The 144,179-nt window shown below is 40.0% G+C and overlaps 1 protein-coding gene across 6 annotated transcripts; it reads left to right on the top strand.

Annotated features, from left to right (window-relative positions):
* Positions 1–63,172: 63,172 nt before the first annotated feature.
* RAPH1 (Ras association (RalGDS/AF-6) and pleckstrin homology domains 1) lies at positions 63,173–141,689 on the top strand. 6 transcript variants are annotated; one of them, XM_067470142.1, is made up of 17 exons: positions 63,173–63,406; positions 94,065–94,184; positions 95,613–95,718; positions 97,355–97,881; positions 106,060–106,140; positions 113,647–113,721; positions 119,921–119,998; positions 120,893–121,052; positions 125,454–125,575; positions 127,778–127,843; positions 129,059–129,202; positions 130,297–130,407; positions 131,185–131,283; positions 132,392–132,512; positions 132,950–133,095; positions 133,707–133,785; positions 134,666–134,754. In XM_067470142.1, the coding sequence occupies exons 2-16, from the start codon at positions 94,065–94,067 to the stop codon at positions 133,758–133,760; spliced, it is 2,010 nt and encodes a 669-aa protein (XP_067326243.1). In that variant the 5' UTR covers positions 63,173–63,406; the 3' UTR covers positions 133,761–133,785; positions 134,666–134,754. The 6 variants fall into 6 exon arrangements, with proteins under 6 accessions (XP_067326243.1, XP_067326234.1, XP_067326242.1 ...); XM_067470133.1 differs by lacking the exon at positions 133,707–133,785 and having other exon boundaries at positions 134,666–141,689; XM_067470141.1 differs by lacking the exon at positions 134,666–134,754 and having other exon boundaries at positions 133,707–134,646.
* Positions 141,690–144,179: the final 2,490 nt, after the last annotated feature.

The raw sequence follows: 144,179 nt of genomic DNA, 5'->3' as shown, positions 1-144,179 counted from the left end.
GTAGTCTGACATGGTGGTTGTTGGAGTGGTCCAGCATTTCTGTGTTCTCAAATAAAATGCTGTGTCCAGGTTGGTTCATCAGGTGCTCTGCTATGGCTGACTTCTCTGGTTGAAGTAGTCTGCAGTGCCTTTCATGTTCTTTGATTTGTATTTGGGCACTGCGTTTGGTGGTCCCTATGTAGACTTGTCCACAGCTGCATGGTATCCAGTAGACTCCTGCAGAAGTTCTTCATTTTAATTATGGTATGGTTTTAAGGTGTTTGTTTTTTTTTTACACTACAAATAAGATATGTGCAGTGTGCATACAAATTCATTCATGTGTTTTTCAAATTATAATCCGGCCCTCCAACAGTTTGAGGGACTGTGACATGGCCCTCTGTTTAAAAAGTTTGTGGACCCCTGCCCAAAACCAATGCACGGCACATCACATCAGAAATGAAATCTTTAAAAAAAAACTCTTCAGAAAGTCCAGAAGAAGACAGATAATCTGCTACAGTTAATCACAGTATATCCCATGCAAGACTGGAAACCAAGACTGGAAAATACAGAGTGCTTGTCAGAACATCCCTAGCACTAAAGCTTGTGCGCCAGCTGCGCCCATACCTTGGGAAGTCTGACTTGGCCATGGTAGTCCACGCTCAAGTTACATCCCGTATAGACTACTGCAACGCTCTCTATGTGGGGTTGCCTTTGAAGACTGTCCGGAAGTTTCAACTGGTCGAACGGACAGCAGCCAGATTGCTAACTGGAGCGGCTGTCAGGGAGCATACAACCCCCCTGTTGCGCCAGCTCCACTGGCTGCCAGTTTGCTACCGGGCACAATTCAAAGTGCTGGTTTTAACCTTTAAAGCCCTAAACGATTCTGGCCCAACTTACCTGTCCAAACGTATCTCCCCTTATGAACCATCTAGAACCTTGAGATCGTCTGGAGAGACTCTGCTCTCGGTCCCACCTTTGTCTCAGGTACGTTTGGCGGGGACGAGAGACAGGGCCTTCTCAGCGGTGCCCCCCCCCCCCCCGGCTGTGGAATGCCCTCCCTAGAGAGATTAGATCTGCTCCCTCCCCCCCAACGTTTCGGAAGCAAGTCAAAACATGGCTGTTTGAGCAAGCGTTCGCAAACACAGAGTAACAGATACGGACAAATGATATAGGAAATGGACAATTGACGATGGAATTGGATAATGTTTGACAATAAAAAGACACCAATGGTGTTGTTTTTATTGCTGTTGTGGTTTATGTAATTGTAATGTTTTTAAATTGTTTTATGATACTGTGTATACTGTTTTGTTGGAAACCTCCTTGAGTCGCCAATAGGCTGAGAAAGGCGATATACAAATACAGTAAATAAATAAATAATAAAGCACACTAAACTTGCCGAAACACAGCTGGACAGAATGTAAACAATTGCTCCCCCAGGAGAAGAAACCATTTCATTCCAATTGAAATTTTCACTTTCCACCCTTTTGTTCTCATTTCTTCTGCCCTATCATGGTCTAGTGTTGATCCCAAACAGACATGGACATGTGTATCACTACATCTTGATGAACAGGTTCAGAAAGAAATCATTTTCTAAAGACTTTCTGGTCACAGATACTGAGATTCCTAGATTTGGCTCTGATTTGCAAATATTCTGTCCCAACCTTGAACCTATTTCTGGGATCTGCACAGTTATTTTTAAACCACTTCCAAAGTGGATTATAATGTCTGTGTAGAATTGCCATAAGATTGCATCTACACAGTAAAATTAATGCAGTTCGATGCTACTTTAATTGCCATGGTTGAGTGCTATGGAATCCTGGAATTTGGGGTTTGGTGCGGCACAAGCACTCTTTCGCAAAGAATGCTAAGTCCGTGCAAAACTACAACTCCCCATGGTTCAAAGGAACTGAGCCTGGCTGTTAAAAAGGTGTCAAACTGCATTAATTCTTTAGGCTAGATGCACTCTATGACTATCTACTCTATCCAGGGAGAAACCTTTAAGGGCCCATGATACAGAAACATGGTCAGCCCTATCATTAGGCAGCAATGGATTGTATACTTAAAAGAAGGAAATTGCTGGTATTTTACTTTGTCATTATTGTATTTTTACTGTCGGGGGTGGGAAGAGGAACTCATGGAAATTTCTGCTTGATTAACAAAAATAACAAGACTGCTTTGGGTCCTAGGTACATTGACTTGGGCCCCTTCCACACTGTCATATAATCTACATTATTAAAGTAGATAGTTCACGTTATCTGTTTTGAACTGGATAATTTGAGTCTATATAATCCAGTTCAAAGCAGAATGTGCTGGTATGGCCATACCAGAAGCTCCAGCTTTATTTGCTTTGTATTAAATGTTTGCTTGCAATCCAAGGCTTGGGATTCTGCAGAAGGTTGGCTTCCTGTTAAAGCTTGCAGGTATAGGGCAGGCCACCTGTCCATCATCATTAAGCTTTGGTTCCGCCCCCTGTTCAGGTTCTGAGAAGGATAGGAACCATTTTGGTCAGTCTCAGCAAGGATAGCTAATGTACAGGATGTGTACAGGCTTCTCCTGTGCAAAAGCTTCAACCCTTAAGACTTTCTGGGGGAAAACAGTCTTAAGAGCATCCAAAGATTCCCAAAGATTCCCAGGGAAACAGCCCTAAAGCTCTGAGGAATTTCGGAGGGAAAAACAGCTTTAAATATCAATGAACTCCAGCTGAAGATACTACAGGCCTTGCTGGTAGGTCCACTCGGTGCTTTGAGACGCAGTTCAAACCGGTAGTGGAGCCCACATCAGTTAGGTTTAGGTTCACAGTCAGCCTGGGAGAAGTTAGAAAGGGATTTTCCTTTAAAGTAAAGTAACAGTTAGAAGCCACCAGTTGCACAAAACCCTGGAAGCATTTGTTTAACCGTTTGAAGACAAGAGAAGTTTCTGTTTGATTATTCCTCAATAAAAGACTTTGTTATATTTCACAAGCCCTCTACAGACTGTTTGTGGTGGAAAATCCCTAAGAGCTTCTCCTCGGGCCCCCTGGCTTCCCGCTGGGCTCAAGTTGCATGTCCTGTTTTAACGGCACTTCATTTCAAGCCCAGCGCAGGATAGAACACAGAAAATCTGGATTTTATATGGCAGGGTAAATGAGGCCTTTGAGAGATGGTGCAACTTGCTACTTTGCCTCAGGTAGTGTAGTGTCCTGGGTCAGCCTTGATGCTATACCACTGCAAAAGCTCACAAGGCTTGATGCTATAAGATACTTAAATCAGGCCCTTTTCAAGTAATGCTGTCACAAGTAGTGCTTTTCTCTGTGCTTAGGTGGAAAAACACTGGCATATTTGTAACTAACTATATATTTTCTCGAATACCTGTTTCTGATATTGGACATAAATCAACTCTTATTTTAAAAACAGCAAAAGACATTTGGTAGTAGTAAGTAACACCAATAACAACAACAACGATGATGATGGTTACAAATCACCAGGAAATTGGTATTCCAAATGCAACTTTTTTTCTAAAAGCCTACTATCACTAATGTACCTCCTGGGTGCTATTTTCTCATGCTACCTAATAGGAAAGCCCACTACATAACATGACAGCATATTTCGCTCTGATGTAATGTTTTGCCACCTAAACAGCATTAAGCGGTTTCCACGCTACAATAAATTGAGCTCAAGAGCAGCCATTTGTGAGAGATCCCTTGTTCTTGTTATAAGGAAAATGAGCGCAACAATATGGTCCCTGCTTCCAAAAGAAAATCTGCTAAGAGGAGCTGAAATTTAGGCATAACCTGAAAAAAAATCCAGCTGGAGGCTAAAGGTAGATTTAGGAAGAAGAAGAGATGACATCTATCTACTGGGAATACATTCACGGTGGTTTTCTTGAAATAATTCAGGTTGCAGTGTTCACATACAGTGGAAATAACTTGCATTGAGACTAATTTGAATCTGTAATGCTTTGTGAATCACAATATCCCTTAGCATTTCCAGATGTGTTTTCTTATATGTGTTTTATTGGAAGATAACTCTTTCCAACAAAAAGCTATAAATAGCTCGCTACAGAGAAGTAGTATTTCAAACATCTGTGTATGGCAGTTAATGCTGAACTGAAATAAAAATGGGGTTAATGAACAGTTTTGGTTAATGACTCACACAGCAACTGATCCACATGGCCTCCAGGCACATTTGGCGAGCAATGAAAATCCACCTGGAAAGGCTGGGTGTATTGTGGAGCTGGAGTTAAAATAGTCAGTTGAATGGCCAAAGCCCTTCCAGACATGCCCCAACCCCGTGATGTAATGTCCAGGATGGGAGAAAGAACTCTTGTATGTTTGAGGCAAGTGTGACTGTTGCGATTGGCCAGCTTGATTAGCACTGAATGGCCTTTCAGCGTCAAAGCTGGGCTGCTGCCTACCCGGAGGAATCCTTTGTTAGGAGGTGTTAGCTGCCCATGGTTGTTTCCTGTCTGGAATTCCCCTATTTCCTGGGTGTTCTTCCTCCGACCCTAGTCATTCCACAGATATATAAACCTCATGCCTAGTTTCCAACAGATCTCACAACCTCTGAGGATGCCTGCCATAGATGTGGGTGAAAACTCAGGAGAGAATGGCCATACAGCTCAGAAAACTCACAGCAACTCAATGATTCCAGCCATAAAAGCCTTCAACACACATTTATTATTTTCTTGTTTGATTACTTATACGAGGAGAGGTGGGTAACAAATACATTGTTGTTGTTTTTGTTGTTATTATTTTGCACTTTACAGTTCAGATACATTGGACCCTTGGCATCCACTGGAATTTGTTTCCAGTACCCCTGCGAATCCCCAAATCCATGGATGCTCAAGTTCCGTTATATACAATGACATAATAAAATGGTGCCCTTTATATAAAATGGCAAAATCAAGGCTTGCTGTGCAGGTACAGCTGTACCAGGAGCTCCAATTTTGTTTGCTTTGCATTGAATGTTTGTTGTAGTCCTAAGTTTCAGGGACTCTGCAGATAGGTAGCTTTTTTTGGCTGCAATCATAGGGCAAGCCCCCTGTCAATTATAGTTAGGTTCCCTGGTCCCACCCCCTTTTTTGGGTTTTGGAGGGAATAGGAGCCAGTTTGGGTTCAGTCCACACAGAGAAGCTTTCCATGCAGGACATAATACCAAGAGCTCCTGTAGAAAGCTTCGTCTTCTACAGCTTGGCCGGGGTTATACAGCCCACAGCTTGGCCGAGGATCATACAGCCTTACAGCTCCTTTGCGGAGGGACTTCAGTCAGCCATCACTGAAACCTGAACTCCTTTTTCCCTGGAAGTCTACAAAGCTCTGCTTGGTAAGGGTCGCTTGCGGAAGCCAGAAGCAGTTGGTACTGGGTGTAGGGGCTCCACGCCATCAGAGGCAAAGACAGACTGCCCAGATTAGAAGTTAAGGATTTCCCCATTAGTTACAGTTAAGAAGATAGTGCCTGTTCCCCGTGGACAAGATTGAGAGAGGGCCAATAGACTGTTAAGAAAGCCTTAAAGTACCTGTTTGTTTTCATTAATAAAGAACATTGTTGAACCTTTAAGCAATCTAAAGACTCTGTTTTAAGGAAATCCAAAGGCCTTTAATCTGAGGTAGCCCCGGCGTCCCGTTGGGCACACAGAATTTATGTCCTGTCTACAGTCTTATGCACAGGCCCAGCGTGCGACAGCACACTTGCCTTTTTGGAATTGCTTTCTTATATTTTCAATGGGAAACAATACTTCCCATCTCGACTCCTCCCTCCATGATAACATTGTCATTTTATTTACAAATGAGCAAGGGGGGATTCCCATCACATATTACATTGAGTGTTTTTACATGTTGCTGTGCTAGGAATTAAAAAGAAGTAAATTGCCAATCAACTTAGGAATCGTAGGAAAACCCCACACTTTAGAAACGGCAAAGTACCTGGAACCAACAGTTGAAGCTTGTGTCATGTGATGATCTCGGTGGGTTGTTGATTCCCAAAGGTTGGGAAACCACTGATCTATACCCAACTTATCGTCTTATTGTTTTTCAAGTCATTTCAACCTCAGCAAAATGGATAACGCTCTGTTTCAATTATGAAGGTGGAGAGGAGCAGGGGCTTAATCATTTTGCTATACTTGACTGTAACATGTAATTTGGGATCTTAAACAACACTGCTTTAATAACTCAAATCATAAGGTGCTTAGGACAATCTAAGTGTTCATTTTGGTACTGTCAACCTGTCACTGTTCAGCAGTTGCCCTGCTGATCCTCCCGTGTTGCTAGAGAACAAAATAGAAGGTTGCCTGACAGTTAGCCAGTGCATCCAAAGCTTAAAATAATTACAACTAGGAAGAAAAGATCTGACAGGCCTTATATTGCATTCCTATTAACTACAACAAGCAGATTACTTATGGAAATAATTATGCCTCTATATTCTGTATAGTATCTGCCTCCTCTGTCTGTGTGTGTGTGCACGCATATATATACACTCACAATCATAAAGTAATGCTTTTGAAAGAACAAAAGATTCTTTTCTTTTTTTACATAGATTTTTATTGAGTGGGTTTCCTTTTTACAACAATGAAAATGGGGTGGGGAAAAGGTTTTGTTTGGGGGGATGAGGGGGGAGGAGAAAAGGAAAAAAGAGAGAGAGAAGGGAGAAAAAAGGGGAAAAAAGATTCTTAAATAAAAACATCATAAACTAATAGTTTGAAAAGACTGAATAGGGCATAGAGTTACAGCCTGTGCTGGATGGGGTTACACTCCCCCTGAAGACACAGGTTCGCAGTTTGGGAGTGATCCTAAACTCATTGTTGAGCCTGGAACCCCAGGTCTCGGCGGTAGCTAGGGGAGATTTTGCACAACGAAAACTTGTGTGTCAGTTGTGCCCATACCTTGGGAGGTCTGACTTGGCCACAGTAGTCCATGCTCTTGTTACATCCTGAATAAACTACTGCAATACACTCTACGTGTGCTGCCTTTGAAGACTGCCCGGAAGCTCCAACTATTCAGCAGCCAGGTTGCTCACCAGAGCGGCGTACAGAGAGAGTACAACCCTCGTACTACAGCAGTTCCACTGGCTGCTGATCTGCTACCGAGCACAATTCAAAGTGCTGGTCTTAACCTATAAATCCCTGAATGGTGCCGGCCCAGATTACCTGTCCAAATGTATCTCCTGTCACAAACCATCACGAAGTTTAATATCAGTTGGAGAGGCCCTGCTCTTGATCCCACCACCATAGCAAACACAACTGGTGGGGATGAGAAACAGGGCCTTCTCAGTAGTGGCCCCCGCCTGTGAAACTCTCTCTCCCCAGTGACATCTGATTGGCTACCTCCCTCATGTCCTTTAGAAGAAAACTCAAAACCAAGTTATAGGACCAAGCGTTTGAACAATAGAAGCAGCAATTGAGAATAAGACTCAAGTGATATGAATGACAATGGACTGACCCAGATTTTGATTTTTAAACCTATGTGATTTTAACTAATGTTTTATTAATGTAATTGTTTTAATGAACTGTTTTAAATGTATTTTTATGAATGTGAATGGCACTGAATGAGTGTCTGTTGTGAAGCTGCCCTGAGTACCCCCTCGGGGGTACAAATGTACAAAATAAATAAATAAATAAATAAGCAAGCAAGCAAGCAAGCATGATATTGGTTGGATCAGCAGTATCTCGTTTTGAAAACTGATGTGTGCATTACATTCGATGGTGCACTAGATTCAAGTAAATACAGTAGTAGCGTGTATTACACAGCCTGCTCTATACTCACTGAATTGGCCCCTTGTCCAGAAATGATTCCATAGCACTAAGCCGTGACAGTTGAACTGGTGTCAAACTGTGTTAGTTCTGCAGTGTAGATGCACCCCAGGTGGGATCAGAAGAAATACTTTCCTATTACCATTATTGTTCCTTCTCTTTATTTGTTACTTTCTCTCAAAAGTTGGCTAAAAAAAAGATTTTAAAAGAAAGAAAGAAAGAAAGAAAGAAAGAGCTCCAAAGGAATAGCCACGGTGAATAATAATCCTTCACCTGGAATTTTGTTGCTTCTCCCGTTGACCTTGAAATAAAGCCTTGAAACTTCAAGTTAAAACTTCAGATTGAGCAACCCCACTTGTCTGAATTGAGAAATAGGTTTCTAACATACAGATTACCTTCATTGGATCAGAATGAACATGTTAAACTATCTGAGATTCCTAGCAATAGAATAAATGCGTAGAAGGGATTAAAATTATAACTGTTCCTTTACTGATAGCTAATGAACCAGGAAGGTGAGGATATGTCTCTTATTTTAATCTATGAACCATCCATGGTTTAGTCACTGACTGTAAATAGGTACAACATATGTGTGGGAGTTCATTTCCAGTACCCAATGTGGATACAAAAAACATGAATGATCACACCCAATATTATTAAATGGCAAATGTAAAGGTTTCCCCTTAACATTAAGTCTAGTTGTGTCCGACTCTGGAGTGTGGTGCTCATCTCTAAGCTGAAGAGCCGGCATTGTCCGTAGATACCTCCTAGGTCATGTCAGCATGACTGCATGGAGCACCGTTACCTTCCTGCCGAAGCAGTACCTATTGATCTACTCACATTTGCATGTTTTTGAACAGCTAGGTTGGCAGAAGCGGGGGCTAACAATGGGAGCTAACCCCATCCCACGGATTTGAACTGCCGACCTTCTGGTAAGCAAGTTCTGCGGTTTAACCTGCTATACTACCACAAAAACAGAAAATATTATATCCAATATTAAATGGTGGCGATGTGAATGCACATGCTTCAGCACATCCACATTCACACAGCCATTTATTACAATGGGATGCAATGATGTGCAACTGATGGAAATTGTGGTCTTGATCCTGCAGATCTGGAGGAAACACCATACTACATTTACAATAACTGATATTTTTCCATAGAAAAATGCCTGTAAAATTATTCCAGATGTTTCAGACTATATCTCCCATAATCCCCAAGCATCAGGCCGCTGGGAGCTGTGGTTCACCCCATCTGGAGGCGCATCCACAGTCGCTAAACGCAATTGCTATGTCATTCTTTCTAAACACTGCATTATTCTCATTTAATAGCAGATTATTTTCTCCATGTTCATTTCTGCTGGTAGGATTTGATCTTACATAACTTTCATGGAAGATAATGTAATTTCCCTCCTGCATCCAAATATGTTGTGTATGATATTGAAAATAAACAAGGCCTTTCAGATTTTCCCCTGCTATATTTTTTTTTAAATGCTTCCACAATCTAGTCAGTTGTATCTATTTTAAAAGATGTGAGCTGTCAGGGAAATCTAACAATAGGAGGAATTAGCCAACAGAGCACTGTTTGTACAACCTTGCTTGGGTTGATGCAATCAAAATAGGCCGCTTCTGACAATCGCTTGACATTATCATAAGAGCATGTGCGCGAAGCAATCTTGACTGGATTAACTAAAATGGAAAGCAATAAAAAACATAAAGAAAATATGCCACACTGAAAAGGAGAAGTACAAAATGGGCTACAAATGAATTGTAACTTTTCTATGTAATGAAGGAGCTTTGCCTTACATAAATGAGCTGGCTTTGCTCTGTTTTCATATTTAGCCAAATAAAATTGAACCAGAAGGGGAAAAGTAGTTTTTTTTTAAGAGAAAAAAAATTCTGGTTCGTTAAAGAAGCAGAATTGGAGTTAAAATGGGTAAGGTTCATGCCGAAGTTGCTTGGCTACAGTTCCCATCTGCTGTAGTGAGAATAGTCAATGGTGAAAGATGTTTCCATGTATAGTCCAAAAATCCATGGAGGACCACAATGTTCCCATCCCTGGGGTAAAATAAACGGGGGAATCATCGAATAATAGAGTTGGAAGAGACGTTGTGGTCCATCCAATCCAACCTCCTCCTAAGAAACAAGAAAATTGCATTCAAAGCACCCCCACATCCAGCCTCTGTTTAAAAGCCTCCAAAGAAGGAGCCTCCACCACACAGTTCCTAATGTTGAGGTGGACTCTCCTTTCCTGTAGTTGGAAGCCATTGTTCTACGTCCTAGTCTCCAGGGCAGCAGAAAACAAGCCTGCTCCCTCCTCCCCATGACTTCCCCTCACATATTTATGCATGGCCTGTTGCACAAAAGCAAATTTTTATCCAAGTCCCATGCAAAAGACACACAGACAAGAGGAAAAAGGGACAGAAAAAAACTTTACTCTTATCAGCAGAGGCATAAACTTGCAGTGTTGCATACAAAATCAAACAGTGCAACAAACTTACATAGTCATTGTAAGAAACACAGAATAAGGCTTCTTCATCTTCATTCAAATGAGAGAGCAAAACATAAACCTTGAGTAAATAGCTATTCCACCATAGCAAAGAGCATCACTGTTAGAGCATAGCAACATTACAGCATATTGCTTCTCTTCCTCAGAGTAGCGTATTGCGTCTCCAAACTGTATTCTAAAATCCATACAGTTATACCCCACCGGGTGTGGCGCAAACATGCTGGCTAACCTACATTACTAGCTGTACATAATAATTAACATCATAAGGTTTTTCTTTAACACACACTTCATCCTGCTACGACTTACTGTAACATGGCCCTCATCACGTCTCCTCTTAGCCTTCTCTTTTGCAGGCTAAACATGCTCAACTCTTTAAGCTGCTCCTCATCTGGACACATTCTAGCTGTCAACATCTTCCTTCAATTATGGTTCACAGAATTAGTGTGATTCCAGGGGTGGTCTGACAAGGCAGAATAGAGGGGTAGCATGACTTCCCTGGATCTAGAGACTATTCTCCTCTTTATGCAGGCAAAAATCCCATTGGCTTTTTAAACTGCCGCATGACATTGTTGGCTCATGTTCACTTTCCTCCCCACAAGGTCTCCAAGATCTTTTTCACACATACTGTTGTCGAGCCAGATGTCCCGTATTCTGTATCTTTGCATTTTGTTTTTTCTGCCTAAGTGGAGTATCTTGCATTTGTCTCTGTTGAACTTCATTTTGTTAGTTTTGGCCATCTCTCTAATCTGCTACAATCATTTTGAATTCTGCTTCTATCTTCTGGAGTGTTCACATCATTTTGGTTGAAGACACCCTTTTGGTGTTGTTCTGTCGCATGCTGGGCCTGTAACAGCTGTCTTTTCTAAAGGATGTATACTTTAAGCCCAGCGGGAAGCCAGGGCGCCTCAAAGAGAGGTTCTCAGGGATTTTTCTGCAGTAATGGTCTTTAGAGTCTTTAATGATACAACAAAGTCTTGATTATGGAACAAACAACACTTCAAGGTTTTCTTAGTCTAGTCCTCAATGGACTGGTACCTGACTTTAATTAACTGTACTTTCTCTGTAGGAAAAAACCCTATTTAACCTCTCCCAGGCTGTTTACTATTTATGCCTCATCGGTGTGGGTCCTACTACAGATTCCAAATGTGTCTTGGTATCGAGCAGACCTACCAGCTGAGGCTTGAGGATATTTCAGATGGAGTTCCGTGAATCTGTAGTGTTGTCCTCCCTCAGAGAATTCTTTGAAACCTCAGGGATGTTTTCCCTCTGATTGCTGTGAGGCTGACAGGCTGTGAGCTCTCAGCCAGAGCCTTGGGATCTTTTCCCTGGAATTTCTGTTTCTGTTTCCCCGGATGTTCTTGAGAAAAGAAGCTTTTCTACAGGACAAGCTGGTCTACGTCCTATAGTTTAGTTTCCTTATGTGTGACTGTCCAAAAAAATGGCTCCTTTCCCTCCCAGAGCCCTGAACAAGGGGCGGAACCAAAGCTTAATTATGATGGACAGGAGGCCTGCCCTATGACTGCAAACAGATAACAGAAAGAAAATAAAGTTGGAGCTCCTGGTACAGCTGTACCAGCACAGGTGTTTTTTAAATAATAATACACACACAAATGTTCAAAAAACCCTTAAAAGTAATTGTGTTGTGTGTGTATTTCCCTTCTGACTGACTCTGAGGTCCAAAAAATATGGCCTTTAGGACTACATTCCTCCTGCACAGACACTGCTCCTGAAATAGTAGATGTTACTGACAGCATTTGACTTGCAGAGGTTGCTCTAAGTAAAAAAAATAGATCTATTTTGAAATTGAACATTCTGTTGTTGTTGTTGTTTTAATATGGAAAAAAACCACAGAAAATGTGACAGTGCAGCTCAGAAAAATGTAAAGTATGTTTTTGGGTGTGTGCCTGTATGGTAGCATTTACACAGGGCTCTTGGTTTGAGAATGGAATGACCCCATTTTCATTTGTGTTTTGTTGAAGGAAATTCAATTTCCAGATGGTTTGGGTTTATTTTTTTTCTGGATGCTCAATACAGACTTTGGAAAAGTTTATTTTTGGATCTCAGAACTCTAATGATCTTCTTACATAGAACATTCTGAGAGCTGTGGTCTAAAATGGTAACTGTTCCAAACTCTAGATTCCTTTATATGACTGGATAGTGGTTTTCTGCTATTCTGATGAGTGTGCCAACGCAAGCACAGCCACCTTAGATTCCCTGAGCATGCTGGGCATTATCAGTGCTAAGAATAATTCAAGACGATGCCTGCCCCATACTGTCAAACCTGCCAAAGCCTTAGTCACTCTAGCTGAGCCTTTGCTAAGAATGCCAGGAATTCTTGGGAGGGTAAAACCTCAAGATTCAAAACATGACATACAAAGAGCTCATCTCAAATGTGATGAAGCAAATGATCTACTAACTAACAGAAGAGTCATAACATTACACTAAAAATATGACTCAGGTTCACAAAACAGTGCCAGAGACCCCAAGAAATGATGACGAAGTAAGTCTGTTTCACCAACTTGGATGAGGTTGTGGATTTGAGTTATTGAAATGCTGATATTTATTCGTTGGCCTTACAATCCATTGTGTATTAGAAGGAGAGAAGGCAGGTCCCTGTCCAAAGGGCATAAGGTAAAGGTAAAGGTTTTCCCTGACATTAAGTCCAGTTGTGTCCAGCTCTGAAGTGTGGTGCTCATCTTCATTTCTAAGCCGAAGAGCCAGCGTTGTTCATAGACCCCTCCAAGTACATTTGGTTGGCATGACTGCATTACCTTCCCGCCGGAGCAGTACCTCTTGATCTACTCATATTTGCATGTTTTCGAACTGCTAGCTTGGCAGAAGCTGGGCCTAACAGCAGGAGCTCACCCTGCTCCCTGGATTCAAACCACCAACCTTTTGGGCAGCAAGTTCAGCAGCTCAGTGGTTTAACCCGCTCTGCCACCGGGGGGGGGGGGGGGACAAAGGGCGTACGTTCTTTAAAAAAAGATGCAATAGTGGGAGTGGAATGGAATTGAAGTAGAAAGCAAAACACTTTTTTTTATTTTACACTAGCCGTCCTCTGCCATGCGTTGCTGTGGCTCAGTCTGGTGATCTGGAAAATAAAGTAATTAGAAAGTGTTGGTTTCTAATATATGTAATGTCTTTCTGCTTGTGGGTAAACAGTATTTCTTACTGTTTCTTTGTCAGTGTTGATGTGGAGATTGTCTGCCCACTCTGGAACATGCTACATTTAATTTTCCCTCTTTAGAGGTCCCTTTCAAATCTATGATACTATATCTCTCTGTGTGTGAATCATATATATCTATCTATACCTATGACTGGATGGCTCTTTGTCAGGAGGGCTTTGATTACGTTTTCTTGCCCTAGTGAAGGGAGTTGGACTCAATGGCCTTAAATATGGGGGTTCTGTGTGGGAAGTTTGCCCCAGTTCTGTCATTGGTGGGGTTCAGCATGCTCTTTGATTGTAGGTGAACTTTAAATCCCAGTAACTACAACTCCCAAATGTCAATGTCTATTTCCCCCAAACTCCATCTGTGTTCATATTTGGGCATATGGAATATTTGTGCCAAATTTGGTGCAGATCCATCACTATTTGAGTCCACAGTGCTCTCTGGATGTAGGTGAACTATAACTCCCAAACTCAAGGTCAATGCCCACCAAACCCTTCTAGTGTTTTCTGTTGGTCATGGGAGTCCTGTGTGCCATGTTTCGTTCAATTCCATCATTGGTGGAGCTCAGAATGCTCTTTGATTTTAAGTAAACTATAAATCCCCGCAAATACAACTCCCTAATGACAAAATCAATTTTTGAATGATTGTCACTCCTTGGGTTAGTAGGTGTCTTGTGGCCAAATTTGGCGGCAATTCGTCCAGTGGTTTTTGAGTTATGTTAATCCCATAAACGAACGTTACATTTAGATACACACACAAAGAAGATCACCTTTCATATCCATGAATTCTGCATCTACAGATTCCACTATCAACAGCTTGAAAGTATTCACACATACAAAAGCCATGATATTCCACCCAAGGACCTGGCCATCACATCTGCAACCAGCAAGAAGAAGCATGTCATTTCCTTCTTGTTAATAGTCCAGCACCCCATTCTGACTTCAGCAGACATAATGATCAAGCCCTTGGATGGAGACCCATGGCTAATGGGAGTGGTGGCAGTGACATGGAAGATAAGGTGACATGCCAGCAGAACCAACGTTGTCCTGGGCCATCTAGACACTGGCCCAGAATTCAGCATATATGTGCTGAATCCAGAGCTGCTGCAGGCCATATTATCACTAGAATAAAAGATAAGGATAGATTGCTGCACCACAAAAAAGACCATAATACTTTGAAACATTTTTTATCAAAATAATCAGCATCCATATATGAAATGAGACAAACAAGTTAAGTAAGCCTTACATAAGGCTATAGAGCCCCCGGTGGCGCAGTGGGTTAAACCCCTGTACCGGCAGGACCGAAGACCGACAGGTCACAGGTTCGAATCCAGGGAGAGGCGAATGAGCTCCCTCTATCAGCTCCAGCTCCTCATGCAGGGACATGAGAGAAGCCTCCCACAACGATGATAAAAACATCAAATCATCCAGACATCCCCTGGGCAACGTCCTTGCAGATAGCCAATTCTCTCACACCAGAAGCGACTTGCAGTTTCTCAAGTCGTTCCTGACACGACAAAAAATAATAATAAGGCTATAAAATTATTTTAAACTTTCCAGAAACTATTTGAAATATTCTTCTAAAATGTAGCCAGGGATGACTTTTCCTTTCACCAAAAGTGTCTACTTTTCTTCTGATTTCCACTTTGGTGGCCAAACTAATTAATTTGTGTGCGCGCACATGCACAAATGCTGTCGTTGCTAGTAGACACATTTTTTTAAAGTTTATTATATTGTTTGATGCGCATATTATTTGGTTTTGTATTTTTTTGGCTGTGTTCTTGTTGTATATTGTTTTATTGCAGGGGTCCTCAAACCTTTTGAACAGGGGGCTAGGTCACAGTCCCGCAAACTGTTGGAGGGCCGGATTATAATTTGAAAAGAAAAGAAAAGAATGAATTCCTATGCACACTGCACATATTTGTAGTGCAAAAAACACTTAAAAACAGTCATATAAAGTTTTCAAAATTACATTAGAAGTCAAAAAATGAATAAACCAAAGAAATACAGAACAGAAACATAAAAATTCCAAAAAGAAAGAAAAAATAGATTACCTCCTATCTATATAAGAAAAACTTATATGTTTTCTGTATTGTCGAAGGCTTTCATGGCCGGAATCACTGGGTTGTTGTTTCGCCTGCATCTATGGCAAGCATCCTCAGAGGTAGTGAGGTTTGTTGGAACTAGGAAAAAGGAAAAATCACCTCTCAACAAAAGTTTGCTCCAGGCACAGTCAGGCCATTGTATGCTAATCAAGGTGGTCAGTTGAAACATTCACACCTAGCTCTAGCAGACAAAAGTCCTTTGTCTCACCCTGGTCATTCCACAGATATATAAACCCTTTTTCCTAGTTCCAGCAGACCTCACTACCTCTGAGGATGCTTGCCACAGATGCAGGCGAAACGTCAGGAGAGAATGCCTCTAGACCATGGCCATATAGCCCGAAAAAACCTACAACAACCCTTATATGTTTTCTTCTTTTCTCATGTTTTACTAGTGCTCATGCATGCTCAGCAGCGATTCTTGAGGCAACTTGTGTTTATCCTGCCTGTTGCAGGCAGGTAAACGAAGCTACAATAGAATCCATTCTTTCCCAGCTCATGTTTTATTGCATGGTATACTGCAGACACATTGCTGCAACCAAGTACCAAATGTTTCTGTTTCTCTAGCCCTCTTTCACAGTCATACCTGTGCCAATGCTGCCACACACACACACACACACACACACCCAGATAGCAGAAGACAAAGAGGAAAAGGGAGTAGATTGAGTGAGCCTTGTTTTTAAAAAAATAACTTATTTTCAGAGGCTTTGTTAACTGGAGAGTATGTGTCTAAATTTCCAAATAAAGAGGGAGAATGTGTGGTTAGTTCACTTATACCTAATCTGACCCAGTTACAGTAGAGTAGCTGTCCCACTTGTAGTCCATGTGAAATGGACTACAAGTGGCATCATGTAGTGACTGCACATGTCTTGTCATGTAGTCCAACATACCTGGAGGGCAACCAGGTAGAGGAAGACTCTAGTAAGATATGAATGATAGATTAATGCAGTGTGACATGTCATTGAGACTACCTGGGGAAAACTGGGCAGGAGAGGTTATTCAAGAATATAGAGGAAGCAGATAGTGAAGTTGGACCATGGTGTGACAAAGCAGAAGTTAGGTGGGGGGTTACTTGAGATGTGATGCATTCCTTTGTGTTAGTTTGTTTTTCATTTAGCACATTTTTACTCTGAATTATTAAGCAAATTTTATTGGGTTTGTTTGTTTTTTTTTAAGCCCACACCTATAGCTCCCGTTTCTCATTTGGTTTAATCTTTGCCTGCGTAGCCATCCCTTCCCTCATGTCCACATTAATTCCAGTTTATCTTTGCTTCCCTGGTCTGACACATTGCTGTAGTTGGCCTACAGCAATAAACTATGTGCAGTTGTGATTTGGCTTTTGCAGAATGAAGAGGATTTGTATGGGTTCTCTTGATCAGCACTCTGTGATTCTATAGAGATACGGGGGAGACAAAATGTTGATCTGTTTTCTTTCCCCCAGTTGTTCACACCACTAAAAGCAACATCAGGACAAGTATACATAACTAGTGACATATACATATACACAGAGAGAGGAGGACTTTATCACACAAATCTACTATTCCACAGCAGTAACATATAATGGGAGTGGATGCATACCAGGACAAGCACCTTTGATATCACACCTTTTTGCATTTGTGCAATAGCTCTGATTTACCAGTCCATAGTCCTACAATCAGCAGACACTCTGCTGGCTGTTGTAATGGATCACATGTCGGACACTTCCCAAGTGTCTAGGACTGTGTGATGTATCAGCGAATAATGCATGCAGATCCCAGTAAGGTGGCCTTTTGCAGCTGGCAGATGGTAATCTTGTCAGCATCGATTGTGCAGGCCAAGGTCTTTAAGCACTGCACCCAGTGTGCCGATCACCACTGAGACCACCTTCATTGGCTTGTGCCAGAGTCTTTGCAGTTCGATCTTTAAATCCTCATATAGTGTCAGCTTTTCCAGTTGTTTCTCGTTAATCCTGCTGTCACCTGGGATTGCAACATCGATAATCCATACTTTGTTTTTTCACACGATCGTGAGGTCAGGAGTATTGTGCTCCAAAACTCTCTGTGTCTGAATACGGAAGTCCCAGAGTATCTTGACGTGTTCATTCTCTGTAACTTTTTCCAGCTTGTGATCCCACCAGTTCTTTGTCGCAGGCAGATGGTATTTGTGGCACAAGTTCCAATGAATCATCTGAGCAACTGTGTTATGCCTTTGCTTGTAGTCTGTCTGTGCGATCTTCTTGCAGCAGCTGAGGATGTGATCTACTGTTTCATCTGCTGCCTTGCAGAGTCTACACTTGGAATCTGTTGTCGACTTTCCAATTCTGGCTTTGATAGCATTGGTTCTAATGGCTTGTTCTTGGGCTGCCAGAATCAGGCCCTCCTTTGTCTCCTTTTTCAGAGTTCCATTCGTGAGCCACAGCCATGTTTTTTCTTTGTCAATTTGGCTCTCATTTTTTCCCAGGAACTGTCCATGGAGAGCCTTCTTTTGCCCGTTTTCTCTTCTGCTCTGGATTGTGTTTTTACGGTATTCCCTCTTTGTCTTTTGCAGTTTACTGCTATTGACTTTCCTCAATGTTGGTTCTTGACTGCCTTTCATATAATCTGCCAGTGCATGTTTCTCTTCTTCTACCGCTTAACTTGCAGAAGCCCTCTGCCTCCTGATTTTCTGGGCAGGTTTTTTTTTTGTGTGTGTGTTTGTCAGGAGTGACTCCTGGTGTGAGAGAATTGGCCGTCTGCAAGGACGTTGCCCAGGGGATGCCCGGATGATTTGATGTTTTTATCATCTTTGTGGGAGGCTTCTCTCATGTCCCCGCATGAGGAGCTGGAGCTGATAGAGGGAGCTCATCTGCCTCTCCCCGGATTTGAACCTGTGACCTGTCGATCTTCAGTCCTGATGGCACAGGGGTTTAACCCACTGCGCCACTGGGGGCTCCTATTTCTGGGCAGGTAAAGTCTGTCGACATCACTCCGCAGGTGTAATGAGTAGTGGATTGTCATCGGTTTTCTTGTTTTTCTGTCCAGATCATCCAGCTCTGCTTGTGTCCAGTTCATCATCATCATCGTCGTCATCATCATGACAGCCCTTAATTTTGTCCTCCACAACTCAGCATTCTACCCAATCCCTTCCCTTTTAAACAAAGAGTGGGAACTATGTAGCTCTTCAGTTGATCTTTATTTTTTATTGTTCCATGTGAATGTGCATTGATATATTATAAAGTGCATTTTCTTATTTAAAAACGTTTGGGAGCCAGAACAAATTAATTGTTGCACTCTAGCACTGAAACACTTTTTCACTAAGCATCACAGTCCAGTAGTTCTATCCAAAATGTTTATTGAAGAAAGCAGGCAAATAATAGGAAAGGACATGTCCAAAATGTGGTACATTCAGCTTCGTCCTTTAGCAAAAAAGAATGGTTAAGAACAGCAGTGGGCTTCCAGAGCTGCCTCACTCCTGCCAGCATGCTGCCTAAGCTAGATTTCTTTCCTGTTCAATGACAGGGCCAGATCTGCTAATGGAGAGCTGAGGTTAGATTTCAGCACAGAAATGGTTACTTCTGATTCTCGCAGTAGCTTCTGTGAGCATTCAATTCTTGAATTCTGTTATCTCAGAATCCGTACAGTACAGTAAGTGCTATCTGTATCTAAAAATACTCTTCCTTCCTTTTTACACCGGACAGGTATCTTTCAGTTGCAGGGGACAGTTCAAGTAAATGTGATTTCTTTTCCATCTTTGTCTCCAGAGACCCTTTTAAAATATTTGGCAAGGAAAAGAGACAAGCTGCTTCAGGTTCTGTCTTTTACTGGAGATGTCCATCAGAGGTTTTCACAATGAAAATGCAACATGACTGGTTAACCAGGTTCCAGAATACATCCGTTCTCCTTATATGGGATTGTTGCCAACTATGCAACCAAAGCACGAAAAATTGTTGTTGTTGTTTGAAAATGGTATATAAATAAAGGCAAGGTTATATTTCCATTTGTGTGCTAAACCAAATACAAGAATGGACTATGCCTATGAGTAAAATTAAGCACCTGGAATAATGGACAGTTCTTATTTTGTGTCTTCACGTCATTTCTGATATATGGCTTCCTTTTGCTTCTTCTAAGGCAGTGGTTCCCAACCTGTAGTCCGTGGACCACCAGTAGTCCACAAGAATGAAAGTATAGTCCGCAGCCTCATCATTACTACACCATTGCCTCAAAACCACATGGCAACGAGATTGACTGGTCTCGCGAAACCCTCTTATAGTGCCGAGGCAACTGGGATGTCGGGAGGGGAAGGCTGACTATCCACAAAAGATTACTACTACCACATCAGCTCTACATTATTAAATATGGTTTTCTGTGGGTGAGCAGATGGCGACTACTGGATGGCATATGTTCTGTATCAGAAACTAGATATGATGTGGTCTATCCAATGCAATTTTCTGAATCAGCACCCCAAATAACCAAACCAAATCTAAAGTTGACCAAAAACTTATTTGTAACCCTTTTGGTACTATTGTTGGAGAGTGGCCCCTGGTTAAAGTGGTCCCTGGTCAAGTAGTCCCTGGTCAAGAGGTCCCTGGTGGAAAAAAGGTTGCAAAACACTGTTCTAAGGTTAAGACAGTGTGTCTTGCCTAAGATCACCGGTAGGTTTACATGGCAAAGTAGGGACTCAAACCTGATCTCCAGATTAATATTCCAGTGATTCAACTTCTGCACCATGATGGCTCCCTAGTAGTGGACAAAAGGCAAAGAAAATATGGAGGGATGCTTCAGTCTCTCTTTTTCCAAAGGCCACCCCCCCTCCCCCAATGAACAAATCTTGCCAAGAATACCCTATGATAGTGTTGCCATAAGTCAGAAAACACACAACAAACAACAGCAGTCCAAACATTTCTTTGGTCATTTCCTTTTTTGTTTCTTCCTGATTCCTTAGCCAGTCTCAGCTAATTTTGAGCTTTTTTCCTGCAAGCTTGGGCTACATGTCTTTATTATTTGTCCCCTCTGATTCATCCTTCCTTCCATTCTGTATCATACTCTTGTCTTCTTTTACCTTTGTCCCCAAAGAGATAAGCCATATTGGTTATTCAGATGTTTCCTATTTTTCTTCTTCCATTGAATTGTTTGTGATTCTCCTTTTAGCAACTTCTTCATTTGTGTTTCTGTGAGTCGTTCTGCTTTGCACAATTTCCCCACAAAATCTACCCATCTCCCAAGCTGCTATGTAGTTTTAAGTGTGAAATTTGCAACCACTAGTATCTTCAGGGCCATCATAATACCATTGGATACAGAGAAGAACAACAAGGATAAGAATTATGGAGAACAAAACATATGAAGGGAGGTTGAAGGATCTGAACATATTCAGCATGATGGAGAGAAGTAGGGGTGACATGACTGATGTCTTTAAATACATCGAGAGCCATCACAGACCAGGGGGAGAGGGCATGCCTTTTCTCTGCTGTCCCAGAGTATAAGATCAGATTTAATGGTTTGAAGTAAAAGGCGGGTAGATTTTTTGATAGTGGGTGAGGTGCATCAATGGAATAAATTGTCTAGAGAACTAGTGAGGTCTCATTCTCTGGATCATCTTCAAAAAGAGGCTGGACTGTTACCTGCTGGAGAAGCTTTAGCTGAAGCTTGTATTCAATCAGCCATGGGTCTCCTTCCAGCTTTATAATTATATGATATACTACCCGTCCCCTGCCACGCATTGCTGTGGCCAAGTCTGGTGATCTGGAAAACAAAGTAATGAGAAAGTGTTGGTTTCTAATATATGTAATTTCTTTATGCTTTTGGGTAAACAGTATTTATTGTTGTTTCTTTGTCAGTGTTGATGTAGAGATTGTCTGGTTTGCCTACTCTGGCACATGCAACATAGATTTGTCCTTCTTTAGGGGTCCCTTTCAAACCTATGATACTATATCTGTCATATACATGTGTGAGTGTGCTAATCATATATATCTATCTATTTCTATGGCTGGATGGCTCTTTGTCAGGAGGGTTTTGATTAAGATTTCTTGCCCTGGTGAAGGGAGTTGGACTGGGTGGCCTTAAGGCAGCATTTCTCAACCTGGGGATCAGGACCCCTAGTGTGGAGGTGGTTAGGAGGTGTCAGAAGGGTCACCAAAGATCACCAGAAAATATAGTATTTTCTGTTGGTCATGGGGGTTCTGTGTGAGAATTTTGGCCCAATTCTATCATTGGTGGGGTTCAGAATGCTCTTTGATTGTAGATGAACTATAAATCCCAGTAACTACAACTCCCAAATGTCAAGGTCTATTTCCCCCAAACTCCATCTGTGTTCATATTTGGGCATATGGAGTATCCGTGCCAAGTCTGGTCTAGATCCTTCATTGTTTGAGTCCACAGTTCTCTCTGGATGTAGATGAACTACAACTCCAAAACTCAAGGTCAATGCCCACCAAACCCTTCCAGTGTTTTCTATTGGTCATGGGAGTTCTGTGTGTCAAGTTTGGTTCAATTCCATTGTTGGTGGAGTTCAGAATGCTCTTTGATTGTAGGTTAACTATAAATCCCAGCAACTACAACTCCCAAATGACAAAATCAATTCCTTTGAGTGATGGTCACTCCTTGCATTATTAGGTGTCTTGTGTCCGAATTTCATGTCAATTTGTCCAGTGGTTTTTGAGTTCTGTTAATCCCACAAACAAACATTACGTTTTCATTTATATAGATATCATAGTCCCATGTATGTGGCCTGCCTTCTCACTACATAGTTTTACCACAGTTATTTGATTTTAATGGATTTGAGTGCATTCTGCAGAATCCTTCTGGGATTTGGTAGTTAGTTCAGAGTCACCAAAGGAGAATTCTCTGGCTGAGGATTCCCAAGGTCCCTCCCTTAATTGCTCATCCCAGATTTCCACAAGAGGTTGCCATGGCCGTCAAAGTGGATTCAAAATGCTAATATTCTGTAGAATTAAAAAAAAACCTTAAGGCTGTTATTCTGAAAACATTTTCATGAGCATTTAGTTAGAGCTAATTTCATATTGACAGAGAAGGTAATTGTAACTCTAGATACCTTTGCCAGCTTCCATTCCTTGCGTTTTCCATTCTGTTTTAATATAATTGCACAATATGTGGCCCGTTGCACAATATAGTTGGACCTGGGCCTCACCAGAGGGGGTGAGAAAACATTAAATCCATAAAATTGCTCAATCTATTTTGGAAGCCGTGGGATATGCTATTTTCCCCCTTCTCTAATTGGCCAGAGGCTGCTTGGTAAGAATGATTAATACCAGCCACAGAAAGCATTTCCTGTTTTTAAATGCTTTCAGTAAATAAACCCAGTTCTGAAATGAACCGAGTAGGCTCAACCGACAGTGAACTTCAAAATACCAGGCTGCTAGAAAACTAAAAGAAATAATGTTTCTCATTTTCTGAAGTGCATTCCTTTGTTTTTGTCTTTTCCAAGAACAAGAGACTGCTTTAGAAGGCCATGAATGAATGGCAGTAGTGGACGGGGAGCAGGGCAAACCAGCCCTGTCATTAAGCAAATTGAGGCAACTGCCTCTGGCAGCAGCAGATGCAAAGACAAGAGCAAAATACAAGAGAATATTGCAGCGTGTGCTCTCCTATCACCAATGTCCTGTTCAACATCTTTATTAATGACTTAGATGAAGGGTTAGAAGGCAGGATCATCAAGTTTGCAGACGACACCAAATTGGGAGGGATAGCCAATACTCCAGAGGATAGGAGCAGGATTCAAAACTATCTTGACAGATTAGAGAGATGGGCCAAAACTAACAAAATGAAGTTCAACAGTGACAAATGCAAGATACTCCACTTAGGCAGAAAAAACAAAATGCAAAGATACAGAATGGGGGACAATGCCTGGCTTGAGAGCAGTAGATCTTGGAGTCCTTGTGGACAACAAGTTAAACATGAGCCAATAATGTGATGTGGCGGCAAAAAAGGTCAATGGGATTTTGGCCTGCATCAATAGGAGCATAGTGTCTAGATCTAGGGAAGTAATGCTACCCCTCTATTCTGCTTTGGTTAGACCACACCTGGAATATTGTGTCCAATTCTGGGCACCACAATTCAAGAGAGATATTGACAAGCTGGAATGTTTCCAGAGGAGGGCGACTAAAATGATCAAGGGTCTGGAGAACAAGCCCTGTGAGGAGCGGCTTATGGAGCTGGGCATGTTTAGCCTGAAGAAGAGAAGGCTGAGAGGAGATATGGTAGCCATATATAAATACGTGAGAGGAAGTCATAGGGAGGAGGGAGAAAGCTTGTTTTCTGCTTTCTTGGAGACTAGGACGTGGAACAATGGCTTCAAACTACAAGAAAGGAGATTCCATCTGAACATGAGGAAGAACTTCCTGACTGTGAGAGCCATTCAGCAGTGGAACGCTCTGCCCCGGAGTGTGGTAGAGGCTCCTTCTTTGGAAGCTTTTAAACAGAGGCTGGATGGCCATCTGTCAGGGGTGATTTGAATGCAATATTCCTGCTTCTTGGCAGGGGGTTGGACTGGATGGCCCATGAGGTCTCTTCCAATTCTTTAATTCTATGATTCTATGTTAGAGGGATAGCAGTGCTACTCTAGTCAACGTGTTTATGTAGAAGTGCAGGAGAAGGACCCACCTCGTACTTTGCCTCAGATAGCAAAATATCTCAAGATGGTTCCGTTATGGAGACTTTGAGATAAGAATGCTGCAGGAGAATGTAGTACAGCGATGCCTTGAGTTAAGAGTTTAATTTGTACTGTGATTGAGCTCTCAAACTGCTCATATTTCAAGGTGAAATTTTCTCATCAAAGAAGAAGAACTTCATTTTTCTACCCCACCTCCATCTCCCCAAAGGGACTCAGGGTGGCTTACATGGGGCCAAGTCCAGGCAACATACAATTATAAGCAAAGCAACAAGTTACAAGTTAAAATGACAAAAAACCAGCATAACAGTAATAAACAAGCATCAAGCAACAGCAACCCAATTTTGGAGGGGGGAAAGAGGCCAACATACGAATTGATTAAAAGGTAAATAGTTCAATAAGGTGGATAGGAACATAAATGGCACAGGAGATATCGTGGAAACGGAGCAATTAAACAGGAACAGGATCATCTCAGTTTAACATACATATATTCAGGGGCGGCTCAACACATTACGCAAAGTAAGCATTTGCAGTATAGTTGATTTTGCCATGGGGCGCTCTTGAGGTGCTCTTGGGGGAAAATAGACCTTGACATATGCGAGTTGTAGTTACTGGGATATAGCTCACCTGAAATCAAAGAGCATTCTGAACTCCACCAATGATGGAATTGAACCAAATATGGCACACAGAACTCCCACAACGAACAGAAAATATATATCAGTGATTGGTTGGGGGGGGGGGGGGCGGGCAAAATACTGTTTGCTTACCGTTGAAAATTACCTAGGGGCACCTCTGCATATATGAATAATTATGTAATATAGGAATTCAGGTTAAACAATGAAAATAGATCACAGTACAATCGTTTGTCATAGGGGTCATCAGTCGAAGGCACAACGAAACATCCACGTCTTTAATTCCTTATTTAATGTGGCTAGGGAGGGTGCCAGCCTAATTTCCCTGGGGAAGGAGTTCCAGAGACAAGGAGGGCCACCACTGAAAATGCCCTCTCCCTCGTCCCCACCAATCGCACCTGAGATGGGGGTGGGAGCAAGAGAAGGGAATCCCCAGAAGATCTTTAGGATCACGTGGGCTCGTAAGGGAGGAGGCAGTCACGCAGATAGGCAGGTCCTGAACCGTTTAGAGCTTTATAGGTGATGACCTGCACCTTGAATTGGGACCGGAAACTTATCGGCAGCCAGTGAAGCTGTTTAATCTATTCTGCCCAACCAAACCCTTCCTCCCATTTTATTACATGTTTTAAATAAGAAAATGTACTTTATAAATAACACATAATAAATGCTCATTCATGTGGAACAATTGAAAACAAAGATCACCTTTAAAATGGTAGAAGCACAAAGTTATGGCAAGGAATCACGGAGCACTAAGAGGCAGAAGCGTCATTTTCTTCATACTGTACTCATTCCAGCCTCCCTCCCTCTCTTGCCCTCTCTCCCTGTCTCTCTTCATGAAACCAAACATATCGGGAATAACAACCACACAAAATCAACTAATCCAAAGTTCTTCAAAGTGAACAAGAGCAAAGCAGACAGCAATCTCCCAAAGTGGACAAGAACACGAGGTACTCCCTTGAAGCCCTAAAGATCTTCACTCTCATGCTAGCACTCAGTCTGGAACTAGTTCTTTACTCAAAATGCTGCTATGTGTCGAAGTGAAACCTGTGCTGAGTGATTGCTCTTAACTCAGAAAGTTGAGGTTTCTCTGTACTTCTAAAACCCACCATTTAAAATGCCATAAGTTTTACAATACTCCTGCTGCATTAGTGACATGGCAGGAAACCAATGAAAGCTACAAAATGCTCATCTCACTACCGCTGTGTTTTCGCTTCACTGTCACTGCAAAATATGCCTTCCATCATGAAGTATGTCAAATGACATTGGAGGGGTAAAGCCAAGGACACTTTATTGGTCGTTCCTTCAAAGCAACTCATCCCTAGATGAGTTCCCCTTCTATACTCATTGACAATTGCTGTATTGTTGTTACATCAGTCTGATGGTCTGCTGTAGTTATCTTAATGTGGATAATGGATACCTTCAATATTGTACCTCTGTTCAATAGCACATTTGAGCCAATTTACAATACTGTGGTCTGGCAGTCATATTTCCACACACCTTCATAACCCCATAATCCTGCATTACTGTAGCTCCTCTAATTTTAATTTTAATGTTTAGTGCAATTGTACATCTTCAGCATTATTTTTTAAAGACAAAGATATATATAAAATAAAAGGAGAACGATGAGCTTGGGAATAGTGAGGGGAGCAGGAATGTCATCGCTTTACTACCAGTATGCTGGCACAGAAGTGAAAGGGACCTATCGCATCAAGATAGGTAATAGGAATGTAACAAGATGGGGAACAACTGTCAGGCTTTGCCATCAACAGCTAGGAACAGGATAAATGCAGGGAAGCAAACTAGTAAGAGCAATGTCATATAATAGGGACTGTCTCCAGAGATGGCAGCCCATTTGCAACGCCAGTTTGCCAGTCTAGTGTGACAAAGTCTTTAGCTGAGATCTGGGGCCTATACTCCTACACATTTTTTAGTATTATGGTTGCAATCTAGCTACCATGGCTGCATCCTATGGAATCTTGAATTTTGCCATTCAGGAAGGAGTACTTTTAATGATACACAGTGGAACCTCGTCTTACAAGCACCCCAATTTATGAGAGTTTTGAATTAAGAGCTGTTGCTCAGCCCAGGTTTACTTTGAAATGTGAGCCACATTTTGAGTTAAGAGCTAGCACTACAGGGAGTGTTAGCGCAAGAGAACAGGGCTATAGGACTTCAAGGGAACGGCCTCCATGCCTCGTTCTCTTGTCCACTTTGGGAGATTGCTGTCCACTTTGCTCTTGTCCGCTTTGAGGAACTTTGGGTTAGATTATTTTGTGTGGTTTTCATTCCTGGTATGTTTGGCTTCATGAAGAAAGGGAGGGAGAGAGAGCAAAGGAGGAAGGGAGGGAGTCTGGATTGAGTCCAGTGAACAGAAAATGAGGCTTCTGCCTCTTTGTTTTGTGCTTTGTGCTTCCTTGCTACACCTTTGTGCTTCTACCATTTAAAAATTAATCTTTCTTTTATTATTGTCCCATGTGCATGTGCAAGTTTTGCTTTGTGTCATTATTTTTATACATTGTTTGTTAGTTATAAAGTGCATTTTCTTATTTAAAAACACGTAACAAAAATGGTGTGGTTTTCAGGGGGGGCAAAATGGATTAATAGCATTTTAATGCATTTCAATGGAGAAAATTCCCTTTGAGCAATTTGAGTTAAAAGCTCAGTCACAGAACAAATTAAACTCTTAACTCAAAGTATCACTGTATAATTCAATATCAAAGTCAGATTAATCTATGCCATTGCATTTTGGATTTCTATGGAAGATTGTGAAAGCTGGAGAGCAAAGATGTCTGATAGGGCCCGAGGCAGCCCTAGGTAATTTTAATGGTAAGCAAATAGTATTTTGGCACCCCCCCCCCAAACCAATCACTGATATATATATATATCCGGTTACATCCTGTTTAGACTACTGCAACGCTCTCTACGTGGGGCCTTTGAAGACAGCTCGGAAGCTCCAACTAGTCCAACGCTCGGCAGACATGATTTTAACAGGAGCGGAGCGCAGGGAGTATACAACCCCCCTGTTGCACCAACTCCACTGGCTACCGATCTGCTACCGGGCTCAATTCAAAGTGCTGGCATTGGCCTTTAAAGTCCTAAACGGTTCCGGCCCAAGCTACCTATCCAACCACATCTCTGCCTATGAACCCACCAGGACTTTGAGATCTTCCGGGGAGGCCCTGCTCTCGATCCTGCCTGCTTCTCAAGCACGGCTGGCGGGAACGATTGATAGGGCCTTCTCGGTGGTGGCTCCTCGGCTGTGGAACGCCCTTCCTACGGACATTAGACTAGCACCATCTCTAATGGTATTCCGCAAAATACTGTTTGAGCAGGTGTTCGAATAATTAGTGCAATGTTTGGTTAATGAACACTGGAATGGAACAATGGATGACGAATCTGGAACATGTTTTTGATGACGAGACGACAGTGAATGGGTATTGTAGTAACTGTTTATTAATTGTGTAATGTGTTAGGTTGTTAACTGTTTTTATACTGTAGCACTGAATTTTTGCTGTTCGTATTTGTTGTGAACCGCTGTGAGTCGCCTTCGGGCTGAGAACAGCGGTATATAAGTAAGGTAAATAAATAAATAAATTTTCTGTTCGTTGTGGGAGTTCTGTGTGCCATATTTGGTTCAATTCCATCATTGTGGAGTTCAGAATGCTCTTTGATTGATGGTGAACTATACATCCCAGTAACTACAACTCGCATATGTCAAGCTCTATTTTCCCCCAAGAGAGCCTCAAGAGCGTCCCTGGACAAAATCAACTATACTGCAACTGCTTACTTTGCGTAATGGGTTGAGCCGCCCCTGGGTAGGGCTCATCTTGTATGAAATATGGTGCTGTGGGTGGGGGGAGTTCTATAAATGCCATGGACTCCCAGAAAATGAATAGATCCTAGACCAGTGGTTCTCAACCTGTGGGTCCCCAGATGTTTTTGGCCTTCAGCTCCCAGAAATCCTAACAGCTGGTTAACTGGCTGGGATTCCAGGGAGTTGTAGACCAAAACACCTGAGGACCCACAGGTTGAGAGCCACTGTCCTTGAGCCAATGAAGCCCGAATTCTTCCTGAAAGCCAATGTGACCAATCTGAGGCTATCATACTTTGAGCATCTGATGAGATAACATGACTCATTAGGGGAAAAAACTATACTGATTGGAAAAGTGGATGGCAGTAGGAAAAGAGATAGACAGCATCATTAATTTATTTTATTTATTTACAATATATCTATACCGCTTTTCTCACCCCGAGCGGGACTCAAAGCGGTTTAAAGGTGCATAGACTGAGTCAAGACCCTAGCTTTACAAAACTTGAGCAGCCTTGTTGATTACGGAATGCCTCTCATTTGTAGGGTTGACATAAGTCAAAGCCAACTTGATGTCAGACAACTACAACACACACTTAGCATTCTCAGCCAGAGGGCTCCTATGGTGTCTTAGCAGACTACAAATCCCAGAACTCAATTGGATACATCCAAAGGAAAAGTGGGATCATGGTGCTATAAAGGGACTACTAATTAAAATAAAGAACCACTTACATAGGAGTTGCCCTAGCAAAATGAGGAGCCAGTAATCTGAAGCTCCAAACACTTAGAAATGTTGTGAAGACACGGAGAAGCTGAGGTCAGCTTGTGGCTGGAGGCCACAAACAGTTGCCTGCTCATGCAAAACATTTTTTAAAAAAATAACTAATTGCAATATTTATTTCACTCCAGGATGAGGGATAAGTAAAGAACACTTTGGATCAATATGACTTGGAAGAAATGATTATGTCTGTTATTTTCTTGTTTGCAACTCTTACTTAAATTCATTAAATCAGGGCAGCACAACCAGGAAAGGATTATTTTTTATCCCCAGAACAAGATGTTGTACAGCCAATCCTGGATTTGGGTGAACAGTTTTGACTCTGAGTAGGTGTGGACAAAATATAATGGATGTCCCTGAGGTGTCATTTTTCCAAGTCTGCACTTCTATATAGAAAGTGTCGCATTTCTCTGTGCAAATGCATAATAAATATGTTGGCGAGTAGGCCCAGCAAGTGTAGTTATGAACATGTGCCAGACATTTTATTAGCTGAGGAAATGCCTGGAAAAAAGTGAAAGTGACTGACTGGGTGGAGTGTGTAACTGATTTGTAAAGAGTTGATGATATTGCTGGCAGAGAAGACAGAACAGAAAGAAACTGATAAGAAGCAAGGAAAGGCACAGTGAAGAGGTTGAACATGTTTAGCACAGGTTAATAGACAATGGTGGGTGGTGATTCCAAAGTCCATAGAGCTGTAAATCTATTTAGGGGGAGTTCGTTCCAATGTCAAAAGAGCTATCCAAGGTCCTACAACCGATTCCCAATAAATTCAGCACTTCAGATAATTCCTTAACATTTGGAATAAAACTTGGAGCAGATTTACTGCCACTTTTTACATGGAAGCCAACTGTAACAGAATGAAGGCGCAGAATATGGTGTGATATTGTAAGCAATTGCACTGTAGAATATCACTCAAAAATCTTCCCCTGCAAACCATGTTAAAGCCACTGAAAGCAAGGATTTATGTATTGGCGGAATAATTTCCAGAGTATTAAAAGAAGGAAATTATTCTAACTCTATCTTCTTAAGCATTCCAAGCGCTCACACTTCTGCAAGATTTACCTGTAAGACCTTCCAAAAACTAGGTTGGTGTTGGATTTCCCTTGGTCTCATAGTAGGCTCTCAGAGAATCAGTCACCTTTTCCTTCTAATGCCATAATCGAATGAGAAAGAAGAGAGAGAGAAGATGTTCTTGACCAACATGAAAGTGAACTTGAAGCCAGGCCCGTAGCCGGGGGGTGGGGGGCTTGAGGGGCTTCAGCCCCCCCCCCCCCCCCAAAAAATTCTGGTACATTATTTAAAGTGTTACGTTATTCATATCATGATCTGATCGCCATACTCAATATATCCCATATGTATGGGGGTATTGGGATAATGATACAAAAGGTTTGCTAGGGTAGATCCTGAGCCCCCCCCCCCCCAAGTCAAACTCAGCCCCCCCCCAATCAAAATCCTGGCTAAGGGCCTGCTTGAAGCTATTTCTTTGGATATCTCATCAAATCCTTTTTCCCATTACTGTCTAAGCTCACCTCTGTTTTTTTAATACATTACAAGGAGCATGTTCAGATAGTGATGAACATGTTAAGGTGGTGAAAATATAGCAGTAATGGGATTGGCTCCGGGAATGGACAAAATGCTATATGGAATAGGCCAGAATAGATCATTTTTAGATAGGTTGATGTCAAAAGTACCATAGTTTATTATGCATGCTTTAAAATGTTATTTTAGCACGGAAACATTCAGACATTATTGTTCCATGACCTATAAAGGCTAAACGGTTCAGGCCCCGCCTATCTCTGCGATTGCATCTCCTTCTATGAACTGGCACAAACCCTAAGATCTTCCGGGGAAGCCCTCCTTTCGCTCCCACCACCGTCACAAGTACAGTTGGTAGGGACGAGAGAGAGGGCCTTCTCAGTGGAGCCCCCTCCCGCCTCTGGAACACCCTTCCCAGAGAAATTAGACAGGCCCCACCCCTCCCTTCCTTTCTTAAGAGCTTGAAGCCCTGGTAGTTTCAACAAGCCTTTGAGAATGAGTAGTTCCAGCTCAGCCTAGACATTGTTGAATATGGCCTTATTCTTCCTACCAATTACCCAGGTCACTTCCTCTAATAGGCCCTGGAAATGAACAAACATAGACCCGTACTTATTATTGTTGTGGCCTGCTATAGCACTGCACTTAATTCCCGGGCTCCCTAGAATTTTTGAGCTTGCACTAATCTCGGCCCAGCCTTTTAAATTGCCTTGAACAGGCAGGATTACTTTTAATATATGTATGTTATGGTGACAATTTTTGTGCTTATATTGTTTTGTTAATCTTATGGTTATGTTGTTTACTTCGTACGTATTGAGGATGTTATTTGGAAACCGCTCTGAGTCCCCTCGGGGAGATAGAGCGGTATATAAATAAAGCATTATTATTATTATTATTATTATTATTAACTCCTTAATGCCTGGAAACCAGTCTAGAACAGAATCAAATGATCCATAATACTAACAACTGTGTAGGCTATGCCCACTAAGTTAATCACTAGATTTTTTTTTTTTTGGTTGTGTCAGGAGCGACTTGAGAAACTGCAAGTCACTTCTGGTGTGAGAAAATTGGCCGTCTGCAAGGATGTTGCCCAGGGGCGCCCGGATGATTTGATGTTTTTGTCATCCTTGTGGGAGGCTTCTCTCATGTCCCCGTATGAGGAGCTGGAGCTGATAGAGGGAGCTCATCCGCCTCTCCCCGGATTTGAACCTGCGACTTGTTGGTTCACTAGATGGGAGTGATGCAATATATCACAAAAACACATATTTGGCTTCATTCAATAGCAAAAGCATCCAGCAGATGTGATTTCCCACTGGTTCCCTCATGTTTCTCACCCGACCCCAAACAGCCAAAGATAGATATGTGACCAGAACATTACTTCTGGTTTAGTGGAGTAGTATAGGATAGCATAGGATAGCATAGTACAGCCCATGAAGGTTTAAGAGGCAAAATAATTAAGTTGGCATGGCCATCAGATCCACCACAATCACCTAATAGCTGGTAGTAGCAGCCAGTTCCTCCCCGTCCTCCTATTCCTCCTATTTATATGGATTTATTTCTTACGTAATGTACCCAGGAGTTGAATTGTTAAAGAAGTCTCAAGATAAGCAGGAAAACTTAGCTCATCGGAGATTGGAAAGTCAACAGAAGTCTTGTAGGGAGGAGAAAACTTTCATGGGCAAAGCGATTAGGCAACACGATTCAGCGGATGAGATTATGAGAGATTCGGCTTTGAAGTGACAAGCACCCCAGGAAGATATGACAGATTCACTGTAGTGACTTCCTAAGAAGGGAAGGGGAACTTAAAAAAAACATTGTAGTGAAAATGGCCAACAATTTATCTGCTTTCTTTCTTCTATAAACAAAAGTTCTTTCACAAGCCAAATCGAAATACCTTGTTTGGTTAAATGCATTTTCTGCTTTGCCCAGAATCCCACCACTCCAGAAAGTCTCCGAGCAAACAGTTTGGTAGAATTAGAGAGGGATTAGGTAGCTATGTAGCCAAAGATAACATTTGCAGCTGTGTGACTTAGATTAAAACAATACAAGGGACAATCGGGGCAACATAAGCTGATTGTCTGTGAAGGCCTGCGTGATCAGTTTGCATTGCCCAAGACAACAGGCATGAGGATTGATTTCTGGCTCATAAAATATGAGGCGTACCTGTTTTACATATGAAGGGCTAACAGAGGAATGTTTACTATCACACCACTGTGGAGGACAACTCATCTCTTTACTTTTTTGACAAACATGCTTGAGATTGTATCTAAAAAAGTGTGTACAAATGGAAATGCGCATGTAAAACAGTCCTTGCTCATTAAATAGGAAGAACTATGCTTGTATTGAGACCTTGATTACTGGTCTGTGCTCGTTCAAGACTGTCTTATTAAATGAATGAAATTAAATTAAATTAATAGTTTTCTAAGATCTACAGAAACACTTGCTGGGACACCTCAGCAAGCGAGAGTCCAAAAGTGGCAGGCTAAAACGCAGAACCTCAATCAATGGCTGATACAAATTGAGAGACTCCCTCCTGGGCACACAAAAGACTGGGCGACTTGGAAGGTGCTGAATAGACTGCGCTCTGGCACCTTGAGATGCAGAGCCAACCTTAAGAAATGTGGCCACAAAGTGGAATCCACAATATGCGTGTGTGGAGAAGAGCAAACTACAGACCATCTGCTGCAATGCAGCCTGAGCCCTGCTACATGCACAATGGAGGACCTTCTTATAGCAACACCAGAGGCACTTCAAGTGGCCAGCTACTGGTCAAAGGACATTTAATCGACTACCAAGTTTACAAACTTTGTGTTTTGTTTGTTTGTTTGTTTTTAATGCAATACAACTGTTTGGTTTGCTCCTGACACAACAAATAAATAAATAAATAAAATGAATTAAAGAGGAAAAATGAATGTAATTGACTTTGCTTATCATAGCAATGTTGGAGCAGTAAAATAGCATAGGAGCCAAGGGAAACAGAATCTCAGTGTTTATCATTCAGTTCCGGATATTTTTTTTATATAGATCTTGCCTTAGAAACTGGAAATGAATATGCCTATTTAGCACAAGTCAGGCAAGAATGCCCATGTGGACAAAATTATTGAGAGGCAAGACTCCAAGTATATATTAATGTGACAATCTTCAGCAACAAAAGCTTTCAGTCCAGCCTAAGCCACTGTGTATACAGATTTCTGGCCCTTGTGGGATAAGATAACCACTGCTGCCCTTGTATCCATATAAGGCCATTCCACTCTAGATTAAGTATGATTTAGCTGCACATTCTGCTCCTGGCTCTTCATTGACAAAGATGTGACAAGAACGGCCTGACTTCACCGCCATGAGCCACACTCCATTATCTTCGATATAGAGCAGTGGTTCTTAACCTGTGGGTCGTGGACCACCAGTGGGCAGTGAGGACGAAAATCTGGTCGGCAAGCCTCCTTCCTCTTTATTTATTTTATTTTATTTTATTTCCGTTCCTTTTGCACTGCCTGCCACTCCTTCCCTGTCGCTGACCATGGCATATGTTCTATATCAGAAACTAGAACTGATGTAGTCTATTCAATGCAATTTTCTGAATCAGCACCCCAAACTGAATCAAAAGTTGACCAAAAACTGATCCATAACCCTTTCGGTACTAATATTGGAGAGTGGTCCCTGGGCAAAGTGGTCCCTAGTCAAAGTAGCCCCTGGTCAAGTTGTCCCTGGTCAAAGAAAAAAGTTGAGAACCAGTGATATAGAGGGAAGCAGACCTCAAATGGGATCCATTCTGAGCTCTTCTGAATGGAACAGCTACATTCAGTCTTCCATAACCACAGATTCTGTATCCATGGATTCAACCATTCACAACTTGAAAACATTCTCCCTCTCCGCCCAAAAAAATCCAAAAAGTAAACCTTTGCAATTTTACATATAAGGGACACTGTTTTACTAGTACAATGGAACTTGAGCATTCATGGATTTTGATATGCATAGGGGTCCTGGACCCAAATCCCAGGATACTAAGTGTCCACTATATGTTTGATCAGTTCCTTTACTCCCTAATAGGGCTAAGATGAAATTATATTGTGCTACAATTGGCTGAGGATTAACTTCTTTATTGTGATGCAGGTATAACATTTTAGTTCTTTTCATTTGTATAGAGGTGTGGCTTAACTAAATGTATTTATTTGTTTGTTTGTTTGTTTGTTTATTTGCGGCATTTGTATACCACCCTTCTCACCCCGAAGGGGACTCAGAGCGACTTACAATATATATTTTCATACAATATATTATATTATTAGCATAGTACAATATCAGTATTATATATTACTATATTGCACTATACCATTATATAGTAATATTATTAGTAATATTACATGTAATGTAAATATATAATTATATTTATATATATTATTATAATTGTATTTATATGTATATTATATTTATATATATTATTATAATTATAATATTGTATTATTATTACTAGTATTATATTGTATTACATTATAATATTATAAATATTATATGTATATACTATATAGTACACTATAAATGTAGAGGTGAAATATTGCACAGTTCAGTACTGGCTTCTGCTGCTGGCTTGCACTCTATTGTGGGTGTTGAGGTTACAATGAGGTGGATGTAAAGGAAGTATGTTTTGTATCAGATCAGTGATTTGTAGCATTCAAATATTTTTCCGAAACGTAATGGGGAAAATGACTGTTTTAGTAACATTTGAAGAATGGCAAAAGTAAAAACATATCCAACTATAACTGTATAAGATTTAAAATGATCAAGGTCTTAATTTGGCCATTCACTTACTGGTCAACAAAATACTACTCAATCTGTAGCAACATGGGGAAAAAACAGTAAGACAAAGAAAAGATGATTTTGGATCGTTCCATACAGCTGTATAAAATCCACATTGAACTGGATTGTATGGCAGTGTAGACTCAGATAATCCAGTTCAAAGCAGATAGTGTGAATTTTCTGCCTTTATATACCTGGTTCTATGGCTGTGCGGAAGAATCCATAGACAGCTTCTCCCTCATTTTTTTAGTATCTCAAATTTCTTCAATCCTGTTTATGAAAAGAATGCATGAAATGCGATGATTTTGTGTCAACAAACGAACTGGGGAAATATCTCACCTATCTGCATTAAGCAATTTCAGTAGGTACCTATCTAACTGGTGTAAGTATGCTGTTAATCATTTCCCAGAAGTTTAGTTCATACACCAGCTATGAACTAAAGAAAGAAAACATAAAACTAAAGAAAGAAAACAGTGGATGCTAGGACTGTAGCTACAGATATGGCGAAATTTTGTCTCACTCAAAAAAAGAAAAATATTTCATACCCTCTCCATGAAATCTTCCTTCATCCCAAATTTCTAGCCGTGCAGAGAGTGAAACACTGATAATTACTCCCACTTAGAATTCTTACATTTATGCTGTTCGGATCTTTTAATTTTGGATGCCTATTACCAAATGCTCAATAGAAGTTTTATTTGAATGCTAGAAATCTGAAGGGGGAGAAATGGATATATATATTCTGCTGTGATGTAATGAAATAATGCGCCAACACACGCATAATTAGGTACAGCTATGATACCTATTTGTGGAAATATAATAGTAAAGGTAAAGGTTTTCCCCTGACATTAAGTACATTCGTGTCCAACTCTGGGAGTTGGTGCTCATCTCCATTTCTGAGCTGAAGAGCCAGCGTTGTCTGTAGACACCTTCAAGGTCATGTGGCCGGCATGACTGCATGGAGCGCCGTTACCTTCCAGCCAGAACTGTACCTATTGATCTACTCACATTTGCATGTTTTCAAACTGCTAGGTTGGCAGAAGCTGGGCCTAACAGCGGGAGCTCACTCCGCTCCTTGGATTCGAACCTGCAATCTTTCGGTCTGCAAGTTCAGCATCTCAGCGCTTAAACCCACTGTGCCACCGCAGTGTAATACATACATACACATACATTGTGGAAATGAAATTGAGGAAATGACTGAATACATATATCTTGGTCAACAAGGACAGTTGAATAATTTGGCAAAAGGCAAATGGACAAGAAGATGCAAGGCTACTTAGTCGGCTTTTAATCGAAACCAGACAGTACTAACAGATTGTAAGCTGCCAATGAAGATCAAAGCAGATATCTTCAACACTACAATCTTACCGGTAATGTTATGCGCATCCAAAACATGAGCAACAACAAAGTTAGAGGAGGAAAAACTGGCAGTGACTCAGAGAACAATGGAAAGAAGGATGTGTGACATGACAATAAAAGATAAAATCAGCAATAAAGAATTGTGCCAAAGAACTGGGTTACATGACATGGTCAATGAAATCTATGAGGCATAAAAAAGATAGGCAGGGCATACGGCACACACAAAAGACAACCAATTGACATGTCGACTAACCAACTGGATACCAAGAGACCACAAGCAGCCTTTGAGCAAACCTCGTACTTGATGGGATGAACCAATGGCTAAGTCATTCTTTCCTAGAAATGGAAAAGAAAAGTATAGGATTGTATATTTTGACAAAAGATAAGATTTGTGTGATGCCCAAAGGAGTGGATCAAGGATCGAATAAGATGTTACATAGTAGATGTTTTGTGGGAAAAGTCAAACCAGAGGTTTTTCATTCAAATAATATTTACACTAGAAAAGATAAAATGTACCTAATTTTATCAATGTCCTAGGGAAAACATTTTGTTTCTTCACCTACGAATTGCATGGAAGACCCAACACTGACCTTTGCATTCCTCAGGGGGGAAAAACAATCCTTATCACACTTCGGTATCACTTCGCTTATATCTACCACTTCACCTTCAAGTGTCACCTTCATCTCAACAGAGAAATCTGGCGAGGGAAGAGATTTCTTCAACACATCAGTCCTCACTATTGAAACATTGAGTTAAATAATGTGGGAAGAATTTGTTGTTGTTGTTGTTCATTCGTTCAGTCGTCTCCGACTCTTCGTGACCTCATGGACCAGCCCACGCCAGAGCTCCCTGTTGGCCGTTACCACCCCCAGCTCCCTCAAGGTCAGTCCAGTCACTTCAAGGATGCCATCCATCCATCTTGCCCTTGGTCGGCCCCTCTTCCTTTTGCCTTCCACTTTCCCCAGCATAATTGTCTTCTCTAGGCTTTCCTGTCTCCTCATGATGTGACCAAAGTACTTCAACTTTGTCTCTAGTATCTTTCCCTCCAGTGAGCAGTCGGGCTTTATTTCCTGGAGGATGGACTGGTTGGATCTTCTCGCAGTCCAAGGCACTCTCAGAACTTTCCTCCAACACCACAGCTCAAAAGCATCGATCTTCCTTCGCTCAGCCTTCCCTAAGGTCCAGCTCTCACATCCGTAGGTTACTACAGGGAATACCATGGCTTTGACTAGGCGGATCTTTGTTGCCAATCTGATGTCTCTACTCTTTACTATTTTATCGAGATTGGACATTGCTCTCCTCCCAAGAAGTAAGCGTCTTCTGATTTCCTGGCCACAGTCTGCATCTGCAGTAATCTTTGCACCTAGAAATACAAAGTCTGTCACGGCCTCCACGGTTTCTCCCTCTATTTTCCAGTTGTCAATCATTCTTGTTGCCATAATCTTGGTTTTTTTGACGTTTAGCTGCAACCCGGCTTTTGCGCTTTCTTCTTTCACCTTGATTAGAAGGCTCCTCAGCTCCTCCTCGCTTTCTGCCATCAGAGTGGTGTCATCTGCATATCTGAGGTTGTTAATGTTTCTTCCAGCAATTTTCACCCCAGCTTTGCATTCCTCAAGCCCCGCACATCGCATGATGTGTTCTGCATACAAGTTAAAAAGGTTGGGTGAGAGTATGCAGCCTTGCCGTACGCCTTTCCCAATCTTGAACCAGTCTGTTGTTCCGTGGTCAGTTCTTACTGTTGCTACTTGGTCCTTGTACAGATTCCTCAGGAGAGAGACAAGGTGGCTTGGGATGCCCATCCCACCAAGGACTTGCCACAATTTATTATGATCCACACAGTCAAAGGCTTTAGAATAGTCAATGAAGCAGAAGTGGATGTTTTTCTGAAACTCCCTGCCTTTCTCCATTATCCAGCGGATATTGGCAATTTGGTCTCTCGTTCCTCTGCCTTTTCTAAACCCAGCTTGAACATCTGGCAACTCTCGCTCCATGTATTGCTGGAGTCTTCCTTGCAGGATCTTGAGCATTACCTTACTGGCATGAGAAATAAGGGCCACTGTACGGAAGTTGGAGCAGTCTTTTGCATTTCCCTTTTTTGGTATGGGGATATAAGTTGATTTTTTCCAGTCTGATGGCCATTCTTGTGTTTTCCATATTTGCTGGCAAATGGCATGCATCACCTTGACAGCATCATCTTTTAAGATTTTAAACAGTTCAGCTGGGATCCCGTCGTCTCCTGCTGCCTTGTTATTAGCAATGCTTCTTAAGGCCCATTCAACCTCACTCCTCAGGATGTCTGGTTCTAACTCATTCACCACACCGTCAAAACTATCCTCAATATTATTATCCTTCCTATACAGATCTTCTGTATAGTCTCGCCACCTTCTCTTGATCTCTTCAGCTTCTGTTAGGTCCCTGCCATCTTTGTTTCTTATCATACCAATTTTTGCCTGAAATTTACCTCCAATGTTTCTAATTTTCTGGAAGAGGTCTCTTGTCCTTCCTATTCTGTTGTCTTCTTCCACTTCCATGCATTGCTTATTTAAAAATAGTTCCTTATCTCTTCTGGCTAACCTCTGGAATTGCGCATTTAACTGGGCATATCTCCCCTTATCCCTGTTTCCTTTTGCTTTCCTCCTTTCTTGGGCTACTTCCAGTGTCTCAGCAGACAACCATTTTGCCTTCTTGGTTTTCTTTTTCTTTGGAACGTACTTTGTTGCCGCCTCCTGAACAATGTTGCGGACTTCTGTCCATAATTCTTCTGGGACTCTGTTTACTAAATCTAGTCCTTCAAATCTGTTCTTCACTTCCACTGTATATTCGCTAGGAATGTTAGTGAGATCATATCTAACTGGTCTGTGTATTTTCCCTGATCTCTTTAGTTTTATTCTAAATTGGGCAATAAGAAGTTCGTGATCTGAGCTACAGTCAGCCCCAGGTCTTGTTTTCACCGACTGGATGGATGTCCGCCACCTTTGGCTGCAAAGGATGTAGTCAATCTGATTTCGGTGTTGACCGTCTGGTGAGGTCCATGTGTAAAGCCGTCTTTTAGGTTGTTGGAAGAGAGTATTCGTTATACACAGCGAGTTTTCCTGGCAAAATTCTATCAGCCTGCGTCCCGCTTCATTTTGTTCTCCCAGACCATGCTTGCCTGTGATCCCTGTTGTCATTTGACTTCCCACCTTGGCATTCCAGTCTCCTGTAATGAAAATAATGTCTCTTTTTGGTGTATTATCCAGTAGTTCCTGCAGATCCTCATAGAACTGATCTACTTCTGCTTCTTCAGCAGCTGTGGTTGGGGCGTATATTTGGATCACTGTAATGTTGAAAGGCTTTCCTTGCACTCGAATTGAGATCATTCTGTCATTTTTTGGGTTGTATCCAAGCACCGCTTTAGCGAATTTCTTATTAATTATGAAGGCTACCCCATTTCTTCGATGTTCCTCTTGTCCGCAGTAGTAGATCTGGTGGTCATCTGATGTGAAGTGGCCCATTCCAGTCCATTTCAGTTCGCTGACCCCCAGAATGTCTATCTTTAGTCTTGACATCTCACCAATAACAACATCCAATTTGCCCTGGCTCATAGATCTTACATTCCAGGTTCCTATGGTGTGTTGATCTTTAGAGCATCGGATTAGTCGTTCACCTCCAGTACCGTCGGCCGCTAGCCTTCCTTTCGGCTTTGAGCTAGCTGCGTCATCACATCTGGGGCTAGTTGAACTTATCCTCTGCTCCTCCCCAGTAGCATTTTGGCCATCTTCCGACCTGAGAGTCCCATCTTCCAATGGCATACCGACATATCTCTGGTTGTACTGGTCCATTTAGTTTTCTTGGCAAGGATACTGGAGTGGTTTGCCATTGCCTTCCCCAGGGATCACGCTTGGTCTGACCTCTCTGCCACAACCGTCCCGTCTTGGGTGTCCCTTCACGGTTTCGCTCATGACATCATTGAGGTGCTCAAGCTCCAGCGCCCCGACAAGGCGGTGATTTGTTCTATTTGCTTAATGAAGAATTATTAATGACTAGCTTGGGGACTCAGTGGTGCTCAGGTTATTGGGGAAAGGCATTGTTTGTCTGTGCTTCAAGTTTAATCTAGATACAATGTCAGCTGGGTTAAGTGGGTGCGGGTGAACTACAATTACCATATGCAAGTCCCATCATCCATGATCCATCCACCTCCTAACCCCACCAGGATGTAGAGTGGGTCATGGGGGATTTGTGTGCTGAGTTTGGTCCAGGTCTTCATTTGTGGAGGTCATTGTGGGCTCAGGAATTGAGTGAAGTTATTGCGAATCCCATCATCCATGGTCCATTTTCTTCCTAAGTGCACCAGGATGTGAAGTGGGTCATGGGGGCTCTGTGCACCAAGTTTGGCCATTATCCGTCATTGGTGGGGGTCGCAGTATTCTGTGGGAGCCAAAGCAATTGAAATCATCCGAGGGCCATCCTCCCCTAAACTGTACCAGGACTTAAAGTGGGTCATGGGGGTTCTGTGTGCCAAGTTTGGTCCAGGTCCATCATTCATGGGGGTCAAGGTGGCAAGTGGAAGCGGGAGCCAATCAGAAAGCTGCCACATACACACATACAGACATTCATTTTTATTATATACATAGATGATAATAATAATAATAATTTTCAAGTTGTAGAGGCAGCTCTTGACTTCCCCAAGTATATTTTGATAAAGGAATCTTTCTTTTCATCTTCAACCAGCATTTAAAAATCAGAAAGCTGCCACATACACACATACATTTGATTTGCAACTCATGTTTAAAAATTTAGCAACTGTATTATCTTTCTCCATCCATATACCTTAAGTGTGCTCTACTGCAGAAATATGTATTGTGTGCCTTTAAGTCATTTCCAGTTTATGATAACCGTAAGGCAAATGTATCAAAAGGTTTTCTTGGCAAGAAATATTCAAGGTGAAAGAGTATATATATATGAAAACCAACTAAGGTCCCTTCTACACTGCCATATAATCCAAATTAAGAAATCAGATAATCCATATTACCTGCTTTGAACTGGATTATATGAGTCTACACTGTCCTATAATCCAGTTCAAAGCAGATAATCTGGATATCATATAGCAGTTTAGAAGGAGCCTAGACGAGGTCCAAATAAATGTGTTGCTTTAGAACAAAAAGAAAGCAGATGTGTTACTTTTGAGAACTATAACCATAGTGATAATTACTTGGTAAGAGCACCTCTATAATTGTAACCAATTAATTTTAAGTGTAACTTTCTGAGATCCAATCCACCCTGCCCTGAAATAGTCTTGTCTTGACATGGAAAGACTGGGTTTTTTTTTCATGTCAGGGAACTTGAGAAACTGCAAGTCACTAACGGTGTGAAAGAATTGGCCATCTGGAAGGACGTTGCCCAGGGTACACCTGGATGTTTTACTATTCTGTGGGAGGTTTCTCTCATGTGCCCGCATGAGAAGCTGGAGTTGACAGACGGGAGCTTACCCTGCTCCCCGGATTCAAATCACCGACCTTTTGTTCAGCAGTCCTGCTGGCACAAGGGTTTAACCCATTGCGCCATCGGGGATCCACATGGAAAGATGAAAATTAGACACAAAAAGGTCTCACCGTTGCCTTTTGTACTGCCCAGGCCTGTAGTCAGGATTTTGATTCGGGGGGGGGGGGGGCTGAGTCTGAGTGAAAGAGGGTCTGCCCTAGCAAACCTTTTGTATCGTTTGCTATATTGAGCATGGTGATCAGATCATGATATGAATAAACATAACAGTTTAAATAATGCACCAGTAAGCCCTTCTCGCGAACCACCATGAGAATTATGGGGGGGGGGGGGGGCTGAAGCCCCTCAAGCCCACCCCCACCCCACCCCCAGCTACATGCCTGGAGTCTACTGCCCGATGAATAATAATATCAATATTTGCCTTGCGCTTCATAATTGGAACTGATTCTTTGACATTATAATGATGGTGGCTAATCATCTTTAAATCAACCAAGACCTGCTTTTTGATGCAGCTGAGCCTCCTTCAACACTGCCATATAAAATCCACATTTGAACGGGGTTATATGGCAATGTGGACTCATATAATCCAATTCTAAGCAAAAATGTGGGTTATCTGCTTTGACAATCTGGATTATATGGCAGTGTAGGAGAAGCCTGGGATAAAACTACATGTAACGGGTCTAAGTCCCCTTCTACACAGCTGTATAAAATCCACATTATGTGTTTTGAACTGGATTATATTACAATGTGAATTTATATAATCCAGTTCAAATCAGAAAATGTAGATTATCTGCTTTGTTAACCTGGATTTTCTGGCATTGTAGAAGGGGCCTAAGTGCATAATATTTGGGTAACTGCAGCCGAAGATCCAAATGGTACCGTCTTCCATTAATGCTGAACACTCACTGGGAATTTCTTCTATACTAGCTTTGACATGAATGTGAGCTGGACAAGGTCATATGTGAAAGACCATCGGAGGGCCCTTCCACGGCCCTTCCACACAGCCCTATATCCCAGAATATCAAGGCAGGAAATTCCACATTATCTGAATGTGGATTCAGATAATTGAGTTCAAAGCAGATAATGTGGGATTTTCTGCCTTGATATTCTGGGATATAGGGCTGTGTGAAAGGGCCCTCAGACAGCATTATATCCCAGAATATCAAAACAGAAAATCCCACGATATCTGCTTTGAACTGGGTTATCTGAGTCCACACTCAGATAATGTGGGATTTCCTGCCTTGATATTCTGTGATATAGGGCTGTGTGGAAGGGCCCTTAGGCCCCTTCTGCACTGCCATTTTAAATCCAGATTATCTGCTTTGAACTGGATTATATGGCAGTGTAGACTCGGATAATCCAATTCAAAGCAGATAATGTGGATTATCTGCTTTGATAGTCTGGATTATATGGCAGTGTAGAAGGATCTGGGGCAAATGTATTCGATTCCATTGTTTTTGTCTCATTTGTAAAACCCCCAAGATCCATCCCATCCTCCATCACCAATGCAGCCATCTCTTTGTGGCCTCAGGACACTTGATCGCACTGCTGAAATTGAAATATCACCAACCCTTTTAACCAGCTGTCTAAACAAAGAATAAAGGTTATTGGATAAGGCTGGTCTGATCCTCCTTAATGGAGCCAATACCTCATTCTTTTGCTTGCCCAGTGCTCTCTCTATAATTCAATTTTTTTCTCGTATAGTCAAAAATTTATATGCTTGTTAAGAAATGATGAGTGATTATTTGTTTTACATTGCTGCTGTTCTTCAAACGGTTGGTTGTTCTCTAGTACATTTCAGCTTGCTCTGTAACATAATAGAAAAGAGAGGGGTTTTTTTTAAAGACAAAAGAAATACACACTTATACTCAAATTGCAACAATAATGCACATTTCTCAGATGTATCTATAGTACATATACAATGCGAAATAGTTTGTTAACACAATGCAGTGTTTTTTGGGGTAAAAAGGGATAACTGGGGCAGGATTGAGACGTCTGTTGTGAGAGCTTTGATCATTCAGTAAAGTAGTTGCAAATGCTGTGAAATGGAGGGAGCCCACTATCTTATCGTGAATTTGGCAAACTCTCAAGTACCAGACGACACAAATACAAAAGTCCTCTTTAAAAAAATGAAAGAGTCTCTTAGCACTATAGACAGAATTAGTTCTGCCTGAGTATGCATTGACATTTGCCCATCCATCCAGCTGCATGGCTTTGTAAACTGCAATCCTGTTGCAACTTGTTGACTAAAGTAGTGGCTGAAAGGTCAGTGTGGGGTAGTGTAACGTGGCAGTCTGATTCTGTGGGCCTTTGAGATAAACACTTGGGGAAGGAGTGGAGAGCCTATGATATTCCAGATGTTTCAGACCCTTGATCATTTTAGTCACCCTCCTCTGAACACATTCCAGCTTGTCAATATCTCCCTTCAATTGTGGTGCCCAGAATTGAACACAGCATTCCAGATGTGGTCTAACCAATCTATCAACCTTAGCTAGTATAAGTAAAGGTAAAGGTTTCCCCTGACATTAAGCCTAGAATCATAGAATCCTAGAGTTGGAAGAAACCTCATGGGCCATCCAGTCCAACCCCCTGCCAAGAAGCAGGAACATTGCATTCAAAGCAACCCAGACAGATGGCCATCCAGCCTCTGTTTAAAAGCTTCCAAAGAAGAAGCCTCCACCACATTCCGAGGCAGAGAGTTCCACTGCTGAACGGCTCTCACAGTCAGGAAGTTCTTCCTAATGTTCAGATGGAATCCGCTTTCTTGTAGTTTGAAGCCATTGTTCCGCGTCCTAGTCTCCAGGGAAGCAGAAAACAAGCTTGTTCCCTCCTCCCTATGATTTCCTCTCACATATTTATCCATGACTATCATGCCTCCTCTCAGCCTTCTCTTCTCCAGGCTAAACATGCCCAGCTCTTTAAGCCACTCCTCATAGGGCTTGTTCTCCAGAACCTTGCCCATTTTAGTCGCCCTCCTCTGGACACATTCCAGCTTGTCAATATCGCTCTTCAATTGTGGTGCTCAGTGTGATCTAACCAAGGCAGAATAAAGGGATAGCATGACTTCCCTGGATCTAGACATTATACACCTATTGATGCAGGCCAAAATCCCATTGGCTTTTTTTGGCTCATGTTTAACATGTTGTCCATGAGGACCCCAAGATCTTTTTCACATGTACTGCTCTCGAGTCAGGCGTTCCCCATTCTGTATCTTTGCATTTCATTTTTTCCACCTAAAAGGAGTATCTTGCATTTGTCACTGTTGAACTTCATTTTGTTAGTTTTGGCCTAGTATTGGTCTAGTTAGTTTTGGGGAGTTATGGAAACTCAATGAGGGCCCTTTCCCATAGCCCTGTATCCCAGACTATCAAGGCAGAAAATCCCATATTTTCTGAGTGTGGACTCAGATAACCCAGTTCAAAGCAGATACTGTGGGATTTTCTGCCGTAATATTCCGAGATTTAGGGTTGTGTGGAAGGGCCCAGTGGTCCATTCTACACTGCCATAAAAACTCCAGATTACCTGTTTTGATAATCTGGATTATATAGTAATGTGGAAGGGGCATGACAGAAAACACAGTGAGAAGAAAAGTACAACAATTTTCTAATTGAATTTGAACACAAATCCTATTAGTTTAAGCTTTACAAACAATTTACATGGATTTAAAAAAAACCCTTAACATACAAATAAATAAAAGGCAGGAAAGTGTTCTAGCAAGCATATAGCAGCTTCCTTGCTAAATTTGTCATTTCTAATGGAATCTATTCCTGAACTGTAATGAGAAAATTCTAGTCAAGAGTGTTTGACATGAGGTCATTGTTTTCATGGCCTCATTTGTCTGATTCATGTCAAACACTCCTAAATAAAAATTATAGATGGCATCTTTCAGTATTGGTGAAGATAACCACCAGTGGAGGTGGGGGCTGAGGGTAGTTGAATTTGAATAACAGCTCAAAACTCAAAACATTGAATGCTGCATCCGCAGAAGCTTGAACAAAACATTTTAAAGCCAAGAATAAATTAGATTAAAAAGGATATTCTGGAAAAGGTATCTTGGGACTGTGTAGAGATTTCAATCTGCTTTTAAAAGGAGATAATCACATAGCCGCCTTTGGGTCAAAACAATCTAATTCTGCTTATAAGATATAATATCAACAGCCTTGAGCTGTTCAAAAATTTCCAGTAACTCTACTGTTTTTATATTCTTGGTTGCTTTGCCCTGAGGCAGATTAAGATATTTATTGCTCAATATGGTATATAATATTGTGTGCCTCTTTAAAAAATATTTAAACATGCTCTAGAATTAAAGTGGTTGAGAATGTAACACCTCTCCCTTTCAAAGACTGTTAGTGTTGGAAATAGCAACCTTCTTCAAGCCTCCACTAGTAATTTGTTTTGTATATACAGTAATTCTGTTTGCTTACTGTATTGTACATGTATGCTTTGGTATGCAGCTTTCCCTTTATTCTGTTTCTTGAGGTTGTGGGAGGGGCTGCAGACCACATGCTGAGATCTGAGACTGCTCAGAGCTCAGACTCTATTTTAGAGGACAGACACCATTAGACTTTGGACTGTTAAGAGCAAACTCCTGTTGCTGTTGATTGAAAGAATGATGCCCTATGTTATCTGCAGAGAGAAACTACTTCAAATCCACCTGTAACTGGATTAACAAGTTATGTAGCTTTATGCTGAATACGTGACGGTTGTGAGTAAACCAAATATGTTACTTTTAACAAAGTCTACTTTATTTTTGTCTCTTCAGAGCATGATATAAAAACGAGAGTAGTTTTGTGGGGGCACTGAAAAAACCACTTCTGAAGAACTGTTATATTTTGTGCATTGGCGTAATCACTGTTCCCAGCAGATCAGAGACAACTAGGTTATCAGTCTAACAACTGAAAACCAAATTGCCTTGCATAAGTACATGTGGTTATATACCACTGAAGAGAAGATTTTACTCAAATGTTGTTTGTTTTTTGGCTCTTCTCTGAAAGATGTTTTTACAAAAGGCTATGATTTTCAAATGGTCGTGAATGCCATTTTCTCCAAAAGGTTATGGAGATTCTGGTTTTCCAAAAGTTAGTGGTGCTAATTACAAGGGTTGAATGAAAAGTAATGCCTCCACCTTCGTTCTCAACAGATGGCAGTACTGGTATGTGGCAGATACTGGCTTGTTCAGTAGATTCTCCTCTACAGTTCCATTTTGACAGGAAGCCTTAGCATTGAATGATTGTGTTGTTAAAATGCGAAGTATGGAAACCTGCGCTGTCAGTCAATGCGACTTAAGCAACGTGCAGTCATTGAATTCTTGACAGCAAAAGTTGTCACCCCAAAGGAGATTCATCAGAGAATGCAAGTTGTTTATGGTGATTGTGCTGATGTGAGTACTGTGCGTCATTGGGCAAGTAAGTTTAAAGATGTTGAGGTGGGAACATCTGACTTGTGTGACAAACAAAGAGTTGGACCTCCTGTGAAAGCAACCACCGAGTTTCACAAGCAAAAGGTTGACAGATTGGTTCAGGATGATCGTCATCAGTTTGGTTCAGGATGATTGTCGTATCACTCAGAGAGAAATTGCAAGCATAATCGGCATTTCATAAGAATTTATGGGTCACATTATTGTTTTGCTTGCCTATCGGAAGATCTGTGCACAATGGGTACCCAGGATGAGAGAACTGTGAGACGCTGGTTGCGGAAACAGAGTATCAATTTCTTCCGTGAAGGCTTCAGAAAACTTGTTCATCATTGGCAGAAAAATATCCAGTTGTCTGGTGATTATGTGGGAAAGTCAATAGTGGTAGTTAAAGAGCACATTCAAAGGATTATTTCTGAGTTTGATTTATTAAAATATTCACATTCAAACCCAAATAACAAAGGTGGAGGCAATATTTTCATTCAACCCTTGTAAAAGGCAAACTGAAGAGAGGAGGAGGTTTATATTCCTTGGGTTTGCCTCCAAACACTCTGACAATGAGAGTTTGTGCCACAGATGGTTTGTGCCTTACTTCTCTTCTGCTTTGGGACTAGAGATGGGAAGAAAATCCATAGGGTTGCAAGGCTATTCAATGCTAATCAAGGTGGTCAACTACAACATTCACACTTGCCTCCAACAGACGAGAGTTCTTTCTCCCACCCTGGACATTCCACAGATATATAAACCTCACTTGCCTAGTTTCCAAAGGACCTCACAATCTCTGAGGATGCCTACCATAGATGTGGGCTAAATGTCAGGAGAGAATGCCTCTGGAACATGGCCGTTCAGACCGGAAAACCCAACTTGAAGGCACATAAAAACAATAAAACAGTACTACTATTTAGGAATATAATTAACCCACAGATGTCTATCATAATTAGAGTATATCCAATCAAATGGTCAGTATATTGACTCTCTGGTCAATACTGTATTTCTTTGTAAAAGTATTTATAACACAAGAGCTTCACAAGAGCGTACAAGGTGGTCATGGGATTTCCATCCCATGAATCTAATAATACACCATTCCATAAAATGGAGAAGTTATTTTATTATTGTAAGTCCCAGAATCTTCCAACAAGCAAGGTTACTGTGCTTATGAAGGACACGTGGCCACCAGAATATTTAAGATCTGACCTTTGACCTTACTTGTGGAGTGATTGGCAGTTTCGTAATCCCCAAAATATTTTTTTCTAAACTCGGATGGCTGAACTGCCATCTGTCAGGGATGTTGTAGTTCCATCCTGCAGTGCAAAACCTGCAGGAGGATCACGACATGCAGATGGTAACACTGCTGTACTGTACATATTTCTATGTATGTGCCACAAAACTCTGAGATTCTTGACTCAGTCTCTGGTGATAGTTTGGGAGCAAATGGGGACAAAGAAGTTGCACTGAAATAAGATGGTGAGTAGGATACTGTCCGGAAGAAATGACCCAATCTCGATGGAAGTATGCTCTGAATGGGGCTTGAAGATACTCTGAAGGTTCATTCTTGGGACTCTTCAGGATTCTGCAATGTCCATGGAGTAATACAATTTCTTTAATTATGATTAAATATAAAATAATTATGATAATATAATTGTGATTCGATTACTGCAGAAACTAGGGGTGCTTTTTAGAGCACCTTCTACACTGCCATATAAAATCCAGATTATCTGTTTTGAACTGGATTATATGGCAGTGTAGACTCATATAATCCAGTTCAAATCAGATAATCTGGATTATCTGCTTTGATAATCTAAATTATATGGCAGTGTAGAAGAGACCTATGAGCTCATCTTATTGAAGAAAGAGAGGAAGATTTATGTGTTTATCTGCCTTCATGTTGCCTGTTGACTTACGCCAAACCATGAATTTCATACATAAAGGTTTCCTTAGGCAAGGAAACCTTTATGATATTCACATATACCACACATTTATTTGCATTCTGACAGAGGGCTTTTTAAATCTTTAATGGCTAAAAGAGAAAATTTCAGCATGTAACCAGGTAATAAGCAATACCTACATATTTACAGGTGTGTGCCCTTAAGTCACCAGTCAAGGAATGAATTTCATAGGATTTTCTTAGGCAAAGATTACTCAGGCCTCTTCTATCCTGTCCCATGTCCCAGGATCTGATCCCAAAATATCTGATTTAAACTGTATTAGATGAGTTTCCACTGCCAGATAATCTGGGATCAGATCCCGGTCTATAGGGGCAGTATAGAAGGGGCCTCAGAGGTAGTTTTGCCAGTTCTTTCCTCCGAAATATAGCCTACAGCACTTGGGATTTTTTGGAAGTCTCCCTTTCAGATACTAACCAGGGTTGACCCTGTTTACCTTCCAAGATCAAATGAGTCTGGAGCCTTTATGAATTAATGACATCCATGCTAGACTACTGAAATACAGTCATCATGGGGCAGCCTCTAAATGTGGGGCTACCCCTAAAAACATCTGAAGTCCTTGAAGCGAAATGAGGCTTCTGGGATGTTAGAAGCTAAAAGTAGTCAGAACACGTGTCGCCAATATTGGATGAGTTGCCCTTGTTTCTGAAACATTTCTGGTAATGGAATTGTGCTGGCATTGACTTGGAAATACTTTTACCCAGATCCATCTGGAGTATGCTGTGATTGTATTGATATTAATATTATGTTTCATTGATTTTAATATTGATGCTAATATTTTTATGCTGGCCAAATCCTGTGCATTGCTTTGCTATGGTTGGTTACTAGAATGATGACGTTTACCTTTAAAAAGACAGTTCAACTAAGGTGACTTTAAGTTATATACATTTTATATTTTATGTTGTGTGTTTTTCTAATGTATTATATTTTTATGTTTTCTTATTCAGGCCATATTGTATAATACAATCTATAAACAGTTTAAATAAATAAACAAAAACTCCTTCCAACTCTAATGCCTTTCCATTCTGAAAGGACCTAGATAAAAACAAAACCTAATGCAATTCAAAAAGCATTCAGAAGCTTTATTATATTATTTGATATATTAAAGGAATCTATCATCTATCTCTATCTATCTATCTATCTATCTATCTATTATTTTGGGAACTTAATGCACAATAATAGCTAGGCAAGGTGATAACGCCCTTGTTCAAATAGCCTCAACCATAAGAATTTCAGTCGCAGCCTTGACCACCAGACCAAGTGTTGTTGTTGTTGTTGTTGTTCTTGTTGTATGCCTTCAAGTCATTTACAATTTATGGCAACCTTTAGATGACTGTTTCACAGGGTTTTCTTGGCAAGATTTGTTCACATCGGTTTGCTTTTGCTTTTCTCTGAGGCTGGGAGCATGTGATTTGCCCAGTAAACTTCCATGGCCAAGTGAAGGTTCAAGCCTTGGTCTCCAGAGCTGTACTACACTGGCTCAGCAAGCTAATAGTATCTCAAAAATCTGTTATTCTATTAACAATAGGATGATAGCCAGGGTACAACTCCCAGAATCACCCTACACCAGTGTTTCTCAACCTGGAGGTCGGGACTTACCTGGGGGGGGGGTCGCGATGGGGTGTCGGAGGGGTCGCCAAAGACCATCAGGATACACAGTATTTTCTGCTGGTCATAGAAGTTCTGTGTAGGAAGTCTGGTCTAATTCTATCATTGGTGGGGTTGAGAATGCTCTCTGATTATAGGTGAACTATAAAGCCCAGCAACTACAACTCCCAAATGTCAAGGTCTATTTTCCCCAAACTCCAACAGTGTTCACATTTGGGCATATTGAGTATTCATGCCTAGTTTAGTCCAGATCTATCATTGTTTTAGTCCACAGTGCTTTCTGGAAACAGGTGAATTACAACTCCCTAACTCAAGGCCAATGCTCACCTAACCCTTTCATTATTTTTTGCTGGTCATGGGCATTCTGTGTGTCAAGTTTGGGTCAATTCAGAATGGGAGTTCAGAATGCTCTTTGATTGTAGGTGAACTATAAATCCCAGCAACTACAACTCCCAAGATCCAGAAAATGAAAATACATCCTGCCTATCAGATGTTTACATGACAATTCGTAACAGTAGCAAAATTCCAGTTATGAAGCAGCAACGAAAATAATTTTAGGGTTGGGGGTCACCACAACATGAGGAACTGTATTAAGGGGTTGTGGCGTTAGGAAGGTTGAGAATCACTGCCCTACACTGTACATTATGTACATTACTTAGACATTATGATGGAGGGAGCACCTTGGACACTTTAAAATGTGTTTTATGTATAAGAAATTTGTTTTCATGATCCAGTTAAGTCACACTGCTTTGAGCATGACCAGCAGCTGCTCTTAGGTGTGTCTTAGTCTATGCTGGGGATATAAATATATTCTAGACTTGGAGGGTGTTTATTCTTGCCTGGGCATTGCTTCACGGGGTGTGTCCTCTCATGCTTTGCTTGTCCAGCAGGCAAGTAGTTGAACATGGGCGTGCCCCTTGATCTGGCACCGCTTGACATGTTGCCCTTTGAGCAGGTTGGAAGCGGGCTCAAAGCTGCTCCGTGCCACACAGACAGGTGGGATATGACTGGGGTTACTTCTTTACTTCTGTTTTCCTTTAACCCATTGACTGAGTTTGAAAGAATCACTACCACTTTATGCTGAAGTTCATTTCAAATGCACAAAATACCCATTGACTTATTACACACACCGTAACACCCATATAATAAGGGTGCGTGTAACTACAAGACCAAGCTGGAAATCAGGAAATCCGCCTCTGCCAGGAACTTATTATTCAGTGACCTTGGACAGGTCTTTCCCCCTCTCTCCCTCCCTCCCTCCCTCCCTCCCTCAATTCCTGACATCTGCTGCATGCATAATGGAAGATAATACAATTGACCCTCCACATTTGCGGGATTACCTTTTGTGGATTTAATTATTCATGGGTTTTAATTATATATTCTCTCTAGGAATCTCCAGGTCCTCCAGCTTTCCAATGAAATGTTTTATTAAGTTCCCTGATACTCTGTAGACCAATCACAAACTGTAACAATGACAACAATGAATGTGCTTTGAACCAATAAGACTGCGGATCATAATTAGTACCAATCACAGCAATGTCTATTCTTTTCAAATGTCTATAAAATGCCGATGTCTGTAAATGTAACGGCATGGCAGATTTGGGCGAATTCCCCTGGCATTCTTTCTTGGCCGACAGAAGAAATAAATAGATCTCTGGTTCTGCCCTCCATTCTTTGTGTCTTCATTGGAATCTATTGGAGCTTGAAATGCTGAGTGAACCCCGAGATTTCAGTAAAAATAATGCCTTACTTCCAAATATGTCTGTTCCTTCTGTCTCCATTAATTTTCTCTTTGGTTGCTCAGTTCTGAGCATTGCAGTAACTTAGAACTTAGAGCAGAGGTGCTCAAACTTTTTAAACAGAGGGCCAGGTCACAGTCCCTCAAACTGTTGGAGGGCTGGATTATAATTTGGAAAAAAAAAACATGAATGAATTCCTAGGCACACTGCACACATCTTATTTGTAGTGCAAACCACTTTAAAACAGTACAATAATTAAAATGAAGAAGAATTTTAACAAATATAAACATATTAGTATTAGTACAATGGGAAGTGTGGGCTTGCTTTTGGCTGATGAGATAGGATTGTTATTGTTGTGTGCTTTCAAGTCGTTTCAGACTTAGGTTGACACTGAGTGAGGGCCAGGTAAATGACCTTGGAGGGCTGTATCCGGCCCCTGGGCCTTAGTTTGAGGACCCCTGACTTAGAGCATTCGGTTTAGGTATCTAAGGAAATAGGGTGGACAAAATCATCAAGGCAATGTGAAGACAACACATTGAAGATTCTAGGTGGAAATGATTTCCAGTTTCTCGTTCTCTGAAAAGCTAGGCTGAAAGAAAATTTCATGGTGGGGCAGAATTCTGATCTGAAGTTCTGATTTTACCCCCTCCCCAAAGTTACCTACTTCAAGCCCTTCCCCAAAACTCCCACTTTCTGGAAAACATTTGAAGCAAGCTATATTCTATTGTAGGTTTGGAAAATATATGGTCATCCTTAAATTTTCAGATTGCATCCCTTTTCAAAAAACTTATTTTGAGAAAAATAAACATAAAACGAAATCTACCAATAAACTAACACCATTGCAAAGCATTAAAACAGTGTATAATAAGCTGGACCTTAGGGAAGGCTGAGCGAAGGAAGATAGATGCTTTTGAATTGTGGTGTTGGAGGAAAATTCTGAAAGTGCCTTGGACCACAAGAAGATCCAACCAGTCCATACTTCAGGAAATAAAGCCCGACTACTCACTGGAGGGAAGGATAGTAGAGGCAAAGATGAAATACTTTGGCCACATCATGAGAAGAAAGGAAAGATTAGAGAAGATAATTATGCTGGGGAAATGGAAGGAAAAAGGAAGAGGGGCTGACCAAAGGCAAGATGGATGGATGGTATCCTTGAAGTGACTCTGAAGGAGTTGGGGGTGGTGACAGCCGACAGGGAGCTCTGGCGTGGGCTGATCCATGAGGTCACGAAGAGTCGGAAGTGACTGGACAAATAAACAACAATAATGTTTAACCTGGCCTCCAAAGTTAATGTCTAATTCAACCAAGTGCATCAATAGAGTGCTTGGTGCTTGTCTTCTTCACTCTGTTGGTGGATTGATTGTTTCTGCTTCCTCTACTACTGTCACCAGAATCTCTTTTGTTGTTGTGCAGTGTGTCTGCAAGTTGATTCTGAATTATGGCTACCTTCTCGTAGAGTTTCCTCAGCATGATTCATTTGAGAGGATGGTTGCCATTACCTTCTTGGGCTGAGAGAGTGCAATTTTCCCAACCACACTGACCGGCTGAACAGATATTCAGATTTTGGTCTCCCTGAGTCCTAATCCAGTCCTCAAACCACTGCACCACACTGGCTCCAGTTCCCTATCCCACTTCCTCCCTCCATAAATGTACTGGAGATGTTCTCAGGAAACTGTTTGGCACAAATCGCAGTGAGAGTTTCAGAAATGTTTTCCATCCCACATTCACCACAGAATTTGAGTAACCAGAAAAACAATTTGGGAATTTGGACAAAACATGTAATCTACTTACACCACTGAGAGCAAGCAGCAAAAATCTGCAACACATTTTAATCTTAAATGTTGTATACACTATCAAGGTAGCTGAAGAGATTTATAGGGAGTTGGTTTGCAAGATAAGGTAATTAAAGAATTATAAAAGAATGAACTCTTGCTAGTGTTGACACATGGTTATCGCTATTTCAAAGCAAGTTGCTGAGAGTGTGCAGCCCTTCAAATGCTTTTTTTTTGGGGGGGGGGGGTTGATCAGGTCTTTACTACCCAATAAAAAGTGGTAATGGGAGCTACCAATAAGGAAAATATCCATAGATATCCAAACATCCAAATGAATGTTAACACCAAGATTGAGATAGATCTTTATGAGGGTGTCCAATGTACCACCTCATCTAGTTTTGCAGATTTGAGTATTAAGGGATTTGGGACAATGTATCATCAATATGCAGATGACATTTACTTTGATTTATCTGACTCAGCAGTGGCCATTTATGCCCTGAGACCAATGGTCCCCAAACTCTGACTCCTTCTCACAGAATCCTTCTTCATTGGCTTATGGGAACTGAAGTCCAGAACACTGGGAGGACAGGAATTAGGAATCATTGCATTGGACAGAGCAGTGGGTGCAGTTAGGTAGGGTAAAGGGTAGTCAATTTTGGAAAGAGATGCGCTTTGTAGGTGGAAAATCCTTGCAGATACTGGTTACTGTGCTTGGATTCCACTTTAACTACCTTGTTTGTGGGAATGACTGTTTGGTCAGAGACACCAGAGGAGACTTCTCTGGCTGAAAATTCCAAAGGTCCCTTCTCTCAATGGCCAATCCCAAGTTCACATAGAATGTTGCCATGGCAGTTAAAATGGAATGATAGAGCTATAATTGTATGGTGTGAAAGGCTTCTAAACCTAGTTAGGTAGTCTTCCTGTTCTGGATGGGAATGTACTTCCCCTATAATGCAAGGAAGGATGAAACAGACAAAATCTGGATTACTTGGCCTCATCTATTATTGGCTCTGACTTTCCTTTTGGTGGCTGCCCTGCCATATCAGTCCTGATGAAGTCATGAGGAGACAGGAAAGCCTAGAGAAGACAATTATGCTGGGGAAAGTGGAAGGCAAAAGGAAGAGGGGCCGACCAAGGGCAAGATGGATGGATGGCATCCTTGAAGTGACTGGACTGACCTTGAGGGAGCTGGGGGTGGTAACAGCTGACAGGGAGCTCTGGCGTGGGCTGGTCCATGAGGTCACGAAGAGTCGGAGACGACTGAACGAATGAACAACGAAGTCTGTCACTGTGATTAAAATATTCCTCTTGATTTGTAAAGCTACAAAAGCCAAGAATCAGGTTGTCTTTCTCTCAGGTTGTTAGGAAGAAAGATTTGTTTTTCAAGTTGTTGGATGTGAGGAACTGGCAATTATGATTATTTTTCCTTCAGTGTACCAGGAAATAGAACAATGTTAGTGTCCATTGGCTACAATTTTCTTTACTTTACTTTACTTTTCTGGAAACCCACCAGGGACTGGCAGCCAGTGGATCATGAAGTGGCGCATGTCCAAGAACCATTACTTTGAGAAGCATTGACCTAGATGAATGGTTCCCAACCTTTTTTTTTTTTTTTACCAGGGACCACTTTGACCAGGGACCAATTTGGCCAGGGACCAGTTTGACCAGGGCCCAGTTGACTAGGGACCACTTTGACCAGGGACCAGTTGACCAGGGACCACTTTGATCAGGGACCACTCTCCAACATTAGTACCCAAAGGGTTAAGAATCAGTTTTTGGTCAACTTTAGATTCGGTTTGGGGTGCTGATTCAGAAAATTGCATTGGATAGACCAAAAACATATGCCATGGTCAGCGACAGGGAAGGAGTGGCAGGCGGTGCGAAAAAAGTGAAAATAAAATATATTAAATAAATTAAATAAAGAAGGAGGCCCACTGACCAGATTTTCGTCCTTGCAGCCCACTGGTGGTCCGCGACCCACTGACCTAGACAACTCAGGCCTTTGTAAAGTGAATTCTCTATTGTGATTCACAGAAACACAGTATTTCCCAGATATGCAGCTTACATATCAGTGGGGCAGTGATTTTTAGTGTGGCTGTAAAAGGAGCTGCTGTCCAAGGTGCTTGACTCCACCTCCAAATGGATTCAGCACCTTAGATAGATCCCATAAAATCTGGAGCAAATTGATCACCCCACTGACATGAGAACTGTCAGCCAGTCCTTCATTGAAATCTGGGGAATTCTCCCTGGAGATGGCTTTCTGCCACTGTCTCTAAACTCACCTGCTTGGAAAGGCATTTTACTGATCACTGATATTGCATCCCCCCTGCTGATGTGATTTTGATGATACGCATTATAATAATTTATTGATCGATTTCACTGTAACTTTAGTTTTGACTATTGTAAATTGCCCTGAGTCCTTATTATAAAAATAAATTTACATTATTTTAAATGGAGTCTAGATGTTCCCATATTCTCTACTTCAGGTGTTAGAGGATGACAATCTCCTCCTCCTCCAGCTGTTCCAGCACCGGGATTGTGGCGCAGCTGGCTGAGTGTCAGCTGCATTAAGATCACTCTGACCAAAAGGTCATGAGTTCGAAGCCAGCCCGGGCTGGAGTGGGTGTCCAGCCATTGTGTAGCCCGTTGTCGACCTTTGCAACCCGAAAGACAGTTGCATCTGTCAAGTAGGAAAATAAGGTACCACCTTAAAGTGTGGGAGGCTGAATTTAACTAATTTATGAGGCCATAAAGAAAGAAGACTCCGGGGAATGTGGAATGCGGAAGAACTTCATCGGTGTCGTTGATGGACGATGAAAAGCAGCAGCACCCCTGGCGGCCAGAAAAAAAGTTAAATAGCCTTTGTCTGTCAAATGTTGTTTGTCAAACTGGCATTGAATGTTTGCCATATATGTGTTTACTGTAATCCACCCTGAGTCCCCTGCGGGGTGAGAAGGGCGGAATATAAGAACTGTAAATAAAATAAAATAAATAAATAAATTCCTCTTCTTTTTCTTTTATGGAACTCAGAATGTAAAATTCTGTTTTTCAAACTCCAATCCAGAAGTCAAGACCTCAAAATTTCCTCTAAATGTTTTGTCTGGAGATAAATTTATCTTGCCTAGTTGGGCAACCCTGGGCAAGTCACATATTCCTAACTTCAGAAAATCTCATGATAGGGTTGCTTTAGGAAACAACGTAAATACACACAATAAGAAAATGTTGTGTTTAAACCTGCTCTTGGTTTCATGGTTTGAAAAGTAGATTGTTGCTGTGGTCTGTTTTTATGTTTGATGCATTTAATATGAAAGTTGATTGTGCTGCTTTGCACTCTTGCTGTTGTTTAATTTTAAATGGAGGGAAAGATACTAGAGACAAAATTGAAATACTTTGGCCACATCATGAGGAGACAGGAAAGCCTAGAGAAGACAATTATGCTGGGGAAAGTAGAAGGAAAAAGGAAGAGGGGCCGACCAAGGGCAAGATGGATGGATGGCATCCTTGAAGTGACTGGACTGACCTTGAGGGAGCTGGGGGTGGTGACGGCCGACAGGGAGCTCTGGCGTGGGCTGGTCCATGAGGTCACGAAGAGTCGGAGACGACTGAACGAATGAACAACAATAATGTAATGCGGCGGCATCATTGAGATCAATTCATGTGAGCAGTAAGGTCACTAGGTTAGGTGCCTTCCTCATGGCACGAAAGACCTCCTTTCATACCAGACCACAATATTGCAGCTGAAATGCCAGAAAATTTTACAAAATCAGCAACTACAAAAAAACAGGATCATCAAAAACAATAGTGTGTAATACAGGCAGTTGAAACCATATGACCTTGAAATAAATTATTTTGTATACACTTTGCACTGGATTACATGAGTCTACACTGCCAGATGATCCAGTTCAAAGCAGATAATCTGGACTTTAAACAGCTGTGTGGAAGGGGCCTATGTGGTCTTTCAATTCTCCAACAATATTCTTTTGATTTCATTGTGACACTGTGATGGATGTAATATTTTAATTAGGTTTATTCTAGTTTTTGACATTAATGGCTCATCAACCTAAGTTTGCTTTTGCTAACAGTGCAGGCTTCTTGCTCAAGGTCATCCAATACTAATGCAGTATTGAGATATCAAACAATAGTACTGTGTGTCATTTTGTAAAAAAAAACAAACCCAAACAAACCTGTATATGAAAATATTCAACCATGACAGGCTTCTGAAATATGTATGGCACTTTTAATGAAAGAACTGAGGCAACATCAACACTGTCATATAAAATCCAGATTATCTGCTTTGAACTAGATTATATGGCACTGTAGACTCATATAATCCAGTTCATAGCAGATAATGTGGATTATCTGCTTTGATAATCTGGATTATATGGCATTGTTGATCCAGCCTGAGCGCAAGGCAGCCAAAGTTATTTTGTACAGTAGAAAACCTATTTAACAAGTGGTTATCCTTGTTAATTAAATTAGTAGTGTGCTGTTAAAATGGCTTGCTGTGGCATTAATCAAATCAATTTATTTCTTCTAATTTTCCTAATGCATCTAATCAAGTCTTTGTGCAAAGTGTATACAAAATGATTGATTTCAGGAACGCTGATGCTACTGTGCGCTTTCAAGTCATTTCTGATTTATGGAGACCCTAATGTGATCTTTGACGGGTATGTATGCCTGGAGCTGAGTTGCCTAAGGTCACTCCTGGTGCACCCATACTGTAGGGTTAATGCAGTTCGACACCACTTGAACTGCCATGGCTCAATGCTATGGAGCCCTGGGAGACATAGTTTGGTGAGGCACCAGCCCTCTTTGGCAGTGAAGGCTAAAGATGCTATAATATATATGTTCCAGAATTCCATAGCATTGAACCATAACAGCAAAAGTGGTATCAAACTGTCTTAATTTGACAGTGTAGATCAGGCATGAGCAAACGCTTTTGCCTTGGGGCTGGATGGGGGGTTGACTGAGAGGGTTGGGCTGGGAAGGAGGATGGCCGGGCACGCGCTGGATGAGCCAGGGAGGGAGAGGATGGGGGTAGGGCAGGGCAGGGCCCGGGTCATCCTCAGGTTGTCCTCTTGGCATAATAATAATAATAATAATAATAATAATAATAATAATGGCTTCTGCAAGTGAAACAAACAATAGAAGAAGAGAAACACGCACTGGCAGATTATGTGAAAGGCAGTCAAGAACCAACATTTAGGGAAGTCAATTGTAGTAAACTGCTTGAAGTGCAAAAGACAAAGAGGGAATACCATAAAAACACAATCCAGAGCAGAAAAGAAAACTGGCAAAAGAAGGCTCTCCACAGACAGTTCCTGGGAAAAATTGAGAGCCAAATTGACAAAGAAAAAACATGGCTGTGGCTCACGAATGGAACTCTAAAAAGGAGACAGAGGGCCTGATTCTGGCAGCCCAAGAACAAGCCAGAATACCACCAAAGCCAGAATTGAAAAGTCAACGCCAGATCCCAAATGTAGACTCTGCAAGGAAGCAGATGAAACAATAGATCACATCCTGAGCTGCTGCAAGATCACGCAGACATACTATAAGCAGAGGCACAACACAGTTGCTCAGATGATTAATTGGAACTTGTACCACAAATACCATCTGCCTGCGACAAAGAACTGGTGGGATCACAAGCCGAAAAAGTTACAGAGAATGAACACGACAAACTCCTCTGGGACTTCCAGATTCACGCGTTGCTGTGGCCCAGTCTGGTGATCTGGAAAATAAAGTAACTACAACTCCCAAATGCCAAGGTCTATTTTCCCCAAACTCCATCTGTGTTCACATGGGCATATTGAGTATTCGTGCCAAGTTTGGTCTAGATCCTTCATTGTTTGAGTCCACAGTGCTTTCTGGATGGAGGTGAACTACAACTCCAAAACTCAAGGTCAATGCCCACCAAACCCTTCTAGTGCTTTCTGTTGATCATGGGAGTCCTCTGTGCCAAGTTTGGTTCAATTCCATTGTTGGTGGAGTTCAGAATGCTCTTTGATTGTAGGTGAACTATAAATCCCAACAACTGTTGTTCATTCGTTCAGTCGTCTCCGACTCTTCGTGACCTCATGGACCAGCCCACGCCAGAGCTCCCTGTCAGCCGTCACCACCCCCAGCTCCTTCAAGGTCAGTCCAGTCACTTCAAGGATGCCATCCATCCATCTTGCCCTTGGTCGGCCCCTCTTCCTTTTGCCTTCCACTTTCCCCAGCATAATTGTCTTCTCTAGGCTTTGCTGTCTCCTCATGATGTGGCCAAAGTACTTTAACTTTGTCTCTAGTATCCTTCCCTCCAGTGAGCAGCCGGGCTTTATTTCCTGGAGGATGGACTGGTTGGATCTTCTCGCAGTCCAAGGCACTCTCAGCACTTTCCTCCAACACCACAATTCAAAAGCATCGATCTTCCTTCGCTTGGCCTTTCCTAAGGTCCAGCTCTCACATCCGTAGGTTACTACAGGGAATACCATGGCTTTGACTAGGCGGATCTTTGTTGCCAGTCTGATGTCTCTACTCTTTACTATTTTATCGAGACTGGACATTGCTCTCCTCCCAAGAAGTAAGCGTCTTCTGATTCCCTGGCCACAGTCTGCATCTGCAGTAATCTTTGCACCTAGAAATACAAAGTCTGTCACGGCCTCCACATCTTCTTCCTTTATTTTCCAGTTGTCAGTCATTCTTGTTGCCATAATCTTGGTTTTTTTGACGTTTAGCTGCAACCCGGCTTTTGCGCTTTCTTCTTTCACCTTGAATAGAAGGCTCCTCAGCTCCTCCTCGCTTTCGGCCATCAGAGTGGTGTCATCTGCATATCTGAGGTTGTTAATGTTTCTTCCAGCAATTTTCACCCCAGCTTTGCATTCATCAAGCCCCGCACATCGCATGAACCAATCTTGAACCAGTCTGTTGTTCCGTGGTCAGTTCTGACTGTTGCTACTTGGTCCTTGTACAGATTCCTCAGGAGAGAGACAAGGTGGCTTGGTATGCTCATCCCACCAAGAACTTGCCACAGTTTATTATGATCCACACAGTCAAGGCTTTAGAATAGTCAATGAAGCAGAAATAGATGTTTTTCTGAAACTCCCTGCCTTTCTCCATTATCCAGCGGATATTGGCAATCTGGTCTCTCGTTCCTCTGCCTTTTCTAAACCCAGCTTGAACATCTGGCAACTCTCGCTCCATGTATTGCTGGAGTCTTCCTTGCAGGATCTTGAGCATTACCTTACTGGCATGAGAAATAAGGGCCACTGTACGGAAGTTGGAGCAGTCTTTCGCATTTCCCTTTTTTGGTATGGGGATATAAGTTGATTTTTTCCAGTCTGATGGCCATTCTTGTGTTTTCCATATTTGCTGGCATATGGCATGCATCACCTTGACAGCATCATCTTTTAAGATTTTAAACAGTTCAGCTGGGATCCCGTCGTCTCCTGCTGACTTGTTGTTAGCAATGCTTCTTAAGGCCCATTCAACCTCACTCCTCAGGATGTCTGGTTCTAATTTACTCACCACACGGTCAAAACTATCCTCGATATTATTATCCTTCCTCTACAGATCTTCTGTATAGTCTCGCCACCTTCTCTTGATCTCTTCAGCTTCTGTTAGGTCCCTGCCATCTTTGTTTCTTATCATACCAATTTTTGCCTGAAATTTACCTCCAATGTTTCTAATTTTCTGGAAGAGGTCTCTTGTCCTTCCTATTCTGTTGTCTTCTTCCACTTCCATGCATTGCTTATTTAAAAATAGTTCCTTATCTCTTCTGGCTAACCTCTGGAATTGCTACAACTACAACTCCCAAATGACAAAATCAAATTTTTTGAGTGAAGGACATACATTGGGTTATTAGGTGCCTTGTGTCCAAATTTGGTGTCAATTCGTCCAGTGGTTTTTGAGTTCTGTCAATCCCACAAACGAACATTACATTTTTATTTATATGGATAGATTCCCATCCAAACCCAAGTAACGAAGGTGGGGGCATCATATAATCGTTATTTAATTTTTTTTTAAAATCGTCTTGCCAGAATGAACTCTACACATGTTCAGAGGGAATCCGCTCCAGAAAAGAAAAGAAGGGGGAGGGCCTTTCTTTGAAAGCAGAGGGAGGAGCCGCCTTTGCTTTGAATGGCGCTGGGCTGCCAAAGAGGCTCCTGCAGCAGCAGCAAGCAGTAGCAGCGGAGGGAGGAGGAGGGAAGAGCGGAGTAGTGCGCGAGGAGCTTGGAGGGAGGTGCGCGAGGAGCTTGGAGGGAGGGGCGCGAGGCCGGCCTGCCTGCCTGCCTGCCTGCTCGCGCGCCCGCCGGAAGTGAGCGCCGCCGCCGCTGCCGCTGTGCCTTTTTCTGTGGCAGGAAAAAAAAGCCCGGCCGGCGGCTGGCTGACTGACTGACTGACTGACTGACTGAGGAGGAGAAGGAAGGGGAGTCTCCTCAGGAGGGCCTCCAACAAAACCGGGGCGCCGAGAGGAGAGAGAAAGAAAGAAAGAAAGAAGAGGAGGAGGAGCCGCCGCCACAGTGAGTGCCCGCTTCTCCGTCTTCCTTTCCCAGCAAAGCCGCCGCCACCACACCTTCTCCCACCACCATTTTCCCAGAGTCCCGCCCTTCTTTCGGGAGGGAGGAAAGGGAAGGGAAGGAGAGGAAGGAGGGGGGGTCCCTTTCGCAGTGTCTCGGCTCTCAAAGGGGGGTTGTGTGTGGAGGCTCTGTTTGTGCCTGAGGGGTGTGGGGTGTGGGGGTCTCCTTCTCTGCCTCTCTCTTTCTTCCTGGGCCTCTGAGGGGGGCGGGAAGGGAGAGTCTCCTGTGTGGACATGGATTCTGCTTTCTCTGGTTGCTCCCTTGCTTTCCTGTTCCAACCCTGTGTTTGGGGAAGGGGGAGGGAAGAGCAGCAGTAGTATATACTACACCTTGAGGTTTGGTTCTAGGGCCAGAACCCGTCTCCTTGCTTACAACGGTGTATTAAAATGGTCTCCCTTTCTACAAAATGTCACATTAAGGACCCCTACCACACAGCACATTCTTTTCCATATGGCAATGTGGACTCAGATAATCAAAGTGGATTATCCTGCCTTGATATCCTGGGTTATATGGCTCTGTGCCTGCTGTTCTTTTCAAGCCGTGGATATGGAGGGGCGGCTGTTGAGAACGCTTTGGCTTTACTCCACCCTAACTAAGCTGCTCCTTCAGATCCATGAGTGAAGGAGGCATAGACAAGCCGGGTCTGTGTGAGAGAGTGTGTGTCTGAGGCTAGTGGGAGGCTCCCTGTCTCTTGCTCTATTTGAGGTGCAAGGAGGGGAAGGGCAGGGCTGGGTTGTGTGCTGGGTGTGTATCTGTATGGAAATCCTTGGATCGCCAAGCAAGGAGCCAACCATTTCTCCATTGGGAGAAACGAGGAGGGGGCAGCTCTCATCCAGGCTGCATGAGAGGAGGGGAAAGGGTGGGCTTGCGACAGAAAAAGCAGCATCCCATCCCTTGGATCCACCCTGTCTCTGGGCCCTTCCACACAGCCAGAAAAATCAAGGCAGATAATCCACAGTGTCTGCTTTGAAGTGGGTTATCTGAGGCCCCTTCCACACAGTTGAATAAAATCCCGCATTTTCCGCTTTGAACTGGAATATATGGCAGTGTGGATTCAGATAATCCAGTTCAAAACAGATATTGTGGGATTTTCTTCCTTGATATTCTGTGTGGAAGGGCCCTCAGATAACCCAGTTCAAAGCAGATCATGTGGGGTTTTATTCACATGTGTGGAAGGGGCCGGAGTCCACACTGCCACATAATCCAGTTCAATGTGGATTTTATACAGCTGTGTGGAAGGGGCCTCTCTTTCCTGCTGGAATCAGTTAAGCACCAGCTGTGTGAAAAGGGGGAAAAGGAAGGAAGGGTTGGTCTGCAGTCCTTGTTAGCCCTCCCCTCTGAAATCTCCCTCAATAGCGTTCTCCAGGATTGCTGTCAAATAGTCAGAGATTTGTGTATAAAAATAGGAAAGCAAATATCGCTGAGCCGAAGCTTCGGCATCAATTTAAGGCTGCAAGAGGAAGGATTGTGTCTGAATGCAGGGAGGCATTCAGACAGTTGTCAGTTCCAACAGACTCCACCCCATAATCCCTCTCTACAGGCATATGCAAATCCGTGTGGAATAATTCATGAACGCTCAACAAATTAAGAACTGGGTGTTAAGGGCTACCAAGTGTTGATTGGTGTGAAATCAATGTTTCCTTTTGAAATGTGGATAATTCGAAGTATAGTGGGCTGACGTGTGAGTGAGGAATCTTGCAGGCACAGCTGGTGGCTTCCATTAAAATGAAGAGAGACTAGGAATGTGTAGTGGAAATAGGACTGTTGCTATTCCAGAGAGTCTATTTTGTTGGAGATGATTGCCCAGCAGTATTTGTTCTTGGCAACCTAGCCTTTTTTTAAGATTGTCTTTTTTGTACAAGAAGAAATCAAACCATTTTAATGTGATTTGTGTCTTTTCTTAATTAAGTCTAGTTGTGTAACATAGAATATGTTAAAGTTAAAGTCTGGAGATTCCGTGAGGCTACCTAATATATTTGAAAGTCTGAAAGTAAATATTTTGCACAATTTCTAATATTTCAGTGATACTGTTTTTAATAAATTTTGTATGGCCAATTGACTCCAAAAGAGACAATTAGAATTGAGTGTATTAGGATGAATGATGATATTTCAAACTGATAAGACTAAATATTCCAGAACAAAAGGAATTTCACCCCAGATGGGCCATAATTAGATTATCACATTTTTTCTAGTTCATTTGTAGCTAATAATATGTGATTACACTTTTAATAAATATCCATTTTGATTATTAAAATGGGGCCCATTTTAATGAAACCAAACATGTGTAGCAAGACACAGAGAAGTATCCTATGTGAATAGTTTGTTTCCTCTGCATGTAGCCTGTTAAATTATAACTTTCTGCATGCTGAACAAGCCCTTGTAAATGAAAGAGGTTGAGAAGTAGAAGAATGTGGAAAAATGCTGAATCAGAATAAAGGGTCTTGGTGTCTTTTCTCCAATGACTAAATGTAACTGTGTTGGCTGTTCATGTGCCAGTTTCTCTTTAGGGGTATGCATGCAGAATATAGAGCTAATTGCTTTAGCATGCTTCAGTTGGCATGTAGCTCTCCTATGTATGTCACACTGGTTCCTAATGGAGTTTCCAAGAACAAGCAAGTATAAGGCGACAGTTCTTGGGAAGTATTTTGCTATCTGTGACCTTTCGCATATGAAGAGGCAGTATTGCTCAGAATTGAGCTGTTATCCTTTTTTGTTTGTTTGGCAGCAAATTAAAAACCACATTGAGTCAACATGTCCATACATTGGCTGTGATTATAGGAATCAATTCTGGATTCTACCCTAACTATATGGGTATTCAACTGTTTGTTAATTTTGTTTGTTGAATTAATATACTCGGCATATTAATACATTTAAACTATATGTGTCTTGTAATTATCCTGTCTTTGATGAGGTTATTTATTGGCAGGAGAGAATGTCATAAATATGAGAATATACTGTATTTAGTGATCAGGAACAAGTGCATCCTTCTTCAAAGGGCAGTTTGGAATGGTTATAAATTGATATAGCAAGAAATGGGGGATAGCCAATTAATACTGGGTGCTGAGGCTATATTTTAGAAGAAGGACCTAGTTAAACTACCTCTGAGGATTCCTTGCTTAAGAAAATCCTGAGAGGTCCATGAGGCTGTTGTAAGTTGACTGGTGACATGAAAGCACATACACACGTACATCTTTTCTCATATTCATAAGTCTTCAAAGATTAATAGAACAAACAGGCTAGATCCAAAATAATTGCTCTATAGTTTAATACTTTCCCCCTAGTTTCTCATCATAGAATAATAGAGTTGGAAGAGACCACATGGGTCATCTAGTCCGACCCCCTGCCATGCAGGAAAAGCACAATCAAAGTACCCCTGACAAATGGCCATCCAGCTTCTGTTTAAATTAGCTTCCAAGGAAGACGCTTCCACCACACGCCGATGCAGAGAGTAAAAAGCATGCTTCTCTTCTTTTTGCTTTTCATGTTCTTCAGTATCTTCACCATATGTTAAGAATTCTCAAATGATGTATCTTTCACTCACACACCTTTTGTTGTCATTCTTGTTGCTTTCTTATCTTTCAAGCATCGTTTCAGAACACAGCAGCATCCAGTCTTAGTGACTACAGATGTGCCAGTCACACACCCTCAAGTAGCATGGCACATACATTTCATAATGTATAGTCATTGGTTGTTCTTCCCATTTTAATTAGTAGCTATTGCTGCATTTTAATTGACTATTTTATAATAGAATTGGGCTCTTTGTGATTTTTATAAGTGTTGTCTTATGTTAATTCATATTGCTGCTGTCATAAATATTGATGTATTTTATGTGTTTTTATGGTACTATTGGGTGCTGTTCTGTAAGCTGCCCCAAGTCCCTTCTGGGAGATGGTGGCAGGATATAAAGTTGTTGTTGTTGTGGCAGGATATAAAGTTGTTGTTGTTGTTGTTGTTGTTGTTGTTATTCATCTTGCAATTTCTTCATACTAAGACAAAACATTTTAATGATCATTTCTATTTATAATATACTCTTTCACTATCCGATCCATATAAAGTTTAAAGAAGCATATCAGCAAGTTGGAGTGTGGCTAGAGAAATTTTTAAAAGATAATGAAATGTCAGGGAACTAAATCCCAGTGTGGGATAATTGAGGAAACTGAATATATCTAGTTTGGAGAAAAGATTATTGAAACATAATAGGACAAACATGTTTAAATATCTTAAGAGCTATCAAAACGGAAAAGGAAGCAACCCTATTTTCTTTGCTTCATAAAGCATAGGACCCAAACCAGTAGATTCAGATCACAAGAAAGAAAAGTCTGATTAAACAACTTGACAAAGCTGGACTGGATTAGCTTTGGGATACCTTCTAATTCTATCATTCTGCGATTCTATAAACTTTCTTACCCAAGAGGTGTTTACCAGGCAAGTTTCAGCAGTCAGTTTTTATGTAGATTATAAGTGCTACTCTTGATATAAAACGTGTTAACTATTGTAGGTCAATCTTTGCTGTCTCTAGGGGCTTTGCTGGCGTCCACAAAAACCTAGGCTGAAATGCATGTGTCTCAAAGGTACTCTTCCTATTTTTTTTTCTTATACTGAAACAGACTAACACAGTTATCTTCTTAAAAATTATACCAGGTACAGCTTGACTTTGTTGGAAAAAGTTGATCACTTACAGAAATGACCTTTATAAGGTAAAAAAGTATAAGCACTCATATAATCTGGTATTTTCTAAAACAAACTCTCTTTTTGTTCTATACTTTCATGCCATTAACTATTTTGAGAGTGTACTTTACATCACATTTTGAATTTTCAAAGATGAATGCTAGGGTATCATTCTTGTCAAATTATCTGTGGCTTTATAGCCTGCCTACCTTCATCCAATTTATGCCTGTAAACTGGCTCCACATCACTATATCATATTTATCATCTTGAGTGTCTACTTCCTGTTCTCTTTATGTGTTGCCATATTGAGCTAGTAAATTATAAATGTTTTCAAGCCAATTTATTTCTACCATCCCGTTGAATTATCAGTATGTTTATAATTTGTTAAATAACAAATGTTTTTGTTGAAGCCAGAGTATATGATTACATTGTATTGTTAGATAAAAGAAAGGATGTATGTATCAAGCTTTTAAAGATACTAGCATCACATAATTTTTATTTAGTATTGTTCATGGTTTCATTTTCTTATATAATGCCTCAGATTGCAGAAGCAAACCCCCTCTGAACAAATCTTGCCAAGAAAATCTCACTATAGGTTTGTCTTAGGGTTGCCATAAGTTGGAAATGAATCAAAGACATAACAACAAAGTACGTCGTCTTCAAAAGACCTTGTTGGTCTCTATGTGTGAGGATGAGTAGGAGTTTTATGCTATAACTAGTTATATAAACCAGCATTTTTGTTTGTACTTCATATATTTCTAAACAAAAAATTGCATGCTAATTAAGTTGGCATAAGCGTTAAAATGTTATTTACAGTTAATGTGGTAATTTATACTTCTTTGCCAGCAGGTAGCATATATTTTCTTCTACTGTTATAGAAAATTATTTAATTGGTGACAAAATATCCTGGATCCAGAGAATAGGTCTATGATAACATGCTGCTTTCTTGTTTGTGGTTTTAAGCCATAATAAATATTCCCTTAGTTTGTCCATTAGTGTGACTTAATATACAAGGATAGGCATTAATAGCACCCATTCAGCTTCATTTCTCCCTGCCCATGAAAAAGTTGATGTGACAGAATTCATCACTTAAGACTGAGGTGAGCAGGAATCCTCCTTTCCAGCACATATTGTACTTCCTTGCTTTCTCAGCCTTTTAAGTCAGATTTTAAAATAAAAAGGTTGATGGGTTGAGGTTAAGGCAAAACCCTGGAGCTGGTGGAGTTTTAGATCAGTGGGTTTGGTGGACCTAGGGGGAACTTAGAAGATCTACAGAAAGGCTCTGCTTGGTGTCTTTTCCCTATCCTTGACATAAGAACTCCCCATGAAGTGCAGACAAGCTGGGGTAAGAAGCCAGTTTAAATTGCTTCATATTTGACTTAAGAGTCAGTGTAAAGCCATTTCCGAAACAACTGTTGTCACATCTTTTGGCATTACATTTTATAGGTTGTGTGTTTGAAGAAGTAATATATGAATAATTAATATTGATACCAAAAAACACTTGGCAGGCTATTGCTGGAAGCAGACCATAAAGAGAACCAGCTTTGTTCAAATTGGATACAGGAAAGAGGTGGAGATTTAGCTCTACATATCCAGCCCAATGCCTCTTCTTATCCCAATTTGCTATAGTACTCTGAATTCATCTTATCAGAGCATTCATCCAGCATAGGTTTAGAAGCAACAATATGCTTTCAATACCTGATACTTAAAGTTTACTATTTCTGAAAAGTTTTTTTTAATTATCATTACTGATAAGAGGAACTTCATAGATCAAGCATGAGAAAGCTTTTGGTCAGGTGAAGTAAACAGAGATCTGGTGAAAAAAGCTATTAGGATTTGAAGTAGACCCTGCTTTATGGAGGTACAAGCTATCATCAAAATATTCATAACCCTTGCCCTTGAAAACAGATTCTCCCCTGTTCCTTCTTTACTTTGAAGAGATCACTTTATTCAATACTGAGTCATAGTATATGATTGCAAACTGTATAAATTTAGTTTTAGTTTTAATAAATTTACCAGGCCCTGTTTGCCCCGCTAGCTCGTTTGACATCTTGAGCAATTATCAACTTATATGCCCCCAATGGAACCCCAATGTTGGCTCTGAGAAACTGACACTTCTGTTTGATGTTATGCTTTGTGTTGTTTTATGTATGGTATAATAGGTTGTGTTTAAATTTAATTTTAATTGTCTGTATCGTAACTATAAAAAATTCGTTACTTTTCGTTATGTAATGACATAAGCGGGGAAGCTTCCGCCGCTACTTTCTTCCTCATTTTTAGAGCTATTGGGATGAAACTTGCTACAGTTGTAGAACACATTTACAACTGTTACCCCCCCCCCTGTTTTTCACACATCCACTGATTTTTGCGAATTTTAAAAAGGTTTTATGAACATTTTTTTAAAAAAAAAAAACTATTTTCAATTATACTACATAACCAGGGCACAATTCCCACCAAGTTTCTGAAAGGTTTTCCCCCCCTCACTGATTCTTAGGGAATATTTACCAACATAAACCTAACAGTACTATTTCACTGGAAGACCTCAGGGGCCATCCAGTCCAACCCCCTTCTGCCAGGCAGGAAAAGCACAGTCAAAGCATCCCCAAAAGATGCCTACCCAGCCTTTGAAATAATAATAATAATAATAATAATAATAATAATAGGAAACCTAATAGGTAAACTTTGAAGTTTCTTCCTCTCAACTTTGCCTGCCTCACAGGGTTGATTCAGCTCCCAACAATCCCCTTTTATCTTAAAATCTCTTTAGAGAATGAACACCAGTTTCCCTCCACCAAAACTTTCAGGGAGAAGGAGGTGGCACAAGGCAGTAAGCAGAATTCTAGGAAATGTAGTTTGGGAAAGTGAGAACCTCTGTGGCAGAAAATTCAAAAGTCCCACGCTAAACTACATTTCCCAGAATTCTGCTTGCTTCAGAATTCTGGGGCTGCCCTCATTAAAGCCTCAATGTGAGGGTCTCTGCCTGCCTCTCTCTTCTCTGCCAATGTGGGGTTCTGTCTTTACTTTTATCTCCTCCCACCCTCTGCCCAAATAGCCACATAAATCCTTACAACAATATGACACAAACTCTTTCTGAGTCCGTGGCAATGTTCCTTGTTTTCCATAACCTGGACGCACTAGAACAAGTGCTTGACAGCGAGAGTCTTTGTGTAATGTTTATTCTGCCATGCCTTTACAACTAGGTGTTTTGGTGTCCATTTCCTTTCTACACTGCTTCTCTTCTAAATGTGTTGCAGTTCTGCTACTGCACACCACTACATTGTTCTAAATATTATCCACACTTTTCTCTCTTCGTGTTTTCATCATTTTATGAAAGTGGTTAAGTTATTTAACTGATTCAGATAGTTTGTTCTCCTTGGCACTCACATATCTGATGCATTATCCACAGCTTTTTCTGGAGAATAGATAAAATATTGCACGTAAGGTCTATTTCACAATAGAAAAGTTTTGGCAATTGTATCTCTCTATCATCTGGATAAATGCCCATTTTCCCCTTCCTTCTTTAATAAAACTTTCCAACTGTATTTAATTTAAACAAAATGTGGATATTCTGGTTCTTCCTCAGTGAGCAGTTTCTGTCAAGAACAGCTTTTGGTTGGAAATCCAGCATGCAAGTCATTAATTTGGAAGAGAAGCTGCCTTAGTTCCAGTTATGACAGAGCTCAATATAAATATGCTAGTGGCAGTATGGCTCACAGAATATAGTTAAACTATTTATTTTGCTCATTTACAAGCAGAGCTGTATTTGCAGCTCAAGGGGTCTTGATATTCAGCCATCAAAATATCTCAGTATACAGTATTTAGTGGTTCAGGGATAAAAACACTGTGATTTAGTCTTCTTGGTAAGTCTTGGAGACCACATAAATGCACAATGCAAGCAGTAATATTTTAGTGTTAAGTGTATAGTATCTCTATACCTTGAAAGCACAAGAGCCTGTTTGAACTTAGAAGCTAAGCAGGATCAGCCCTGGTTAGCACTTTGATGGGAGACGGTCATTGAATACCAAGTACTATACGCTATCTTTCATAGGAAAGAACTAAAAATAACCTTCCTCAGTATTCCTGGTCTTTGAAATTCGTGGTGTCACAATAAGTCAACAAGCATCTTGAAGGCACACACATATCTCTATGTAGATCAGCCCCAAAATCTTCCCCACTAAAAAAAGTATCATATTAGTCATTTCAGCAAGGAGAAGCTCAGAAGCATTTCCTAAATCAAAATGTCCTAGCTTAAACAAAAGGCAACAATTCCCTTCTTTCCTCAGTGGATTTCATGCAAGAAAAGGGGGGAAATTAAGAAGCAATGAGAATGAACTCAAAACATACAAATTGAAGGTGACATTACATGCACCCCAGTAAATTCCATGAAACAGGATAGTAGAATGACTGTCTGGAAGCAGCTTTGGTTGTGCAAGCATTAGTAAGTAGATCTGTTGTTTTTCTGTCTAGATTGAGATGAGATGAGTGTAGTGCTTGACTGAAATGTCTATCTCTGACCACATACTGACTAGGAGAAATAGAAACTAGTATCTAACCAAATTTGAGGGGGAATGGGCTGTGCATCATGCTCCAATACTTGCTCATGTTAAAATACTTGCCTGTTGAAACTTCAGCCAGGAACTTTGAGCAACAAATTATTGGGTTTTCATGAAAAAAGTGTCAGTTTGTCCACTTAGGTAAGACTGATACTTAAATTTATTTCCAGTTGTGTTCAAAAGTGTGAGTAGTGGGCAGACCACAGAGATCTATTTTCATGGGTTTTCTGACCAATTGTTGATTTCAAACGAGGGAGAGAAGAAAGGAAGGAGGGATAATATATATGGTCGACAACATGTATCGACAACAGTGAAACGGCAGCATGTTCAGTGGCTCACCAGGCTGCTTGTCACCTAAAATAACAATAGGATTTTTACTGAACAAGAATTTGACAAGTGGCCTGTGCTGTAATTGCCCCTGTTTGGTGCAGTTCAATCATGGCTTTCTTCAGATTTCCTTTTGGACCACACCACAAAAAGTAGGGTACACTATTATAACAGATGCTGGGTGCCCCCCCCCCCCCCCGATTCAATTTTTTATCAAGACTGTTACTGTTACATATTAATTGTTACTTCTGTCTAATTATTAGCCTTACATAAAGCCAAGATTCATTTGGTAAACAGGCAAGATTTGTGTGAACAGAAGACTTTAAAAATAATAATAATAATAATAATAATAATAATAATAATAATCCTTTATTTATACCCCGCTACTATCTCCCGGAGGACTCGGTGCGGCTTACAAAGGCTGAGCCCAAGTACATCAATAAAACAACACAGCAATACAGACAATAAATAACTCATAAACAAAGCAATAAACAATAACAGTAACACCACGACGCATTAAAAACCTATGGCAGGGCCATATGTAATAATTAAAATTTTAAAATAATGGGCATGACAAGGTGACTGAATTGAATGTATTTCTTCTGTTTCGTACCTGCAACTGAAAGAACGTTGATCATAAGGATTATTTTTTCCCCTGATCCTCCAAACCATGAGTTGATGAATGCTGAGTGATACCTTAGATATGAATTAGAAGTTACGTACCGGATCTCTTTGCTCATAGCAAGGACTGCAGTCCTTTGCCTGTTCTCCAGCTTTGCCCTCTCATAAACAAATATTCCTGCCCTTCCCTTGTTAGCCTTTAACAAGGAATGTTATATCACCATAATTTTAAACATTGTTTGCATTGACCATGACTGTTTTTTACTAGGATTTGCTAAGCAACTTCAAATTTTGGTTTTAGATCCCAATTCCAACTGCACTGAGAACATATATATTCATATATAAGTTAACTTCATGAATAAATCGAGGGCAGGTTTTGTGGCCAAAATTGTGGAGGTTGAGGGACATTCTGCAGAAGCTACCTGGCTATCACTGCCATTTTCCAACCTAGGAATTCAAAAGGCCAGTAGCAGCATCCTAGTGAAGAGAGTAGAGGGCCCAGTTCTTTTTTTTACATTCTCCTAGGATGAACTAAGCTTTTATAGAATCACATATTTGGAAGCCCACAAGGACCATCTAGTCCAGCTCCCTTCTGCAATGTGGAAACATCTAATCCAGTGGTTTCCAACCTGTGGTCCTCAAGAACTAAAATATGGTCTGCGGCCTCACTGTTACTACACCGTTGCAACAAGAGTAACTGGTCTCTTGAAACCCTCTTATAGTGCTGAGACTTATTAAATATAGGTTTCTGTGGGTGAGCAGATGACAACTACTGGATGGCATATGATCTGTATCATAAACTAGAGCTGATGTGGTCTATCCATTGCAATTTTCTGAATCAGCACCCCAAATAACCAAACGGAATCTAAAGTTGAACAAAAACTGATTTGTAACCCTTTTAGAACTAATGTTGGAGAGTAGTCCCTGGTCAAAGTGGTCCCTGGCCAAAAAAATGGTTGGGAACCACTGATCAAAGCACTCCTGATAGATGGCTATCCAGCCTCTGGTGGGAATCTCCGGAAAAGGAGACTCCACCGTTCTCCGATGCAGCATATTCTACTGCCAAACAGCTTCACCATCGGTAATTTCTTCCTAACGTTTGGGTGGAATCTCTTTTCCTGCAGTTTGAATCCATTATATTGTGGCCTACTGTCCAGAGCAGCAAAACAACCTTGGCCCCTTTCTCAGTGTAGCACCCTTTCAAGAACATGGCTATCAGGTCCGCACTTCTCTTATCCAACCGTCTCTTCTCCAAGCTAAACATTCCTATCTCCCTAAGTCACTCCTCATAGGGCTTGATCATTTGGGCCGCCCTCTCTGGACACCTTGTGTTTTGTCATTGTACTCCAAGAAAGGGTGGCCCCTTTTTTGATAACAGTTAAGGTACAGTTCTTGACTCGTGAATAAGTTTACCCAAGTTTGGGAGTTGATTTTTTTACTAAAATATCTTGATTTACACATGAGTATTTAGGATAGCTTTCACCTCTCCATTATTACAGGAACAACAAGAGCAGATGGACTCTTCTATCACTTGCCATGTCCAAATGATCTTGTCTCTTGTTAATAAATACAAATGGGTTTGTCTATATCAAATGAAAGGCCTTCAGGAAAGCCATAGTTCAACCAAGCAATATCTAAACGTGATTCTTAGGAAGGGGAATAGAAGGAATGTAATTGTGGGCAAAGGACTCATTTATTACTTGTCTTGATAAGCTGAAATATAATTACCCAAAAGACTAGTGCAGTGAACTTGATCATGCAGTTTTAATATTAAAATCAGTCTTGATTTTTATATCTCATGTCCTGAATTTGGCTCATGCAGTTCCCAGCGGACTAACATCTTCATGCCAAAAAGGATATTTTTTTTAGAAAAAGAAAATAATAGTTGTTTGGGCTGTTATTCATACACAGAAATCTGTCTGAACAGTGCCAGTATGTCACACAGCTGCTAGGATGACATAATGGTTTTTTGTTCAAGTGAGGGAGTAAATAAGAACTTCCTTCCTTCTTCATTCATACTTGTTCTAACTCAGCACAGACGTATGATTTCATGAATTATTATGAAGTTAGTGTCCATTATAAAAAACATGCAACAGTTCTGTAATGTAACATATAGTATTTACTTTCTAGATCCACTATGGAAAATAGGAATCAGCATAACCTTCAGTTTCAGATGTTTGATCAAAGTTTGGCTAGTTGTGCTCAGCTCCTTATAATCACTAAAACACTATAAAATACTGTCAAATGCAAATATGGACTGTATTTGTTGATATGTGCAACTTAGTTGGAATTTCAATTACAATAGTTTGAAGTTCCACCACAAAAGTAAATTTTGCTAGAGAATCAAACTCTCGGTATGTCTATGCTTATTTTCAGGTGGCCTGTTGACTTTTGTTTCCTTTATGAGTACTCTGATATTCAGAGGTGATTTGCCATTGCTTTCCATAGCACCTGATGTTAACTGGAAAAAGTAGGTCCCATTGTGATAAAAGCAGAACTGTTCTAGGAATGGTATGAAATATCCATTGAAATAGAGAGTTGGATCTTACAGTCCAGCCCCCTGTCATGCAGAAATACACAGTTAAAATGCTCTTGACAGATGGCCATCCAGCCTCTATTATCTGTCCAAATAAGGAAATCTCACCACATTCTGAAGCAACATAGTCTACTGTCAAACATCTCTTACCATAAGGAAATATTTTCTAATGTGCAGATGGAATCTCGTTTCATGCATTTTAAAGCCATTGCTCCATATTCTTGAACACATCTACATGAACACTTTACCTCAAAAATTGTGTGTGTTGGGAGGGTGGGTGTCAGCTCTGTGACATCTGCATGATGCCTGGAGCAGATTCAGGTCAACATAGCCTTGAAAAGTTGGCCTCAGAAAAACCCAGACTTTGAATTCTTTAATACAGAACTATTCCTAACCTTTTACATGGCCAGCTAATATTCACCAGGATTAGCCAGTCTATGGGCATGGAATGCCACTTACTATCACACTCCTGTTCTCATTGACTGGCTGGTGGCCATCACTCATCTCCTGGGATAACATTGGTCAGGCGCGAGGGCAGTCACCCTTGCGGTGTTGCTTTGTTGCCTTGGCCAACATCAGATAATGAGCAACTGCCACCTGTATGACAACAGGAAGGATTGCCACTCAGCCATAGGCCCCTTCTACATTGCCATGTAACACTGCCATGTAACATCCAGATTATCTGATTTGAACTGGATTATATGTCAGTCTAGAATCATATAATCCAGTTCAAAGCAGATAATGTGGATTATCTCCTTTGATCTACATTATCAACTATTTACTAGCAGTGTAGAAGGGACCTCAATGCCCTTCTACATTGCCATATAAAATCCAGGTTGTCTGCTTTGAATTGGATTATCTGGCAGTGTAGACTCATATAACCCAGTTCAAAGCAGATAATGTAGGTTATCTTCTTTGATAATCTGGGTTGTATGGCAGTTTCTCAGATCGCTCCTGACATTAAAAAAAATTACAATGTAGAAGGGGCCTTAATCTCTGGAGCAGCAGGAAAAAAAGCTTGATTCCTCCTCAATATGACATCTTTTGAAATGTTTAAACATGACTATCACCTCCTTTCTTAACCTTCTCTTCTCCAAGTTATACATACTCAGTTCCCTGAACTGTTCCTCATCCATCTTCATGCAGGCTCTGCCTGACAGGATCATAGGCTCTGATCTTGAATCACCCTTTTAGCATATTTTTGCTATCGATGTGAATGGCCATTAGTGTTCTTCATCATAGGAAGGAAATAAACATTTGAGGCTAATGGGCACACATTTAGTGCCAATCCCTGGCACATTGGAAAGAAATAATTATTTCCCATCATCAGATAGTTTAGAAATGCTGCTCTGGGATAGCATTAGAACCAAGAGGTGGGTTTGACCTGAAGAAAGATTGGGAACGTTATTATAAACAGTCCATTTTGCTGCCAATTTGGCATCAAGTAAGATATGTTTTCTTAATTCTCTTAACATTTGTGTTATTCTTATATTAGCTGATTTTTTTTATTTCTTTTATATAATTTAGTTTACTTGAAATATTCTTGTTGGGACTATGGATTTCTGAAAGTAAGTTGCTTTTTATTTGGGGGGGGGGTGTGACTTGACAATCAGTGTCATGTACTGACTGACAGGAGTGGGGTGCATTGACATGTAAATAAAAAGAACATAAATAATTTTGGAGTGCTCTTGGATTTTTGTTTGGGACACCACAGGCTAGAGCTAGTGTCATTTTTATTGTCATTTCTGCTTTAAATGAACCTGAAGTCCACAGATATAATGAGCTAGCCCAGCACTAATCACCTTTTTCTCTTCATTTAATCTGCCATGGCTCTTACTGGCCTTTCACTTGGATAATGTCAAACCATTTTCTACCCACCCTGAAAATGCAACTGTCGTGTTGCGATGATCACTACCCAACTAACGAATGGGTAGAAGAACCAGGAAGAAATCCAAGAAAAGGCAAAGCGAATGGGGATCAAAAGAAGAGATGTAAGAAAAGTTTAGCTGCAGGTGCTCTCCCTCTAGAGCAGAACCTAAGACACAAGGTATTTTTTAACCTTGAAGAAATTGGAAAGGAAGGGAGCAAGGGAAAAGGAAACAGATTGGGTGGTGGACCTGATGAAACAGAGCTTGCAGTCTGTTCACATTTCCTATTCCTATATACCAAATATTCCCTTCTATTGCAACATTACTAGATACAAACAAAAATTTGGCTCAAGACGAATTGGTAGAGTTTATAATGCAAAGTCTGACTAAATAATATCAACAAGACTACAGGGAAAACTTAGCAATATAACCATAATCCAGGGTACGTTGCATAAAGGAGGAAGCAAGGCATCAAAACATTTCATATTTATGTCCAGGAGGAAATTTGATCACACAGTGTAACAGGATACATTGATAATCTTAGTGACTAAAGTGTAAAAGTAGGACACAGAAGTAGCACTTATCATTGTTGGAGAACTGGGTGTAGGATCAAGAAATAAGAAATAAACTTTAAATAAAGTTTAAATCTATTGTAAACCCAATAGATTTTTCTTTGCAGAAATACTCTTTAGGCGACCCAACAGACAACTATGCACATAGACATCACCAGATGGTCAATATAAAAATCAAATAGATTATATAATTGGATTTAGAAGATCGAGAGATTGCATCCTCAGCCAAAACAAGATCAGGATGATCTACTAATATCAAAAATTAGAGTAAAGCTGTTTAAGAACATGAAATTAATCAGTCATAATGCCTCAATGAAATCTAAAGAACACCGCTTAAAATGTAGACTATGTAGAAAAGAACTTTGTCCACTATGCCTGCTGTACCATAAACAAGAAGAATTATGGACTGAAATCATGAACATGATCATGGAAGAATGAAAAAAGACAATACTTGGCATCTTGTTTCGTATTTATAATGTTGTAAACCATTCTTTGGCACCCAGTATAGTATTATGGCTATGACAGGGTTTGAGTCCCTGCTCGTCCTTGAATAGGATTGGTAATAACAAACTGTCTTGGAGGTTTCTTATTCATATGATCAATGTAAATTAAAGCTGACTTGATGCACATATGAACAGACTTAGTTACTTTTATTGTCCATTTCCCTCTCTCTCTCTCTCTCTCTCTCTCTCTCTATATATATATATAATTCTTACAGAAATAGTTACTGGTGTTTCATAAATGTATATTGTCAAAATCTATGAGCTGGATGTAATGTAGATAATATACCTCTTAGTACATTGATCCATGGACTGCCCTGCCTTTGACCTAGCTCCTGTTGTTAACTCTGACTAGAGTAGACTCATTGAATCAGTGCAATTAATCGGTGTGTTAACTTATCATTCAGCAATTGATTGAATGATCTGCTCTGGTTGAGACTAACTAATAACATTCCCCCATGGTCTGGTGGCTCTTTGACTCTTAGTAGAACTCAGATGCTTTAAGTTCACTTTCATAATTAAATAAGATTCCATCAGGGAAGTGTGAATACAAATTCAGGTTTTTAAATTAGTTGTGATTTATAGGACTGATGGTTTTTATTGGCAAAAGATAAATTTATTTTGTTATTCCTATAGACTCTAGTGGACTTTCCCCACTGTGTTCATATAGATGAAAATGTCTGCATTTCTATTGTGTCTGCCTGTGCTGACCAAGTTGTTTACCTTTTGTGTCAGTGAACAAGTACCTGTAGAGGCCTGCTAAAATGCTATTGCTGTTACTGTGCCAACCAGACTGTGTGGGTTTTTCCCTTCTTTATCATTCACAGACCAAGCAGAAGGTTTGCCATTCTTTCAGACTATGTTTTATTCAATAAGATAAAGAACTGCCTTTGCTTCAAGCAGTAAAATTGAACAGTTGCAACACAGTTTTTGCTTAATAATTAGCTAGATAATTATGCAGGAAGGACGGCTCATTTCAACTACTGTTGCAGGTAAGAATTCAAAATTGCAGGTGTCTTCTCACATTCTGGTTTTTCCATTTCTCTACAAACTCTAGTGCTTGTATTTTGAATTCTGTATATATGGGCAGTTTTTCATCACTTTTTGGTATGTGCAGAAAAGTCTACCTATCTGTAGTGAAAAGGTGTTAAAGAAGAAGGTGGTCTATAATGGACAGACCACAAAATCCAGAAAACTTGGAAAATAACACTTACATGTATGTGGACAGTATCAAATCTCCTATTACTGTGGCTACTGTAGAGCAAGAATCTGGCTATGTCTTGGGAAGAAAGGGGGCTATGTTGTGGTTAGTATTTTATAACTGGAACTATGTAGATAAGGTTGAGAATTAAACTGTGAGTTCTTAATGGATTTTAGAATCTGAGCATTTAGATATGAGATCGGCATATAGCGTGAAGTCCAATCAAATGTGCACACACATTAAAAAGAGAAGACATGCAGTCCCCAAGTTACAAACAACTCATAGTTAAGAACCAAAGTGAGACAACAAGAAGTGAGAGAAATCTACCCCTCAGAAGGGAAATTCCCTCCTGAAAGAGTTATCATCCCACAATAAGCCATTTTTTTCAAAATCCAGTTATCACAGGGACAAAAAGTGAGGTGAAATCTTCTGAACCAGGAGTACAGACAGCAAAACAAACACCACAGAGATTTTCACCCTTCCCTATGCTATCCAAAGCTTGCTTGCTTATATATATATGGGGGGTGGGGGTGGAGTTACACTTTAAAAATATACCTGTTCGACTTACAAGCAAATTCAACTTAAGAACAAACCTGGACACTGCCTTGTATAGAGTATGTAGAAACAGAAGATAGAAAAGTAAAAAAAAAATTGAAAACAGAAAGAGCCTCTCACATAGTTTTTTTTGTCAAGATTTATTCAAAGGGGTTTTGATTTTGTCTTCATCTGAGGCTGGGAGACAGAGGACGACTTGCTCACCTAAAGTCACCCAGTAGGTTCAGAGCCACAGTCTTGAGATTCAAACGACATTCTGTTTCCTACCTTTCTTTCTCTCTTTCTTCCTTTTCTTCCTTCCCTATCTGTTTCCTATTTACTTTTCTTTCTTCCTTTTCTCCCTCCCTCTCTTTTTTCTTAGCTTGCTTGCTTGCTTGCTTGCTTTCTCTTTCTTCTCTCTTCTATCCCTCTCCCCTTCCTCCCTCCCCCATGCCTCCCCTATATTTTTCCTTCTTTCCTTCATTTATTTTCCCCCTCCTTCCTCTCTTTCACTGTCCTTTCTTCTTTCCTTCCTTCCTGTCTCCCTCCCCACTTTCTTCCCACCTTCCTCTGTCCTTTCTTCCTTCTTGCTTCCTTCCTTTCTTCCTTTCTTCCTTCCTCTCTCTTTCTCTTTCTCTCGTTTATTCTCCTCCTGCCTTCCATACTTTCTGTGCTATCCCGTCAATCTGCCTTACTTTTGGCAAAACAATGACAAAGACCGGCTCCAGAGAAGGTCCAAACATGGATGCAAATAGCAGCAGGGGAAGCAAGGGGGAAGTGCAAATGGCAGCAAGAGCAGGGTTCGGGTGTAAATGGCAGCAGTGGGAGCAGCAAGTTTAGTTTAGGATGAGCTGGGAAAAAGACTTTGCGGACTGGATCCAGCCTGTGGGTTGTAGTTTGAGTACCCCTGACTTAGAGGGATGTAAAGGCCGCCTCACCTCAGGATGATTACCACCTATGGTAGCAATCATAAGAGTGTCGTCTGCAGGTTGTTTGTAAACTTGTGGAAAATGTCCCCAACTGTTAGCTGTCTCTTTTTCCAATAGGAGTTTTAACATTTCTAGTACTGGTTGGACCTCGGATGGAACTTGCTATCCAAAAAGATCTGGAGGGCTCCAAGTTTCCCATCCTTGATTGTAGGACTTGCCTGCACGACTTGTAACCCATCAAATGGAATTCACACCACCCTCGTTACTGTAGGTTGCCAGGCATTTACTAACCCTTCATTTCTCTTCTGGCTTTGGTTTTCCTTGCAAGTGTTGGAGAGGCGATAAAAATAAAAAGTTTAGTGAAGCCATTAATTGCCATGATCAGTTTTGAATGATTACAAATTAAGGATTGATGATTTATTAAGGGACTGGATTAGGAAGTACTTTCCCACTCCGATATGAATTTGGTGGAAGATACTAGCTTTGGGAAGGGATTCTGTTGTATGACTAAAAGTCTAGTGAAATCTGTTTCTATAAAGGGGGAAGACTTCTATGAACCATTCTTTATAGTTCTACAAGTGTTTTTTAAAAGACATGTACCTATACTAAGCTAAAACAGGCTGTTAGTCTAACAAGAATGAACTACAGACATGAATCTGATTGCAGTTGGGGTTAGCTTACTGTTTGTTAACTATAATTATATATTTTGTATATTCAGAGAAGTTTTTAACTACAGCAGCTAGAAGATTGTGTTCATCTTTATAAAAACAAAAACATGCCACAGTTGAAACGCTGATACTGAGTTGTTGAAAGGAATTTGGCAGCTTCTCTGGAGTTTTACTGGATAAGTACCCACATTGTACAAACTAACAGCTTCTCACATGGCAGAAAATCTAAAAAGTGAGCACTCGTAAAATTGCCACTTAAATCATTATATAAGGATTGCTTTTAAAAGAATCAGAAGATGTTTATTATTAGTTGCTTTTCAAAAAATTAAATCACTGTAAGCTCACTTTTTAGATCTTGTTGCCAAATTTCTCTAAAGCTTTCATCTTTTAAAACAAATAATCATTTCTTTAAGCTGATTATTTTAGTAAAGTGATTAATTAAAAATATATTAAATCATTTCAAAGTAGTAGCTGCTTCTAGGAGGGAGAAAAGCAGGGCAGCTAATAGTATGTGGAACCAGTGTTAATGGTATGCAGAGCTAAAAAGAGGTAAAATCATGAGTTGACAGAATAGATTTTAAGACTTGGGGGAAGGGAGAAAGAGTGAGGAGAAAACGGTTTAATGACAAATTTTGGATTTTTCCATTGGTGCAGCTTAAAGCCTTTTGGGATATAGAAAATAACTCTAATATATTCCACTCCTTTAGAATGAGTGACTTGCTTTTTAAACAAGGCTATTACTAAAAAAAATAATACAAGGAACTGAACAGAATGACGATTTCTATATAAGATATTTGGCAGAATTAGAAAATAATCATTCCCAGCATTTTGAAGACATATCTAGCACCCATATTCAAAGTATCTTCATGAGGTTGTTATAGTGGAATGGAGGGCTTCATTGCTTGTGATGTTGCAGCATTAAACACTTCACTATTTTCATTGTGGAATAAAACTTCAAAAAGTTAACTCTATACATGCTAGAACTTGTGACTACAATAAGACCATTTGTTTCTCAATAATAATGTCCTTCCCTCCCTCCATCAGAAACTAAGATAGCTGTGCTTGCATGGCATAGGGTGCAGTTGTTTATATCTGTTTTTAGTATGTGCAATTTTGCGCACACAAAACTTGAGTTTTTTAAATGTTAAATATCATAATAATATCAAATAAGTAAGATCACCAGAGTGGATCACCAGAGCTGACACCCTGACCCTGGACGAATGGGCAGAGCTCAAGCAGAAGATTCAGAATGATTTGAGGGCCCATGTCTACCCACACATGAACTTTAATGATAACGTAGGGTCCTTCCACACAGCTATATAACCCAGAATATCAAAGCAGATAATCCATAATATCTGCTTTGAACTGGATTATCTGAGTGCACACTGCCATACAATCCAGTTCAATGTGGATTTTATACAGCTGTGTGGAAGGGGTCTTAGATGACAAGCTTCTGAATGACAGAATCCCCTTTCCCGTGGTTGGAGTAGACAAGGAGCATCAAGTGAACAGCAATAAGGTGATGGGATGCAAAACCAAGTGGGAGAATATGGAAGTGGAAAACCCTGCCCATTGCAAGTTACCTTTGATGCAAGATCTCTTAAACAGGTCTCACTAGCAGGATCTCAAAAGCATTGCCTACAACGGGCATTATGAGCTGTTCTGTGTGTAATCTCAATGAAAGCAACCTGCCCACCAAAGGCAGCAAATTCCTGGGCCTGAACTCCATTAACAGAGAACCTGAGAGTCACCTTTGAGCTTCAGACACAGCACAACCTCTCCTGTCCCGTCCATCTCGCCCCTGGCTCCACTGACCCATTCCCCAATAGCTTCTACAGACAGGTGTCTCCTTCCTGCTCCCTCTTCCTGCAATCAGCCAGAACAGGCTTTCTGAAAGACATTCCCCCCTGCCCTCCCCCCTTCTCCTCTGATCAGAAAATAGATCTCTGACTTCAAAATCCCAGCTTCTTGTGTTGGGAACCAACACATCCATCTGCAGTCTTATAGTTTCACATCTTAAGGATAGGCCAACCACCTTCTGGACTTTGCTAGCCCTGATCTCACTTTCTTAGCCAAGGAGGCCTAAATGGGCTGTGCTCTACGTCCAGACTCCAGACCTAGGATTTCCAGGTCACCATCTAACCCACTTCTGAGCACTATGTTGGCCATGCCTCCTTTCTTTCATATTTTCCCCCTTTTCTAATGCTGATGGTACCATTCTACTTTGGTGCTTCTTAGTTCAGGGATGGAGGCTGAGAGCCATTGAAGGATCGGTATTGCATGAAAAAATCACACCCACTGTCCAAAGAAAAAGCCTCCATCACACTCCGGGGCAGAGAGTTCCATTGTTGAATGTCTCTCACAGTCAGGAAGTTCTTCCTAATGGTCAAATGGAATCTTCTTTCTTGTAGTTTGAAGCTATTGTTCCGTGACTATTTGACTTATTTATTTTGAATTGTCTTCTGTATGTTTCAACTATTATTTGAAAAGTCCTCAAAGAGCCAACAGCATTTTGACACAGTTATGTTTGTCTGGCTTTGCTTAAGATGTGTACTGTTTGATGCTGGAGCCCCTGAAATGAGTCCATTTGAAAGATGTAAAGCTATATTAGATGAGTCAAAAGTATGAACTCGAAAGGGTAAAAGAGCCAGAAACTTGCTGATTCAGATGACTAGACTTTTAAAAACAAACAAACAAACAAAATAACAGGCTTTGGACAATTTCCAGATTTTATTTTTTTTAGAGATTCTACAGATTGTGAATGACTCCATACTTTGGTAAGATGGTGCCATCTTTGAAATAATTGTGTGAAATTGGACTGTGAAGAATCAAGTTCAGCATCACCTATCCGTGACTGCTTCCAGGACAACCACAGTATCTTTCCTTGGAATTTAGAAGAGATTTCTACTTTGTTATCAAGGCAGGAGAGATCTTTAATAATAATAATTTTGTAAAAACACCCTCTGGAAATCTCTGCCTTGTACAGTGATTGTCCACTGCTGCTTTTTTAAACTGCTTGGTCTGACTACATGCTGAGTCAGCTTTTCTGTATCCCCACATTTCAATCATTTTGCTTCCACTAACAAGTAACATTTCATTCCCTCCCTCAGATAGTCTATGGATAAGAATAGTCTGATTTTATTTATGTACTCTGTATAATTTGCACGTACTTCACACAAGTTAATTGGCTGCTCTGTACTGGTATAACTATTCTCTCATATATCTTCAATCTCCATCTGGCTCACATTTTAGTATTTTGTTCAGTCTCCATATTGATTTTGACTTATTAGAACACTGAAAATAGATGTCAAATTCTTACAATTTTACTTCTGCCAAATATTTTTCAGAAAGTATTAAACGAAGTATACTTTACATGGAACTAGAGAATTGTGTGGTATCACAAAGTCTATAAGAGCTGCAGCCAACTTGATCAGATGCATGAAATCTTTCCTGAGTTACCACTGTATGCATGCATGTTATATAGGCAGTACACTTCTTGTATCTTTTGACGGGCACTCTAGTCCATAAAACATGATATAGTAATACATTTGTTCGCTTTTAAGGTAGTACAAAAGCTTGTGTTGCTTCCACAAGCAGAGATACCCTGTTGAAACTTGTTTTTTAAATGCGGAAGTGGTTTCAACAACTTACTGACAGATTTAAACATAGGCTAACTTCTTTACAGATGGTTATGTGTTGACACCTCTGTAAACATCCATATCAAATATTTGTATACTCCTTCTGTTTTATTACTTCATTCTACACTTAGACCCATTGAATGGTTGGACTGAGCATTCCGTTCATATTGGCATCTGAAACTGCTTAGTTTTCAGTTGTGTGACAATATGACAAGTGTCCATTTTTCCCTGTTTGCTGAGTTCTTGGTCTTTTGCTGAAAGTTTTGCTTTTCTGGTTTGTTTGATATAGAGAATGGTTTGGTTATTCTGCTGACCAAAATTAATCAGTACAAGTCAGCAAAGTTTGATTTGTAGATGAATGTTCAGCCCGCTTCAGAGTGAAGGAATATTCCAGAATTTCGCAACTTCCTGTTTTTTGCCATCTGTTAATGCTTGGTCCTAGCCAAAAATAGCATCCTAGTTCAGGGATGGGCAAGTAGATCTTAACGAATCGAGTCACAACAAATGTTGTTAATGTTGAAAGAGTTAATTTTTTCATTAGATCATTAGAACAACTTTGTGCTTTGTAAACTTAAAAGAAACATCCTACCATTATTCAAACTAGCAGTATTTTTCTCAAAGTAGAAGAATGATTTCCCTCCATAATGTCAAATATTGTGTGATTGCAGGTAAGGCACTATTTCTGTGTTTTTTATTTTGCTTTCCAGTAGACCATATTCAAATTTATTCACAAAGTTGCATGAGCTAGTAATGCTCCAGAAAAAATGATGTAGAATTTATGCATCTTCTTACTATTTCTATCCTTCGTTGTAACTTCCTATGGTGCAGGGAAGGGTGTTACAATCAGTATGTCCTATTTCTATTACTTCGTGATGGAATTTTAATGGGGAATCTGTACCGGCCTGTGTGGAAGTAATCTCTTTTATTTTAGGATAACTGGTGGTGGCCCTGTAAAGCTGTAGCCTGACACCATTTTGAAAAATAGCTTAATTGCTACATTGCCAGTACAGGCAGTCCCCAAGTTACAAACAAGATCTGTTCATAAGTTAAATTTGCTTGTAAGTCAGAACAGAAACATTTTTGAAGTGTAACTCCAGCCAAAACACACATTCTCTCTCTCTCTCTCTCTCTCTCTCTCTCTCTCTATATATATATATATATATACACACACACACACACACATATACATATATACATACACATATAAGCTTTAGATAGCATAGGGAAGGGTTAATTCTCCAGTGGTAGTTGTTTTGCTGTCTGTGCCCATATTCAGCAGATTTCACCTCATTTTCTGTCTCTGTGATAATTGGATTTGGAAAGATTTGGCTTGTTGTGGAAACAAGGATTGGTGATAAAGCTTCAAACTGAGACACCTTTTCCCCGTGATAACTCTTCCAAGAGTGAATTTCCCTTCTAAGAAGTAGATTTCTCTCACTTCTTGTTTTCTCACTCCAATTCTTAACTATGAGTCATTTGTAAGTAAGATGTTTGTAACTCGGGGACTACCTTTTTCCAAAGTTGGAATATGCTAGATACTTTCCATGCTGCTTGCCGTAACAAAGTTTATGGTTCATTAATTGGCAAAAAAACCCCTATGAAATTAATAGTGGTGCTATAAGTTCATAGGTGACTTGAAAGCACGTACTACGACTAATAATTCTCCGAGCCTTAGGAAAACAGAACATGTATTTATAGCTAGGGAGTATTACCTTCAGAACTGCTGATAGAGTTAGCAACATGTATACCGCCTCCAAATTGTAAGTTTATTTAAATGCACCAAAAAAAACTAGAACAAAGAATTTATTTAGTTGTATTTGAGAAAATCTGTAGAGCAGTGGTGTTCTTTGCCAGTTATTATATGTGTTTTGGCAATATTAACTTCATTGCTTACATTTTAAAAGACAACATTTTCTTTCATTTTATGAAGACAACATTGCTAATTAAGGAGGACGATTCATTTGGTTTCAAAGATTTTTTTCACACGACAATAATCAGACTCTTCTTATACAGTAACAGCTGTCCCAGTCTCCAAAAAAAAACCCAGCAACAATGAAATGCTCACTACATACACATCCTGCCTGAACTTCCTTCTTTATGTACCAGAAATAGCTCGGTGGTAGTAAAGGTTTGTAAAATATCAGTTTGTGGTGAGTGGTATTAACTTTCTCGTTGTTCTAGTAAGAAAGAGATTCAAAATGCATTCAGTGGTTAAAACCCATTGATAGAATATTATTACAGTAGTTTTTGCTCGTATAACAACCACTCATGTTTTCTGACTGATGTCCTTGTCCAGGAAATCAAGAACTAAACGATAAAGCTCTTCCTTTTCTTTAATTTGGCAGGCTGCTGCTTTTCGATTTGCAGGATGCAGACACGAATAAAGATTTTACTGTGTTCATTTTTCACTCTACATTCTTTAGATGTTCTTCTTGCTGGTCTTACTGCCACTGTTCTAGCATTTTAGTGCCTTCTCCTCTCTTTGAAGACAATCTGCAGAGTAGTTGGTCTTTTCAGATTTTCTGAAGTTGGTTGTTGTTAAGCTTTCTCACAGGTGCTGAAGGAGAATGTACTAGCTGTTCTTTTAATTGACCAGGTTTTGGAGAAGAAGATTGAAATGTACCCAGAAAGTAAAACTTACCCTGGTTTTTCAGTCACAGTAAATGTAAATGATATTTCTCAGGAACAAGTTCTTACAGTTGTAGAAATGTTAAAATATTTTGTGTAGATGAATTATTAAATTGAGAAAACATTGAAGAGGACTTATAAATTAAATATATAAAAATACATCTCAGACTATTTTGTCCTGAGATAATTCCGTTGGAGAAAGTGTAGTTTGTGTGTGTACATTTCAATATCCCATTGAAAATTTGGTGTCTACACTTTATTGGTTATCTACACTTGAAATTCTATGATTTTTCTCAGATCACTTCTGGAGACAGAAGCTATGCTAACCTATTTGAAGAAGCAGACATTAGTCTTGTTCGATTGCCACAAAAGTGCTGCACAAATAAATAAGAACAATTTTATGTGGTTGACACAGACACCTTTGCTTTTTGCATAAGCTAGGGAATACTGAATGGGACAATTCATTCAACAACAAGATCATACATAGGAGACAAATGATTTTATGTTGTGTGAAACAGGGATTTTATTCTCTAAGGATACATCCCCTCCACCTGCTAGGCAATTGTTGTAGTAGAGCCTGTGAGTAACATTACAAACAGTAGTATGGGTGCCAGAAGGGGGAAAAGGGTTACTCGGGAGCAGGAATCTGATGATGAGCAGCAGAGGAAGAGGATCCGGGACATACTTACAGCACCTACAGATGAAGAGCCATTTGAGGGATTCTTTGGGGATGATGGGTCAATGAGCAAAGGAGAAGAAGGAGACACCATGGATTGGACTAAGATAAGAGAAGTGCAAGCTATTTGTGAGGAGCCAACAACTAGTGATGCCTTTATGGGGTTCTCTGGGGATGAAGACTGGCAATCAGGGGATCCAACTGAGTCTTTGGGGGACCAAAGTCTTGACAGGAGATGGAGGAATTGGAGGGAAGGACAAGGAAATTCACGTGAAGAGCTGGGAGCAGCTGCGGGGGATCATGATGGGGCGGTGTTCAGTTAATCTGATGATGATGATTTGTAAATAAAAGTGGGTTCAGGGGTGATGGGCCCTTGCAGAAGGCAAGGTGTTGATGAGCGTTCGTGTGTTGGGCGCTGTATATTGGAAAAGATTCTTGTAGACTTGTTGCTGCCTGTTTCGTTTTCGGCGTTGGTTTAGGATCTGCAGTTTGGACCTCCTGATTGTTTGCGTGTTATTGACCTGGATTGGCTTCTTGTGAGTGTGGACTTCTCCCTTCCTGGACCAGTTTAATTAAAGACGCTTCTTCTGCGGACACTGGAGCAGCGCTGTTTCAGATTTCTCCCGCTTCGACCCTGGATTTCACCTGACGACGCTTCTCTTTCTGCGGCCCCTCCTTTTTTTTGTTAACCAGTTGTGTACTGTGTCTTTTTGTTTTGCCTCAGAGTGCCTTGTTTGATTCGTTTTTCTTTCCCTATTCCAGTTAATCTGGATTATATTTCGGTTAACCTTTTTGGACCAGGTCTGGTTTGTTTCTTGAGTTTTGACCAGTGGCACTGCATTTAGTACCTCTGCATCCTTTTTCCTTTGTTTTAATAAACTCTGTTTTGAAGCCACTTTTGAGTCTGGCCCTTTAAAGTGTCTGTGATTCCAACAGCAATTATGTCCAATTTAGTCTCTGACTCTTTTTTATTTAGCACACCATCTGAAGTTATCTCCATTGTTGTTAATATTTCTTTTAATGTAGCTTCTCTGTGCTTCTGTTTTCTCCCTACCTATGGATCTCTGTATTTAAAAAACTTAAGAATTAAATGTTGTAAGAAAACATAGTACAGTGTAAAACAGTTTTAAAAGAGACAATTTGGTTTTTAAGGCACATTTAAAGGCTTGTATCTTTAGGGTTATAATGTCATATGAAGGGAATTAAAAGGTTGTGGGGTCTCCACATTATGAAGCCCCTCATCTTATGTTCATCTACCCAATTGATTTTCCTGTTGTGGACATGAGAGCGCCTCTGCAACTTGTTTTATCTAATGTGAAGGATTATACATATACAGGTAGAGATTTATAAAACTTGGCCCTAAACAATTTTGTATCCTAAACTGGATGTGGAAGTGCACTGATGACCAATGTAGATGATGCAAATTTGGTCTGATGAACCAGTTGAAGATTCCAAATAGTGCTAAAGGTTGAACAAATTACACAGCCCAACCAAAAAACAATTCTTGGTGTCTTGGTTTTTAGGCCTCTTCCTGGGATTATTTGGTGCGTTGATTTAGAAAACTGCATTGGATACATTGCATCAACTCCCGTTTCTAAGATATGGTTATCTTGATTTTCTATGAGTCTACAAGGCATATGTTCTGTATCACAAAAACCAGAGTTGATAGGGGAAAACTGGTGTCATTTTTTAAATCAGCAGGTCGGACTTACCCAGAAAAAGGTTAATATTTGAAGCATCAAAATGTGTGTTAGACAGTGTTACAGGAATTAAATTTAAACTGTTTAATCTCAAATAGCTAAGTATACTGTTGCTCACAGAAAAACTGCTTATATGGCCTACAAGGAAAGTATGGAGGGCATTCAATTACAGAGTTTAAATACTGGAAGTTGTCCAAGTATCTTCAATAATTGTGCATCCTAAATACTCTGCATTCAATTTTAAAATGCTTTTTCCTGTGAACTGACATGGAAAATACTTTTACCCAACTTCTTTTCTCTCAAGATTTTACTGAATTGTGGTGACTGTCCCAACAGAAAGGACAACAGAGAGAGGGAAATTTTGGCTTGAGATGGAAGTGGGACCAAGAGAAGGGCCTCCATCTCAGGGCCTGGGCAGGTTCGTACATGGGGATGCAGTTGGCCAAATAGCCTGGATTTGAACCAACTAGGGCTTTAAAGGTCATAACGAGCACTTTGAACTGACACAATGGCAGCCAGTAGAGGTGCTGCAACAAGGGGTTCTTTTTTGCAGCCAGTTGCAGTGACCAACCTGGCTGGAGCTCTTTGGACCAGCTGAAGTTTCCGAGCACTGTTCAGAGGCAGCTCCACAAAGAGGACATTACAGTAATGCAGACAGGATGTAACTAAAGCGTGTACCACCATGGCCATATCTGGCTTCTCAAGGAACTGGTGCAGTTGACACACAAGTTTTAATTGTGCAAAGGCTCTCCTGGCCACCTCTGAAACCAGGGTCTCCAGGTTCAGTGCCAAGTTCAAGAGGACCCCCAAACTGCAGACTTGTGTCTTCAGGGGGAGTGTGACACCTTCCAGCACAGGCTGGATTTCTATTCCCTGGTCTGCCTTCCGACTGACCAGGAGTATCTCTGTCTTACCTGAATTAAGTTTCAGTTTGTTTGCCCTCATCCAGTCCATTACTGATGACATTACTGGATACCTTATAAGCTTATGGCTAAGGCACAATATGAAATAAGGATGTTGTCGCTCATGTATGTAAGCACAAGGTTACATCCATTACCTTCCTTACAAGCTATGAACTGGAAAAAGTAATATCAATCTAAAAACAAAAATCCAATTTATTGAGATTAATCCACAACGAAACATGCAATACCCTATATTTTGCCATTGATGTGAATCAATAAAATCAGAGAAATGAAATTGGAGAGCTGAGAAATTACTGCCTGAAACCTCTGATGTCACTCATGGGGATACACAGAAAATAGGACAGAAGAATGAACAGACGTAAGACAGGTTGGCAACTTCATTTTAAAAAATCAAGATATCAAGAAAAAGAAGTGCTATGACATCTCAAATAAAATGGTTTATTTTGTTTTGATGTAATCCATTGATACATTGAGAGATAACCCAACAACTCAAGAGAAAAGAAACAGATTTTCCGAAGCAAAATATATTGAAAAATACTCCATTCTTGAGAACTTGAAAGAGCACAAATCAATAAGACAGAACATCGTCTTCTGAGAGACAATTACATTTGACAATAGGCAAGTCATCCACTATCTTTGTTCAAATATTGAGACATTCAGTCAAGTGTTTTAAAATATTCTGCTTTCAAAAGCTCTCTTTCTAACTGCCCTGAGTGTCCAAGGGAATTGGAGTGTTCTCCCTTCCATTTATTTTTCAAGCCTTTATCCTTATTGATAATGTTTACACAGTTCAGTTATTTAGTTATCATGTAGTGGCTATGACGATGATGTGATGATGATGCAATCTGAAGGCAGTACAATGAGCCCCGGGCTATTATGTTATGTTTCCCTTTTTTCTGTGCAGTCAAAAGCAGGAGTTGGAGCACTGAATTCTGCTTTTGTATAACCCTTTGCCATGATATTCGGAATGATCTGTGGTTAATATTCATTACAACTGACTTCAAAACAATCCAGCTCCAGTTACTATGTTCTGAACCCAACTTGTTCATTAATCACACTGTATTCTTCTTGAATGATCAGGTGTGCAACTTAGAAATGTTCTTGGTGGATGGCTTCAGCATCCATAAGCATCTCTTACGACAGTGAACATTTCTTTTTGTACTGTATGGTACAACATTTGGTCAGTTCATATTCCCTATGCAAATCTTTTTCTTGTGCAAAATTTGTTGCTGGGAAATCGGCATCTATCAACCTGTGTCATCTTGGTGCATGTCAAGATTCTGGAAATGTTTTTGTTAGGTTTCTGTTCATTAGGAAAGAGGGCTAATTCAGCCTCATTTTAGAATAATGCATAACCTTCCAATAGAAAATTTGGGTATGTCTCCAGGAAGCAGTATGAAGAGATGTTAGATTCCTCTTTTTTTCTTCTTTTCCCATCTTGTAGAAGACCATACATAGTTAACTTTTAATTAAAACATTATGTTATTTTGTCCTGTGGCATGTTAACATAACCGGAATTTTCAGTTCAGTCTGATTATCTTTATGTTATTGCATGCAACTTGGAAATCAGTGAAAAGTGGGGTTGAATTTTATAAACAGTACAAATATTTTAGGGATTCATGAAGATTCCCTGTTGTATCCAGATTTTCTTCTATAGTTTTCTTTGTTTGTGTTTTATACTTTAAATTTGTGTTTAATTTTAAAAATAACAGATTTGATGTGTACAGGGAAGTGAATGCTTCCACAATATTTCTGTTTACATTCATCTAATAGATTTTAGTTGATGAAGGGGAGTTAATCTGTATTTGAGTCCAGTAAGAATGTGTTTCCCAATCATTATTTTATGGGATATTACATATTGCTCAGGGTTTCAAAAACACACCTTTGGAATTTTGCCAATTCATAGTCCTTATAGATCTTCTAACACTTCAAACATAATTGATTGTGGTGGTCACTAATTTATAAAGAAATATTAAGAAAAGGATCAGGAATTGAAATTCTTTGTAGTAATGTAGTGTAATACACAAATTACCCTTATTAAAAATGTTTCCTCTTTCAGATGGAGCAGCTGTCTGATGAAGAACTGGATCATGGTGCCGAAGAGGACAGTGATAAAGAAGATCAGGATTTGGACAAGATGTTTGGAGCTTGGTTGGGAGAATTAGACAAACTCACACAGGTTAAATTCAGTTTGTAATATTTTTGACATTCTTTAATACAAGAGGTTATATGTTAAAAATTAATACAGTATATTGTTTTTGCTGTTGACAGCAGGTCATATCATTATTGATGACATATAATTTCTTGCTGTACTGCCTGACAGGTGACAATGTGGTAAATTGACATATCTGTTGAAGAATCCATTTTTATTGTGTAAGATAGTGATATTTCAATGTGGTTATGAGCTTGCTGCAGATGTTAGGTAGAATTATGTTTTGGAAACGTAAGAAGGATTTAATTTGTTCAGAAGGTAATACTAGATACTCCACCTACTTTTGATTTTTAAAAAATCAAATTGGGAGCCAAAATAATGCTAGTAACCTTCTAAAAATGGCAATTAGGAAAACAGTATTTGCTAACCTACCCATTGCTAATCTTGGCAATTTCTTTTTACTTTGGTAAAAATATTTTTACTTTGACATTTGAATTGGTAGTGGGTTCTTTGTATTTTTCCCCCTCCATTTTGCATTTCATAAAAAAAAATCTGAAAATCTAGAATTGCTATATAAAACCTCTGGTAGAATCTTAGTTATATACACATACAAACATTACTTTGGGAGTGCATTGTTGATTTGTGATCACAATTTACACTAATTGTGGCCCTTCATTGAAGCATATGAATGGCAAATTGCAAAATATAAAGTTTCAAGAATTAGTTGGGGATGTAAATTTTTCAATATCTGGACACATGTAATCGAAATAGTACAGATTATAAAAAAATGTTGCAGATACTGACTTAGTTTGCATATATTAGTAAACTGGAATAGTTGAGAATTCTGCCATGCTTAGGGTAAATACAGAATTAGAATCTTAGTTCACAAATTGTGTTTGGTTTGTTCATCTGCTCCCAACGGTAGGAGGAACCCCAAAACTAGTATTTAGTAAGCTATTCTCAGTTCACCCAGAATATTTAGTAACACCACTGCGTTCCATTTTTTAAGATTCATTGAAATAGTAATTTCAGCGAACAATTTAATAAAAATGTCATTCTGTCATCGATAGCTACATTGGAATATATGTAGGTTTTTTTGGTTGTTGTTATTAATCTGTTATTGACTATGTTAAATAAACATTTTGATTGCCATGCATACATAAGAAAAATATATATTTAGATTTCAATGGCACATTTGCATTTATGTTTTGCCTCTGCTTGTGTTTGTGTGTTTCATTGTATATGATTGTAAAGGCATTGAATGTTTGCCTGTGTATGTAAATGCTGTAATCCGCTCTGAATCCCCTAAAGGAGAAAGGTGGAATATATATAAAATGTATTATTATTATTATTATTACTACTACTACTATTATTATTATGTTTTGAACATTTTGTTTGTTTATGTTTTAGACTACAGCAGCTTATTCTGCTTTTTCTTCTGATTCCTTTATTTAGAGTTTGGATACAGACAAACCCATGGAACCTGTAAAAAGATCCCCTCTTCGCCAGGAAACTAATATTGCAAACTTCTCCTATCGCTTTTCTATGTACAATCTCAATGGTAAGATGGGTTGCTAAACTAACTTCCGAAAAGGAAGAAACATTTTGAATTAAGATGCTCTTGATACAAAAGTATGTTTGTGTGTTAAAATGAAGGATTTTTATAAGACATAATCAAGGCACAAACTGTATTACTTATAAAATGGGGGGGGGGGGGAGCTTCAGCTGGTAGAGTGTGAACATAGGGTAGGTGAAATATTTGGGTGGATGGACTATCCTGACTCATTGGCCCCCACATTGGCAGTCTTTAGAAAGAACTTGAAGACCTGGCTGTTCCGATGTGCCTTCCCAGATTAGGAATCTCCAATACCAAGTCCCAGAAGCACTTTAGTAGAACTAAGATCGCTGCACACTGCACTTACCTTATAATCCTACATACCTTCTGCCACATCAGCACTTTAATCTTGTACCCATTACTCAGGCCCGGCCCAGTTTTATAGTGTCTTGATGTATTGTTTATTGCTTGTTGTTTAATATTGCTTAACTGTTTTTAATTTGCTTTAGGTGTTGTATTGTTGTGTTGTGTTTTGAGGCCTTGGCCTATGTAAGCCGCATCGAGTCCTTCGGGAGATGCTAGCAGGGTAGAAATAAAGTTTAATAATAATAATAATAATTATTATCTCTGTCCCTTTGCATACTGAGATAGAAATGTAAGAGCTGTTATGATGAACAATCAACATTACATAAAATGAGTGTTAGATGGAAAATGAACTGCAGATCTATGTATCTCGCTGAAGTTCCATACATTCCTTTTGTTTTGTGTCTTGTGTCATAACTATTCAGATTTAGACATCTGTATTATGTATTTTAAATACATAATATAGATGTCTGAATTTGAAAATATGTATCAGATAATTCTAAAAATTGGAAATAACATTATATCAGTAATGAAAATCAACAGTTACTTCAGAAGTCAATAAATAATTTTGAAAGTCAGTATCTTGGGTTTAAATTGATAGTAACTCTAAGACTGTACAGACTAGATCTTGTTTTTAAATGAAGATGGGGTGAAAAGTACTAAATATTAAACTTGAACAAAGAGATTAAATTTGAATGGTTTAAAATGTTAATTATAAGGTAGTGGAATATGACATAAGCAATTTAAATCTGTTGCATTTATAGCATGCAAGTGTGCAATAAATATACTTAGCAGGCATGCAAGGGAACATTCACAAAAAAATCTTTTCAGCCTAAATGCTATTTGAAAAAGCAAAGTAAACTAAAATACTATTATGCAGCTGGTATGGAAAATAAGTAATAAACTTCCTCAGAGATTTATTAAGTGCTCCTGAACGATAGAATCAGAAATAATGGAATTTTATTTTCCTACCACTACAGCTATTATGCAGCCAGAGAGAAGGATTGCATGTGTTTTAAGGCAGGAAGATAATTCATGTGAGAACTAACATTTGGTAGATATACTCCTCATGAACCAAGTGTGCCTCCTAGAGCATAAGCCAGAATGTAGTGTGCGGATATTCTGTGGCAGCCTCTCAGTTTCTCAGCAGAGGTCAGTGAAGAGATTTTTTTTTTTAAAAAAAACTGCCATATATTAAGTAAGTTCAACACTAGTTGACCACAGTTGAGCATAGAGATAGAATTTGGGTTGCTGATCATATACCTGTTGTTCATTACAGAAGCCCTGAATCAGGGAGAGGCCGTGGATCTTGATGCTCTGATGGCCGATCTTTGTTCCATAGAACAGGAACTCAGTAGCATTGGATCACAGTCTGCAAACAGTATGTCAATGAAACGCTTTGCGGCAGATGGAAAAATGGCTCAAAAACCACCTGGGGGTAGTCGGGTTGCTGCCAAACACAGCAGTATGAAAGGATTGTCATCTTCATCATCTAGTAGGGTAACAAAGCCTTCACATGCTATCTTTTCTCTGGATGATATTACTGCACAGCTAGAAAAAGCATCTCTGAGTATGGATGAAGCTGCTCAGCAACCTGTAATGGAAGACAGCAAACCTGTAGTTGCTACCCAACATAGGAGAACAGCATCGGCAGGTACTGTGAGTGATGCTGAAGTCCGTTCTATCAGTACTTCCTCCCGCTCTAGCATCACGTCAGCAGCCTCCAGTATGGACTCCTTAGACATTGATAAGGTGACAAGACCTCAGGAACTGGATTTGACTCAACAAGGGCAACCAGTTAGTGAGGTAAAGTATAATTCATTTTTCATTCATTAGTGAATCTTGGTGATTTTTTAAAATACATTTTATATACATTTCAAAAATCCTTTAAAGAAAATTGTTGTCTTCCTGTCTTTAACTGTCTTGCTTTCATGTTGCATAGTAAACACTTAAATATTTAAACATGTTTACATGGTCAAAGGTATAAAATGTAAAGTGAGGAATTTGTATTGATTCTTTGGACAGAGCTACTGTTTTTCATCTGAAAACAATAAAATTTTAATGCAACTGATCCTGCTCAGAAGAGTATGAGAGAGTAGTTTCCAAGAGTTGCCAGGTTAGGGACATGAAACGACAGGTATGTGTTTCTCGAATTACATAGATGAAGAATTATATTACAGAGAGCCACAAAGTTACAAACATAGTTAACTCATAGTTAAGAATGGGCATGAGACAATGGAAAATGAGAGAAAATCCTGAAAGAGTTATCACGGGGAAAAAGTGTATCCACTGAAGCTTTCTCACCAATCCTTGTTTCCACAACAAGCAGTTTTTTTTTCAAAATCCTATTATCACAGGGACAGAAAGTGAGATGAAACCTTCTGAACAGGGGCACAGACAGCAAAACAATCACACCAGAGGTGTTAATCCTTCCCCAAAGCTTTTATATATATATATATATATAGTTTTGGCTGCAGGTGCACTCCAGAAATGTACCTGTTCTGACTTACAAGCAAATTCAGCTACAGAAACTATCTTGTTTGTAACATAGGGATTGCCTTTACCAGGTAGTCTTAGCACTAGTGAAACATGAATTTGATAAGTTTAGGGGGGAAATTAAGAAACAGTAAGGAATGTACATGTTGAATTTAACATATTAAACTAATCAGACTATTGTTTGGTTTAAGGACTTTAGTAGAAAAGGTGTGTTTTTGTGATCAGGAGAAGAGTTTTCAGTAAATTCAAGACATGATTCTTAAAGTCATTCTAGCCCTTTAGGTCTTAGGAGATGTAGTACATGTGGCAAAAAGCTGAGATGTGCTTAGGTCTTAGATTTTGCTCCAAGGAATCAGATTTGCAAACATAAAGAGCACATTTAAACACATTCCATATCTTAATTGAACCCCAAAATGGTCTTTCTTATTTCAATAAAAATGGACTTCAGTTTTTTTCTGACATGACAACATATCAGATATTATTTTATTTCATAGTGGCTTGCATTTCCAAATAAATATTCCCAGGATGAGAAGCAAATAATTAAAGCAAAGTTAAAATTCACAAAGTGCCCTCCTCCAGTAGAAGAAGAATATTTTTCTAACAAATGATGTACCATTGATCCTTGGTCAGCTGAAGAACGCCCAGACTTAAAATCTGCTTGCTCTTTTCCCCCATGATCTAATTTGATAAATTCTCTAGAAGAAGACTGGGGTACAATTTACTTATAATATTTGAAAGACTAATTGGTTTGTATTTGGCAGAATCTGATCTTTTACCCTTTTTTGTCAGTCGGGATTGTTATTGCAAGCTTCCAATCAGCTGGAATGTATCTGATCAATACATGTAAAGAAAATATTCTGAATTTGACTTGTCCAGGGGATATAGAATCATTTCCTGGTGTTTTGTCAATTTTAAGTCCAGAAATGAGCGTGCCAGTTTCAGATGATGAAGCAGGGGGCCAATCAGGAAGATCTTCAAGTCTCCTGATTGCCTCTGTAAATGCATAGAGCTGAAAAGTGATTTCAAAGTCTTCACAAAAGTATGAAAACCTAATCGATGTAAGATGCTTTGTCAATCCCTAGACTATAGCTGAATATGGCATTTAATTTCTACCTATTTATTCTCAGTGCCTGTTTCTTTTTTTCCCTTCGTTAAAATGTTATATTCTTTGTCGACAGATAAAGATGTCATATTCAACTTCCTGTATAAATTATATTTTAAAAAATTCTTAATCAAACCAGGGTTTAGATGTAAAGATATTAATGTTGGCTGGGAAGATTGTTGCATAATGAACAATTTTCCACATATAGAGTTAGATTCTGATACAAGCATAAAACACCTTCTGGCAATCTTATGGATTCTTGTACCCTGAATCCCCTATCCTTATTTGTCTGTCTTTGGCATAGCATAAATTAACACCAGAAGAAATGAACACAATTTAATAACCATAGAAATCATAATAATAGGCAAGATATCAATTCCAGAGAAGGCGTGGTAGATAAGAGTGTCCCAAGACCTCCCTTAGAGTAACCTCCCTGGGCACTGATTTCAAGAAATGCGTTTTAAAACCATCTCAATCTATCACACTCACTGATTTTTTGGAGGTCAAAAATGATATCATGTCTTCCAATAAAATTGCCTGGCAAGTTGCGTCAGAAGCCTCTGGAACCTAATAAGTCACATTTTGCCTTCACAAACCTTTATGTCTCTTCTTCGTACTAATCAGATAAAAATATAAAAGGTCAAAACTGGACAGTATTTTATTTCAGGCCTCATGAGGCAGGACACAGAAGGAATATAAGTCCTTTTTAGTATTATCAAAAATAATTCATCAAGTTCAAAGTCCAAAGGTCTCAGGATTACCACATTCCTTGGGTTGCAGGTCATGCCATACTGTTATAACTTCACAGTAATGCAATAGTCCTGCTTTTGCATCAGCATGGTCAGATGGCATCAGGTGATATCATTGTGCTCCAAGCACTGTTGCATTGCAGGATAATTGATTTTTTTTCTCACTGGAAATAATTGGTTAATGGTCCCTTTCCCATGATAATTGCATAATCAGTTTGGGTGTGGAGGTCTCAAGAGTGCACTCTTCCAGGAATGATACTTTAGTGGATGCAGTGTGCATGTGGCCAGGTTATCCCTCCCTCAAGGATTCGCAAGGAAATCTCTGGTAGAGAAGCCCTAGACAACTAACTTCCAATGCTCAGGCTACGAAGATTACTTTTCTAGTATGTTTAAAACCCCTCTTTGCTCCTCATTTCTGATTTCTGTTTGTTTGTAACTTGCTGTTCCATTATGTGTGTTACTATTGTGCTGCTTCCCTGGTGAATGTTATGAGTCGTTTTTGTTGATCTGTTTCTTCTAGTAGAGAACAGTATATTGATTTTTTTCCCCAAGATCCATAACCTTTTTATCAGGTTTTATCCAGGAAGATTTGCAAATTTCTACCAGAATAGGAAGAATTTTATTATCAGACAGAAGGGATTGTATATGTTTAATATTCTCTGCTAATAATACTCAACAACTTGATGGCTCTTCCTCATTTGTCTCGAGACTGGCATGAGACTCTTTTATTCTTAGAATTGCCATCATTTAAAGATAGTTCTGAAATTTCCTTTGTCATTAATCACTTGGTCAGTCTAAATTCACCCTCGGGTTACTGGACTCTTTGCAAAATACAGCTCAGCAGATGTGATAACTAGGTTAAAGTCTTCTTTACAATCTTCATTTATAATTTCAGAGTGCCCTGTAAGGTCAGTGTTAGTGTCTGATAGCTGCTGTCCCTCAGCCACCTTCTTATCTGTCTCAAACTGAGTAATTCTTGCTTGAGGTTTCTTTTTCTTTTTTTAAAGAGGTGGTTCATAACAGACAGGATACGGTCAATAATTTTATAATCATTTTGATTATAACTTTTTATTTCCCTAGATTTTTCTGTGCTTTTATTTCCTTAGGTTTTAGCTACTTTTTTGGTTTTCAAGCTATAAACAGCAGCTCTTGTCAGTTTCTTCTTCTGACCTTATTTGGCAACATCCTCCATTTTAGGCTTTTTCATTTACAGGTCTGTAGTGTATTTCATGTCTTCAGTATTCTTATACAATACATCCTCAAGGCCTCTATATATACAAAAAAGGTCTATATATTAAAGGTACATTCAACTGCAATTTCCCATTTTCCCAATGTATAGTGACTTTTGGGACAAGAGCTGCTGTTTATTGCTTTGGGACATCCTGTAGTTAGAAAATCTGTTTGCTCCACTTAATTCCTTTTGTTTTGTTTTCACTTGTTATAAATCCTCACTCAGTCAGCTAATGAGGATAGAAAGGAAGGAAAATAGGTAAAAAAATGAAGAGGAAAGACACATAGAAGTGAAAATAAGTACTCCTGGCTACTCCACCAACCATCTCCCCCCCCCCCTTCTGTCTGTGTGTGTGTTTTAATTTTAACGGACAAGTCATAATTATTCATCCCACATCTTCATTTGTTATAGAATGCACACCTCCAGGTAATTTTCCAAAATGTCATCAAAGTTTGCCATCTAATTCTTTATTTTAGTTTGGAGCTAGCAGCTTGTTAAATTGCCCATCTTTGCTGTTATAATGGTGCTTGATTTAAGGGGGAAATAATCCATGGATACATCCTTCCCAGTATAGTGCCATTCAGATATTTAATCTCTTAATTTCTGACCTGCATAATCAGAGATAAAGAATAAAGAATGTGGAAAGAAGTATTGCAAAACGTTCTGGAATGCACTAATACAGTCATAGTCTATAATATTAAAAGCATCTCAAAAATAAGATTTCAGAATATCATTTTGAAGAAATATTTTTATTGCATTCATGACCTTAGTTTCCCAGTTTTCTGCTCAATGCACTTGGCCTGCATTAACCATGGCATTGTACTCAAAGTGAGACTTTGTGTTTAGGAAAATAGCCTGAGTACTTTAGGGTAATTTTGGAGTTGTCCCATTCACTTTGAATTTCAAGTAAAATCAGAAATCCAAAATTTGTTCCTTGGCTACAGTGCGGCAGTAAATTTTGTTCTTTCTGTTTGTGTTGAATGAAACAAATGTACAGACAACCTTTTAAAATGTCAATGTATATATGTGTGTGTGTGTGTGTCAATCACTTTTTAAAAATCTTAGTAGTGATGAGTCAGAAAGCAAAGACTGGCATATGTGAAAGCAATCACTGCAAGACAAGACAAACATCTTGGTAACCTCTGTCTTAAAGCCTCTGTCTTGGGATGGACCAAATGAAGCACTCACACTTCACCCTTTCCATTACCACAATAGATCACAGACTTCACCAGTGATTTATTTGCATTAAACAACAGTGGCAAACCTCGCAGAGTGCATTTGGCTGAGACACTTGAATGTATTTTCTGAGTTGCTTTTGTCCTAGATTGATCTAACAATTGCATTTGGGCCCTTTTTTTTGTTTTATATATATCCTTAACACCTGGTTTTTAAAGTAGAGGGAGGACGTAGATGGACACAAAGCCTCTAAATCCGCTTTTGTAGCCCATAAAGTCTCCTTTGGGATTGATTATTCTTTACCCAAAACCAGACCCAAAGGTCCCAAAACTTTCTACTGATGCAGTATTTTAGGTATTCCACCTCCAAAACTCCACCCTCCAAAATATGGCTGAATTTGCCAGAGTGGCAGCTAGAAGTGACATTATGACCAGAATCCTGTTGAGCGGTTACAAATGTGGGTTTACTTACACACTTGTGGTTTTTCATATTCACAGTCCCTATGTTGCCCCTAGTTTAGGAACTAGATAGGGACTGTGAGAATCCCCCAGGCTTCACTTCCTGGGAAGCAGCCACTGTGATAGATGAAAGTCCATTTCTCTGATAGTTAGGAAGCAGATGACTGATGGTTCCACCTCCCCTGTTGTGCAAGTGATCTGTAGCACAAGGGAGAATTCCAACAGGGGTCCCACTTCTGCCTGTCACACCAGAGATCATTCATAAAAGGGATGGTATTGTCAAGCAGCTACTTTTCATTTGACAGGGAAACAGACCAGCATCAATTGCAGCAACTGCTTCCTGATTAAAGAATGAGAAGTTTGGGAAATAATTCCTTGCTATAGATACTGATAGTGTCCCCAGGCATGGCAATTCAGCACAAAGGGGCCATGGGAACATAAATTAGCACCAGCTTCCCTCACAGTTCCTCACTCTGCTTTCCTTCATATAAAATATTTTTAGCTTAGTTCATATCTATGATACCAGTGTCATTTAGTGATAAATGATAACAGTACAAGATTTACTTTTATTGTGCTTTTCCTGCTTGGCAGAGGATTGGACTAGATGGCTCATGCAGTCTCTTACAACTCTATGATTCTATTATTTTTAAGGTAGTATTTATAATTATAGATGTAGTGGTTTTAAAGCTTCATTCTTCCCTGTATCAAAAGCAGCATAAATTAAATTATGTGCTTTCCTTCACTAGTAACCTGCAAATAAAGCAGAATTAATGGAATTCCTGTAGGAGTAACTACTGTATAGAAAGGCATGTTTAAATTATTCTGAATCATGATGTTAGCACTTTCTATTTTTCCTCATAGTCTGCCAGGTCATATATAGCTTACTAAAACTTTCAGCAATCCAAATTCCATTTTAGTTCAGAGAACTGCAAAAGACAAGTAGCTTTATTCATTGGAAGCCATCCATTTTAATCTCTGCCATATAACTAGGAAGTAACTTAAAATGCAAACCACCAAATGGGTTTTCAAGCATTCTTTTATTTGCTCAATGATTATTAGTATTGTTAAAAAGTAGTTGTTACTCATATAAGAACAATTTTTCAATCATTTTTTTACACAGCACTGTATTGGCAATTGAGATTTGTTCAGATGTCACTCTTAAGCTGAACACTCCTTTTGAAAATGCACAGAAGTGAAAATATCAATGATAGCACAGGAACAAGCATTATGTATGTTAATTTACATGTAAAATATATACTATTTTATTAGTAATGATCTTGAAGTATTATTTTGGCCTGAAGCATTATTGGCAGTGTAAATATCAGCAGTTTAGCATCTGTTATTTCTGGAACAAAAATGAAAGCAAAGCTTTCACTCTTCCATTGGAAGAGGTCCAGATGAGTTATTCAACTTGTAATTAAAGCCTTGCATATGGACTTCAGGTTTCGGGAAAGGGAAATCATTATCATAAATGTGATTTAAGAAGATCTAGTCCCATTTTCAGAAAGTTTAGCCACATCTTTGAAGCACGTATTGATCTGTTTTTAAGCAATCTCCAAGTATTTTTCAATAACATTATTTTGATAAATGTAGCCCCCATTGGTGAGATGTGCCGAGCTCTTAAACCAGCAGCCAGTTTTATTGGATATGGCTTCTTTTTTTGATGTATTCAGTTCAAGCTTCACATTTTTGTGTGTGGTTGGACTTTAATTTTATACATATAAAATTGTATGTAGCCTTCACGCATACAACTACGATAAACAGTTTTGGTTACTGACTTTTAAGTGAGCAATTGAATAGCATGTGATTCAGTATTTCAAGAATGTATTTTTCTTGGAATAAAAATTGCCATGTGTGATATTTAACCAAATTCGGCTGGATTCATTTTTTCATTATAAGCAAATTTTTCACGCAGTGATGTCCAAGGCTGAATAAAAACATAGTACATAAAATTAGCAGGTAAAATAGAAAACAAATCAATAAATCAGCCAGTTAAAATCTAACCCACAGCATCAGCTGAGAGACAGTTTGGAACAAACATTCACCTGAGTAAAATGGTCTTTGTGTGTTGCCAGAAAGCCATCATAAAATGGAATTTCACAAAGGCCTTCCTAGGAAGAAAACCCAAAGGTCAATTACATGAGTTTGGGGAAAATATTTTTCATTTATTCTGTATTTCTTTACAGAGCTCATACAGGGGAACTTAGAAATATGAATGAAAGAATATAGCAAAATCAATTCAAAATTGATTTAGCACAATAAAAACAGCAAAGACAACAAATAATTTACAGGATCAAATATCTCTAGAGTAATTCATTGAATTGAATTCATGCATGCCTCCATTCATTCATTTGTAATGCATCAGAATGCAGAACAAGTGGATCAGCAGAACAGTGAACTCGATGGCCTCGCACATCAATCCTAAATAGGTGTAAACTGAAATTTCATGTATATTCCAGTCCTCTCTGTGTTTAAATAGATGGCTTAAGAAATAGCACAAAGGTAACATCAAACAAATAATAGATTCCCCTAAAATTTGGTTAACTGATCTGTCTTCCAACATCAAATGATACTGCAAAATTGTATGTAAGGAAATGTGGGAAAAGAGTGAAAATAAACTCATCTTTCCCTTAAATTGATGATGACAATGCATGTTGATCAGTGTATTTCAATTCACACTGCCATTCCTTGCCCCTATCCTGCATGATAATAAATCGTTCCTCCCCCATCCCTTTCTCCTTCCCCTTTCTTCTTCCTCTGGCATTTTCACAGCGTATTGTTTCTATGGAACATTCCAGCAAGCAAGCCAGACGTCACATTGACTTTTCTGAAGAAGAGGCCGAATTGGCTCCTGTAAGTTATTGGCAGGGTTTGTGTGTCCGTGTCTGTCTCTGTATGCACTGCATGTTGTAGTTCCTTTATGGACAGTATGTAGGGAAAGAAATCATGGTTTCCAATGGGAAAATATAGCATCCTTCCTTAGAGTTGGCGTGTGCTAGTTCAAAATAATTTAAAATGCTGTATAAGTCTAGAATTTTTAATCAAGAAATCAGCTCAAAAAACCTGGGTTGACTTATCCACAGGTCAATATAAGTCCTATACATTAACTATTATTTTTAAAAAGGAACAATTCCCTTATCTAAGTCATGTTGAATGGCAAGAGCTTAGCCTGTCCTTGGAGAATCTAAAAGAAGCACTACTCTTCCTTGTTCTCTCCATCACAGTGTTGCTCTGGTCTTCTAGAATATCTGGGTGGGGAAATGGTCATGGCAGCCAAGAGTGGCTGGTCCCCTGAGATGGCACTGGCACTTTTCTCTCTATGTGAAATGACCCTCAATTTATCTACAGGTCATATCAAAATCCATAATTTTGCCACCTCAAACCTACGTGAGGTGAATGCCTTGCTTCAAGGTAACGAGAATATAATAGAACAGCAAATGTTAAAAGCAACAGAGCAATACATCCAATTTAATTTGAAACCAAATTTAAAAGCCTAGAAATGGCAACATGAAATTTAGAGAATAGGCTTTCCAGAGCTGAACTATTATTCCTAAAAAGACTTTTCAAGCTTGATCTCCATAGACAAGGACATGCTTATAAGAATTTGCCTAAATTAGTGGTTCCCAGCCTTTGGTACTCCAGATATTTTGGACTTCATCTCCCAGATTTCCTAACAGTTAGCCAAATTGGCTAAAGATTTTGGAATTGAAATCTCAAATACCTGGAGAAGCAAGATTGGGAATGACTGTTCTAGATTTTCAGAAGCAGGCTTGTACGGAACTAGTTCTTGACAAAACGTGTAAATGGAATTCATTCCTTCTTGTATATTCTGCCACAGTTAATCACATAGACCGAGATCCTACACTATAATTGCATAGCAAAAATATAATGGCCATGCAGCTACACAGTGATTACTACTCTTGTTGTGAATAGCGATATTGCAGAACTGATCATATACTTGTCAGTGTGCTTGCTTACTGCCTCATTGACCATTTGCGGTGGCAATCTCATGCTAAGAAAGCTGTGGTTCGGACTTCCTCCACAGTGAATCAAAAGGTAATTTGGTGACAGCATTTACAAATAGTTACATTCAATGTATGGACTGTGCAACCATATGTCCATCAGTGATACTTACATAATCTCACTTGCACAAACATGAACTAAATATGAAAAGAAAAAGCAAAAAAAAAAAAGTGAACTTGTACTTCATTTTGCCTTCTGAGTAACAAGAAAATCTTAACCTTTAGATGTTTGTATTTCAGTAAATTCAGTTGGTTGAATCCTAGTAGTGTCCCGTCTTCTTGTTCATAAGACGTATTAGAAAGCCCTTGAGTGAATCAGTGTAAAGAATTATAGTGTCTACTATCTATAAAATCCTTACAAAATTCTTGTCTACCCAAATGTCCCCCAATTTCCGCCTACCAGTCAGGTGCTGCAGTGAGTAATGGAGAGGTGTTCCCCTATTGATCAGGAAGTAGCTGACTGACCTTCCCACAGACCCCACACACAAATGATTTCTGGTAGGGGGGGATTGTGATAGGAAACAGATCACAGTTGCTACCAGCAGCTACTGCCATAAGTGGGAGGTTGGCCCAGGCAATACTATGCAATTATGAACTAAGTTGCTTACATAGCTAAATAACAGACAGAGAATTTTGGCCATGGTTTCTTTCAGAAAAAAATAACAAAACAAATGAATCCCAAATTCACCTCCACAGACTTGGCTAGAATTCAGAGCCAGGCCTTTAAAAGCTAAGCTTTCCAAACCCTTTCCTGGACTGAACAAATCAGTCAGTTTTTGTTTCCTTCATTTTTAAAAAAAATCTCAAATATACACCAATCTGTAGACTCTTTCCAGAAAATAAGTGAATTATATTTTACCCATCTTAGTGAAAGCATTTTACTCTTTAGCTACTGAACAATGTTGCCATCTGCTGCCTAAAATTGGAATAAACTTTTCAAATTTACTGCATTTAAAATTGACTAGACTATCATGAAATATTTACATGTTAGCTGTATGCTAAAGTTTTTTAAGAGATTTCAAAACTGTTTTTGTAAGAGGCTTATAAAACCTTTTTCAGCTATTAATATAACAATAGCATTCCTAAAGATAATATTATTCAGTTCATTCATATTCAAGATACTTTATTATTGTGGGGTCAGGGATAAGATGAGAAAATCACAGCACAGCAGGTTGTTAGGGTGGAAGAAGCAGGTTATTGCAACTTCTGATGATTTCCTCTCATTTAAAAAAAAAACCTAATGTAAGGTTTTTCCTTCTTCCTTTTCTTATGAGTTCCCGGCTGTAAATATTTTCTGCATTCTCCAGTTCTTAAAGTCAAGTGATTCCTTGTTTTTACCAGAATTCTATGCTGAATCCAGCAATAGCCTTTGATTTGCCTGTTTAATTCCTTAACTGTCTTTATTCGTCGAGTAAGTCTTTTCTTCTGGACATACTTAAATTTTATTTTCTTAAAGGCATATTGAGTATTTGTTGTTTGCCTCATCCATCACCAGGACTAACAGGGGTACATCTGTGTATTTTTTATTTGGTTCTGCAAATACAGACAATAAATAGAACTTTTAGGAATAAAGTCCTATTCATTCTGTGCCTCACGCAATTATTTTGTGGTACGAAAGCATTCAATAACTTAAATGAGGGGAATCTATGGAAAGCAGCAAATCATTTGTCAGTTTCTCCACAGTTCAAAATACTGCATAATGGTTGAGATTCTCAAAAACCTCTCTGTAAACTACAAACCCCAGAATTCTGCAGGAGGCAGCCATAGGATTGAAAGCAGATACATATGATTTACATACTCTTTAAAATGTTAGCGTGATAAGGCACTAAGGCATTTTAGGGAATAAACAGGGACTGAGTTGTTGTAGGTTTTTTCAGGCTGTATGGCCATGGTCTAGAGGCATTCTCTCCTGACGTTTCGCCTGCATCTATGGCAAGCATCCTCAGAAGTAGTGAGGGACTACTTACTGGAAAGAAGCTGCTGTGATCGACTAAGGTCTTTCCCCTTGTCGATCAGAATCAAATGGCTAATGATTTCACTCCCCACTCACAAGAACATTTTCTGACATGAATTGTGACAAGGGTTCTTTTTCTGGCTGTTACTGGAGATTCCTGATGGGAGATAATTGCAGATAAAGTCGCTCAAATACGCCTTGAGCTTGACTCCAATTTCATCGCAGTGCCTGAAGAGGTGACGGAGGCATCTGCTTGTCCAATTTTGTGGGATTCTTTTAGGCTTGTTCTTCCTGAAACCGTAGAGGAGGTTCTTGGGGCTGTGAGGGCGACCACCTCACCTCTAGACCCATGCCCATCTTGGCTCATTAAATCAGCCAGGGAGGGGTTGCTTGATTGGTTTGTACTGATTATCAATGCATCGCTGGAGCAAGGGTTTTTTCCATCCAATCTGAAACAGGCTGTGGTTCGTCCACTCCTCAAAAAAGCCTCCCTTGACTCCACGGTGCTGAGTAACTACAGGCCAATCTCCAACCTCCCTTTTTTGGGTAAGGTGCTGGAGCGGGTGGTCGCCTCCCAGCTCCAGAGTTTCTTAAACGATACCAACTACCTAGATCGGTCACAGTCTGGCTTCAGGCCTGGTCATGGCACCGAGACAGCCTTGGTCACCTTGGTGGATGACCTCCGCAGAGAACTGGACAGGGGGAGTGTGACTCTGCTGGTTCTCCTGGACATCTCAGCGGCTTTCGATACCATCGATCATGGTATCCTTCTGGGTCGTCTCTCTGGGATGGGCCTTGGGGGTGCGGTTCTGTCGTGGCTCCGGTCTTTCCTGGAGGGTCGAACCCAGATGGTGAAGCTGGGAGACGCCTGCTCTGACCCCTGGCCTTTGACCTGTGGGGTCCCGCAAGGCTCTATCTTGTCGCCCATGCTTTTCAACATCTACATGAAACCGCTGGGAGAGGTCATCCGGAGTTTTGGAGTTGGGTGCCATCTTTATGCGGATGACACACAACTCTACTACTCCTTTCCACCTAATTCCAAGGAGGCTCCTCAGGTGCTAGACGAGTGCCTGGCCGCTGTGTCGATCTGGATGAGGAAGAACAAGCTGAAGATCAATCCCGACAAGACAGAGGTCCTCCTGGTCGATCGTAAACCGGATCGGGGTATAGGGTGGTTACCTGTGCTGGATGGGGTTACACTCCCCCTAAAGCCACAGGTCCGCAGTTTGGGTGTCCTCTTGGATTCTTCGCTTACACTTGAGGCTCAGGTGTCGGCGGTATCCGGGAGGGCCTTTGCGCAACTGAGACTTGTGCGCCAACTGCGACCATACCTCGTGAAGGCTGATCTGGCCGGGGTGGTCCATGCCTTGGTCACCTCTAGAATGGACTACTGCAATGCGCTCTACGTGGGGCTGCCCTTGAAGACGGCTCGGAAACTTCAATTGGTCCAGCGGGCAGTGGCTAGGATGCTAACTGGGGCTCATTATCAAGAGAGGTCTACCCCTCTGTTTAAGGAGCTCCATTGGCTGCCATTTATTTTCCGAGCCCAATTCAAGGTGCAGGTGCTTACCTACAAAGCCCTAAACGGTTTGGGACCACCCTACCTGTGCGACCGCATCTCCATCTACGAGCCCACACGCTCACTTCGATCATCTGGGGAGGCCCTGCTCGTGATCCCATCCACGTCGCAAGCGCGCTTGGTGGGGACACGGGACAGGGCTTTCTCTGTGGCGGCCCCCCGACTTTGGAACGCCCTTCCAAAAGATCTCCGACAGGCCCCTACCCTAGCAGTTTTCAGAAGGAATTTAAAAACTTGGCTGTTCCGCTGTGCCTTCTCAGAATAGGAACCCCCATCCCAAGCCATAGTAGCACTTTAGCACAACTAATGTCGCTGCACACCGCACTTTTATCCTACGTTCCTCCTACCATTTCAGCACTTTTTACCCTGTACCCCATTGCACCGGCCGAGCCAGTTTTAAATAATGTCTTGATGTATTGCCATTGTTGTTGTTTTGCTTAATTGTTTGATTTGCTTTGTTTATTGTTGTGTTACGTTTTTTATTGTATTGTGTTTTGAGGCTTCGGCCTGTGTAAGCCGCATCGAGTCCTTCGGGAGATGCTAGCGGGGTACAAATAAAGTTAATAATAATAATAATAATAATAATTGAAATGGCATCCAACAGCTTATCAAGTGACAAGGCAATAGACCCCCATCAATCACAGTGGCTGCTTCTCAGTAAAAAAGGAATTGGAAGGAAAACGTTGAACTTGGATTGTTGGATGTAATGTGTAGTCCTTTTAAGAAAGTGACTAGTTTTTATTTTTGCACAGAAGACATCAGAACTTGGCAGAACCAACCAACTTTTAACATCCAGTAATGAAGAGAATTATTAATATGCTTTCCCCGATATCAATTTCTTCCTACTTTCAGTTTTTTGCCTTGTCTGGTCTTGCAATGCTGTACATTCAAAGAGAGCTCAACTGGAGACACGTGGTCTTGGGGGTCACAGAAGCAGTCTTGGGGAGCCAACGTTGCCCACCCATGGCTAAAATTATGGAACAATGTGGAACTAAATCAAATTAGCCAATTTTATCTTTATTCTCTTGTGTAAATGAAGTGTCCATTGTGTTTTACAAAACAGGTTGCTTTTGAGTGCATAAGGCTAATCTGGGATTAGTTTGGCATCTGCTTGGCAGCTGCAGACAGATTTTATACCGCCTCTCTGGTTGACCTAGGCTGACCAGAGTCTGCATCTGTAATGGGCTTAAAAGGTGAGGGTGATCTGTTTGTGTTAGGGTTCAGTTGCCTTTGCACAAGAGGCTACAAGAGGATCAACTGATTACACAGTCTAGGTGGATCTTTTAATGAAGCAGAGTCAATTCCAAGTATCAGAGTTGCTGTCCCTAGCAGTGTAGTGCAACAAATCTGAGTACGAAAGAAACTGAATGGATTCATAATCCAGGATTGGCCAGACTTCAAGTTTGCAATGTCTTACAAACAAACAAACAGCAAACCAAGAATGTGTAATCCAGAGCCTGGTATGAAAACCCAAACCTAGATGTTGGTTCTAAGTATTATATTTGAATATTAATGCTAAACAGAATGAGGCAAAATAGTATATTGGTTTGAGTATTTGGATTATGACCTTTTTTGTGTGTGTCAGGATCGACTTGAAAAACTGCAAGTCGCTTCTGGTGTGAGAATTGGTTGTCTGCAAGGATGTTGCTCAGGGTATGCCTGGATGTTTTACCATCGTATGGGAGGCTTCTTACATGTTCCCGCATGAGAAGCTGGAGCTAACAGACGGGAGCTCATCTGCTCCCTGGATTCGAACTGCCGACCTTTCAGTCAGCAGTCCTGCTGACACAACGGTTTAACCCATTGCACCACTGGGGGCTCCTGGGATTACGACCCTAGGGACCAGGGTTCAAATCCTTGATCATGGAAACTGACCGGGTGAGTTTCGGTATATGTCTCACCCTCTCAGCCTCACAGGAAGGCAAAGGTATCATCCCCTTTGAACAAATCTTGCCAAGAAAACTTTGTAATAGATTTGTGTTAGGGCTTCCATAAATCGGAACTGGATTGAAGGCACACAAAAACACACACTAACCATAGTGCATAGACTTTCCACACAGAAATCCATTTCTGCTTAATGCTTCATTTTCATTCATTCCATTAGAATTTGTTTTTGGGGAGAGTCATTCTGTTTTTACTGCTGAGTAACAGAGTTAGAAATCCTTGCTGATCTTCTTGAGATCATCCAGAGATCTACATGTATTTATCTCCTACCTTTTCCTAGTTCAGGATTTAAGGAGGTTTACAATAAAGTTTACATTCTGCCCATTCATATTCTAGCACAAAAATCCATACTACTAATTTATACATGCCTGTGCATAACAGTTGAAAGTTTTTCCATGGATTTTCATGTAACATCATGCTTCATCCACTCAAGGAGTCAAGTGTGTTAACCTGTTGTATGAAAATGTGTAGCTTTTAATTTGAAGCAACTCTGCCTGAAATATAGTTAGTGGTGTATACTAACATGTTTTTAGTTGCTTAAAACAAAAGAGCACAAAGTCCTTGCTAATTGTATACTTACGTAGTGTTTGACTCTGCAATATTTTTGTAAAATCGCTAACAGGTAGCTCATGGGGTTACAGCTTCAGAATGAAGTTTATAGATCTTCATTGCACAGGCATATAAAATCTCTTGATTGCTTGCTTGCTTATTTTCAGCTTGAAATTCACTTAGAATCCTCTCTTAGTGCTTCATGTGGAAAAGAAGAAAAGATGCCACCTGTCTGCTGCTAATCATACACTATAAATTTACTTCACTGGCTTTCTTTTGACTTAATTTCTTTCTTTTCTTTTCTGCACAAGCACTCCTATTTGGACAGGGAAACCTCCCTTCTTCTGAGAAACATTGCAGGAAAGCCTTCTCATTTGCTGACCAAGGTGATTCTCTTACTTCTCACCTGCATGTGATCATTTTCTTAAAGTGGTGTTCTTGCTGTGTGTGCATGTCTATACATTTGGACTTTATTTCTGATAGTTTGTGTGTTTGTGAGAATAACTTGTCCTCTGTTCGGAGGGGAGGAAGTCTTTATTTTAAAGTACACTTTTTTGTCTAAATCTATATATTATTCATGTGTCCTTTTCTGGGATGAACCCATTAAAATTACAAATAATCTTCAGAGAAAGTAAGCATTGTCAAAATGGAATTTTTCCTTTTAATAAAAATCAGTGAACTGTTCTGTTTAATAACAAATCCATGTTGTGCTACAGGATGAAATTAGTTTGCTGTTTGTAATTTCTTTCTATGTGGCATAATGCTTTTGCTAAGAGCATTTATAAAACCTGGTTTGTTCATAGTGTGTTGCTCCATCCAAAACATCACAATTACAGTTTGCACCATTTCTATGCCAGGAACGAATTACATGAATTAATGTAATATGAGTGGTATGGTATCTATTTGGTGCATTTAAATGCTGCTTCTCAAATCCAATTTTTTTGCATAGCATCTGCAGCATGCCCAAATAAAGAGGAGTGGGCAAGAGAATGTGGTTCTGAACTAGAAGTTGAAGACTGAAAATTCAGTGTTTACACACTGATTGGGAGTTTTTTACTGGCTGCTTTGCATTTTTGAAAATTGCAGATTCCGAAGTTACTCAGAATCTAAATGCAACTCAAAGTGTTTAATTGCAGCTCCCAATTGACTATGCTAGCCTATTCTGCTAGAACTTACAGTTCAGTAGTATCTGGAGGATTACACCATTCCCACCCTGGCCAACAGGATTTCACAAGAGAAGTATTGTCAGTTAGTTTCCTGCAAAGTAGAGGTTCCAGATTTAGAAATCTGTTTTTCGTTTAAGTGTGAGGTAAACTTTTTTTTTTTTTGTATTCTGTACTTAGTCCCTGGCATTTGTTATTATTGGCATGAAGGCCCAGATGTACAGAGTAAATAGTAAATCCTCAATGAAAATGGGTTCCCCGAAGCCATTGCCTGTGTTGTGAAAGGTTTCTGTAATATACCATTATTTTCTATATTACCAAATTGTTAAACAGCGATTTAATTAAATATTGGACATTGCCTCCAAAAACTACCACAGTTCAGTGATAAAAATGTATATTGTTTTGAAGTAGCATCAAGGATCTGGTTTGGACCAAAGCAATTGCCCCTTTCCAATAAAAATAAGCAGTGAGTTCCATGAAGAGCTATTTTCTAGAGCAGCAGAATAGAACTCATCAGTCCATTGGTGCATTGTCAGTTAGTTTAGTTTAATTGTAGTTCTTTATAAGCAAATAATGGGTTTGATGTGAGAGTGTGTGTGTGTGAATGGGGAAAAAACTTTCATCCTCGCTTCCATTCATCTAAAGTCTAGATAGCTTTTAATGAGCAATTGCTATAGGCTGTTCTCACCCAGTATGAACCCACTTCACAAGTAATCAAATTGTCATAAAGACTAATCAGTGAGTCACTGCAACATTAGCAGTTGTTTTCCTTGTGCATCTGGTGGGCTGTCCAAGACTGTGAAACACATAGGGTTTATTCATCCTTAGTATCAGACAAAATTCAATAATAATAATAATAATAATAATAATAATAATAATAATAATAATCAACTTCATTTATATCCCGTTCCTATCTCCCCAAGGGGACTCATTCTAAAACATTCTAAAAGATTTGCAAAAACCCTTCAATTATTTTAAAGTGCTTGAATGTATTATTGTTTTAATGTTTTGTGAACCACTATATGGAAACATTGCCCTAAAATGTCATTATAGAAATAGTTTAAATAAATGAACATTGCAATAACCCTGAAGGACTTCTTGAATTATAGTATCAGTTATTTTCACTAATGGCTGGAATAGAAGAACTGCTTAGGGGGCTTCTGCTGGGATAATAGACGACCTGTTTCCTAAGAAAGGAGTTTAATGAAATTGAGGGCTGAGAAAAATTAAACTTAAAATCCTTTAGAACTAGCTGTGCAACAGTTTTCATTCTAGATATCGTATTTATGTTAGGAAACTGCGCAGTAGTATATTGTTTTTCAAAATATATAGGAGGGGGAGAGAATGTAACCAGAATATATTAATGATTATTTGTGATTCTCCAACAATGTATAAATGTGCTTACATTCAGTTAGAGAGTTGACAGTGTCACAGTAAATAATTCCCTGATGTGCAGTTGCCCAATTGGCAAACGGTTTTAAAATAGTTTTCCTTCTTGGTTGGAGGGAAAATGTAAACTATAGTATGTCAGTGAAGATTATAACAGCAAACTAGGCTTGTTCAAATTAGTTAGAAATGTGTGAAACATGGTACATACAGATGCATGGAAGCACAGGGAGCATTGCTATGGTACGGGTCATGGTTTGGCTTTACATATAAACTAATGTATGGTGGCTACAATGATGTGACTGTAAACATGAAATTTAGTTTATTGTTCCTATTGCACTATGTAACATGATTTTTGTCCCTGGGTTATAAATGTCATTTCCTAAGTGGTTCCATCATAAAAACATGGAAAAGTTTATTAAACTGCAAAAACTTGTTTTTGTGGGACATCCTGCAGCACATTTTGCTATAGTTTTTCAATAAATGTCTCACCAAGCTTCAATTCAATATGATGTGTGGCAGGCACAAAAACTCCTCACACACAACCCCCCCCCCCCCGGAAAAAAAAGTAATTAAGAAGTCATGAGCAGTGTAATAACTAATGCAACAAGTTAATTGTTTAAAATAATCACCATGACCGACAGGCAAACAGAAAAATTAAATGATTACTTCTGAAAATGTAATGAGTAGTGGAAAAACTTTTGAAAAATAAATTTTGAACCTCGGACTTAGAGAACATTATTCAAAAGAATAACTTTCCTGTTGTATGGTTCTATTTATTTTCATTCTTGCAGGTTAATCTGTTCACTTTCCTTCCTTACATATCCTACATAACACTCATTGGAAAAAAATTATCTGTTCCATAAATAATAGTGATAACACTATGTAACAAAACATTTGAAATATTTTCTGTTCTTGATTTGAAATCATTATTCCTGTTTAATTGTATGATACTTACTTTGAAAGTAGTTTCTATACTCCAGAAACTTTGTTTCAGATTCATAAGACAATTACATTAAATTATTCTCAAAAGGAACTTTTGAAAATAACTTGTTAAACTTATAAAATGATCTTACTCTTACAGTAGGAGCCCCTGGTGGCGCAGTGGGTTAAACCCTTGTACCGGCAGGACTAAAGACCGACAGATCGCACGTTCAAATCCGGGGAAAGCGCAGATGAGCTCCCTCTGTCAGTTCCAACTCCTCATGCGGGGACATGAAAGAAGCCTCCTATAAGGATGATAAAACATCATCTGGCCGTCCCCTAGGCAGTGTCCTTGCAGATGGCCATTTCTCTTACACCAGAAGCGACTTGCAGTTTCTCAAGTCACTCCTGACACAACCAAAAAAAAACCCCTCTTACAGTGGGTTTAAAATGACAGTTTGTTACACTCTCGCGATCCAAAAAAGCTTTGAATAGTTAAACCCCTTAATTATGTTACTTGTAAATTGTAATTTCTAAGCTCTGGTCTAGATTGATAGATTGATAGATAGACAGATAAATATAGGCAGAGCTTAATGTATTTTGACAACATTCTTCAGCCATACGGAGAACACCGTTAGTTACTTCCAACATACAGACCTATTCAGTTAATTGTGGAATGGTGACTTGACACGCAAGGTAAATTTCGGATATAGGCCTGAGTGATACAGAACCTCGAGAAGGCAGTTTTATCATCAGTGGAAATGAATTCAAGAAAACTGGTTCAATATGTAGGTTTTTCACTGTTTAGTAACTAGATATACTCGGTTTCACCTGGAACCACTGCCCACCTACTTCCTTTTTTTCTCCAGCTCTGAAAAGGCCTACCTTTCTTCCCTTCTTTTTTCTTCCCATTTTCTCTTCTCTCCCCTCCCCTCATACCCTTTCCTCTTTCTATTCTCACATTTCTTTACTTCCTTCCCTCTATTCTTCCTTTTTCATTCTTCCCCCTACTTCTCTTTTTCTTTCTTTCTCTTCTCTTCTCTTCTCTTTCTCCCCTCCCTTTCTCTCATGCACATGTCACCTTTTTGTCAGTGACATCACAGGGCGGCACTTCACCAAACAACAGTCTTTGAGGTACAAACAGACAAACAAATATACATACACACTTTGACTTTTATACATATCGATAAGCACTTAAATAACAGGAATAGCTGGGCAGTCAGTCACACAGCTTTTGGTCTGATTGTCTACAATCCCTCTCATTAGTTCAATGTTAAAGAATCAAATGACCCTCCTCAGCAGATACTGGTGATAGATCAATGAGAATGCTGACCTCTGAGCGTGTTTTAAGCTCACAAAGTCATGCTTTGTTTGCAAAGCTGTTGCGCCATTACTGGCTTTTTGTCCATTTATTTTGTAGATAGGAGGGAATGGAATAATCAGTGGTGAACTTTGCTCATCTAATCCTAACATGTTTATGCATTTAAAGCATTTTTATCCCTCCATTCAGCCAAAAGAAAATATCCTAGAGTGGCCCAAACATGGTTAATTTGACAGTTCTCTGCCCTCAGGCTTACAGTCCAAAAAGGCAGAAAACACAAGAAAAAAGGAGGTTGGGAAGTAGATATTGGGAATTCCATCTATTTTTTTTTTAAATTGCCTATGAATCAGTCTTACTGTGCTCCAGTAAAACAACCTTTCCACAGGCAAATAGGCCAGGAGTAGACATACTATACATTTTGAAATGGAATAAAATATTATTCTATCACCCCATTGAATACAACACCAGGGGAGATTTTATTTTAGTCTGTAAGCCTCTGTTCTTTCTTACATCAGGTGTTTAGGGCTATACTACTGAGTATACTACTGAAAAACATGTTAAGGAAGCAGGTGTGAATGGTTGGCCAAAGACACTTCTTGGGTTGAGAGATATCATGGTTGGTTGTACCCCTTCTGCTATTGCAGAGTGAGGCACAAAACAGGACAGGAAATGCTGTGCCGTACCTGATGAATTCTGTGGGACCCACCTGTAGCACAGAATTCTCAATTCAGGCATATTTTCTTTTGAATAAGCAGCATCAAATGTGGTCATCCTTGAAGTTGTTGTAAGTTTTTGGGGCTATGGCAGGCATCCTCAGAGGTTGTGAGGCAAAACGTCAGGAGAGAATTCTGGATCATGGCCATCCAGCCTGGAAAACTCACAGCAACCAGTGATTCCGGCCATGAAAGCCTTCGAAAACACATAGTCCTCCTTGAAATTGAGGATATTTAAGGGAGTTCCTGTAAAGGAGGATGTGACCTTTGAGCATTACATTATCTTCTATACTTTTTTTCATATACATTTAATTCCTGATGAAATTTGTGCTACAAAATTGTAATGCTAGCTTCGCTTTTCAAGCCACATGAAACCATCTTAATGCCAAATAAGAATGGACTCTTGCACCAGCTTAATTATGTCCTTTGTTTTCTGCCTAATTGCCTATTCAGATAATGTTTCAGGCCTATTTATCGTTGCTGCTATCAATCTGCCTCGTCACTTTCATCTAAGATGATTGTGTTCCTTATGAACAAGGCCATTGCTATCAGCAGCTGTTGCCTTTTCCACTATTCATTGTAGTACAAACTGAAAATGATGGGACAGGAAGTAGCTACATGTGGCTAGAAGAGCACGTATATAGAAAGATGCACTTTGGAAGGGCAACTTTCGTGAAAAGGGCTTGTGTCTTTGTTAGATCAGGTAAAACCAAACACCGATAGCATAAATATATATACTTTAAAAAGAATGGCTTAACATAGGTGCTGCCTTTGATAAGAGAAGAAGTAATTTTAAAATGGGAAGACACTTAGTTGGAATTTGTGCATTATATAGTTGGAATTTGTGCATTATAACTGAAATATCTTGAAATACTTACAACTGGGAAGGTGGGAGGAAAGGCTGATGGGATGGATAAGGGAGCCAACCAATAGTATGCTAGACTGCAAAGGGGGCGAGGGGTTGCCTTTCGGTTTTGTCCAGCGATTGTTGCAAGTAAGCAGTTAGTATTGGAAAGATAGAAGTACTTAAAACTTTGCTTGGTATCAGCTAGTTAAATAAAAGTTTCTTTTCTCACAGGAGGAACAAGCTGCAAAGTTAAAGGCTGAAAAGATCAGGGTTGCCTTAGAGAAGATTAAAGAAGCACAAGTTAAGAAGGTAAATCTTAGTTCCATCTTTATGCAGTGTATAATTGAAGTCTGATCTGAAATACTAGGGTTTTTTTTCTTTTTGAGTGTATTCTTTCACTTACACATACACATTGCGATATGCAATGCAATCCCCCCTTACCCATAGATTCAATATCTATGGTTTCATTCCCACTTTCCCAAACCACCCCTTCTCCCCTGTGAGGGTTTGTCGGCCTCTCGAGGTCTTCCTGTATTATTTTGCAGTATGCTTCCCTGACAAGTGTAGGCAAAATGTAGGATTCAGTATAATCCTTGGTTTCAGGTATCCAGAAGGTGGTAGCAGTGATCTTGGAACATATTCCCCAGGGATATGCAGGTTGTACTGTATTCACGTCACCCTTTTATCTTGAGTTATCCTCCAAAGTGTTGCTGAAGCTTACATCATATCACAATCTAGTCCTTGACTTCTGAAGATAGTATTAATAAGGGGACTCTATCACTGATTCATTTGATTTCATAAAATGCCTCTTTTAATTGTAAGTACTAAATCATATGTTCCATATCAGTATTTGTGGTTCTAACCCAACATTGTGGTGTGTTCACATAAGCAGTGAAATGTCATTGCTTTTACAGAGAACTGTAATCATTGATATTTTTTGTCTATTGATGACTTGGATCTCCCTTACTTTACAAGTATTAAATATGTTTTTAGATACCAACAGGACAATTATAGGCATTTGCAGATTAGTAATTCACTCAGCCAAAATTCTAGGTGCCACATTTATGGATTATTGAAAGTAATTGACAGCAAAATAGTTCTAAACAGAAAATACTTCAGTGCAAAACAGATAGCATAATCTGTATGGTTTTGAGTTCTGCTTGTCTGATTCTCAACCCCCTTCTTCCTTTTCTCCATGTACAGCTTGTAATACGAGTCCATATGTCTGATGACAGCTCCAAGACAATGATGGTAGATGAAAGGCAGACAGTACGGCAAGTGCTGGATAACTTGATGGACAAGTCTCATTGCGGGTTTAGTTTAGACTGGTCTCTGGTGGAAACCATCTCAGAATTACAAATGGGTTAGTAAATCTTGAAATATTGGTTATTCTCAATTGATACAGTATGTTGCTGGTATCTAATCATCTTAAAGGATTCTTTGCCAGCTTGATCATGTATTTGAGTTTTCAATTTTCAAAATTTGTTTCATCGCAGCTCAGGGACTTGTAGAATTGGAGTCGTCTTTTTAAATTCCAGGAAGTTATCTGATGTGTTTTTTAAAAATGTAGCTGTTTCTCATGAGGGCAATTCAAAAATGTCATAGCAAAAGTTAGGAGGAGATCATAATTGAAAGAGAAAATATGTGAATTTCAGAATGACTTATTTAGATAATGAGGTGGACCCTTCTATCCTTTTTACCTCAGTATGCTGTTGTTCCCTTGCATGTTCTGTTTCCAGTGACTCCTTTCTGTTTCTCCTTCTAGTCATTCTGCTTTTCGCTTCCCTTTAGAAGCTTCCATGTTGACAGTGTGCTTGTGTTTTTACAACTTGAAAAATTTGTCATGGTGTAAATAAAGGACCTCTGTGGGTATTTCATTTCAGCTTTAGGATAGCTTTCAGCAGCAACCAATTCTGAACATGATCCAGCTTCTATTTTGTTACAATGCATTTTGTTAGACAAAACTACGCTTGGCTTTGCAAGTTTTACAAAAGAAATAAATTCTATATAGGAGGAATGGAAATTACGGGCTGCACGGACCACCAGAGCTATTTCTGCAGTCCCACCCAGAGAATATGTATTATTTATGTACAGATGGTACATGTGGAGACCCTGTTTACATGCAAACATTTCTTTATATCTGTGGTTTTAAAAGAGTGATAGGCTGCTATTATATGAAATCGGATCTATGTCATTTAGGGATATGGACTATAATGACCAAGTCCAGAGAAAACCACAAGACAAAGAGAGAGACAACATTTCTATATTGGAATGGCTGGCTCTAATTTTACAAAATAAGTGAAATATTTGCTGCAGCAAAGAAGCTCGTGTTCTTTCATAATTGGATTAAATATGATTTGGACTGTAGTTTGTTTTTATTATTGATATTGATAGAAAAAGCACCTGTGCATACCAGGTGGTTTATGTTGTTGTTGTTCATTCGTTCAGTCGTCTCCGACTCTTCGTGACCTCATGGACCAGCCCACGCCAGAGCTCCCTGTCAGCTGTTACCACCCCCAGCTCCCTCAAGGTCAGTCCAGTCACTTCAAGGATGCCATCCATCCATCTTGCCCTTGGTCGGCCCCTCTTCCTTTTGCCTTCCACTTTCCCCAGCATAATTGTCTTCTCTAGACTTTCCTGTCTCCTCATGATGTGGCCAAAGTACTTCAACTTTGTCTCCAGTATCTTTCCCTCCAGTGAGCAGTCGGGCTTTATTTCCTGGAGGATGGACTGGTTGGATCTTTTCGCAGTCCAAGGCACTCTCAGCACTTTCCTCCAACACCACAGCTCAAAAGCATCGATCTTCCTTCGCTCAGCCTTCCCTAAGGTCCAGCTCTCACATCCGTAGGTGACTACAGGGAATACCATGGCTTTGACTAGGCGGATCTTTGTTGCCAGTCTGATGTCTCTACTCTTCACTATTTTATCGAGACTGGGCATTGCTCTCCTCCCAAGAAGTAAGCGTCTTCTGATTTCCTGGCTACAGTCTGCATCTGCAGTAATCTTTGCACCTAGAAATACAAAGTCTGTCACGGCTTCCACGGTTTCTCCCTCTATTTTCCAGTTGTCAATCATTCTTGTTGCCATAATCTTGGTTTTTTTGACGTTTAGCTGCAACCCGGCTTTTGCGCTTTCTTCTTTCACCTTGATTAGAAGGCTCCTCAGCTGCTCCTCGCTTTCGGCCATCAGAGTGGTGTCATCTGCATATCTGAGGTTGTTAATATTTCTTCCAGCAATTTTCACCCCAGCTTTGCATTCATCCAGGCCCGCACATCGCATGATGTGTTCTGCATACAAGTTAAAAAGGTTGGGTGAGAGTATGCAGCCTTGCCGTACGCCTTTCCCAATCTTGAACCAGTCTGTTGTTCCGTGGTCAGTTCTGACTGTTGCTACTTGGTCCTTGTATAGATTCCTCAGGAGAGAGACAAGGTGGCTTGGGATGCCCATCCCACCAAGAACTTGCCACAATTTATTATGATCCACGCAGTCAAAGGCTTTAGAATAGTCAATGAAGCAGAAGTAGATGTTTTTCTGAAACTCCCTGCCTTTCTCCATTATCCAGCAGATATTGGCAATCTGGTCTCTCGTTCCTCTGCCTTTTCTAAACCCAGCTTGAACATCTGGCAACTCTTGTTCCATGTATTGCTGGAGTCTTCCTTGCAGGATCTTGAGCATTACCTTACTGGCATGAGAAATAAGGGCCACTGTACGGAAGTTGGAGCAGTCTTTCGCATTTCCCTTTTTTGGTATGGGGATATAAGTTGATTTTTTCCAGTCTGATGGCCATTCTTGTGTTTTCCATATTTGCTGGCAAATGGCATGCATCACCTTGACAGCATCATCTTTTAAGATTTTAAACAGTTCAGCTGGGATCCCGTCGTCTCCTGTTGCCTTGTTGTTAGCAATGCTTCTTAAGGCCCATTCAACCTCACTCCTCAGGATGTCTGGTTCTAATTCATTCACCACACCGTCATAACTATCCTCAATATTATTATCCTTCCTATACAGATCTTCTGTATAGTCTCGCCACCTTCTCTTGATCTCTTCAGCTTCTGTTAGGTCCCTGCCATCTTTGTTTCTTATCACACCAATTTTTGCCTGAAATTTACCTCCAATGTTTCTAATTTTCTGGAAGAGGTCTCTTGTCCTTCCTATTCTGTTGTCTTCTTCCGCTTCCATGCATTGCTTATTTAAAAATAGTTCCTTATCTCTTCTGGCTAACCTCTGGAATTGCGCATGTAACTGGGCATATCTCCCCTTATCACTGTTTCCTTTTGCTTTCCTCCTTTCTTGGGCTACTTCCAGTGTCTCAGCAGACAACCATTTTGCCTTCTTGGTTTTCTTTTTCTTTGGGACGTACTTTGTTGCCGTCTCCTTAACAATGTCGCGGACTTCTGTCCATAGTTCTTCTGGGACTCTGTTTACTAAATCTAGTCCTTCAAATCTGTTCTTCACTTCCACTGTATATTCGCTAGGAATGTTAGTGAGATCATATCTAACTGGTCTGTGTATTTTCCCTGATCTCTTTAGTTTTATTCTAAATTGAGCAATAAGAAGTTCGTGATCTGAGCTACAGTCAGCCCCAGGTCTTGTTTTCACCGACTGGATGGATGTCCGCCACCTTTGGCTGCAAAGGATGTAGTCAATCTGATTTCGGTGTTGACCATCTGGTGAGGTCCATGTATAAAGCCGTCTTTTAGGTTGTTGGAAGAGAGTGTTTGTTATACACAGCGAGTTTTCCTGGCAAAATTCTATCAGCCTGCGTCCCGCTTCATTTTGTTCTCCCAGACCATGCTTGCCTGTGATCCCAGTTGTCATTCGACTTCCCACCTTGGCATTCCAGTCTCCTGTAATGAAAATAATGTCTCTTTTTGGTGTATTATCCAGTAGGTCCTGCAGATCCTCATAGAACTGATCTACTTCTGCTTCTTCAGCAGCTGTGGTTGGGGCGTATATTTGGATCACTGTAATGTTGAAAGGCTTTCCTTGCACTCTAATTGAGATCATTCTGTCATTTTTTGGGTTGTATCCAAGCACCGCTTTAGCTAATTTCTTATTAATTATGAAGGCTACTCAATTTCTTCTATGTTCCTCTTGTCCACAGTAGTAGATCTTGTGGTCATCTGATGTGAAGTGGCCCATTCCAGTCCATTTCAGTTCGCTGACCCCCAGAATGTCTATCTTTAGTCTTGACATCTCACCAATAACAACATCCAGTTTGCCCTGGCTCATAGATCTTACATTCCAGGTTCCTATGGTGTGTTGATCTTTAGAGCATCGGATTCGTCGTTCACCTCCAGTACCGTCGGCCGCTAGCCTTCCTTTCGGCTTTGAGCTAGCTGCGTCATCACATCTGGGGCTAGTTGAACTTATCCTCTGCTCCTCCCCAGTAGCATTTTGGCCATCTTCCGACCTGGGAGTCCCATCTTCCAATGGCATACCGACATATCTCTGGTTGTACTGGTCCATTTAGTTTTCTTGGCAAGGATACTGGAGTGGTTTGCCATTGCCTTCCCCAGGGATCACGCTTGGTCTGACCTCTCTGCCACAACCGTCCCGTCTTGAGTGTCCCTTCACGGTTTCGCTCATGACATCATTGAGGTGCTCAAGCTCCAGCGCCCCGACAAGGCGGTGATCCTTTGCTGGAGAGGTGGTTTATAGAAGTTATATAATTGAAAAATATGTATCTTTTCTAATACAAGCAAAAACAAGAGCCTGGGCTTTCATGCTTTAAATATTTATTATGTCTTTTGTAATTGTGTAGAGCGAATTTTCGAAGACCATGAAAATTTAGTTGAAAACCTCCTCAACTGGACAAGAGACAGCCAAAATAAACTTATGTTTGTTGAACGTATAGAAAAATATGCACTTTTCAAAAATCCTCAAGTAAGTATGATACTTTTTCTGCTACCTGTTCTTCATTTTAGTGCATTAAATTCGATTCACTCAGGAGGAAATATTGACAGAATTTAATTAAACAAAAATTACAGAAAAAAGTAATGGGAGGGATTTTCATGAAACATTGAATGCAGGGTTGGGGAGCCTCACATTCTTCAACTTAATCTGGCTTTCTTGGGTAGTCTTGAGGACATAACCTCACAGTCAATGCCTTTTTCCCCGTAAGACCATTTGGTGGTTTTGTGTGGGCCTCTTCCCATTCCAGAAACTTGATATGCCTCTCTGGATTCTCAGTTATATTCAGTAAGAGCTTGAAGCAAAATTATGGCAGCATTTTTAGCTGCACTTTTTTGCTTTTGGCCCTGTTTACCACTGGATTCTTTTTCAAATGGAAGTCAACCCTTGGACTGAAAGTAGGTCCCTAACTGGATTTATTTGTTTGAGGGAAATAATTTTCACGAACATTTGAGGAACCTTCCAAGTTGATTATTCGTCTTGGGAAAGCCTTTGCCTGAGGTGCAAAGGGCAATTGACAGATGTTCCTCTCTAACACTGTGGTGCTTGCTCAGGCCTCTAGCATTTTACATTTTTTTGGACACTGGTTAGAATGCAAGGGATGTACCCTGGGAGTGAAGCTGGATAAACATGTTAGAAGTATATCATCCTGCGTGATGTACAGCAATGGAGGTAGAGGAAAAAGAATTTTAGTCTTATCCCAGTTGCTAGAGATGGCAATTCTGTATGTCATTACATTGGCTACTTATCAACATGTGTTAGGCCATAATCCTATATAGCTTAGCATGGCATAGCAGTTCCACATACAGCAGGGAAAGCGATATACTGACATCCTTTACTTACTGATGAGCCTCTGAAGCCCCCTTCCCCTTACCTTTCCACATCTTGGACAGAATCACATAATCATCTTGATATGTCCAGATCACCATGATATGATTGTAAAAGTACTGAGCCCTCCATAGGACCCAGATGGGTGTCTATTTTGCACATGGATGTGGAAATGTAGCCAGATCCTTCTGCAGTTCTACCTGCTCTCCACAAAGCACATGTGTGAGAGAGGTTTTAGAAGCTGTTCAGTAAGTCAGGAGGACTTTGTAGCAACCTCCAAATGCTCAGAGAAGTAAGGGAAACATACCACCTTTCATGGGTCACCTGCTATACAGCTATACAGATGCCTGCTATACAGCTATAACGTGAGATACTAGTATCCAGCATTTTCCATGAGCGCTGGCATGGTTTCTCATAGAACATTGATCCTATCTAGTCTTAGCTTATAATGAATTTATAATTACTGTATATACTCGAGTATAAACCTAGGTTTTTCATCACATTTTTATGCTGAAAAAGACCCCCTTAACTTATACTCAAGTGAGGGTTCTGGCAGGAAGATGTGGGGCTGAAAAAAGCCCTTTGCAGGGCTTCTACCAGCTGCATGCCTCCCCTTTCGGCACAGCAACCTAGATGGTTCTCTGTGCTGAGACAAGAGGAAAGGAAGGCGTGCGGCCTCTCTTCTTGGCATAGCAGCCCAGCTGGGTTGCTGTGCGGAGATGAGAGGAGAGGAGAAGCTGCATGTCTCAATTAATGTAAGTTTATTGGTATCTATTTTTAATTTGAAATTTACCAGTACGTGCTGCATTTTCCACCGTAGGCTTATACTTGAGTCAATAAGTGTCCCCAGTTTTTGTGGTAAAATTAGGTGCCTGAGCTTATATTTGATTTGGCTTATATTTGAGTATATACAGTACATCTTGGTGGTTTCTTAGATCAGTGGCTGCTCCAATTCTACCATTCTGGAAGGTTTGGGCTGAGGTTTTTTTCTAGAATTATTATACATTTACAAGGGAGGGAGGCCTGTTGAAAACTGAGGCTTAATTTTGAGTCAATGTCTGTATAGTTTAAAATGTTAAGCAATTTTTCTATCACTGGGAGAGATATGAAAATAGCTATTTCTGTGCTGTGCATTATTTCTCTCACAACACACACACACACACACATATTATAAAACTTACTGTTAATATCTAAAACCCAAGGAGGATAAAATACCGAATATTGCAACTTCCTTGTTTTTGGAAGCCTAGAATTCACACTCATTGAGGAGGAGAAGTGATAGGATAACAGTTGAACTTCTGAATTCTTCTAGATGCTACAAATGATGTCTCAATTTCTTTCTTACAGAATTATCTTCTTGGGAAAAGGGAAACCTCTGAAATGGCAGACAGGAACAAAGAAGTACTACTGGAGGTAAGATATTCCACAATGTTAATGAGATAGCAGTCATTTTACTACCATAAATGACTGCCATTTATAGTGCCTGGATTTATGGGGGAATAGTTCCTGAACTTACTGTGGAAATAGGAAGCCATAGATAATAGCAATCCCTGTTGAATTGAACATCTGCCAGAAGTAACCATAAGGTCTTACTGGAAGATCTAGAAATTCCTCAAAGTTTTGCACAAGTCTTCCAGTGGGTTGAAAATTCATAGTATATTGCTATTTGTAATATAGTTGTTTATTATTACCTTACATTATGTGTGAAGGAGTATCTGCTAATGTTGAAAGCATTCCCATCTATGAAACTTATGCCTCAGTGCTTTGAGCAACTTAGAAATAAGGGGAAGTTTTGAGTAAGGATGGAGAATCTGTGGATATTACAGAATTGCCCCTCGCAGCATGCCTAGCCACTGGCTATGCTAAGTAATAATAATAGGAATGGCGTAACAATATCAAAACAGCCACAGGTCCCATAGCCAGGGGTTACTCAAGGAGGTGCATTGACTGAGCCTGTGAAAAGAGAGAATGGAGTGACTCAGAAGCAGTTCAACAGGAAAGTTGGTTTCACTAAAAGGAAAGACCAGAAAGGCATGCAGAAATTATACAGAGAGCAAAGAGATGACAACAGCAATATACAGTATAGCATAAAGACTCTTTTTCAGAAGCAAGATTACCCACACCAGGGGATAAATGTGCTGCTAGCATTCCTACTAATATAAGGCCTACTGCAGAAGTTTGTGTAAAAATCAGGGAAAGGTCTGGGGATCAAAATTAGGGATTTTCATTTGACCCGTGAGTAAGTTATTCCACAGAGAAGGGAAAGCACCAATATCTGTTTCAGGGAGCCATCTATCCCTGGCTGTTGCTCCCATTTTTCCGCCCAGACATCATTCAGAAAAGCCAGCAATAGCACTATGGCAAAGAGAGTAGAGGGATCAGTGCATCTTTTAGATTTTCCCAGGGCTGGCTTTCTTCACTCTGCTCAAAGAAGATGATTCCTTTTTTAATTAAGAATTACAGGGCAGTATTTACGTTGACCTATGGATAAATTGACCCAAGTTTTTGGTTCGCCTTTTTGACTAAAATCTCTGGCATATTTAAATGGCTAGAGAAGGAGAACCTGAAGCTTTAGTATAAAAATCAAGGTTAAAATAATTTTTATAATAAATTTTCCTTCTGTTTTAGGAGTGTTTTTGTGGAAGCTCAGTAACAGTGCCAGAGATTGAAGGGGTGTTGTGGCTGAAAGATGACGGCAAAAAGTCTTGGAAGAAACGTTACTTTCTTCTGCGAGCTTCCGGAATCTATTATGTTCCAAAAGGGAAGGCAAAGGTAAACATCTCCTTTTTCAAGCAAAACTGGCTTAGTCAGAATTTGAAATCTTTATGGAAATGTTATTGCAGGTTACTTTTTAGTTTCAAACAGTAGCATTGGTTGTTACGAAGGAATTGTCAAAACACTGCTAGATTATGTTTATGGTTTAACACTTTGTCTGGAGATCAGACCTCTACTGGAAATTGTGAGGGAAGGCTCATTGAATGTATCCTATCAAGACATTTTCTGATGGTGGTAGATATAAGAGTTGCAGAACGATTGTCTCTGGAAGAGGAGAAACAGAACTTCAAAAGCGACTCTATGTATGGGTATTTGTGCGTGTACACAGAAATGCAGGTGCATGCAATGCGTTATAGTGTATACACTTGTCTTGCCTGATTCCAACCTCGAGGTACGGCTAGGTTCCTACTACAAAAGGTGGTCCTAGAGCTGTCAGTCTATTGAGTCATGCACGGAAATATATATAGGCAGTCCACAAGTTATGTAGGTTTGTTCTTAAGTTGAATTTGTTTGTAAGTTGCAACAGGTCCATTTTTAAAGTGTAACTTGATCAAAATGTATAATTTTTAAAGTTTTGGATAGCATAAGGAAGGGTGAAAACCCCTGTGGTGTTTGTTTTGCTGTCTGTGCCCCTGTTCAGAAGATCTCGCTCATTTTCTTTTCCTCTGATAATTGAATTTTGAAAACTTTGACTTATTGTGGAAACAAGGATTGATGATAAAGCTTCAGAAGAGAAACTTTTTTCCCATGATGACTCTTTCAGAAGTGAATTTCCCTTCCAAGGGGTAGATTTTTCTCATTTCCTTTTGTCTCACCCCCATTTTTAATTAAGAGATGTTTGTAAGTCGGACATTTGTAACTCGATGATTGTAAAACTAGAAATTCAAATCTGGCCTAAGATTAGCAAACTAGCAATTCAAATCTTGCGTAAGCTTTCCTTTTGAGACTAATTTCCTGAAAGCAGCACATCAATGTTTAGTAGGAGAAATTGTTTGCTTTTCATGTATAGCTGGCTGCATGCCCAAGAGGCAGTGATAAAATGGTTGGTCTCTCTATTTTATTTTTGCCTGATCACATATGTTTCTTTTTAGGTTTCACGAGATCTTGTCTGTTTTCTTCAGCTAGACCATGTCAATGTTTACTACGGGCAAGACTATCGCAACAAGTATAAAGCCCCTACAGATTACTGTCTAGTACTAAAGGTAACATCAGCATGGCATCTACCAATGTCACAAATGATTGGAAGACCAAAGGAAAAAAGCACAAAAAGAGATAGTAAAATACAGCTTGTCTATATACCAGTGTGCCTATCTTATTAATTGTAAACATCAATCTCTTTCAACATTGTGTGCTTGAGTATATGATTTCTGGATCATGGAATTTTAATGTTTATACTAGGATAATTTTATGCTTTGTCTGAATGTTTAAATTTCATGTATGCCTTATGTTTAATGGTTTTAATTGATTTTAAGTTCATAGTTATATGTAGTAATTGGTTATTATGATTTCTTTGTGTGCTGTATGTTAGCATTAAATTTTTCCCATTAGTATGTTGTAAACCCCTTTGATTCAACTCAGGGGTGAGAAAGGCGGTATATAAACACAGTAAATAAATAACTAATGTTTTCAAGCTGTGAATGGTTGAATCTATGAATGCAGAACTTGTAGATATGGAGGGCCAACTGCATCACCTTAAACACAGATTGAGCACAACTGCATCACCTTAAACACAGATTTGTTAGTAATTTTCCAAGGAAAATCACTAACAAAACTCAGAGGCTGTTTCCTTTCAGTAGCTTTAATGTGTCTGTGTGAAAATATAACAAGTTTTATACTGACTTAATCAGAAAATCTAGTTGTATTCCGACTATAGTATTTATTTTTAACATGGTTGATCTGTCTTCCTGGAAAGAGCCTTAAATCTTTACAGTTGTTTTTAACCCAATTTGAACTAATTAGATCAAATATTTCTTTTTCAGCATCCTCAAATTCAAAAGAAATCCCAATATATTAAATATTTATGCTGTGATGATATAAGAACCCTTCATCAATGGGTAAATGGCATCCGTATTGCTAAGGTAAGCTTTACATCTTTTCACAAGTTTTATGATTGGGCACTCCCTCTGGAGAAAATATTTTATAAATGTTGTCCATTATAAGAGAAGGAAAATGTAATCAACAATGGCAGCAAAGCTTAAAGTCATCCTTACAAATCAAGGTACAAATCAACCGGAGATACCATCTAGGAGAAATGGCAGCCACTGCGTTTCCAAGCCAGTTGAAACGGTAGCTTTTAGTTTCAATCCTTCTCCTGCCATGTGCTTGGGGAAAGTACAGTTAATTGAAGCAAGGATTTATCAAGAGATATGAAAGTAATGGGAAAGGTATAGGAGAGTAATTTTTTGTGAGTGAGCAAACAGATTTAAACCTGACTGATGCAACCATGCCAATAATAAACCCCTCTTCTTCACCTTGGATGGTATAGATTTACAAATGGAGACTCACCTGAAACTAGTGAAAAATACCAATATGGATTCTCTTTATGTATCTCACAGGATTCAGTATGCCTTCTTTAGCAGAACTTTATAAAACATACTCGGGGACTCCACTTCTGTCTGAATAAATAAAACCATACTAAAGACTACAAAACCTGGAAAACAATGGCATATTTACAGCAACACTCTCATATCTCAGAAATTCCAGATGTTTACATTTGAAAATGTTTTATTCCTAATTTGTCATATTAGTTAGCTGCCCAATAACAGTATCCCTCTCTGAATTCTATGGAAGCAACCTTCATATTCGTGCATACGTAGGGTGCTGTTTTACCTCCCAGTTCAACTTCAAAGCGCTTCCGTTGCTCAATATAGGCTCACATAGATCAAGAAGGGCAGTATATCAGGAGATTTGTCTCCAACAGTGTTAGAAAGGCTGTTTAAATGCAGTACCTTATTAGGTGGTTTTATCCCTTTAGCACAGTGATGACTTGGAACACGAAGCCTCCAGTTTGAAATCATATTTTTGCCACAGGTATTCCTTACAGTACTAGCTTTGTCAGGAGCAACTGTCTGCTCTAAAATTAAAAGTTATTTAGATGGGTGTGAGTTGGATAGTTTTGGGACTAAATTATGCAATTGGGAAATACCCACTGTGGGGTAATCACATTGCCAGTTTTTTTTCCTTTAGTATGGAAAGCAGCTGTATGTAAACTATCAAGAAGCTCTGAAAAGGACAGAATCAGCATATGATTGGACATCCCTATCCAGCTCAAGTATTAAGTCAGGGTCCAGCTCATCCAGTTTGCCAGGTAAGTGGCAGTAAGTCTCAAAATACAGATAGGGTTGTCTAAATGCAGTGTTTTAAAGGCTTGGCCCAGTTACTTGCAACAAAATATGCATTTCCATCTGCACACACACACCTCTTTTGAAACCAGAAAAGTATTATCTAAAGTTAAAAATGAAATAAACTGGAAGTGGGTTTAAAAAATGAGCACATTGAGAGCTTGTTTAGATTATATGCTTGACAGTCAAATTGAGATAGGTTTATTCTTAAGCAGGGGCGCCTTTTCTCACTTTAAGACAACAGTTTTGAACATTTATAGAAGTGTTAAACCATACTGCTGTTCTTCAGTTACCCCACGGAAGAATGTGTAAACGCTCCTTTAGAATTAAAATAAAAGTTGATTTTTGTTGGTTTCCTTTGAAGAGAAATGCCAAACATGTTTTTTAACACTTCTTTCAACAGAATCCCAATCCAATCATTCTAATCAATCCGATAGTGGACTTTCAGATACCCAAATCGGACATGTCCGTTCGCAAAGCATTGTTAGTTCAATCTTTTCAGAGGCCTGGAAACGGGGTACTCAACTGGAAGAGTCCAGTAAGATAAGTGTAAGTATATGCGATTGACATTATAGTAGAGTCTCGCTTATCCAACAAAAACGGGCCGGCAGAATGTTGGATAAGCAAAAATATTGGATAATAAGGAGGGATTGAGGAAAAGCCTATTAAAAATCAAATTATGTTATGATTTTACAAATTAAACACCAAAACATCATGTTTTACAACAAATCGACAGAAAAAGCAGTTCTACACAGTAACATTATGTAGTAATTACTGTATTTATGAATTTAGCACCAAAACAGACAAGGATTCTTTCTTTCTCCCACCCTGGACATTATTCCGGGCGGGAGGCAAACTGCATTGGATAATGCAGAATGTTGGATGAGCGAAGGTTGGATAAGCGAGATTCTACTGTACTTGATATAGTACTTGCAGAATCTTCGTTGGTACCATTGTAAAGCTCAGCCTTGCTTGCAAGTCTTGATTCCCACAAACAAAAAAGCCTTGAAATATTAAGTGTGAAATGATAAAGTCTCAGACGTGTTGAGAATGTGCCATTGCCGAAACCGTAGCTTCCTGTCACTCCCTTGGTTATTTTGTCACTTGGTCCCATGTGGTTCACGCTGTGTTTTGTTTTTGTTTTTCCTGTTGCCTCGCAGTCTCTCGTGTGGCAAATGCCAAACCCGGATCAGCTCAGAGCTCCACTGCAGTGATGGCTTAAGCAGGGCTAGAGTTAAGGTCAGGGGCCTTGTTCGAACTATTAACCTGGGTGAATGGTGCAACCACAATCAAGCAGACTAACTTTTTTCCCAGAGTCCTAATCTGTAAACACATGTGATTTAGTGCACAAGTGCCTGAGTCCCTAATGGCCTAATTTAACAGTGTCATGCATCCCCACATTTATTATTAATCTATTATAGTTCTGGTTTAGCATAGGTTACTGGAAAATTCTTCCCAGAGTGAAAAATTTAAATGATGCTATGGTTTGCTGAACCTCAAAGGCTTACTCTCTGTAGTGCATAATCTAAATCACAGACATTCATAGCTAAAAAAAAAAACTGCATAAGGACAAGACATTTGTAAAACATTTATTTTCATTTTATGCTCTAAGATTATAGGTTAATATAATGTCGTTAAAATGAATTACTTTAATATCTTGACCAGAACTCATAGGTATTTTTCATGTTTTGTTGAATTTTTGGTTTTCCCCATAAAATATATATCATGCATGCTTTGACTGTCTTTCCAGCACAATGATATGAAAGTCGTTACCGTTTTCACCCCTTTCCCTCTGTAATGATCATCTTTATTTGTTTGCTTTCATGTTCTACAGATACATTGGGGTTTCTTTCCTTCTGCCATTGGAAGGATTAACATTAAAAGCAAGGAGAGACATCTCTTATATCCAGTCCTCCTTAGTAGAATTGTGACCATGCAGGACCTGTGGCACATGGTTTTTCAGCTTACCACATGGCCCATCCATGGGTTGTATGACACCTCTTATTCAGTATTTCATATTTCACTGTAACAATGCGTGTTCAGACAGGCTTTCCATGAATTTATCCGTATTGCTGTAAATATGTGTCTGAATATATATTTTATATATTTTTCCTTTCAGGCTAGAATGGACTCAATGAACCGACCCTTTCCTCCGTTTGCCCCACCTTTGTCTCCCCAGACTAAAACTGCTGCCCCATTCACAGCCTCACAACCATCGCCACCCCTCCCGCCCCCGCCTCCTCCACCACCCCCTCCTCCTCCGCCCCCTCCTCCGCCCCCACCCCCTCTCCCCAGCCAGTCTTTGTCATCCGGAGGTGGATCAGCCACAGTGTTTGTGAAGTACAGCACTATAACAAGGTTACAAAATGCTGCTCAGCATGGCGGTCTTCTCTTCAAGCCATCCCTTATGATGCACCAATCAACACCACTCCCACCACCAGGAAAAACACAGAACCTCTTACCCCCAAATGGAGTGATCCCTCCACCACCACCCCCTCCACCACCGCCTACTCCAGGATCAGCCATGGCACAGCTCATGAAGCCTGTGCCTTCTGCCCCTTCAGTACCACTGTTCACACCACCCCCACCTCCTGCCCCTCCTCTGAAAATCCACCAGGTCCATCAGAGCATTCCTCAGCCTACTGCTTCGCCGCCGCCTCCTCCCGCAATTCCTGCGCCCCCACCTCCGCAGGCTCCCCCTAAACCTGCTATGACTCTACCTACACAAAACAGCACAAAAGCGGCCTCTCCTGTGGTGACTCATCCCACACCCACAGCTCCTCTTCCTTCAGCAGTAAAGAAGCAGCCAAGTTTCACAACCCCCCCAGCTCCATTATCTCCTGTCCCTCTGGGCCCTACTCCACCACCCACTTTACCCAAGCAGCAGAACTACTCCAGCAAGCTTCCTCCTTCCCCACAATCCCCTGTACCATCAGTTGTGAAGCAAATAGCCAGCCAGTTCCCCCCTCCTCCCTTGCCTGTCTCAGAGCCCCAGCCTTTAAAACCAGCCCCCCTGAGTGTGCCACCACCATCTCCTCCAGCAGTGAAAGCCAAGCCCAAATGGCAGCCCACCTCTGCCCCCTCTCCTGACTTTCCTCCTCCTCCTCCCGAAAGCAGCTTGCCATTTCCACCTCCACCTTCTCCTTCTCCCCTGGTAGTCTCTCCCACGCCAGATAAGACAGGGGGTTCTCCAGTTAAAAAAGCTGGGAAGTCATCCAGTCCTGGCGGAAAGAAACCACCCCCCACCCCACAGCGCAACTCCAGCATAAAGTCTAACAGCTCGGCAGAGTATCACGAGTCGAAAAGACCTTCTGTGGACAGCCTGGTTAGCAAATTTGCACATCCACCAGAGCCTTCAGGGTCTCCCTCCAAGGAGTCTCCAAATCCCCCTGCAGCTCCTCCAAAACCAGGAAAGCTCACTCTGCCTATAGCACTTCAGCAAGCAGGGATTTCAACAAAACCACCTGGAAAGGGTGCCGTAGAAGAGTTTCCTTCGCCTCCATCAGATTCAGACTTTCCTCCTCCGCCTCCTGAAATAGATCTTCCTCTGCCACCCGTAGAGATTCCTGCGGTCTTTTCAGGCAATACATCTCCAAAAGTGGCTGTTGTCAATCCCCAGCCTCAGCCCTGGTCTAAATCCTCTGTGAAGAAAGCTCCCCCTCCCACCCGCCCCAAACGTAACGACAGCACCCGACTGACACAGGCAGAGATGGCGGAAGCACAGGTGACCACGGCTGCCCCACAAGTGCCCACCTCGCCCAAATCCAGCCTTAGTGTTCAGCCAGGCTTCCTGGCTGACCTGAACAGGACACTGCAGCGCAAGTCCATCACCCGCCACGGCTCCCTCTCCTCCGCCCGGATATCCAGAGCAGAGCCAATGGCAACCATGGATGACATGGCTTTGCCCCCGCCCCCACCTGAACTTCTAACAGACAAACAGAAGACCAGCAGTTTTGGAGGTAGTCATATATCAGGCTATGCAACTTTAAGGAGGGGCCCACCTCCAGCACCTCCAAAGAGAGATCAAAACACTAAACTGTCAAGAGACTGGTGATGGAGGGTGAGACGCACATTGGCTTCTGGGAGACGCTACAAGCGTTAGGTCTGACGTGCTTGCATTGTGACTCCTTGTCTGATGTCCATAATCACAAAAAAAAAAGTGCTGTTAACAGTAGCTATGATGATAGCATTCACTTCCAGAATCAGTCCAAAAATGGTTTACTGTTTGTATTTGGTCTTTCGGGGAGAAGGGTGGACTGAAAACTTTCAGTTTTAAAATCCTTCATGTGGAGTGGACAAAACTAACACTTTTTCTTCCTGCCGTTCAGGAAAACAACTGTTGTCTGTCAGCGTGAGACATGTTGGTGCATGTATTATAAATGTAGGTATATAATATATTGTGAAATACTTTGTTGCAGTTATAGGGGATAACCAGAATGCTTTTGTACATCTGTATTTATTGTTTCAGTCAACTGATAAATATAGATATATATATATATAGATATATTGCGAAAATTTGGATTGTGTATCTTAACCAGAAAAATCCTTTACCTTTGAAAAATGAAGATATTAGGGGGCACTTTAAATTGGCAAAGACCTTTTTGGGTAGTTGGTGACGGGTATACAGCACTGACAGGTTATGCCGGTCTCTGTACATTGTCAGTTGATTGAAAACTACAGACACAAACTACCAAAACATTCTGGTTGTAATACTACTGAGATTTAGGTCTATACATAGAATGCTGTACAGTGGTGCTGGAGTGAAATATATTTGGACAATAGAAAAGAGTTAAGAAGAGAGTGTATGGAATTAAATGCCCAACAATTCACTTGCCCTTTAGTAGTTCTGTGCTCGCTCAGGAGTCAATCCCATTGAACACAGGAGGACTTCCCTCTGCATAAAAGCCTAGGATCCAGCTATAAGGCTGCAATCTAGTCATGCAGTTAGGGAGTGACTTTTAAAGACCCCAGTGGAGTCTCCTTTGGCCAGCTCAAGTTCTACATAAAACAAATATCCGGTGTTCTGGGCTACTTTTTCTTCTTCTTTTTTTTTTCCTTTTTTCTTTTTTTGAACTTGTAGCCTGTCATTTTCTTTTGAAAGCATTCTGGATGAGCTGAAGCATATCTGGCTGCAAATTTCATTCAGTTTGGTTGACATATGGCATTGCCAGTGTGTCAGCTCAGATGTGGCATGTATACCTTGCAGGTTAAGTGTTCATGCAAATACTACCCTTATTTCTACCGTTGCTTACAAAAAGGGAAGCATTGCTTAAGCATTCACCAATTAAGTACCTCGAAGTCAGCACAGAACAAAAGGCACAGTCCATCCTGAAAGAGGAGATATGGCTTAATTAATGCAGTAAACTTCTCAGCGCTTTGGGAAAGTATTTTTACCAGATTATTTCCTTGGGTGAAGAATTCCTAGGTCTGAAACACTAAGTACACAGTGCAATGTACAAAACGCAGGTGGTAAAACTCTACATATTGACTACTAAGAGGCATTTATCATAAACTTCATATCATGAATGCTGTGAAAGTGGATATGTCTCTCTGTAGGGGAAGGAAGACTTTTTCTGTACTTTAAACATATTGATTAGTTTGAAGAGAATTGTGTCAAAATTGGTGTGAGAAGTATTGCAGTTTCATCCAAACATTTTGAAGTGTTAAGACATGGGAAGTTACTTATTGGACTTAAGGGTTCAAACCGACTGTTGGCCCTGACCCATTTGTATGATGAAGAAAAATGTTTTCCATCAGGAAACATGTTGTCCTTAAAAATATATAAAAGAAAATGCAGACATACTTGCCTTGGTACAACTTGGACCAAAAGTTTTAAAAGCAGAAAAGGTTTGGTGCTGTCACCTGATGCTGAATCTACTTTGGTTTCCTCTTCCTTCAGTGTGCCCTGGGCTTAGTCATCCTGTTGTGGAATACTTTACTTAAGCAATAAGAATATACCATTGTGTGCATTTTTCAAGCACTGCTGTTGGGAGGCACCTTTTTGTATCTTTTGAAGTGTTCAGAGTTTTTGTTTCTTCTATTTTTGTGCTTATAAAGTGTCCTTAACCATTTGCATTACAGCATTTTAGCATGTTTAATGTGATCTTGCTAATGCCTTACACCAAGAATGCGTTTGTTTTTTTTATATCGGTAATGCATTTGGTGCTGACTTTGTTGTTCCTGCTGCTGCTTGGACCACGTGACACACAAAGCAAACACTTCACTTAAGCAATGTGAAGTGTGGCCGCCTAGCAGCCAGGTGCTTAGGCCAGGAATGGTAGACGTACACAGGACGGCCCTGGAGCAGATACATTTGTCCAATGGCTCACTTCCCTTGCACACACATTTTAATGTTGAACATGTGTCTTGGGTAATCTATAGTTCTGCCATGTTGACAAAACTGGCCAGTACCTGCTTAAGATCCAAAATCACTTGCAGTGACCTAACTGGTTTGGAACATGAATATCTGTGTCCCGCTAAGCATGGTTCTCTGACACGGCTTTTGCCCCAACAAGCAAAAAGCACCAGCAGAGCCAGAAAGGTGTCTTCTGTGCTATCTTCATCTGTGACTTCCCAGACTTTCCCTGGTTTCCCAAAAATTTCCCGGTGAGTTTATATTTTAATATTTCTTTATTCCACCAATACACCCTGGTACTGATTGATAATGTATCATTTTTCTCAATGTCTTTCTTCTGCTAACCTTGCTTTAAAGACTACCAATGGCACATGAGGGGCACTGAAATAGAACAACGCACATACACTCTCAAATCATAATCTTTGCAAATCTTGAGAACAGGATTGTTGTGGTAGCCTCTGACCCTAATTAATGTATCCTGACTACTATGGTGCTTGCTGCCATTTCTTTTCTGTGCCTCAGTTCTCTATTTTGAAACACTATTTAGTTATTCACACTAATTCCCAATTGAGTTTTCAGATACTTCAATGCCTCGTGGTTGCAATTTTATTCCAAATCTTGAATGTTGTGAACTTGATCCAGGGAACTAAGATATACTTTTTAACAAGCGTCACCTCAAAATCACTAACAAGAAAACGAACAGTATTTAATTAGCACTAAATGAGACCTGACAACTATCAACCAGTAACAGGTGAATTCAGCAACATGAAGTACAAATCCTACTTTTATGCTTTTGTTTCATTTTACTGATTCCTATGTTGACTAATAAAATATACATCTGCGTAGCTTTTTAAATGAAGAGTCAGAAAAGACACTACAGATTGCTCTCAAATAGTTTATTTTAAGACGTTAAGTAGTAAATGAGGTTTCATTTGGAGAAAAGAACACATAGTTATAAGCTAGAGTACCATGGCTCAATAGAAAATCAAACTTCTGATTGTGTCCCTGCATTTTGCAAAGACATATAATCAAAATATTTTTCCAGTGTTATAATTCTGGCTTGTTTTTAGCAGAGATATTAAGTAGATGCTTCTGGGGTTCACTTAAACGTTTTTCTTCCCCCAAAGCTAAAAATTGTGTTTAGAATAGAATTGGCAAAGAATCAAGTAGGCAATTGAAGAATGACATTAAGTAGGGGGATGAGTATCAACCCCCTACTGCACTCATCCCCTGGGCCTGTTATTTAATCACAGCACATTTGCTTTTGGTAATTACATCCTAATTTGTAATTTATCCCTTTGCATATACAGAAGCAAACTTCATCAAAAGGTCATTCCATTTAAGATATGAAGCAGGCATTAAAAACTACCCTAAGTCAGGAGAATGCATGTGTCCCTCTCTCTCATATACATATACACCCAATTGTTGACAGTTTTATTTATTTTATGAAAAAATTACTGTATGCACTCGAGGGGAGAACTCATGTTATCTTCCCCTCTCGCCTAAAACGCGATGAATCGGCACACTGGAGGAGGAGGTTCACTGGGAGAGGGGGTCATTGGGGGCCATATTCTCCCCCAAGTATAAGAAGTGTGCTAATCCGATTACAAATAAAACAGGTATTTATAATTTACTAATGTAATGCATACTGGACACTGTTAGGTACTATGATCCTTCCTCCTCCTTAGTTGTATCTTCCTGACATTCAGAAAGCACCCATTCAGGATTACCCCTGTCAGTACAGTAGGATGGTAGAAATGTGTATAACGTAGGTACTCCACACTGCTATTGTCTGGTTGCGAATTCCTTGTGGGATTTCCTCACTGCCACACACTCCCCTTTGGAGGGGAGAAAGAACTCCCATGAACTGCCATGAGCACCTGCCTCGTACGCAACTTGCCTTACACCCTGTCAATGGGGAATGTAGGAATATTGCAGCATTTCTATAGTAAAAAACTATCGAGGGATGCAGTGAGCACATGGCTAACCTCAGCATCACTTTTTAGGGGCCCTTCATACATGTCCTCCTCAAGCTTCAATAGGACAGGCCCAAAATATTTGGGATTCTCTTTGTGGACCAAAGAAAAACAAGATAGCGGAGGCAGTTCTCTTACAGCACCTAAGTTGCAGCCTTATCACAGGCACAGGCCATAATACAAAACACAAATACAAATCATGTGTGTTGCCTTTGTTTGAATGTGGAAGGTCTCCTGTAAAATTACCTATTACTCACTTTGTGCTGCAGCTTATTATACTACCCACTAAGTATGTACTTCACCTTCAGAAAATGGAAGGAGTCATTTGTCTGCTTTTTCCTGCTTTACATATTTTGTAATTGTAAATGTTAGGATTGTAAATTGTGGGAAAGAACATTGGCGTTGTTTCTCAGCCATTGGGAAAAGTCAATGGTGGTGATCCTTGTAACTGAATTTACACATGTGCAACACCCATGTGGCAGCAATGATTTTTGTCCGTGCAACGGATTTGTGCTAAAGTGCTGTAAATACATTAATGTTTACTGCTTTCCAGGGGAAAATATTGCACATTATCTTTGAATGGGACTGCCTTCCCCATCTCCTTTCCCTTTAAGAAAGAAAGCAAAGTTCATTGCAAGTGATAACTTATGGTTGAGAAGAGGTTTGTTCTATATAAATATTCTATAAATATGTATAAATATACTTTTTTAAAGCATGGGAGAATACAAAATGCGTTCATGACAAAGTACTCAGAAATCATTATACAATGGAATATGCACACCTTAATAAAGATATAGTTACATTTATCTGTAGTTGGTTGTGGTTACAATTGCTTATCAGAATGCTCTGCTATGTAGGACTTGTTTTCACGTCGATCTTCATCCCAAGACCCACGCAGGACTTCTTTGGAGCAGAATTCAGAGTGCAAAGGTGGTAGAAGCAGCAAAAGTCATCTTTATTCAGACATTTTCCTCCACACCAGGCTGCTGTGGCACCATATCACTTAGGAAGGTTATTCCACCTCCACATAGCAAATTAAATCATTTCATCAGACCTCACCTCTGAGGATGCTTGCCATAGATGCAGGCAAAATGTCAGGAGAAATGCCTCTAGAACATGGCCATATAGCCCGAAAAAACCCACAAGAACTGAGTAAATCATTATTGTTGGCTTAGTCATTTATGATCCCAGTGGGGAAAAATTAAATAGATGGTTTTGCTCATGTGCATAAAAGAATGTTTATTTGGGTGATATTTTGAATAGAAATCCTTTTATGGGCATTCATAAGCACAATCGACTTGTGTTCCCAATAACACGATAAGGGAGTCCACAAGTGGTCACACTTCTTGTAATTTTTTCCACACACCTAGCCCCACTTTTTCAGAATAGGAAAACTTGATCTTACATTTAGGTAATGAAGTTCCATTGCTCCACCTCCTGGGTCTTGGTAGTTTCCATATGCTCCCTGTAGATACATTGCAAGAAGTTGTTTTACAGCAAATTGGATGTTAATTCTTTGTGGTCTCTGGATTGGCTGAAAAAAGTACCTACTGTTTTTGAGCTGCAGTGCTACAGGTATGTAGTACCTGGTTTAAGTAAAGCATCTTTAGTGGTAAAGCACCATTTTCATGTGGAGCTTGTTTGTGTAGCTCCACAAACGGTATGAGTTAAAAATAACTAAATTACTTCGAACTACTTTACAATGAGGTTTTTTTTCTCTGTCAACATATACCCAATTCCACCATGAATAAGAGCAGACACTGAATATTAGTCTCAGTTACCCCAAAAAGGGCAGCTGAACTAGCTTTGTTGACTATGCACTCAGTTGCTTTTTGGTAAGCCATACAGACTACAATGGACTCCTCCACTCTTTTCATAAACTCTGCAATGTGCTGACATAATTAGAAATCTGTTTCACATAACGTTTGTCCCCATAGCAACGGAGATCCACCTCCATTCTGCGTTGACTTCTGGAGTTAATAAAAATGCACAGTTCAGAACCCAGAAACAGATGTCTCCGTACTGTCATATTCATGCTCACAACGCTTGGAAGGGGTCAGAATGTGCTTTTTGTTTTTTATTTAGGACTTGTAACAAGAGGGTTTAGTACACAGCAACAGTTAATTCCAAATACAATTGTAAAACTTTTAAAAATTTGTTCCTTCACTCATTGGAAGGTGGTTTAATGGCACACACAATTGAACAACCAGTAATACAGCCTTCCCTAGAATCCTGCACATTTCCTGTTACTGGATCGCCTCAAGAGCTCGGAGTATGCTCCACAACGGTCACATAACTGCCCATCCAGATTACACTTGTTCTATTAAATCCATCTTTCCAAGCCATGTGAAATTTCAATGGGCTGGATCCAGACTTAGGCATACGCTGAGAAGACCCAATTAACTAACTGAGGCTTAGTCACTGATTTACATGTCTCTTAAATGTAAATCTGGATCTCCCCCATGACCATTCACCAAGTTCTAATGGAAGTCAGTTTGCACTAATTTCCCATTTTCCCATTTATAAGCTAACATGATGGAATCAAAAGAACGACTAAATTGCATAAGTTCTGCTCCATGGTTCAGTTTGAAACTGAGCACCATTTCCTGCTTTCAAGGTGCACTTGGTGACAGCCTTGATCAAACTGTACTGTAGGGAAAAGCAGACAAATATCACCCTTTTATAATATGCATTTTAGCACAGCAAATGAAGGTATGGTCGTTTATACATTATTAAGTTCAAGTCTATTTGCAAGATTCCACTTTTAAAAAATGTAATACACCATCTTATCAATCCACGGAATACCTAGCTTTGGGCAATATCTGCTAGTTTCTCCTTGAGTTACAAATACTGCAGTACCCATTATCCAGGAAAAATAACAAATGTTTAATACTGCATGCGAGACAAGAATCATTTCTCCCATGTGACATTATTTCTCATGAATATGGACTTTCCCCCCATCTCCTTCATTTAGTTCAGCAGCTGTGTAGAGTCTTGTTTTTAAGTAGCATAATTACATCAATATCTTCTTCATTAAGCTAATGATATTTCCAAATATTGCTATGGCTAAAGGCTGCCCTAGCAACTTGGAATCTTATTGTTGGTCCCACTCGAAGAATCATTGAACCAATGTGCTCCACCTACCTTGTCCACAAGTGATTCAATGAGCCTCTTCTATTCAGAACTAGCCAATCCAAGTCAGGCCAAACTGGAAGACATTCCATTTCCCTAACCCATTTTAACCCCAAGGCCCCATAAACAGTACCCATTCATTCAGAGCACGCCAATGGGTCATGTATGTC

This window comes from Anolis sagrei, chromosome 1, assembly GCF_037176765.1.
Source record: "Anolis sagrei isolate rAnoSag1 chromosome 1, rAnoSag1.mat, whole genome shotgun sequence".
In the NCBI taxonomy this organism is placed as follows: Eukaryota; Metazoa; Chordata; class Lepidosauria; order Squamata; family Dactyloidae; genus Anolis; species Anolis sagrei.
The sequence above is the reverse complement of the archived record's forward strand: the minus strand, read 5'-3'. Positions and strand labels throughout refer to the sequence as shown.

Coding starts and splice junctions, on each gene's coding strand:
- RAPH1 (XM_067470133.1), top strand. CDS start 94,065: ATGGAGCAGCTGTCTGATGAAGAACTGGATCATGGTGCCGAAGAGGAC. Junction 94,185..95,612: donor AATTAGACAAACTCACACAG/GTTAAATTCAGT, acceptor TCCTTTATTTAG/AGTTTGGATACAGACAAACC. Junction 125,576..127,777: donor CACTTTTCAAAAATCCTCAA/GTAAGTATGATA, acceptor TCTTTCTTACAG/AATTATCTTCTTGGGAAAAG.